This window comes from Bos mutus, chromosome 16 (genome assembly GCF_027580195.1).
Source record: "Bos mutus isolate GX-2022 chromosome 16, NWIPB_WYAK_1.1, whole genome shotgun sequence".
In the NCBI taxonomy this organism is placed as follows: domain Eukaryota; kingdom Metazoa; phylum Chordata; class Mammalia; order Artiodactyla; family Bovidae; genus Bos; species Bos mutus.
In genome coordinates this window covers 62,986,769-63,130,947 of record NC_091632.1, presented here as the reverse complement: position 1 = coordinate 63,130,947, position 144,179 = coordinate 62,986,769, and the positions used below count along the sequence as shown (strand labels likewise).

The 144,179-nt window shown below is 40.5% G+C and overlaps 1 long non-coding RNA gene across 1 annotated transcript; it reads left to right on the top strand.

Moving 5' to 3' along the window:
* The first annotated feature begins 25,716 nt into the window (after positions 1 to 25,716).
* On the top strand, positions 25,717 to 94,431 carry LOC138991206 (uncharacterized). Its single transcript, XR_011467165.1, has 6 exons — positions 25,717 to 25,973; positions 35,745 to 35,832; positions 68,327 to 68,403; positions 70,260 to 70,335; positions 90,175 to 90,395; positions 93,313 to 94,431. It is a non-coding gene; the product is annotated as an uncharacterized lncRNA (long non-coding RNA).
* Positions 94,432 to 144,179: the final 49,748 nt, after the last annotated feature.

Below are 144,179 nucleotides of genomic sequence, written 5' to 3'. Positions count from 1 at the left end.
AGTCTTATGTTCATGAGGCTGAATGCAAGAAACAATAAGCAAAGGAGGGAAGAGTATATCATTCCATTTTATAAAATTCTAGAAGAGGCAAAACTGTCTTACAGTGATAGAAACTCAGTCAGTCCTTGAGCATGTGTTGGAGGATGCTGAATGACTTTCAGCTTAAAAATGAATGAGGTCTGAAGATCTAACGTATAGTGTGGTGACTAGAGCCAATAACAGTGTATTGCATAGTCAAAATTTGCTGAGAGAGTGAAACTTCAGTGTTCTCACCCCCAAAATTAAATACATAAATAAATATGTGAGGTGATGGTGCAGAATTAATTAATTACATGGGGAGAATTCTTTCACAGTACATCACATATGAAATGACCGCAGTGCACACTTTAAATTACTTGCAATTTTATGTGTTATTTGTACCTCCATAAAGCTGAAAATTTTTTAAATACAAAAGAGAAAAAAGAAGAAGGCAAGAGGGATCTTTCTGGTAAAATAAAAATGCTCTATATATTGATTCAGGTGAAGGTGACACAGATGTATGTATTTGTGAAAAGTCTCCGGGCTTCTCTGGTGGCTCAGATGGTAAAGAATCTGTCTGCAATTCAGGAGACCTGGGTTGGGAAGATTCCCTGGAGGAGGGCATGGCAACCCCCTCCAGTATTCTTGCCTGGAGAATCCCACGGACAGAGGAGCCTGGTAAGCTACAATCCTCGGGGTTGCAAAGAGTCAAACGTGACTGAGTGACTAAGCACAGCACAGCACATATACTTAAAATGTGAGATTTTATTTTGTATAAATTATGTCTTGATAAAACTGAGTTTATAAAAAATTGTCTTTCTCAGAGAGTTGAGTATCAATTGAAGCAGAGCACATCAAAGGCTCTGCAAACATAAAGCAATACACATATTTTTTTATTCTATTTAATGGGGTCTGTGGCTAGTTTGTTTAGTTAAATCAAGATGTTAATATAACTAAACATAGTGTCAGACTCTACTACCATAAACGACTCCTGTCCTTCTGGTGATGCCTTCTCTGGGCTCTTCCCACTGCAGGAGTCCAGACATCAAACCCTAGGTGGTAAGACTCTTAAAGGTATCTCAACTCGTGATGTCATTTGTAGCCATTTGATCTTCAGGGAGACACAAGCTGCAGCAAAGACAAAGTGTACTCACCACAAGTGCGCATGTGCTGAGTCGCTTCAGCCATGTCCGACTTTTTGACCCTGTGGACTATAGTCCGTCAGGTTCCTCCATCCGTGGGATTCTCCAGGCAAGAATACTGGAATGGGTTTTCGTGCCCTCCTCCAGGGGATCTTCCCGAGCAGCGATCAAAGCTGAGTCTCTTATGCCTCCTGCATCGTCCGCCAGGCATTTTACCGCTAGTGCCACCTGGGAAGCCTGCTCACAAGAGGCACCACTGAAGTCTTTTCCCCCTGCAGGAATGGACATGCTTCTGAGCTTGGTAAGGCTGCCTTACTATGCATTTCAGTAATTTCTTGCTGCTTAATAAACCACTGCAAAAATAAAACTTAGGGTTTAATACAGCAATGATTTATTATTTCTCATGATTTTGTGTGTTGGTTGGGCTCCGTCAGGCAGTTCTGTTCCACACAGTGTCAGTTGGGGTCATCCATGTGAGTGCCTAGAGTTGGAACACGCAACAGGGCAGCACCCATGTTTGGCACCTCAGCTAGGGCAGCTGGAAAGGCTGGGGGCTGACTGAGCATCTCTCTTTTTACATAGTTTCTCATAATTCATTCATCCTACTCAAGCTCCTTCCATGGCATCCAGATACCACAGGGATGAAACAGAAGTTGCAAGTTCTCCCCAAGTTCCAGCCTCAGTAGTCCCAGAAAATCATTTCCAATGTCATTTCAATGACCAATGTCATTTCACTGGTCAAAGCAAGTCATTAGACCATCACTAATTTAAGAGATGGAGGATCAGATGCCACTTCCTGATGGAAAGAGTGCCCTTCAGTGGAAGGATGGTGAGAATTGTTGGTGGACCAAGCTTTACATACAATTCACTGTACTTCACCATTTATTAATACTTCTTCCGCTCATTGTAAATAATTAATTCTAAGATCAGTTAGCCCCTAAAACTTAGGCTACAAAATAAGGGACTTATTCATTCATATATTCATTCATTCAGATAAACGTATCAAGAATCTATGTGTCTATCATTTCTTTCTAGATTCCACATATATGGGATGTTGTATGATATTTCCCCTTCTCTTGTCTGACTTACTTTATTCAGCATGACAATCTCGAGGTCCCTCCATGATACAAATGAACTTACAAAAAAGAAAGAGACTCACAGACTTAGAGAATGAATTTATGATAGCTGGGAGGAGGATGAGGGGAAAGGGATAGTTAGGGATTTGGGATGGACATGGACACACTGCTGTATTTAAAATGGATCACCAACAAAGACCTACTGTATAGCACATGGAACCCTGTTCAATGTTATGCAGCAGACTGGATGGGAGGGGAGTTTGGGGGAGAGTGCATAGATGTATATGTATGGCTAGTCCCTTTGCTGTTCACCTGAAACTATCACAGCATTGTTTGTTAATTGGCTATACCCCCAATACAAAATTAAAAGCTTTAAAAATTTTTAAATAAAAATATTTTATTAGAAGGAAAATAAATTTCTACCACAACATAAAAAAAAAAAAAAACCTATGTGCCAAGCACATTGTATGCTACACACTTAACCCAAACTCCATTCCCACAGTAAGTCAGGAAACCACCCAGTGCCTGGAGCTGCAGGCTAGGCAAGGTCAATCACACCTCTATCAAATCAAATGAATAGTTCCCATTCACCTGGATGTTAGGAATAATAGACTACTTTGAATGTCACCTGTTCTTTCCTCTGTATCTAAGAGGCACTTCTTTATATTTCCCCAGCTAGATCATAAGCTTTTCTCTTTTGAAAGAAGAGTTAGGAACGGGGTAAATAAATATAGACAAATTGTTGCCATTATGTGTGCTCGGTTGTGTCTGACTCTTTTCGACCCCCTGGACTGTAACCCGCTAGGCTGCTCTGTCCATGGAATTTTTCCCGGCACGAATACTGGAGTGGGTTACCATTCCCTTCTCCAGGGGATCTTCCTGACCCAGGGATCGAACCCACGTCTCCTGAGCCTCCCGCATTGGCAGGTGGATTCTTTACACTATGCCACCTGGGAAGCCTGTAGACAAATAGCTGTTTGTGTAAATTAGAGCAGGATCAACTGAAAGATGGATGGAGTTCATTCATTCTTATCCATTATTGTCATCTATCTATTCCATAAAAATAAGTGCTTGCTCTCTGCTACATCATGAGCATTTCTATTTCCTGGTGAAGAGGAATATCCATTTCACATCTTTTCAGTTTAATTAAGTTTCAGACCCAACTTCCTACTGTCATTTGTTAAAAGTCATAACTCAAATAAGCGTAATCCGGAGGAAGGCTGGGACTGGGAGCCCTGGTGGAAGCCTATTGAAAGTGAAAAGTGAAAGTGAAGTCGCTCAGTCATGTCTGACTCTTTGTGACTGCACGGACTGTAGCCTACCAGGCTCCTCTGTCCATGGGATTTTCCAGGCAATAGTCCTGGAGTGGATTGCCATTTCATTCTCCAGGGGATCTTCCCAATTCAGGGATCAAACCGGGTCTCCCACATTGTAGACAGACGCTTTACCATCTGAGCCACCAGAGAAGCCTACTGGAGGTGTCCAAACCGGGGTGTTAAGACTCCTTCCCGTCAGGTGTATGACCCTCCTCAAGGGCACCCGGGTCTCCAGGGCCCAACTCTGCCAGGTGTCTTCCATCATCCTTGGTCCTTTGAGTTCCTTTTTTTTCTCCTGATGAAACCTTCCTGATTCTATGACATAATCCCTGTAGGATTGACCGAATCACCAAAGGATGTGAGAGATTGCAACTGCTTCCTTGTTACCTAACCAAGAGGCATCTGCACTTGGATTCTCAGAGCAGAATCAAGTGATCCCACAGACATGCAGCTCTAATGGATCCAGGCAGAGACATGAGGGAAATGCATGGCTCGAAGTCTCATCCCAGCATTCCTTATGTCATAGGATGTATGCAGTTTTGATCTATCAAATAAATTTGTCTACTTAAAAAACTCCACTCATCTCCTCCTGGAAGCTTTATTTGAAAAAAAAAAAAGCTTGGTGGATGAATGTCAAGAGACATATCAGAAGAGAGCCCTTGATTCCTTGTGGAAGCAAGCCACTGAAACATCCTCATTTGTTTTTGTCAGAGGACTTGACTACAGAACTTTGGGTTCTGGGAATTGATCAAGACCAAAAGTTTGAGGGGGAAATGAGGTCAAGGTCACTGCCACACCACATGGCTGGGGCTCAGCTAGCTGTTTGTGTGTGGGTTTGCTTTAATGACATGAAGCAGACTAATAAACAGAACATGCTATATTTTGGAAAATGAATGAATCCCAGTACTGGGAGACTCTTAGGTGGAGTGTGTTAACCCTCTCCTGAGCCAGAAATGGGACCTCTGAGGTTTCTCGTGGAAATTACAATATTTGTGGAATCGAAAACAAAGAAATGGCCAAATCTTAGAAGCTGAATGAGAATGACTCATTTGGGTAGGTATTTCATGGCTGTACAAACATCACTCAGTCACTGTCAGGAGTGTAAACATCCTTAGGTGCACTCCTAAGAACGCACTTTGATTTCAAATCCTGGTGATCACAGAGACATTAAATTCTGCATCTTTTTATCCTCTATTTTAAATGGAGATAATTAAGAGTATCTATCTTAATTAAGAGATAATTAAGAGGCAATGATCAAGACCATTCCAAGAAAAAGAAACGCAAAAAGGCAAAATGGTTGTCTGAGGAGACTTACAAATAGCTGAGAAAAGAAGAGAAGCTAAAGTCAAAAGAGAAAAGGAAAGATATACTCATCTGAATGCAGAGTTGCAAAGAATAGCAAGGAGAGATAAGAAAGCCTTCCTCAGTGATCAGTGAAAAGAAATGCAATGGAGTGGGAAAGACTAGAGATCTTTTCAAGAAAATTAGGAATACCAAGGTAACATTTCATGCAAAGATGGGCACAATAAAGCACAGAAACAGTATGGACCTAACAAAAGTAGAAGATAAGAAGAAAAGGTGACAAAAATACACAGAAGAATTATACAAAAAACTATCTTAATGACCAAAGATGGAGATGCTCTATACAGTTAGCAAAAACAAGAATGGGAGCTGACTGTGGCTCAGATCATGAACTCCTTATTGAAAACTTCAGACATAAAATGAAGAAAGTAGGGAAAGCCACTAGACCATTCAGATATGACCTAAATAAAATATCTTATAATTAAACAGTGCAAGTGACAAATAGATTCAAGGGATTACATCTGACAGATAGAGTGCCTGAAGAATTATGGACGGAGGTTCGCGACATTATACAGGAAGCAGTGATCAAGACCATCCCCAAGAAAAAGAAATGCAAAAAGGCCAAATGGTTGTCTGAGGAGGACTTACAAATGGCTGAGAAAAAAAGAGAAGCTGAAGGCCAAGGAGAAAAGGAAAGATATACCCATTTGAATGCAGAGTTTCAAAGAATAGCAAGGAGAGATAAGAAAGCTGCCCCCGGTGATCAATGCACAGAAATAGAGGGGAAAAAAAGAAAAATGGGAAAGACTACAGATCTCTTCAAGAATATTAGAGGTACCATGGAACATTTCATGCAAAGATGGGCACAATAAAAGACAGAAATAGTATGGACCTAACAGAAGCAGAAGGTATTAAGAAGAGGTGACAAAAATAAACAGAGGAACCATACAAAAATGATCTTTATCACACAGATAATCACAATGGTGTGATCACTCACCTAGAGCCACACATCCTAGAATGCAAAGTCAAGTGGGCCATAGGAAGCATCACTAGGAACAAAGCTAGTGAAGGCGATGGAATTCCAGCTGAGCTATTTCAAATGCGAAAAGATGATATTGTTAAAGTGTTGCACTCAATATGCCAGCAAATTTGGAAAACTCAACAGTGGCCACAGGACTGGAAAAGGTCAGTTTTCATTTCAATCCCAAAGAAAGGCAATGCCAAAGAATGTTCAAACTACCACAAAATTGCACTCATCTCACATGCTAGTAAAGTAATTCTGAAAATTCTCCAACCTAGGCTTCACCAGTGCATAAACTGTGAACTTCCAGATTAGAAAAGGCAGAGGAATCAGGGATCAAATTGCCAACATCCATTGGATCATAGAAAAAGCAAGAGAATTCCAGAGAAACATCTACTTCTGCTTTATTAATTACACCAAAGCCTTTGACTGTGTAGATCTCAACAAACTGTGGAAAATTATTCAAGAGATAGGAATACCAGGTCACCTTATCTGTCTTCTGAGAAATCTTTATGCAGTCAAGAAGTAAAAGTTAGAATTGGACATGGAACAATAGATGGTTCCAAATTGGGAAAGGAGTACATCAAGGCTGTATATTGTCACTCTGCTCATTTAACTTCTATGCAGAGTACATCATGCAAAATGCCAGGCTGTGTGAAGCACAAGCTGGAATCAAGAATGCCAGGAGAAATATCAATAACCTCAGGTATGCAGATGACACCACCCTTATGGCAGAAAGTGAAGAAGAACTCAAAAGCCTCTTGATGAAAGTGAAAGAGGAGAGTGAAAAAGTTGGCTTAAAACTTAGCATTCAAAAAACGAAGATCATGCCATCCAGTCACATCACTTCATGGCAAATAGATGGGGAAACAATGGAAAGAGTGACAGACTTTATTTTCTTGGGCTCCAAAATCACTATAGATGTTGACTGCAGCCATAAAATTAAAAGACGCTTGCTCCTTGGAAGAAAAGTTATGACCAACCTAGACAGCTAAAAAGCAGAAACATTACTTTGCCAACAAAGGTCTGTCTAATCAAAGCTATGGTTTTTCCAGTAGTCATGTATGAATGTGAGAGTTGGACCATAAAGAAAGCTGAGCACCAAAGAACTGATCCTTTTGAACCGTGGTGTTGGAGAAGACTCTTGAGAGTCCCTTGGGCTGCAAGGAGATCCAACCAGTCCATCCTAAAGGAAATCAGTCCTGAATATTCGCTGGAAGGACTGATGCTGAAGCTCCAATATTTGGCCACCTGATGCAAAGAACTGACTCATTTGAAAAGACCCTGATGCTGGGAAAAATTGAAGGCAGGAGGAGAAGGGGATGACAGAGGGTGAGATGGATGGATGGCATCACTGACTTGATGGACATGAGTTTGAGCAAGCTCCAGAAGTTGGTGATGGACAGGGAAGCCTGGCATGCTGCAGTCCGTGGGGTCGCAAAAGTCGGACACAACTGAACAACTGAATTGAACTGAACTGAATGACCAAGATAACTGATTGGTGTGATCCTTTACATAGAGTCCAACATTCTCGAGTCCAAACTCAAGTGGGCCTTAAGAAGTATCATTATGAACAAAGCTAGTGGAGGTGATGGAATTTAAGCTGAGCTATTTCAAGTCCTAAAAGACGATGCTATTAAAGTGCTACACTCAATATGCCAGCAAATTTGGGAAACAGCAGTGGCCACAGGACTGGAAAAGGTCAGTTTTCATTCCAATCCCAAAGAAAGACAATGCCAAAAATGCACAAACTACCGCACAATTGTACTCATCTTACCCGCTAGCAAATCATTGCCCCAAATTCTCCAAGCTAGGCTTCAACAGTACATGAATTGAAAACTTCCAGATGTTCAAGCTGGATTTAGAAAAGACAGAGGAATCAGAGATCAAATTGCCAGCATCCTCTGGATCATAGAAAAAGCAAGAGAATTCCAGAGAGACTTCTGCTTTCTTGACTATGCCAAAGCCTTTGACTGTGTGGATCACAATAAACTGTGGAAAATTCTTCAAGAGATGGGAATATCAGATCACCTTATCTGCCTCCTGAGAAATCTGTATGCAGTCAAGAAACAACAGTTAGAACTGGACATGGAACAACAGATGGTTCCAAATTGGGAAAGGAGTACGTCAAGGCTGTATATTGTCACTCTGCTTATTTAACTTCTATGCAGAGTACATCATGCGAAATGTCAGGCTGTATGAAGCACAAGCTTGAATCAAGATTACTGGGAGAAATATCAATAACTTCAGATATATAGATGACACTATCCTTATGGCAGAAAGTGAGGAGGAACGAAAGAGCCCTTTGATGAAGGTGAAAGAGGAGGCTGCCTTAACACTCAGCGTTCAAAAAATGAAGATCATGGCATCCAGTCCCATCACTTCATGGCCAATAGATGGGAAAACAACGGAAAGAGTGACAGACTTTATTTTCTTGGGCTCCAAAATCACTACAGATGTTGACTGCAGCCATGAAATTAAAAGACGCTTACTCCTTGGAAGAAAAGCTATGACAAACCTAGACAGGAAATTAAAAAGCAGAGATATTACTTTGCCAACAAAACTCCATCTGGTCAAAGCTATGGTTTTTCCAGTAGTCATGTATGAATGTGAGAGCTGGACCATAAAGAAAGCTGAGCACCAAAGAACTGATGCTTTTGAACTGTGGTGTTGGAGAAGACTCTTGAGAGTCCCTTGGACTGCAAGGAGATCCAACCAGTCAATCCTAAAGAAAATCAGTCCTGAATATTCATTGGAAGCACTGATGCTGAAACGGAAACTCCAATACTTTGGCCACCTGATGCGAAGAACTTTCTCATTGGAAAAGACCCTGAATCTGGAAAAGATTGAAGGCAGAAGGAGGGAACGACAGAGGCTGAGATGGTTGGATGGCATCACGGACTCAAAGGACATGTGTTTGAGCTAGCTCTAGGAGTTGGTGATGGACAGGGAAGCCTGGTGTGCTGCAGTCCATGGGGTCTCAAGAAGTCAGACAGGACTGAGTGAGTGAACTGACTACCTGACTGATCTCAGATGTTGAGAGAAGTAAGAAAGAGGGCTCTGGAAGTTTTTGAACAACATGTATCATATAGTAAATGCTCAGAAGTGTTCTTTATTATTATTATTATTTTAATTTTTTGGCCATGCCATGTGGCATGGGGGATCTTAGTTCCCCGACCAGGGATCGAACCTGTGCCCTCTGCATTGGAAGCCTGGAGTTTTAACCACTGGACCACCAGTGAAATCCCTCTCATTATTGTTTAAGTACTGTCAACTCCTTATCATGCTTATTAGACATCAGAATATCTGGACAAATAGTCCCCAATAACAATGACTGTACAGGTATCTGCCTATCACTGGAATGAGCTAGGTGTTTGCATTTAATTCTTGCAACAGTGGATTTATTTTTCTAATTGTATTGCCTGGGCTTGACATTCTGAGTGGCCCAATGATATGCTGTAAAATTGGAAAAAAAGTGGGCAGATCTCTCTGGCCTCTTGAAAATTGAATATACTGTGGTTTGAGGAATACAAGTTTCAGAAAAGTAATCTACCATCTGCCTACTTCTCCAATGGCAAACGAGGCATTGTCTCATTTTATGAAAGCCTTTCCTCGGGGCTTCCAATGGTAAATAATAGCACTTTTCCTCCTCACCCAACTAACCATCCTTCTCTTCCAAGCATCAGGTATTCATTCCAGGACTGAGCAGCTGTGTTTCATCACCAGGTGACCCAACTGTTCTTTTATCTTCATCAAAGTCTCCTGTATATTCTGGATGGTGCTCAGCCAGAAGAGTATGTATTTTTATGGCAGGATACAAAGTAAGCAAACACAATAATACATAAAATACAAACTGACAAGTTGAAGTAGCAGAAGTACCATGGCAGGGGCAGGGAGTGAGGCAGGAAGAAGTGTTAAAATACAGAACTTAACCCTTGAGAAGACCTAGCAAAAGCTTACAAAATAGGCATAAAGTATTCATTCACTCTGAAAATGATCCGGATGTCTTCAGCAGGGACTCAAAGTCAGGATTCAGAATCATTGATAGATTCTGTGAGCGTTTTTTTTTCTAACTATAGTAAGTCCAATGGACCTTCTAGATTTGAAGAGTCTCTGTCAATTAGAAATTAGAGAGAAATAGCATTGACTGTTGTGAATGAACAAACAGGTCACTTTAAAAAAAAAAAACTGAAGTTTTAAAGTCAACTGAAAAATATCCATTCAACCAAAAAAGCACTTTTGAGCTTTGATGGCAAAGTATCTATACTCGGCCTTGTCTACATATAGGAGATGCAGTGAGAAGACCCCACATTCCTATAGTTTAAAATCTGGTGGAAATGACAGGTAATACACAAATAATCAAACAAATATATAGTCCATTGACTATACAGTACATTGAATAAAGATGAAACAGGGTAAGATGTGGAGATAACAAGGTTGTGGTTGTTGTAATGAGGGGGTCAATGAAGACAGAATGGTCTGGACCCCTTGTTTTGGGGGCCCTATGATTGAGTCATGTGAGGTCGTGTGAGTCATACTCATCACCTTTCCCTTAAATTTGTAACTATTTCTGACCTTTGGTCAAAGACAGGGAAATAAGAAATGGCTAACATGCTGGTTTTTCTGAAAGCTAGCACTAACAGACTTTCTGAAGTTTCTTTCAGCTCTGTAACAAACTCTCCTTTATCCATTTCTCTCCAGAAGCTGAGATTCACTTGTCCCCAAGTAGCTTGAAAACTAGTCAGAAGGAAACAGTGACAATGCTTTAAAGGGTTTGCTATTCCTCGATTTGCAGAGTCAGTATAAATAGACCATGTTTTAAAAGGTGAGCCAGAAAAACCCCAAAAGGTGGAAAAATAGAGAAGCTAAAAATAAATGACTAAAAGAGAAAAGTTCCTGTAATTTTAGGTTTAAAATACGAGGTTGAGTAATCAAGGAAAGTATTTTTACTGCCTTGTCAATATTTTTCCTGGAAGCTCAAGTAAATAGACCTTCTTCAGATCTGCAGTGTGCGTGCCTAATGGTCTTAGGTGTCTCTGACCACAGAATAACTTTATCCCTAAGAAATAGAGCAAACAGGAACTTTGTGGTTTTAGCATTCCCCACAAATAAGTCAATACATGGATGTATATAAAAATGGTTCAGTGCCATAGGACAGATAATTTAAGTCTATTCGAGAAGTGTTTTCCCCCTAGTGGAATCTTTCATATGAACCTTTCCACACAGTGAAATCTAGCCCTGCTTGCCAAGAGTGGTCATCGTATTTTCTGCATCATTTGTACTCTCTTTCAATTTACTGTTCAATGCCTAGCAGTGGTGCAGAAAACATAAGAGAGGGCGTCCCTCTTCTAAGTTGAGTCCTCATTTATTTTCCCTGCTGGTGAAAAACCCACTGGCTTTCAGGCTCTTCTGAACCTGTAGCCAGGCGAGGCAGGGGGTCACAAATGTTGAACAGAGTTTAAAAGGGGGGAAAATGATCATAGGAACCTTTAAGCACACAGTGCTCTCCAGTTCTAGCTGTCCCTGGGTTTTACGAGGCATTTGCGCAAAGCCCTGCTGTTCAGGCAAGGGGAACAGCACGTGGCTTTGTTGGCAGCCCTGAGCTATGTCTCTAATTGGGGCACGCTTCCCCTGGTTGATTCGTTAGGTTGCACTGATCCTAGGATTTAACGCAAATTCATCACTTGAATAACTGGCACCCTTCAACCTGTGGATCCTTGATTGTTTGATGCTGGGTGGAAATAGGTTCTGGGAGTTGTCAGAAACAAACAGCAGATCAGATGCCCATACGTCACCTTGTAGGCCACCGATACAGTGGTGCTTTCAAGTCAGACATGACTAATAGGTCTTCAATCTGGAATTGGCCAGTGTACAGCCCGTGGGGTTAACAGAGAGGAAGGCTCACTTTCTCTTCCAGAAAGGTCCCATGTGAACCAACATCTCCATGCGTCTGACGGTTCCTGGCTGAAAAGATTTGAAAGATCACTTGGAGACTGGATTTTTTTTTTAATTGGTAAAAAATCATAATTTTATCCCAGAAGGAAAAAAATAATGCTCTTCTAGCCTGTTTGGCAACTTCTGAGTTCATCAACATGCCAAAACTTCCAGTTAACTCAGTCAAAAAACCCAGTCAAACCAGTCATACACAGGAAAATAAAAGCAAATACTTCTCTAAACAGCAAGTAGCAAATTATTTCCAAGACATTGTGTGTGTTTTCAAAATCTCAAACGCTCTAAGAAACATTAGTTAGATACATCTATTGTTAATCATATAGTTTTCATAGAAAAGCTAACATATCCTAAAAAAAAAAGCCTATAACCAGACTAACATTAAAATGAACAAACACATTTTGATATAAAATGGCCCCCAAAGCCAAAATACAAAGATAATGTTCTTTGTATTTATGTTCTTGAATTTGATATCATGTGGGCAAAAATAAATGAATAAATAAATAATCGGCCGAGCATTTGTCTGTTACTTCGAGGTAGCCTTGTTTTTATTCTCCCCGGGATATATTTGAGATGACTATAGTGTGTACCAGTTTCTCCTCACCATCTGACACATCCATGGCATTTCTTCCTCCTAAAAGGCAGTAAACAGTAAGCAGAGAAGCAAGAACTCTGTTTCCCACAGAGTCTTGAGTCTGGTCCTGTTTATCTTTCTATAACAATGGAAACAGATGTATTCCTGTTCTTGCAGCTTTCCAGATGCATTACTCTAAAATTCCATCTGCTGTTCAGAGATGTTGCTAGTTTTGAAAGGAGTGAGGACTTTGCCAAGTCAATTACTTGACTCAAGACATTGCAGTTTCTGCGTGCAAAGCCCACTCTCCGTGGTAGTTGGGGTCCGGTTGTAGTGGACTGTGATTATAAACTCTCAGCAGAGTGGACCTCCAGGTGGAACTGAGGGCTTCTGGAAGCACTGTGTAACAGCAATAAAGACCTGGAGCTCAGAATCAGTGATGAACTCAATTACTTTAATCCTGCCATCAGCTTCAGTCAGAACTGATCCCAGGGCCCTGTGTAATAGTTGATGTCAGGTTGAGGCCAAGTATCCCTGGTTATGGGAAAAAACAGAACTAGAATGTGGATAGAAAGTAGGCAAAATCTTACACAGTCACACTCTATTAGAGAAGCCTGTTTTGAAAAGGGCATCTTTCCTTTTCTCTTAAATTATAGTATTCCTTCACTAAGTGTGCTTGTTTCTCCCACTAACTTTAGCCTTTACCCAAAAGTATACATTTTTGTCCTTACAGTTCTCAATTGCCTCAATGGTAAAGAATCCACCTGCCAATGCAGAAGACGCAGGAGACACGGGCTCCACCCCTGGTTAGGGAAGATCCTCTGGAGGGGGAAATGGCAACCCACTCCAGTATTCTTGCCTGTAGAATCCCGTGGACAGAGGAGACTTGCAAGCAACAATACGTGGGGTCACAAAGACTTGGACACAACTGAGTGACTGAGCACACACACAAGCATTATTATGCTGGGCAACATAAACTGTAGAAAGATGTTTAATTTGAGGCTGTGTAAAACAGCACTTACAGCAATAGCAAAATATGTACTTTTTTCAATTACACACAGAGCACTCAGTAAAAATGACTATAATCTGTGCCATAAAACAAACATTAATAAAGCTAAAATGATAGAAATCATACAAAGTATGTTCTTGGAGAATAAAAGGATTAAGCTAGACATCAATAACAGAAAGATACTTGAAAAATTCCTTAAATATTTGAAAATTTAAAAAAAATTTAAATATCTCTTAAATAGCCCATGATTCAGATAGGTGACCTGGGGAAAATTCTAAAATACTGTCAGCTGAAAAAAATTAAACTACAATGTAACCACATTGACTGGATGCAGAGGAAGCTGTGATTAAAATTGGCCTACATTAGGAATGAAAGAAGAAATAGCACTCCTGACCCTGTAGACGAAAGAATAAAGAAATGCTGCAAATAATTCAGTGCCCCCCAAACGCAACAATTTAGATGAAACTGATTTATCCCTTGAAAGACACAAACTACAAAAATGTATTCAAGAAGAAATAAATAACAAGAAACATCTATCGAAGAAACTGAGTTTGTAGTTAAAAGCATTTATATAAAGAAAATTCTAAGCTTGGATGATTTTGCTGGTTAATTCTATCAAACATTTAAGGAAGAAATAATGTAAATAAATAAAATGTAATATAAATAAATGACATATAACATAAATAAATAAAAAACATAAATTATAAACCATCTCTTAGGGCAAATAATTGGAAACTTGGCTGTCTCAATTTCCAACTGTCAGAGAAAAATTTACAAATAAGCCAAGGGGAAAAGCTAGAATGAACACTACATTGTTGGATTGGAATGAAAGCTATCACACTCAACTCATGCTTTTTTTAAATAGAAATAGCAATAAACATAGATGTATGTGCATGCATTGGTTAGTATATATACATATCCTTCCAATCTCTGTCCACCGAGAGAGTCTAGAAGTAATAACACGCTTGCAGCAAAGAGCACATCTAGTGCCCGTATCTTTGCTTTTAAAATATCATTCTCAACAAAAGGAACCAAGGGTCTTTGGAAAAGTGGTTGATTCTAGGGCTGGGCAGAGAAAATACAAATGAAATTTGATGCCAGAAAGTAAGAAAATAGTCCCAGAGGATGGGAACTGGAATACAGACGCCAACCAAAAACCTCTCCAAATGGCTAAAACTGGACCAATTTTAGAAACAAAAATAATAGTATTATACTTACTTCATAAAATATAATAAATAATACTCTGTGTTGATATGAATAAATAATTGAATAAACACATAAATGAAGAAGGGATGACACTTCCTTACAGTTGTTGCTGTTCAGTCGCTCAGACATGTCCAGCTCTTTGCAAGCCTGGAAGGCAGCACACCACGCTCCCTTGTCCTTCACCACCTCCCAGAGCTGGCTCAAACTCAGGTGCGTTGAGCTGGTGATGTCATCCAACCAACTCATCCTCTGTCACCCCCTTCTCCTCTTGCCTTCAATCTTTCCCAGGATCAGGGTCTTTTCTAATGAGTCAGTTCTTTGCATCAGGTGGCCAACGTATTGGAGTTTCAGCTTCAGTATCAGTCCTTGCATTGAATATTCAGGGTTGATTTCCTTTAGGATTGACTGGTTTGATCTTCTTGCAGTCCAAGGGACTCTCAAGAGTCTTCTCCAACACCACATCTCAAAAGCATCAGTTCTTCAACATTCAGACTTCTTCATGGTCCAACTCTCACATCCATACATGACTACTGGAAAAACCATAGCTTTGATTATATGGACCTTTGTTGGCAAAGTAATGTCTCTGCTCTTTAACATGCCATCTAGGTTGGTCATAACTTTTCTTCCAAGGAGCAAGCGTCTTTTAATTTCATGGCTGCAGTCACCATCTTCAGTGATTTTGAAGACCAAGAAAATAAAGTCTGACACTGTTTCCATGGTTTCCCCATCTATTTTCCCTGAAGTGATGGGACCAGATGCTATGATCTTCATTTTTTGAATGCTGAGATTTAAGCCAGATTTTTCACTCTCCTCTTTCACTTTCATCAAGAGGCTCTTTAGTTCTTCCTCACTTTCTGCCACTTTCTTCCTCACCACCACATGTGGGTGTGTCATCTGCATGTCTGAGGTTATTGATATTTCTCCCAGCAATCTTCATTCCAGCTTGTGTTCATACAGCCCAGTATTTCACATGATGTACTCTACGTATAAGTTAAATAAGCAGGGTGACAATGTACAGCCTTGACGTACTCCTTTCCCAGTTTGGAACCAGTCCATTTTTCCATGTCTGGTTCTAACTATTGTTCTTGACCTGCATACAGATTTCTCAGGAGGCAGGTAAGGTGGTCTGGTATTCCCATCTCTTGAAGAATTTTCTACTATTTGTTGTGATCCACACAGTCAAAGGCTTTAGTGTAGTCAATGAAGCAAAAGTATATATTTTTCTGGAATTCTCTTGCTCTTTCTATGATCCAACAGATGTTGGAAATTTAATCTCTTGTTCCTCTGCCTTTTCTAAATCCAGCTTGAATGTCTGGGAGTTCTCAGTTCATGTACTGTTGAAGCCTAGCTTGGAGAATTTTGAGTATCTCTTTGCTAGCATGTGAAATGAGTGCAATTGTGTGGTTGAACATTCTTTGGCACTGCCCTTCTTTGGGACTGGAATGAAAACTGACCTTTTCCAGTCCTGTGGCCACTGCTGAGGTTTCCAAATTTGCTAACATATTGAGTGCAGCGCTTTCACAGCATCATCTTTTAGGATTTGAAATAGCTCAACTGGAATTCCATCACCTCCACTAGCTTTGTTCAGAGTGATGCTTCCTAAGGCCCACTTGACTTTGCACTCCAGGATGTCTGACTCTACGTGAATGATCACACCATCATGGTTATCTGGGTCATGAAGATCTTTTTTGTATAGTTTTTCTGTGTATTCTTGCCACCTTTTCTTACTTCTGCTTCTGTTAGGTCCATACTATTTCTGTCCTTTATAATGCCCATCTTTGTATGAAATGTTCCCTTGCTATCTCTAATTTTCTTGAAGAGATCTCTAGTCTTTCCCATTGTATTGTTTTCCTCTATTTCTTTGCACTGATCACTTAGGAAGGCTTTCTTCTCTATCCTCGCTATTCTTTGGAACTCTGCATTCAGATGAATATATCTTTCCTTTTCTCCTTTGCCTTTAGCTTCTCTTCTTTTCTCAGGTATTTGTAAGGCCTCCTCAGACAGCCATTTTGCCATTTGCATTTTGTCCTTTTGCACTTCTTTTTCTTGTGGATGCTTTTTTTTGGATCCTATTTCAACATGGCCTAAGCAAGCAGTGTCAACGTAGGTGGCATTTGTGATGAAAAAGGGCCTGCATAATTGTCTCAGGAATCTGCATGCCCCAGCGCTACCATTTCAAGGGTGAAGCTTTTCAACATCTTATTGGACACTTTCCTCCAAAAGTTGATGATTGCCGGGAGAAGCTATACCCCTGTGTGTACCAGGACCCAGGAGAAAGGAACAGTGACCCCATAAGAGACTGACCCAGACTTCTGTATGGAAGAATTCCAATTAATAAATACAGAAGGTATGAAAATAAATATTAGATCCATTAATTGATACTAAAATTAGTAGGTGAAAGTTTGAAAAGTGTTTGGACATTTGCACAGTCTTGAAGTGTTTCTTCCAGATATTTATTTACAAAGGAAAACATGGGAGGGGTACAGTGGAGAAACCCATCAGATACCACATTGACCATGTAATCAAGGTTATTGTCACCAGTAATAAGATTTATTTCATACTCCCCTCGATTATAATGTGCAGAAAAAGACTTCTGTGCCAATTCTGTGGCATTCTGGTCAAAAATGTATAACCTAAATCTAATCATAAGAAACATTAAAAAAAAATCCAAACAGAAGAAAATTCTACAGAATTACTGAACAGGACTTTTCAGAAGGATCAAGATCATGAAAGATAAGAGAAGACTGAGGAATTGTCACATCTTATGAGGAGAATAAAGACATGCAATTAAATGTGATGCAGGATTCCAGATTGAATCTTGAAAAAACAAACAAAAAAGACATAAATGGAAAAACTGGTGAAACCCTATGAAGTCACTAGCTTACATAATAGATTGCACCAGTGTTAACTTCTAAGTTTCTGTCATTGCTCTGCATGTGTGCTCAGTCATGTCCAACTCTTTGTGACCCCGTGGACTGTAACCACCAGGCTCCTCTGTCCACCAAATTTTCCAGGCAAGAATACTGGAGCAGGTTGCCATTTCCTACTCTATGGTGTCTTCCCAAGCCAGCGATCAAACTCACATCTCTTGCGTCTCCTTCATTGGCAGGAAGATCCTTTACCAGGCTGCCACCTGGAAAACTATGACTATGCAAATGCTAATTTGGTGAGAAGCTGGGTGAGGGGCATAAAAAAAACCCTACATTCTTGCAACTTTTTGGTTAAGTCTAAAATTATTTCAAAATAAAAACTTTGAAAAATAATTAAAAGAGAGGAAGGGGAAATACGTACCAGTCACTGGGTCTATAGAGAGGATTGAAATCTGATGGGCAGAATTTTGAAGTCGTCCTGCTCTGGTAACAGTGGTAGTCTCTTAGATCCCACTAGTTCAGCTCTCTGAAAGGAACTTTCCCTTCATTCTCCCTGACATTGAACTCTGCTGAGTTCTTTTCTTGTTGATTTCAGATTTATTGCAATATAATGGACAAGCAAAACTGTAAGATACTTAAAGTATATATTGTGACCTATAACACGTATACATTGTGAAAGGATTCTCCCCATTTAATGTGTTCATCAACTCAATATTTATCCAGTGTGTGAGACAGAACATTTAAATTCCACTCTCTTAGCTAATTTCAATTATGCAATACAGTGTTATCAGCTTAGTCACCATGCTTTACCTTTAGGTCTTTGGACCTTATTCATTTTATAGCCTAAAAATTGTATCCTTTTTCCAGCCTCTCCCTATTCCCTCCATCCCCCAGCCCCTGACAACCTCCATTCTATTCTCCTGTTTCTATGAGTCTGACATTTTTTTAGACTCCACATATAAGTGATACCACACAGTATTTGTCTTTCTCTGTCTAATTAGCCTCACTTAGTATAACGCCCTCAAGTTTTATCCATGTTGTCACAAACGGCATGATTTCCTTCTTATGGCTAAATGATAGTCCATTGTATATACATGCCACATCATCTCTATCCATTCATAATTTATGAACATTTATCCTGTTTCCATTGGCAACCCACTCCAGTGTTCATGCTTGCAGAATTCCCAGGATAGAGGAGCCTGGCAGGCTATAGTCCATGGGATCACAAAGAGTCAAACATGACTAAAGTGACTGAGCACACACTCATGCAGCCTGTTTCCATATCTTAGTCACTATGAACAATGCTACTATGAACATAGATATCACTTTAATATCTTGTTTTCACTTTCTTTGGATATATACCCAGAAGTGGTATTGTTGGATCATAAGGTAATTCTATTCAATTTTTTAAAAGAAGTTCCATACTGTATTCCATAGAAGCTGTACCAATTTATATTCCCAACAACAGCAGCCAAGAGTTCCCTTTTCTCCTCAACCTCACCAACACTTATCGCTTATCTTTTTTATAACAGCCATTCTAACAAATGTGGCATGATGTTGAGCACTTTTTTTATGTTTCTGTTGCCCATCCATATGTACTCTGTCCATGGGGATTCTCCAGGCAAGAATACTGGAGTGGGTTGCCATGCCCTCCTCTAGGGGATTTTCCCATCCCAGGGATCAAACCCCAGTCTCCCACATTGCAGGAGGATTCTTTACAGTCTGAGCCATCAGGGAAGCCCAAGAATGACCTTCCATATGTCTTATTGGTATCTATTCAGATTCTCTGCCCATGTGGAGAAAAGGAAATCCTCTTGCACTGTTGGGGAAAATGTAAATTGATGCAGCCACTATGGAGAATAGTATGGAGGTTCCTTAAAAAATCTAAGAATAATACTACCATATGACCCAGCAATCCCTGGGTCATATATAGGTATATACCCTGAGAAAAGCATAATTAAAAATCACACATGGATCCCAATATTCATTGCAGCACTATTTACAATAGCCAGGACAGTCAGTCAGTCAGTTCAGTCGCTCAGTCGTGTCCTACTCTTTGTGATCCCATGAACCACAGCACGCCAGGCCTCCCTGTCCATCACTAACTCCTGGAGTTCACCCAAACCCATGTCCATTGAGTTGGTGATGCCATCCAACCATCTCATCCTATGTCGTCCCCTTCTCCTCCTGTCCTCAATCTTTCCCAGCCATCAGGGTCTTTTCAAATGAGTCAACTCTTTGCATCACATGGCCAAAGTATTGGAGTTTCAGCTTCAGCATCAGTCCTTTCAATGAATATTCAGGACTGATTTCCTTTAGGATGGACTGTTTGGATCTCCTTGCAGTCCAAGGGACTCTCAAGAGTCTTCTCCAACACCACAGTTCAAAAGCATCAATTCTTCAGCTATCAGCTTTCTTTATAGTCCAGGACAAGGAAGCAACTTAGATGTACACCGACAGATGAATGGATAAAGAGACTGTGGTATATATATACAATGGAATATTACTTAGCCATGGAAAGGAATACATGTGAGTCAGTTGAACTGAGGTGGATGAACCTAGAGTTTATTATACAGAGTGAAGTAAGTCAGAAAAAGAAAAACAAATATCCTCTATGATGCATACATATGAACTGTAGAAACATGGTTTTGATGACCCTATTTGCAGGGCAGGAGCAGAGACACAGACGTAGAGAATGGACTTGTGGACACAGCAGGGGAAGGAGAGGGTGGGGTGAACTGAGAAAGTGGCGCTGATGTATATACACTACCACGTGTGAAATAGATGGCTAGGAACCCAGCCTGGAGCTCTGCGATGACCTAGAGAGGTGGGATGGGGGAAGAGAGGGAGGCTCAAGAGAGAGAGGATGTGTATATAGTTATGACCTTATCACATTGCTGTATGGCAGAAACCAACACAACTGTAAAGCAATTGTCCTCCAATTTAAACAAAATTGATTAATTTTAAAACCAAAATAACTGAAGCTAAAAAAAAAAGAGACTCTCTGCCCCGTTTTTACTTGAATTGTTTGACTGTTTTGCCCATTGACTTATATAAGTTCTTTATAAGTTTTAAGTATTAACCTCTATCAGATATATGATTTTCAAATATTTTCTCCCATCCAGCCATTTGATTTTTTTGATGATGTCTTTGGCTATACAGAAACTTTTTAGTTTGATGTAGTCCAACTTGTTTATTTCTTCTTTGCTATATCTTTGCTTTTGGTGTCAAATCCAAAAAATAATTGCCAAGACCAATGTCAAGAGCTTACTGCTTACATTTTCTTCCAGGAGTTTTATGGCTTGGGGTCTTACATTTAAGACTGTAATCCATTTTAAGTTAATTTTTGTATATGATGTAAAGTAGTTGTTTGGTTTCATTCTTTTTTATGTGGCTATCCAGTTTTCCCAACACCTTCTGTTGAAGTCTTTTCTTTCTCAAAGTATATTCTTGGCCCCTTTTTTATAAATTAATTGATCACATATGCTATGCTATGCTGTTCTATGCTACATTGCTTCTGTTGTGTCTGAGTCTTTGTGACGCTATGGACTAAAGCCCACCCAGTTCCTCTGTCGATGGGATTCTCTAGGCAAGAATAATGGAGTCAGTTGTGTTGCCCTCCTCCAGGGGATTTTCCTGACCCATGGATCAAACCTGAGTCTCTTATGTCTCCTGCATTTGCAGGCAGGTCCTTTACCACTAGCACCACCTTGGAACATATATATGAGTTTATTTCTGGACTGTATTCTGTTCCATTGATCTTGGTGTCCATTTTCAAAACTCTGGTAAGTTCTTATTAGTCCATTATCTGTTAAGGCTACATCCAAAATAGATAATGCCAACTCTTTTCCTCTTGGCAACAGTACAACATTTATACCCTGCTTCCTGCTGGTACAGTTTTGATGCCCTGTGAATTGGTTAAAACATAGTCTTTTCTTTGACAATACAATTCCCTTAAAAAATAATAATAGACTTTAGATATTTTTGCTGCCAGTTGTTTTCATGTGTCAGCAAACTACCTACAGTTCTTTTCTGGACATATTTCTAATTCCTGCTGTTCTTCATTGTTTCCACTTGTGACACACGCCTGTTGCTCAGTTGTATGATTGCTACTTTGAGGTCTTCTGAACCACAAGCCTAGTTGGAAAAGCCACACCCTTGCTCTGTTCTTCATCCATCCTTTGCCTCCCTTAATTTTTTTTAAGGTTATATTAACAACCATTTCTTTTCTTCTAGTTGAGTTATTTTTTACATCTTTTCCTAACATGAGAGACCTCAAGTTTCTAGATACCATCTAGTCTCTTTCTTTCATGTTTGCAAATTAGTTACTTTTTTTCTGAGAGAGTATCTTTTTTTTTTTTTTTTAATGCCTTGCTACAGCAACAAAGAACTAGAAACATACACAAAACTCCTGGCTTTTTCTTGCTTCTTTTAACTTCCAGGCTCAGTGGGCACAGGCTGTACAATGTATTACAATAAACAGCTCTACCCACCTTTTTGCCACAGGATTATAAAGGTCATAAGCTTTTTGGCATGTCCAGGCCACTTTCTGCCTACCCTCTAAGCCATGTATATTGGTTTAGTTGGGAAGAACCCCACTTTTAGTGCCAATGTCTGAATTAACTAAGATGCAGCTGGGCAAACAATGCAGTGAGTGTCTTAAAGATCAAAGAACCTTAAAAATAGTGTCTTTTAAAAAAGAAATACTTTCTCTCTCAGACAATAGTCCAAGTCTGAGTTGGTCTCCATCTTTCCATCTTGTGTCTCCACCATTCCTTAGTGCAGTATTTTTATCAACATGATGGAAGTTGGGGAAAGAGCATGGGAGAGTGGATGTGCGATGTGATAAGGATACAGCCTGGAAATGGCACGTGCCATTCTGCTCACAATTCACTCTGAGCATTTAGTACATGGCCAGACCTTGGTGCGACAAGTGCTTGCAAATGCAATTTTTCAAAAAGCAGCTACTAATATAATTCTGTGGAAGAAGCAGAGAATTGATTTGGGTGAACACATTCTCCATCACAATTTTCTCTTAGATTATCTATCCCTGCACTTTCCTAGTTTCTTTCTCACCCTCAACACCATTTCTTTAGTCTCTTCTGCTGAACTGTGCTCCTCTCCTTAACACATAAGTATTTGTTAGGGATAAGTGCTTCAGGGCCCAGTCTTTGTATCTCTCTTCTTATTTGTTTAGTCACTAAGTCATGTCTGACTCTTTGGTGACCCCCATGGACTGTAGCCCGCCAGGCTCCTCTGTCCATGGGATTTCCCAGGCAAGAATACTGAAGTAGGGTTACCATTTCCTTCTCCAGGAGATCTTCCCAACCCAAGAATTGAACCCTCATCTCCTGCATTGGCAGGTGGATTCTTTGCCACTGAATCACCAGGGTAGCCTTATCTTGCTTCCTGATTATCTCATCCATGCTGTGATTTTCAGTTATATAAAAAAAAATGTCAATTCCCTTTTTTAAATTAGTTCATTTTTATTGGAGTATAGTTGCTTTACAATGTTGCATTGTCTTCTTGTGCAGTTGCTAAGTCAGGTCAGACTCTTTGCACCCCCATGGACTGTGTTAGCTTATAATGTATAGAAAAATGAATAGTCATACATATACATCTATCCTGTCCCTACTGGACTTCCCTCTCATTCAAGTCACCACGGTGCATTACTGAACTCTTCAATTTACCCCCACAAAATGACTTCTTCCATAATATTTGTTCATCCTGACAGATGGTAGCATCATTCGGCCAGTTACCCAAATCAAAAACACTTAGGAGAGATCCTTGATTTATAAATCCTTCTCTCATTCCCCCCATCCAACTGGTCAGCAAAGCCTTGTTGGAAGTACTTTTAAAGTAGATGCTGAACCTGTCGATGGTTGGCTGAATAAAGTGCCACCCCTCCCCCCAAAGAATTCCACATTCTAACCTCCAGAACCTATGGATGTATTACACTTCATGGAGAAGGAACCTTTAAGTTGTGGTCAAGGTAAGGCTCTTGAGAGGGGGTGGAGAAGGCAATGGCACCCCACTCCAGTACTCTTGCCTGGAGAATCCCATGGACAGAGGAGCCTGGTGGGCTGCAGTCCATGGGGTCGCTAGGAGTTGGACACGACTGAGCGACTTCACTTTCACTTTTCACTTTCATGCATTGGAGAAGGAAATGGCAACCCACTCCAGTGTTCTTGCCTGGAGAATCCCAGGGACAGGGGAGCCTGTTGGGCTGCCATCTCTGGGGTCACACAGAGTCAGACGCGACTGAAGCGACTTAGCAGCAGCAGCAGCTTGAGATGGGGAGATTATCCTGGATTATCTGGTAGACTCAATGTAATCGCAAGGGTCCTCCTAAGAGGGAGGCAGAAGGATCAGAGTTAGATCCGAGAGAGGGAAAATGTGATGAAGGTGACAATGGAAGAAAAGGAAGAAAAGGCTGTTTGAGACAGAGCCATGAGCCAAGGTGTGAGGTCAGCCTCTAGACACTGGAATATGCGAGAAAATGAATTCTCCCCTAGAGCCTCCAGGAGAAACACAGGCCTGCCAATGCCTTGATTTTCGCCCAGTAAAACTGGTTTCAGACTTCTGAACTACAGAACTGTAAGGTAATAAACTCATGATGTATAAGCCATGAAAGCTGTGGCAATTTGTTAAGCCGCAATTGGAAACTAATACATTAATTCACGTTCCTCCATTTCTACTGCTTCTACCATAACTGAGGGCTACTTGAGAACAGAGATTCTGAAGCCAGACAGTTTGAATTCCAGCTCTGCCACTTAATTGCTACAGGCCAGCCATTCAAAATTCCTGTGCCTGAGTGCTCTCACCTGTAAAGTGGAACCATAATAGGATTGCTATGAGAATTCAGTGAATCTTTGAAATGTTTGGGACTTTGCTTGGCATACTATAAGCATGCTCTAAGTGTTTCCCATTACTGTTTCTGTAATCTTTGTTCAGTTGCTAAATCGTGTCTGACTCTGGGACCCCATGGACTGCAGCACGCCTGGCTTCCCTGTCCTTTGCTATTTCCTGGAGCTTGCTCAAATTCATGGGAGGACCCAGATATTTATAACATGAACCACTTGAATATTCTTAGCTTGTCTCCCTGTAGTCGTCTCTTGCCCCTGTAATCTCTTATTCTCAGCATAGTAAAGTTGATATATGTACAATGTAAAATCACATAATCCCTCCGATTATCATCCTCCAAGGCCTCCGCATTACAGTTAAAATTAAATTCATAATTCTAACTATATAGCTTATGGAACCAGATATGACCTTGTCCACTCTCTCTGTTGCCCACTCTCTGCATGATTTAAACACACCAAACTTGTTTCTTCCTCAGCACCTCCAAGTTGGCTAGTCCTCTGTCCAGAATGTCATTTTTCTCAGGTCTTCGTGGGGACTTCCCAGATGGCTCATCGGTAAAGAATTTACCAGCCAATGCAGGAGACGTGGGTTCCATCCCTGGGTCAGGAAAATCTTCTGGAGGAGGAAATGGCAATCCACTCCAGTATTCTTGCCTGGAAAATTCCATGGACAGAGGAGTCTAGTGGGCTCCAGTCCATGGGGTCACAAAGAGTGGGATGCGACTGAGCATACGTGGAGCACCCAGGTCTTCAAGTGACTGGCTTGTTCTTAAAATTCAGTCAGGGTCTCCTCCTCAAAAATGTTTTTCCTCATCACTCACACTAACATAGCTCTAACTACTGTTTGTTTACTTACTTCATGTTCCCCCTGTGAGAGGAGCCTACAGCCACATGCCCAGTGCTCAGAACATTATCTGGCATACTGTAAGTACTCCATAAATATTTCTTAAATGAGTAAATTGTTGGCTGATGTGCGTGAAGGCCATTTGTTGAGGTATCATATCGGTGACTCCTACGTACATTATGAATTAGACTAGGAGAGCTGTAAATCTTTCCTCTCAACATGAAAGTTCTGCCTAAAGACAAAGTCTTTTTTCAGTGATGATTATGTAAGTCTCTTTCCTCACATTTTTAAAATTTTTTCTTAACAAGTGCCTCTGAGGACATTTTCTACCAAATTACTTTTCATAGCACCGTATGAGAGGTTGAACTGTGTTTAACCTCTAAACCCCACCCCCCCTTTTAACTCTTAATTCAATTAGATTTTTATCATAATTTGTTTTGGTGAAGAGTGAAAATCCGTGTGGTCTGCAGTGTTTACTTGAGGTGGTACTGCCTAGCTGCACAGCACTTCAGAGACTGATTATTTTTTACATTTATTTATTTATTTGGCTGTGCCAGGTCTTTGCTGTGGCATGCAGGATCTTTAGTTTCAGCAAGCAGACTCTAAGTTGCAGTTTGTGAGATCTTGTTCCCTGACCAGGGATTGAACCCAGGCCCCTTCTTTAGGAACATGGAGCCTTAGCCTCTGGATCACTAGAGAAGTCCCAAGACTGATTGTTGAAAGAACTTGGAACGTACCTCTCAGAAGATGCAAAGACAGTTGAGATCTAACAGCAAAATGAAGGTACATCTTGCATGGTCCATAGACCAGCTCCCTTGATGGCCTCACATAATGTTGGCCCATGGAATGTGGGATTTGTTTGTAAACCTCTTTCCCCTGTTTTTCCATCTTTGCTTTTTCCCATCTCTCCTTCTCAGCCTGAGGCTTTGTGCAAATAGAAAAAGGGCTTTTCTCAATCTCCATCTCTCTAAACTCTTTCCAGCACCTTTCTTTAAAATTCAAGACACTTCATGAGCCGAAAGTGTATTTTCATCTTGATGGGGTTTTCTGGGTGTTTCATTGCAGATCTTGTTGGCTAATTTGGAGCTAGTAACCAATCTCTGGTCATTTTAAGATGTAATAAATTGTGCTGCTGGGGTTTAGGGTTAATGGGAGAAAACAGACCCCTGGAAGGTGATTCACTCTTTTTCTCTCTAAAGACAACAAAATGTAATCCTAGGGTGGCCTCGTCCACATTGCAAGTGCATACCTGGCATTTCCACTGACAGCCAGAGAGTGCCTGCTATTACTCTGAAGAAAAGATGGTATATCTGATAATCTGAGAGAACAAAGACTCCAGTTACTTCATCTCTCTTGCCTGAGGGTCTGGAATTAATTGTGTTTCTTTATACCCCATCTAATTTTACAAAATCATACCTCTCCATGGCAGTTTACTAATTTACCACCTCATCTAAGATAAGACGTTGCCAACAGTAATAACATTTAGCAAATGCTGTCAGACCTACTGAGAATGGTTTCTCCCTCCCAACCCCTCCAGCCCGTACACACACACACACACACACACACACACACACACAGAGCACAGACTTCTCATACTTTAGAGCAGGCAGACTCCATCTCTGAGGGCACAAAGACATCAGAATGAATAATCTGGTGCCTCAGAAGTTCAGGAAAAAATCAAGAATAACTGAATCTATTCAGAAACCTCTTTGGGTATCTGCTTCAGTTTCTTTTCAAAAAGTAGATAGAGTAGGAAGAAATAATTCATCTAGTTTTCAGAAAAATATTCCCATGTATTTACATGATGCACACTTGTTGGGTACTTACTGTGTTTAAAAAAAAACAACAACAACTATGTGGCTTACCTCCTTTCAAATATGAAGGAAAAGGAGAAACAGCAGGGAAGTAACAAAATTTGGAATAAGCATGGAAATACCAAGCCTGAAGATTCTAAGTAGAAAGTTGGTATTACAGCTTTAGGAGGATAAAAGGGAGATGGGGCTTTTGATATTCATTTCAATTGCACAGTCAAATTTAGCAACTCCTTCTCCATCATAAGGTTTGAGTAAACAGGCTCAGGACACACATGCTCTCTGCATTCCATCACTAAAATATGGCACATACATGGCAACTCAAAGAATGAGAATGGGACATAGGTAATCCAAATCAACTGTGTTTCTGCTACTCTTTGTTCTCTGGGCATCAAGTAATACATCCCTGATCTTTAAGCATGATACGGTGTGCATGAGTGAGATGTGTGTGCAAGTGCATGTGAGCATGTATGCGTGTGTGAGTGTGAGGTGGAGCTCAAAGCAAAGCAAAATAGTGTATGTTTCCCTCTTGGCTCAGATTCCATTTGTAGATATAATTATTTGTTTAACATAGTCACACCGTATTATGTTACATTCTATGATTTATTAGCAAAAGCATGCTCTTTAAACTCCACTTTCCCAAGCCATGATCACTTCTTGACATGTTTCATTACTAGGAAATGACATAGACATTTGTTATATTCTCAGACAATAAAATATTGCTTTGCTCAAATACCTTCATGGAATATTAAACACAATGAATGCTGTTCCCTTTCCTGTGTTTATCATATCATATTAAAAGTGAAGACATAGCCCTTATGTTTTCTTTCCTGATAGACGAGACATTGGAAAGAATGAGTTTAGTTTACCCTTCATCCAACTGGCTTTACTTAGCTATGTCCGAAGCCTCCAACAGTGCTATTACAGTATCATTTCAATCATTCAGCTTTTCAAAGGCCATTTCTAATGTACCTTTCTTTCAAATCATCATGAGGAATAAAATCCAAAATTTATCCTGTAAACTTTCTCTTGGTGTCACCTCCAGATTTAGTGAGTGTCAGGCAGTGATGGAAATAGCAAAGACTGAGGTTGTTGCTTAGTCACTAAGTCATGACTGACTGTAGCCCACCAGGCTCCTCTGTCCATGGGATTTTTCAAGCAAGAATACTAGAATGGGTTGCCATTTCCTTCTCCAGGGGATCTTCCTGACCCAGGGATCAAACCCACATCTCCTGCATTGGCAGGCAGATTCTTCACCACTGAGCCACCAGAAAAGCCCCAAAAAGAATGGGGAGAGATCCAATAGAAGGATTGAAGGATGGATCTCTTTAGAAACTGGTTGTGGATCAGCCCTAGAAATAGGTTGTAAATATTTACCAGTCAACATACTGGATCATTCCCTGTGCACATAAAGACTATATGAAACATATAGAAATATCAGAAAGTGTTATCTAATCTGAGTGAGTGATTACCTATTCACAGAGTAGTATGCACACGCCCACAACTATACAGATATACATATTCATTCTGGAAAGTTTTTCCTAATATTAATACTATTGACTTTCTGTGTAAAGCAAGCTCATCAGAGAGAACAATAAATTATCCTTTGAGTTTCATCAAATGCATAGTAAACAAAGTGGGGATTTTCAGGATTACTCATAAGATTAAGCTGAATCCCTGGTATGTCTAAGCTTTTTCAGTTCTCAAAGAATTAGTATTAAACCAAGGGTAACTTTGGTAAACATAATTTTTAGCTAAGGAATTTTATGTACTTAAAAAAATTATTATAGTTGATATACAATATTATATAAATTTCTACTGTACATCAAAATTATACATATATATGTGTATATATATATTCTTTTTCATATTCTTTCCCATTATGGTTTATTACAGGATGTTGAACATAGTTCCTTGTGCTATGAAGTAGGACCTTGCTGCTTATCCATTCTGTATATAATAGATTGCATCTGCTAGTCCCAAACTCCCAATCCATCTCTGCCCCAAGCCCCTCTCCCTTGGCATGACTATGGAAATATAGCCTAAATACTCTAAAACAACCTCAAGCTTCAAGTCTCATGGTCCAAGTTCTACACTTGTTTCTGTTACTACTTTGAACATAGGCCAATAAATTGCATTCTCGATTTCGGTTTTCCAATATTCACTGGAGAACAGATTTGCTCTAGCTATTTTTAAAAGGTGGTTGGGAGAATCAGATGAAGCTACACAATCATGGCAAGTTTTATGGGAGGACAGTCAGTGCAGCTGCCTAGGGCCCTGCTCTCAGAAGGGCCAAGCACTTGGTCTATTGCTCTCCCATCACTGACTAGAAATGTTTAATAAAATCTTTGAAGTTGTGCTTTGTAAGAGAAAGTTGGATAGGAGAATGAACTTGAGCAAAGCAAATATGCCAGGTTTAAGCACACACATGTGCAGACTCGGGTCCCTGGGTACAGCAGCAATGAGCAAAAGAGTCAGTGTTAGCAGCAGTGGGCATGGCCAAGGCTAAGGCGGAGAGTGAGAGCTGGGCGTATTGGCAGGACCAAGCCGAGAGGTAAGAGGTCAACTTGCCCGTTCACCTCCAGACCCCGTCCTTACAGCATCTGTACCAAAACTAACTCTCCAGTCCGAGTGATAGAACATGAAATACCTACTCGTAGGCAGTAAACTTTGCCAGAAAATTATTACAGAATGAGACTGTGCACACAGACATTGCAGTAAACTTTCAGTTCAGTTGGTCCAGTCTCTCAGTTGTGTCTCTTTGCAACCCATGGACTGCAGCACGCCAGGTCTCCCTGTCCGTCGCCAACTCCCAGAGTTTACTCAAACTCGTGTCCATTGAGTCGGGGATGCCATCCAACCATCTCATCCTCTGTTGTCCCCTTTTCTTCCCACCTTCAATCTTTCCCAGCATCAAGGTTTTTTCAAATGAGTCAGTTCTTTGCATCAGGTGGCCAAAGTATTGGAGTTTCAGCATCAGTCCTTCCAATGAATATTCAGGACTGATCTCCTTTAGGATGTACTGGTTTGGATCTCCTTGCAGCCCAAGGGACTCTCAAAAGCCTTCTCCAACACCACAGTTCAAAAACATCAATTCTTTGGTGCTCAGCTTTCTTTATAGTCCAACTCTCACATCGATACATGACTACTGGGAAAACAATAGCTTTGACTAGATGGACTTTGCTGGCAAAGTAATGTCTCTGCTTTGTAATATGCTATCTAGGTTTTCTTCCAAGCAGTAAGCGTATTTTAATTTCATGGCTGCAGTCACCATCTGCAGTGATTTTGGAGCCCCAAAATATAAAGTCTGTCACTGTTTCTATCTATTTGCCATGAAGTGATGGGACCAGATGCCATGATCATGGTTTTCTGAATGTTGAGTTTTAAACCAACTTTTTCACTCTCCTCTTTCACTTTCATCAAGAGGCTCTTTAGTTCTTCTTCACTTTCTGCCATAAGGGTGGTGTCATCTGCATATCTGAGGTGATTGATATTTCTCCCGGCAATCTTGATTCCAGCTTGTGCTTCATCCAGCCTGGCATTTCTCATGATGTACTCTGCATATAAGTTAAATAAACAGGGTAACAATATACAGCCTTGACATACTCCTTTCCCTATTTGGAACCAGTCTGTTGTTCCATGTCCAGTTCTAACTGTTGCTTCCTGACCTGCATACAGATTTCTCAAGAGGCAGGTCAGGTGGTCTGGTGTTCCCATCTCTTTAAGAGTTTTCCAGAGTTTATTGTGATCCACACAGTCAAAGGCTTTGGCATAGTCAATAAAGCAGAAATAGATGTTTTACTGGAACTCTCTTGCTTTTTCAATGATCCAGTGGATGTTGGCAATTTGATCTCTGGTTCCTCCACCTTTTCTAAATTCAGCTTGAACATATAGAAGTTAATGGTTCGTGTACTGTTGAAGCCTGGCTTGAAGAATTTTGAGCATTACTTTACTAGCGTGTGAGATGAGTGCAATTATGTGGCAGTTTGAACACTCTTTGGCATTGCCTTTCTTTGGAATTGGAATGAAAACTGACCTTTTCCAGTTCTGTGGCCACTGCTGAGTTTTCCAAATTTGCTGGCATATTGAGTGCAGCACTTTCACAGCATCATCTTTTAGGATTTGAAATACCTCAACTGGAATTCCATCACCTCCATTTGCTTTGTTCATAGTGATGCTTCCTAAAGCCCACTTGACTTCATATTACAGGATAACTATACTCCTGAATTATTATAATTCTTTAAAGGATTTGGAATCTCTGGTTTTGAAAACTTCTACAGCATTGCAAATAACATCCCCAGAGACTTAGATATAGGAATTAAATGTTAAGATTTTTACAATCAACAAAAAAGAACCTTTTCTCACATGAAGCTTCAGATAACTATTAACAAGGAAGACAATTTTAAAATCACTTTCCCTTGTAATTGAATATATTATACTATAATGTATAAACAAACTTACTTAATTGTTTATAAATCTTGAAGTCACATTTGGTTTTTTATATGACCTCTACAAGTCATAGGAAATGTTAGAGAAAACAATAAAAATGCCATTGTATACATTCACATTGACTATTAAGTTAAATTAAATTCACTTCTTATGTGTAGAAAAAGTTAAATCTTTTCTAAAGAATTGTTCTTTAAGAATCATCAGCTCTAAATTATTTATTCCAGTGTTGCCAGTCTATAACATACTATTAACAGCCCCTGTAACACTTGCTTTAATAGAAAAATTCTTCTTAAAATTGAATATTCAAGAATTATTTGCAATCTTTCATTGACAGAAAATGAAATTTCTAAAAGTATAAATTTTTCTGACCTAATACATGTGCAGAAAATCAAGTCAGAAAACTTTTATGATTAATCAAGATATCACATGAATAAAGTATTGTTATTTACTTAAAATTCTGACACCAATATATTATCAGTTTGTTAGTTTAAGTTGTTACTCAGACATCATTATCCCCATTATGTTTTACAAGTAACAAAATGTTTTTAAAGAAAACCCTTTTTACTTTAGTGCTTTTAATGACACTTTTTTACTGCTTTTCTGAACAGGGAGCCCTGCATTTTCATTTTGCACTGGACCATGCAAATTATGTAGCTAGCCTTGGATATAATATAGTTCAGATTTTTGCCACAAATTTGCTGAATCCTGTTTAACCAAAGTGGGGCTCATTTTTCTTTAAACATTTTAAGCATACTCATTATATGTTATTTATCCCACAAGTCTGCCTCCTGGATATTTGTTTCTTTGTGTGTTATATAAACTCTGATTAGTGTGTTCATGTTCAGCCTGTATATATCTCCAACAGGCCTATGCATCATAGTTGAAATCTGCCCCTCTAAGGGGAATTTACATGTTTCTGTCAGACACCCCAGGATGCTGGTGGGCCATCATATTAATACCTTAGCTTGGGATTTTACAGTCCAGTCAAAACATGTATGATGGCAGATCTGTGTTAAACTTTGTCAGAAAGTTTGTTTTATTAACCAGAACCTAACAGAAAAAGATGTCTCCTTATCATTCCCTTTTCATGGGGATTTTTTTTCCCAGTCCACATTTTTTTAAGGATGTGGCCTTTCAAACATCCTAACTTCCCCTGGCCCTGTCTTTCCCCAGATTATCTCCCAACTGAACTAAATGTTCAAAATCAGCATTTAGGTGAAGAAGTCTTCAGCAAACCCAGTGAAACTTCACCTTCTGGTTTCAACCTTCTACTTAAAGATAGTCCCTGATCATCACAGCTACTCTGTGCATTGGAGATAATGTTGATGACATTTTGCATGCCTTTTAAATGTGTTTTGCAGATTATCCTATCTGACACAAGGCCAGACAAGAGCCTTTGTTTTCCATTATGTAATACGCAAGTGTTGAGTTAAACTAACCCTAAATTACAGTTCACTCCTTCCATCTTCCCTTCAGTGTTTGTTGAACATTTATTATATTCTAGCCTGGTAGGCTGCGGTCCATGGGGTAGCTAAGAGTCGGACACGACTGAGAGACTTCACTTTCACTTTTCACTTTCATGCATTGGAGAAGAAAATGGCAACCCACTCCAGTGTTCTTGCCTGGAGAATCCCAGGGACGGGGGAGCCTGGTGGGCTGCCATCTATGGGGTTGCACAGAGTCAGACACGACTGAAGTGACTTAGTAGCAGCAGACATACAATTCAAGGTGGGAAAGATACAGAGAGTTCACAGTCTGGTTAGGAAGATAAAGACCAAAACACGATTTAAATAAAACATGGTAATATACTCAATAGGCTTATGGACAGGGTAGTATATAGTGTAGGTCAGTGAAGGCTTCTGGTAAGAACGGAATGGTAAGCCAAGTGTGGAAGGATGAGCAGAAGTGAACTTCCCCTAGTGTTTAGGGGCAGGGGGTTGTGGGAGGGATGCTGCTGGAATGAATAATCTGATTCCTAAAAAAATGGGGGATCATAGTAACAACTGAAATGAAAAACCACAACCTGAGAGCTGTGTTTCAGTTTTATCTAGAGACACTGAGGACTATAGCCTGGGAGACAGTCTGTCAGCTAGCTCTGAGGAACTGCTCCAAAGAGGTGGGGTGGAGGGGAGGTCAGCATGTACAGTAAGTGCCCTACAAATCTTCATGTTATGAATTTTTGAAGACGGGAACATTTGCTCCATCAATGTAAGGCTTGAGTGAAATTGCAGCTTGCCCTCCGTCTCCTTTTGCGGACAGTCCTTCAGCTCTACTGTCTCCCTCCTCTTCTCCATCCTTCAGTCAGTAACTCTTCTTGCCTGTTCACTGGCTGCCATTCCCTGCATGCCAGCTGTTATACTGTGCTTTCCAAAGTACTGTACTGTAAGAGTAAAGATGGTTTCTTTATTTTTTTGTGTTTTCTATGTATTATCTGTGTGAAAACTATTATACCTCTATTGTAGTACAGTACTATATAGCTGATTGTTATAGTTGGGTACCTAGGCAAACTTTGTCGGACTTCAGAACAAACTGGATTTATGAATGCACTCTCAGAATGGAACTCCATATGAAGGGAATTACTATGTGTGATTTTGAAGAAGGGCACGTAAATTCAAACACACATCTCAGTAGACAGTTGCTGCTAGTTTTTGAAGAACAGATAGTTAATGATTCTGCTGCTGCTGCTGCTAAATCACTTCAGTCGTGTCCGACTCTGTGCAACCCCATAGATGGCAGCCCACCAGGCTCCCCCGTCCCTGGGATTCTCCAGGCAAGAACACTGGAGTGGGTTGCCATTGCCTTCTCCAATGCAGGAAAGTGAAAAGTCAAAGTGAAGTCTCTCAGTCGTGTCTGACTCTTCGCGACCCCATTTACTGCAGCCTACCAGGCTCCTCCGTCCATGGGATTTTCCAGGCAAGAGTACTGGAGTGGGGTGCCATGGCCTTCTCTGTTAATGATTCTAGAGCTTTTCTAAGTATGGGAAGATGCAAGACATTGATTTCATAACATTTTCTCCTGAAAAGATCTATCTGAATGCCTGTTCTGCCAGTTTTCCCAGAGCACAGAGTGTTTCATTCCTGATCTCAGTCCTGAAAGCCTATCAGGGTAACTTGAAGGTCAGTCACTGTGGTGGCTAATGACTCAGTCGTTGTAGAGCCAGATGGTGAGCAACATTCTTTAGCTGGCAATAGCAAAAGGACAGAGGTAACAAACAACATGGTAGAAACAAGAGTTGACTGATCCAAGGAAACAGCCTTGTTCTAGTCAGTTTTTATAAAGGATACTTATTGTATCCATGAAAATAGGAATTATAATTGTCTGTTTTGTTCTCCTTTTTAAATGTTTCTTAACATAACCTAAGGAGATTTAACTTAAGATTTTATTTCTGTAACTTTACTACTTTTTTTGAATATATATAAACTAAAACTATACCCTGGAATAACATGAGCTTTTAACAACTCAAGCATAAAAGTGTGCAGCAAATTACAAATCACTTGCAGATATAAGAACAATGTAGTTCTGGTGGAAATTAATCAAATCCCTTCTCTAGGGTATTAGTGAGCCCTTGGCCAAACTGTCAAGAGAAATATTTTTGCCCAATTTCCTGTTTCTGTTGTCTCCATGCTGTCTCCAATCCAAATTGTATGTGGCTACAATTCTCATTGAATCAAGCTGGTCTGACGGCTTCCCTCATAGTGTGCTCAGTCAGTCCTCAATTCTCTGCAACTGTTCCAGGTTTCCATCTTAAAACACAGGATTTTGGCTTCCACTGCCTTAAGATTTGCAACAGAACATTTACTACTGCAAATTTATGCAGTTGCTACTCCTGTTCCTCATACTTTATTGTACAATCCCATACAACATGAAACCTGTAAGAGGTGAGGTCCCTCTCAAGCTCAAATGGACTCCGTCCTTTGACTTAAAGTAGAAAACTCTCCTTGTATTCAGATGGGTGACTCTGTGGCTTCAGATGGTTAGAAAACATTTTCTGTGCTAAGCACTCTCCCCCATTACTCAAATGTCCTTTCCTTTAAATGTTTCCTCCCTCTCATTATAGATGTTCCATTGAAAAAAGAATTACTTATCTTTATAACTGAATTGGCTTGAAATTCTACTGTTTAGTTGTTGTTGGGTCACAAATTCTCTTTGAAATGGTTAGCAGTGGTATACATAAATGCAAAGCACTGTTATTATATGTAAATTACTACCTACATTGTATAATTCTTTCCTTTCCATCTTCAAAACACACATACTTATATTAAAGTTCAATGTACATATTTTTTTTTTCCTGCAGATTTCTATGAACAGCTTTATGATACTCAAGTTGTCAGGATTCATTTCAACCCAACTGAAATGTCATCAACTTTTCATTTTCTAACAATGTAAGTGCCAAATTACTGTGTGTTTAAAGATTACATGAACTAATGTGCTATAGAATGTTAAACGTTCAACATGGAGTATTTTTCTTAATCCCTTTAAAGGACAATGTTATGATGTTTTTAGCTTATGTTAAGATACTTCAGTATAGACTTTATGATATTGTAAATATGCCATTTAATTCAAGCTCCAGCTCAAAGGAGAGTCACTTCCTCTGATTGAAAATCTACACTCCAGAAAAACCAATTAATATCATATCAGAAAGACCACACATGGCTACTATAAGCACTTCTGTTATTCATATTTTGATCAATCCCTGAGACTTTGATAATTAACATAGTATATATCAGATTCTCAGAGCAAGTGTTTAGATCAATGAATGTTACATTCAGTTCAGTTCAGTCACTCAGTTGTGTCCAACTCTTTGTGACCCCATGAATTGCAGCACGCCAGGCCTCCCTGTCCATCACCAACTCCCGGAGTTCACTCAAACTCATGTCCATCGAGTCGGTGATGCCATCATGCCATCTCATCCTCTGTCGTCCCCTTCTCCTCCTGCCCCCAATCCCTCCCAGCATCAGAGTCATTAGGGGGGCTTATTGTTGTTGTTCAGTCACCAAGTCATGCCAGAACCTTTGTGACCCTGTGGACTGCAGCACGCCAGGCTTCCCTCTCCCTCACCACTCCAGAAGTTTGCCCAAATTCATGTCCACTGTGGGCCTTAGAAAGCATTACTACGAACAAAGCTAGTGGAGGTGATAGAATTCCAGTTGAGCTATTCCAAATTCTGAAAGATGATGCTGTGAAAGTGCTGCACTCAATATGCTAGCAAATTTGGAAAACTCAGCAGTGGCCACAGGACTGGAAAAGGTCAGTTTTCATTCCAATCCCAAAGAAAGGCAATGCCAAAGAATGCTCCAGCTACCGCACAATTGCACTCATCTCACACGCTAATAAAGTAATGCTCAAAATTCTCCAAGCCAGGCTTCAGCAATATGTGAACTTACTGATGTTCAAGCTGGTTTTAGAAAAGGTGGAGGAACCAGAGATCAAATTGCCAACATCTGCTGCATCATCGAAAAAGCAAGAGAGTTCCAGAAAAACATCTATTTCTGCTTTATTGACTATGCCAAAGCCTTTGACTGTGTGGATCACAATAAACTATGGAAAATTCTGAAAGAGATGAGAATACCAGACCACCTGACCTGCCTCTTGAGAAACCTGTATGCTGGTCAGGAAGCAACAGTTAGAACTGGACATGGAACAACAGACTGGTTCCAAATAGGAAAAGGAGTTCGTCAAGGCTATATATTGTCACCCTGTTTATTTAACTTATATGCAGAGTACATCATGAGAAACACTGGGCTGGAAGAAGCACAAGCTGGAATCAAGATTGCCAGGAGAAATATCAATAACCTCAGATATGCAGATGACACCACCCTTATGGCAGAAAGTGAAGAGGAACTAAAAAGCCTCTTGATGAAGGTGAAAGTGGAGATTGGAAAAGTTGGCTTAAAGCTCAACATTCAGAAAACGAAGATCATGGCATCTGGTCCCATCACTTCATGGGAAATAGATGGGGAAACAGTGGAAACAGTGTCAGACTTTATTTTGGGGGGCTCCAAAATCACTGCAGATGGTGACTACAGCCATGAAATTAAAAGACGCTTACTCCTTGGAAGGAAAGTTATGACCAACCTAGATAGCATATTCAAAAGCAGAAACATTACTGTGCCAACAAAGGTTCGTCTAGTCAAGGCTATGGTTTTTCCTGTGGTCATGTATAGATGTGAGAGTTGGACTGTGAAGAACGCTGAGTGCAGAAGAATTGATGCTTTTGAACTGTGGTGTTGGAGAAGACTCTTGAGAGTCCCTTGGACTGCAAGGAGATCCAACCAGTCCATTCTAAAGGAGATCAGCCCTGGGATTTCTTTGGAAGGAATGATGCTAAAGCTGAAACTCCAGTACTTTGGCCACCTCATGGGAAGAGTTGACTCATTGGAAAAGACTCTGATGCTGAGAGGGATTGGGGGCAAGAGGAGAAGGGGACGACAGAGGATGAGATGGCTGGTTGGCATCACTGACTCGATGGACATGAGTGTGAGTGAACTCCGGGAGTTGGTGATGGACAGGGAGGCCTGGCGTGCTGTGATTCATGGGGTCGCCAAGAGTGGGACACAACTGAGCGACTGATCTGATCTGATCTGATCTGAATGAAATTTAAATACATTTGAGATACATAGATTGGGTGATATAAGTTACTAAATTAAAGATAAAGGCAGTGGCACCCCACTCCAGTACTCTTGCCTGGAAAATCCCATGGACGGAGGAGCCTGGTAGGCTGCAGTCCATGGGGTTTCAAAGAGCTGGACACAACTGAGAGACTTCCGTTTCACTTTCATGCACTGGAGAAGGCAATGGCAACCCACTCCAGTGTTCTTGCCTCGAGAATCCCAGGGACGACAGAGCCTGGTGGGCTGCCGTCTATGGGGTCGCACAGAGTCAGACACGACTGAAGTGACTTAGCAGCAAGCTATGTACATTGGAAATTGGATGAAGTCGTTTGAATTTACTCTTTACTATCTGTTGAACAGTGTGTAAGAACCTAGCCATTGAGGAATGGTGGTAGGGATACATTTTTTTAAAATAGTTAAAATCATACCTCTATGGTAAAAATGAACATATCAAAAATTTTATTTGATTCATTAATTAATGAGAAAAACAGAAAGGGAATTGTTCAAAGAAGATTTCAAAGACCAGAAAAATAGGTAAGTCCACTGGTTGTACTAAAATGAATTTTCTTGATAGGCATACAATTGGCTTCTTCTACTACAGTAATTTGGTTTCTTCTTAAAGAGGTGGGAACACCAGACTACTTTACCTGCCTCCTCAGAAATCTGTAAGCAGGTCAAGAAGCAACAGTTAGAACCAGACATGGAACAATGGACTGGTTCAAAATTTAAAAAGGAGTACGTCAAGGATATATATTGTCACCCTGCTTATTTAACTTCTACACAGAGGTACATCATGCAAAATGCTAAGCTGGATGAAACACAAGCTGGAATCAAGATTGCTGGGAGAAATATCAATAACCTCAGATCTGCAGATGACACCACCCTTATGGCAGAAAGTGAAGAACTAAAGAGCCTCTTGATGAAAATGAAAGAGGAGGTGAAAAAGCTGGGTTAAAACTCAACATTCAAAAAATGAAGATCATGGCACCCAGTCCCATCACTTCATGACTAATAGATGGGGAAACAATGGAACAGTGAAAGACTTTATCTTCTTGGGCTCAAAATCACTGCAGATGGTAACTGCAGCCATGAAATTAAAAGACGCATGATCCTTGGAAGAAAAGTTATGACCAACCTATACAACGTATTAAAAAGCAGAGACATTAGTTTACCAACAAAGGTCCATCTAGTCAAAGCTATAACTTTTTCAGTAGTCATGCATGGATGTGAGAGTTGGACCATAAAGAAAGCTGAGCACCAAAGAATTGATGCTTTTGAACTGTGGTGTTGGAGAAGACTCTTGAGAGTCCCTTGGACTGCAAGGAGATCCAAACAGTCTGTCCTAAAGAAAATCAGTCCTGAATATCCATTGGAAGGACTGATATTGAAGCTGAAACCAACACTTTGGCCACCTGATGCGAACTGATTCATTTGAAAAGACCCTGATTCTGGGAAATATTGAAAGCAGGAGGAGAAGGGGTGACAGAGGATGAGATGGTTGGATGGCATCACTGACTCGATGGACATGAGTTTGAGCAAGCTACAGGAATTGGTGTTGGACAGGGAAGCCTGGCATGCTGCAGTCCATGGGGTTGCAAAGAGTCAGACATGACTGAGCGACTGAACTGACTGACTATAACAAAACAAAGCCAACTGAACCTCCCACTAGACAGAATGTATTTGCATGTGTAAGGAAAAGCATTATTTGCATTACCATCAATTTTCCACAGGTTAACTTAGATATATAGAATTGCAATATAGCTCAAATACAATGAAAGACAGAAGCTCCATAGAATCAAATAACCAAAAAAGTGTATGCTCTGAACAACATAGATCTCCATACTAAAAACATCAAATATTGTCATCTATCTTGTATACATTATTATAAATTGGAAAACTTAGGATGCCTTAATTTTTTTTCAAATTTGAGAACTTCATGGAGGGAATATTATTGAAACATTGTGTGCAACATTCAAGTCATGTTGAACTGTAAGTCTGTAGGATGAGTACATTAATAAATGTTTGCATTGTTAGTTTCATTATTTGGGCCTGTATGTATTTAAATGTATTTTTGTTTATCTTTTGGAGGGTGAAATGTCCTTAAAATTAAAAAAATAGTGTGCAGTGTATAACGCGGAGAGTAGTAAAATGTGATTTGTCATTAAAAAAGAATCTAATAATCATTTGGTCTGTCTAGAAGTCTTTCACAATTTTCCTTTTAATAGACCTATCTCCAACTACCGGTTTACAAGGATTTCTGGTTGCTGCCAAATGCTGTCTACTTTTCTTTGGACTATAAACTATTAATATCTTCCAAGACATTGGAAGTAACTAAAGTAACTAAACAAAGAGAATTTGACCACATTGAACTTACAGAACAGACTATATTGTGCTCATGTGTGTGTGCTCACTCGCTTCAGTTGTGTCTCACTCTTGGTGACCCGAAGGACTGTAGACTGCCAGTCTCCTCTGTCCATGGAATTCTCCAGGCAAGAATACTGGAATGGGTTGCCACACCTTCCTCCAGGGGATCTTCCCAACCTAGAGATTGAACCTGTATCTCCTACATTGCAGGCAGATTCTTACTGCTGAGCCACTGGGGAAGTGCTATATTGTGTTCACTTGCTCATAAAAGTTGGTTTAAAAATGTATCTATGATGAAATTTGTTAGGAGCTTACTTTCATTATAATCTTGTGGCAGGAATTTGGGAGAAGGCTAACCTGGTACCTCAGTTGGTAAAGAATCCACCTGCAATGCAGGAGACCCCGGTTTGATTCCTGAGTCAGGAAGATCCGCTGGAGAAGGGATAGGCTACCCACTCCAGTATTCTTGGGCTTCCCTTGTGGCTCAGCTGGTAAAGAATCTGCCTGCGATGTGGGAGACCTGGGTTCGACCCCTGGGGTGGGAAGATCCCCTGGAGAAGAGAAAGGCTACCCACTCCAGTATTCTGGCCTGGAGAATTCCATGGACTGTGTAGTCCATGGCGTCACAAATGTCAGACAAGACTGAGCGACTTTACGTTTCACTTTTCAACTTCCATCAACCTCAGACATTTTGGGTTATTGCCTTTACCTACCAAAAACCATCCAAGAGCTGTGCATATCCAAATGAACTTAGATACCTTCACAACAGGCAGAAATTGGTATCGGGGTTAGCCTTTTTTTTTTTTTTTTTCCTTTAGGAGAGGGTTATTAATTTTGCTTACCGATACTCAGAATTATCCTCTGTAAAAGATTTTGACTGACCTATAATTGTTATACTATATCCTGTAAGAGATGTAGTAACAGGTTTATTTTTGAGTCTGTAAAGCATGGCTACCTTTCCTTTGGGCTTCCCCAGTGGTTCAGTGGTAAAGAACCCACCTGCCAATGCAAGAGAAGCAGGAGACGCAAGTTCGATCCCTGGGTTGGGAAGATCCTCTGGAGAAGGAAATGGCAACCCACTCCAGTATTTTTGCCTGGAGAACCCTATGGGCAGAGGAAGCTGGCAGGCTATAGTCCATGGGGTCTCAAAGAGTTAGCCACTACTGAGTGAATGGATTTTAGCATCAGTGAGGGCCAAGGCTGGCTATTTACCCTTTGTTTCTAGTTGTTGTGTGACATGGACATGACCTCCTCAACTAAAGTAAGATGAACCAGAAAACACAGTCTTTATTCTTTATCCATTCCCACCGTGCCCCCCACTGTCACCCCCTAGTCTCTATATCCTTGTTACAGCCTCCCTTTAGCCAGTGTCCTGAGGAGGCGGCGATGGGAAGGGTTGAGAGGCAGGTGTGGACCCTCAGGCTCTGTATCTCTGAGGCAACATTTTGTGCTCTTTTTCAATAAGATACAGCACCGGACTATAAGATATTTTGGCAGCAACTCCATCAAAACGTAAACACAAAGACTGGTGAGTCAGCTACGTTTGGCTTCTCCAGCTTGCTTCCAGAAGAATTCGAATCTCCATACACCTCCAAGTGAACTCTTTAAGGAGGGCCTCAGTGAAAAGGAGGTAAAACAAAGACTTACGACATATGGTTTATCTTTTCAGTAATTACATTTTCAAATGTAATCCTATACACTTTTTCCCCTTAAATAAAGTCTTGTTTAAAACCAAATGTTTCTCTGTTAACACAGAGTAGGCAAATGAGAGTCCACACGCGGATATTGAGATATTCAGTGGTTTCATGGTTTTGAAAAGTTTGAATTAACATGCTGTACTTGTGGCCTTCTGCAGAATAAGGCTGTGGAAAGGGAAAAGTGGTTAAGCACTAGGCTTGTGTCTTCCACATGGACAAGCTCTTTCAGGCCACACTCAACTGCAGAATCAGCGTTTTGGTTTTTTTTCAGGGAGGACAGAGCAACCTTGCGGTAGAATATTTGCCGCATGTCCACATCAGAATGGCATATTTCTGAATTCCAAGTTCCAAGAAGAAAACCTACTTTCAGATTCTCTTCCTCAGTAAAGGTAGCTTTCACAAAACTTTTTCTCTCTCTCAGGTCAGTCCAAAGGGAAAAACACGTGGATTTTTAGAAGCTTTAAACCAGCTAATAGGACCAACTATATTTATGAATGATCACATTCCAAATATATTTTCTGCTATTCTGGGGACATGATGAGATTCCCACATCTCTCCCATTACCTAAATTTTCTGTTCATGCATCAGGGACCATGTTACTCCTTCAGAGAAAAAAAACATCCTCTCTGCTAAGGTAAATTTGTAGGAAATTCGAGACCAATAGGGCAGGCATCCTACAGTGAACCAGAGCCTCAGAGATGGGCTGCTGGAAGCTGAGGAGTAGGAAAGCAGAGAACTTTTACAAGTCAAGGGAGTGTGGTGGGCACCGTGGTTTTGTTTTCTCAGCCTCCATTCAACCCTTTTTGTCCTGCCAATGTAAGTGAACTGAAATCTACATTTTCCAGACTCCTTAGCAGCAAAGATTGGGGATACAAAATAGGTTCTACATTGAGAAACACGCATTTGTCTGAGATTTAGCCAGGCTTCCCAGGTGGCACAGTGGTAAAGAGCCAGCCTGCCAATGCAGGAAACACAGGAGACATGGGTTCGATCCCTGGGTCAGGAAGATCCCCTGGAGAAGGAAATGGCAACCTACTCCAGTATTCTTGCCTGGAGAATCTTATGGACAGAGGAACCTGGAGGGCTACAGTCCATAGTGTTGCCAAGAGTTGGACACAACTGAAGTGACAGCAAGCGTGTATGCAAACTTCCGAGCCAAACATGAAAAAGAAGCCAATGTCTTGCTGGCAAACCAGGTCACAGAGACGGAATTCTTGAGTCCCCTTTGCTGGCATATGCAGCAGTCCAGTGATGGATAGCGTGTCTCCTGGCTATCAAGAGTCAGTTATTGTGACAGCAGAAGGGACTACAACGGTGTAAGAGCAGTAAACTCTCTGATGCCTTGGCCACAACCACACATACTCCCGTGCCAGGCCCTTGACTCCCAGTCCTTCACTGCTTCCACTAATTTTAAATCACTTTCTGTTTAAAACACCCAGAGTGATTTTGCTTCCTGTGCTCTACTCTGACCAACATGGAAAAGACGTGTGGTCATCAGGGAAAGATCAACCACAAGGTTAGGAGCTACAGTCTCTAAGTTTTAGAATTAGAAGAGTGTTTACACAGCCTCCATCCAGTCCAATTCTCCTCATTTTCCAGGGTAGAAACTAAGATTTCAGAGAGGGTATATGACTGCTGATTAAATGAATTGAGACAATGTACACAAAAGACAAAATGGAGGGAATGATTAAGGCGTATTTGAGTTTGAACCCTAGAGCCTCAGTTTCTTTGTCTATAAAATGGAGGCACTTGATAACCTGCGATTCTTCCCCTTCTTTTGTCCCTTTATTCATCATCAGGTGATGTGGCGGTACCTGCTTAGACCCACATTTTCCTCATCACTAGAAATACTAAGGTGAAAAGCAAACCCTAAAAACGGCCCCATGTCCTAGTATACTTTTAGTCAGCAATGAAACTCTGGGTAGCAGCACTGAGATTACAAGAGCTACCCATCAGGAAGGAACAGTGAAAGAGGAAGAACAAAATGGAAATTGGGATCTGGAAATGTTCCTCTATTGACTCTACTTTCTTGGGCTCCAAAATCACTGTGGACAGTGACTGCAGCCACAAAATTAAAAGATGCTTGCTCCTTGGAAGAAAAGCCATGACAAATCTATAGTGTATTACAAAGCAGAGACATCACTTTGCCAACAAAAGCCCATCCATATAGTCAAAGCTATGGTTTTTCCAGCAGTCATGTATGGATGTGAGCGTTGGACCATAAAGAAGCCTGAGCACTAAAGAACTGGTGCTTTCAAATTGTGGTGCTGAAGAAACTTGAGAGTCCCTTCGACAGCATGAAGATCAAAACAATCAACCTGAAAGGAAATCAATCCTGAATATTCATTGGAAGGACTGATGCTGAAGCTGAAGCTCCAATACTTTCACCACCTGATGCAAAGAGTCAACTCACTGGAAAAGATCCTGATGCTGGGAAATATAGTAGGCAAGAGGAGAAGGGGGTGACAGGATGAGATGGTGGGGTGACAGGATGAGATGGTTGGATGACACCACGGATTCAATGGACATGAGTTTGAGCAAACTCAGGCAGATAATGAAGGATAGGAAAGCCTGGTGGGCTGCTGTCCATGGAATTGCAAACAGTAGTACATGACTTAGTGAGAGAAAAACTAGGAAAAGTCTGTATTATTCAACTCAAGCTGTCATAACGAATACCATAAATTGAGTGGCTTAAACAACGGAAATCTATTTTCTCATGGTTCTGGAGGCCGAAAGTTACAGATTAAGATGCCAGCCAATTTGGTTCCTGGTGAGAGTTCTCATTCTGTCTTGTAGGAAAGAATAGCCTTCTCGCTATTTCCACACATAGTCTTTCTTTCCTGCATGTGCATGCAGAGAGAGAAAGGGCTCTTGATTCTTGTCTTCTTTTTATAAGAACACCAATTCTATCAGATATGGGTCCCCACCCCCACCTTATGACCTCATTTAACTCAGTTCACAAAGTTCATATCTTCAAATGAATTCACACTAGGGGTTGGAGCTTCAACATATGAACTCAGGAGACACTATTCAGTCTGTAACAAGATCCAGGTGACCTGATAACAAAACCCAGAGCAGATAATAATTCCTGAGGGAGATGGCTGTTCATGGTCCAAACTGAGGACACTGAACTGGATCTAGCAGCTGGTGTTGGGGACTATGGCCTGCTATGCCACAGTAGAGAATAGATCTGAATTCCCCGGACAGGCAGCAAAGGACAAACATACTTTTTTTTTCAGAGCTCTTGTTTGTTTGCTGTTTAGTTGCTATGTTGTGTCTGACTCTTTGGTGACCCCATGGACAGTAGCCCACCAGGCTCCTCTGTCCATGGGATTTCCCAAGCAAGAATACTGGAATGGGTTGCCATTTCCTACTCCAGGGGGTATACCTAACCCAGGGATTAAACTCACATCTCTTGCATTGTAGGCAGATTCTTTACCACCCAAGCCACAAGGGAAGCCCCATGAAATGTTGTTGTTAGTCACTAAGTCATGTCTGACTCTTTTGCAACCCCATGGACTGTAAGCCTGCCAGGCTCCTCTGTCCATGAGATTTCCCAGGCAAGAATACTGGAGTGGGTTGCCATTTCTGTCTCCAGGGGATCTTCTTGACCTAGAGATCAAACCCTAGTCTCCCACATTGGCAGGTGGATTCTCTACCACTGAGCCATGAGGGAAGCCTCTTCTCATGGTTAGAGTAACATAAAGGCAAAAAGCAAGTCAGACTAAACATAAGACCCCTTTTATGTTCTATCCAACCATGTCAAGACAACAGGATCCACCAGAATGCACATACTGTACCTAAAAAAGCCTTAGCAGTAACCTCTTCACCCATTTACAAGGTTCTAAAGATGGTACTTGGAGCTCTTAAAGTGATAGCATAAGCTTTAGTCTCTTTTTGTTGTTTTATATTGACCTACACTTGGAGTTGGGCTTCTCTGGTGGTTCACCTGATAAAGAATCTGCCTGCAATGTGGGAGACCTGAGTTCGATCCCTCAGTTGGGAAGATTCCCTGGAGAAGGGAATGGCTACCCACTCCAGTATTCTGGCCTGGAGGATTCCATGGACTATATAGTCCATGGCGTTGCAAAGAGTCAGACACGACTCAGGGGCTTTCACTTTCACTTTTTCACACTCAGAGATATGTAGCTCACATGGCCCTGATGTCATGGATCATGTGGATCCATGGATCATTGTTATGGATCACTGAGACTCACATTCATGTCCTGTGGAAGTCCAGTACGTCTATGCAGAATCCCAGTCATCTCTTTTTCCAGGCATGTTTTGGTGCTTCCCTTTAATACAACATTAAAATAAATACAGACACTCAGTTTCTTTCTCCATTTTCACACAAGCTTCCATGAGCATAAATAGGCTCTACAGAAATTTGGGGGTCATAGCAAAAAGCTTAGGAAAGAGTCACATTGCCAAAGCCATCTCTCCAACTCACTGGTCCTCCTTCTCTGAGTCCCACATATTATCCATAACAATTCAGCTCTCCCTAGCAATCTCTCCTAAACTTATATGTTCAAACCCACACACGTGTTGACTTTGATGCCAACGCCAACAGATCCAAGATAGATTAAGGAGTTTGTTTAAAAACATACAATCTAATAAAAAGTAAAAATGCAAAATAAGTAAATAAACCAACATTTATAAAAAACAGACTAGTGCTGTTAGAGAAAATGAAACACTCCTTTCTTTGGGTTGATTGGTTCAGTCTAATGGTAAAAAAAAAAAATGGAGTTGGAATTGATTCAATTGTGTTAGCAATCAAGAGGAAAAGAAACCAATCAATTATGCTAATGAGAATCACTTTTATCAGTGCAATAAAGTAGTCATTAAATAATGTCACTGAAAATAGCGATGACCAGTTTCTCCTTCAACATCTTCCTGTCTCTTCTTTCTTTTTACTTTTCTTTTATTCAACATGGATTTCTTATGCATCTACTGTGTGCCAGGGACAGTTTTAGACACTGTAGGTATAGCAGTGAGTAAAAGAGAGGCCCTGTCCTCATTCTGGTAGAAAAGACAGTTGATAAACATGAAACAGAGGCATAAAATAAAGTCATACTAGAAATAAAATAAAGCAGGGTGATGGGACAGAGAGTAACTGGAAGAGGTTGGGTCAAGGTGATAAGATAGAAAGGGAAGTCTCTCTAAAGAAGACCTTATTGAACAATGACCTTCTTGGTTAGCAAGAAAAAGGCATGGAGAAGAGAATCCCAAAGGTGGGAAGTGCAGAGAATATGAGCAACAGTAAAGAGGCTGGTGGTGGACAGTGAGGAGAAGGGATGTGGGGAAGTGATGGGTAGTGACATCACAGACACGCAGGGCCCAGGCCACCAAGACCCTTGTGAGTCATGATAAGGAATGTGAATTTCATTACCATCAACACTATTCTATTTCCAACCACGTGTTAAACATTTTTTGACAGAATCAGAACTACTCCTACATGGTTCTTCCTTTTTCTTTCTTAATCAGCAAGAATGCAGAGATTTAGTGATCATATATGACATTATAACTAAGTAGAATGTTAAAGATATTAAAATTCCTTAAAGTCCATACATACACTCACACACACACTGAAGGTGTGTAGCCTTTGTCTCATGGGGTTTTACCTATAGAAAGCGGATGGTGTGCCCTCAGGCACTTGCATGGCCCATTGCCATCTGCTCCTGCAAAATCTATTTCCACGAACAAGAAAATAAGTCCCTGCCATACTATATCCCAGGCTCCTCATTTCAGACCGCAGCTGAAGTTAAGCACTTTGAAAACGTTGGGTTTCTTCATTGTTTAAAACCAATAAGAAAACTAGTCCAGATTTTTTTTTTTTTTTTTTTGCTAGGTTCTTGGGATGGCTCTGAAGAGAGTACGCATGACTTTTGGAAACCGTAATCCTTTCCAGCCCCTAGAGATAGGGAGGAAGAGTCTAGTGGATGCCAGAAAAGTGAGCTGAAACAAATTATGCAGTGGGCCTAATAGAAAACCCACCATGTGATGAAATATTCTCTCTCTTTTTTAATTTATGAAAACTTCTCCCTTGCTTGTTCCACACCCATCTCCCTTGGGGCTTCCCAGTCCACTTAACTGCATCATTTAAGAATTAATTTTTTCCTCCATAGCCAAGGGTACAAGACAACAAGACAAAGATCACCATCAGTGTTCCTTGGTTCAGATGGATTTCCCTTAGGAATTCCTTTCCTCCTTATCCCATCGTGGTTCTAAATAATATTCACCCACCCTAATTTTGAAATACAATTCATCCTATCCATTTACCTGAAAGTTAAAGATGCAGAGCAATAGCTAAAGTGAAGCTACCCGCTCACAGATGAGATCTTTGGAATATCCCCCAAGCTCTACTAAACAGAATACAGATTAATCCTACAGTCAGGGTATGACTTTAAATAATGTGGGAAAATGAACCTACTGTGGGATCATAGCCATCCTTTATTCTCCCTGCATTTCAGTTAGTCCATGTATAAGAAAATAATGAAATGGGAGGACAAAGACAGTACTAAGAACTATGAACAGCACTATGAATTAAGATGCTCACTGGAACATGGAAATGTAATGGTGAAAAATTAGAAGCAAGTTAACTTTCAAAATGCTGAAATCATTAATAATAGTTTACTGGATTTCATTAATAATAAAAACAACTAGAATTTGTAGAGCATATTACTTTATAAAACATTTGCAAGTATATTGCCCCATTTGTAAGCAACCTAACAAAAAAACAAAGACCAATTTATGGTTTATTTATTTCCCCAGTGCAGGAGATCTAAGAGACATGGGTTTGAGACATGGGTTGGGAAGATCCCCTGGAGAAGGGCATGGCAATCCACTCCAATATTCTTGCCTAGAAAATCCCATGGACAGAGGAGCCTGGCAGACTACAGTCCATAGGGTTGCACAGAGTTGGACACGACTGAAGTGACTTAAGCATGCAATTATATTTCACAGATGAGGAAACGAAGGCTCAGATAGGTTAGGTGCTTTGTTTCAGGCTTCCCTTCTGGATCAGAGAGTAAAGCGTCTGCCTGCAATGCAGGAGACCCAGATTCGATCCCTGGATTGGAAAGATCCCCTGGAGAAGGAAATAGCAACCCACTCCAGTATTGTTGCCTGGAAAATCCCATGGACAGAGGAGCGTGGTAGGTTACAGTCCATGGGGTCGCAAAGAACACGACTGAGCGACTTCACTTCTACAGAGGTAGTATGTGACAGAGCACAGACTCAAAACCAGCGTGGTGTTTGGATCCAGGCAGGTTTGGCTTTGAATATTAGGTCTGCCGTCTTCCATCACTGTATCTTTTGAAGGTTGTTCATCAGTATGGACCTCAGTTTTCTTATCAGCAAAACAGGATGTTGAGTCTGTGATCAAGGGGAAGTGAAAGTCGCTCAGGCGTGTCTGACTCTTTGCAACCCCATGGACTATACAGTCCATGGAATTCTCCAGGCCAGAATACTGGAGTGGGTAGCCTTTCCTTTCTCCAGCAGATCGAACCCAGGTCTCCCGCATTGCAGGCAGATTCTTTTACCAGCTGAGCCACAAGGGAAGCCTGTGTGATCAAACAGGAGACTATGTATCTAATGCAATGCCTAGCATGTTGTTGGTAGAAATAAATCCTACTTCTCTTCCCCTCTCTTTTATTTGCTCATCCCATAGCTTTTCTACTAACTAACCAGGCTACCTCTACTATCACTGGAACTATTAATAGCTACCAGATAATTCTATTCTCCTTATCTTCCCAGTATGGAGTAGTATATTTTCCAACAAGCCACCACTTAGTATCTCCTGTCCCAGAGCCACCCACACCCAACCGACAGAGAGAGAGAATAACCTTTCCTTTGGCATCAGGGTCCGTCAGTGCTTTCCCTTCGGACTCTGATTCTGAATTTCTACTTGACTCTTTAAATCTACGGCACTTGTTGCTTCCTTAGTCTAGTTCCCTAGTGTCAGAAAACGACATGAAAATATTCATGTTTCTGCGTGTTTAAGGCTTTCTGAGTAATCTGGGTTAAAGGATGAGTGAATAGCAAACAAGGCTTGGATTATCCAGAATAATAAATTACCCAGGAGAGATTTACAGATTTCTCTCTCCTGGAGCTATTTGTTCACATTCCAAAGACTTGTAACACCCTCAGGATCTTTCCCTTCTCTCCACAGAGAAGATGTGTTTATACTAAAGAGCAAACTTTCTGTCCTTCTCTCAGGAGGGAATAAAGACACCTGTACAATTGTTCCTATATGAGCGCCAAGATTCATAATTTCAGGGTTCTTCTTCTGCATTCTAGTCACCTTCCCTTCCATACAAGCCCATGGTGGCTGCCTTTATCATAGAATCCCGAGGGTGAGATGGGGCATAAGAAAACAAATCGGCCCCCCTCAGATCCGTCCCCCTCTGATCCAGAAACCGTGTGTTTACTGTAGGGATAAAAATAAACAAAATATAAAATATTATCTCCTTGGCTTGATTTCTTATCCATAGAAGCCTAAAATATCTTTTTCAGCTCCTTCCTGAGTCACCTTCCAATGCAAGAGATGCAAGAGACTCGGAAGGGGTTGGGTTCGATCCCTGGATCCAGAAGATCTGCTGTAGAAGGAAATGGCAACCTGGTATTCTTGCCTGGGAAACCCCATGGACAGAGGAGCCTGGCAGCCTACAGTCCATGGGGTTACAAAGAGTCAGAGAGGACTGAGCAAACACATATCATTTACAGAATCATCTCAAATGAATGCATGGGAAATATTTCTTGGATTATTAGTTCCAACCTGAGTCAGGTAGAATTATCAGAAAAGAGAAATCTGCCCATCCTGAGCACCAGATTTAAGACCATAAACTGAACCCTAAATGTCCTTTAGTGAAGATGGGAAAAACACAAGTCAGAGGAAATGAAAGGGACCTACCCAACTCACCAGTTACTATTAAGTATCATATCTCTGCTACTCTGCTAAGTCACTTCAGTCGTGTCCGACTCTGTGTGACCCCATAGATGGCAGCCCACCAGGCTCCCCCGTCCCTGGGATTCTCCAGGCAAGAACACTGGAGTGGGTTGCCATTTCCTTCTCCAATGCATCAATGTGAAAAGTGAAAGTGAAGTCACTCAGTCTTGTCTGACTCTTCGAAACCCCATGGACTGCAGCCTACCAGGCTCCTCCGTCCATGGGATTCTCCAGGCAAGAGTACTGGAGTGGGGTGCCATTGCCTTCTCCGAAGTATCATATCATAGCTTAGTAATTAACTATTTCAACCTAAGAAGGCAAAATGATCTCTCAGGCTGTCCACATATACTCTTACCAGATCAGAAGAGCTTCCAACAAAATTGTGGTCCCAACGACAAAGAAACTGGAAAAAACTTACAAAGGATGTTCCTTGCCCTTGTGTATTTGGTTCTGCCAAGATGTTGAGAGCAAAAACTCTTCCTCAACCTAACTGCAATCAGAATCTTCAGGTTTGGCCAGCTTTTTTTTTTTTCTCTTCATGTATTTCTAGCTATGCTGGGTCTCTGTTGCTGTATGGGGGCTCTATCTAGCTGCAGTGAGCAGGGGCCACTCTAGCTGCGGTGATGGGCTTCTCATTGAGGTGGCTTCTCTTGTTGCGGAGCATGGGCTTTAGGTACACGTGAGCTCAGTAGTTGCCACACACGGGCTTAGTTGTCCTGGAGCACGTGGAATATTCCCAGACCAGGGATTGAACCCATGTCCCCTGCATTGGCAGGGGATTCTTAAACCACTGGACCACCAGGGAAGTTCTTGGCAGCTTTTATCTGCCTAGCTGTTTTATAGTGAACCAAAACAATCTTCATTCGGAAGCACACAGGAAGTCCATCTTAGTAGGATTTGGTTAGAGACTTCTGTAACCCCCTCAGTGTGCCCTGGTTCCAGGTCACCACAAGGCTGGCTGAGTTAACTTAAGTCAGTCACATCAGCAAGAACAGCAGTGAATAAAACTTGTGCCGAGCAAGACTGATCTCCTTCTCCTAGCTCTGAAGAGTAAGTTCCCAAGACAGCTTTGCTTGTCTTTCCCCTCAGACTTAGATTTCTGGAGCCTTTCAGAACAATCCTTGGTTGCCCTTTTATATAAAGCCTAGAGGGATCTTGCTACTCAGCTCTATTACTGTTTTCCTGATCCAAAGCACAGCCTGCTGCCCTGCTGGCATCTCTTTGCTATCTACCCTCTGGTCCCACCTCCTCCCGCTCTATTCAATCACTTCAGTATTTGACAAAATGGAAAACTTGGAAAGCCTGGTTTCTCTTATCATCTCAATGGTAGATTTATTCCCTGGCTTTGGACTAGTCATTCAACCATTCCAATCTCTGTTCTTTTAAAACATAAGTAGCCAGCCTGGATTGTCAACACAGAGCTCTCCATATTTCCAGGGAAGAGCTTTCAGTAAATTATGAAAACCCTTTGGAAATGTTAGTTTATCCAAAGCAGGCAAATTCCAACCCTGGAGAGGTTAATCCCTTCATAAAATAGCATAAAAATACTGAGACACTAAGTTTTAGGAGGACAGAATCTGACCCTAGCTAGATTGTTCTGCCCTAAACCCCAGCCCTTGTCATGAGCCAAAAAAACCTTAATAATTAAATGCATTTGACTAATACAGTGGCAAAACCAACTTCCTGACAGATGAAAATAATATCTACCCCCCGATGGTCTTATTCTGTTTGCATGATGGCATGAAAACTACCATGGCAAAGTTATTTCATGGGATAATTGACCAGTATACCAATATACCAGAATCACTATTTTTTCATTTTCTGCAGAGCAATAGAAAAGATCAGTGTCCTGCCATTTGGGGACATTAACAGTACTGAAAATATCAGTAAATTGAATTTACAGGAAGAGGCTTTTGGATCATAGGGATAATCATTTATGCCCATGATGCTAAGCAGTTTGGTTGCAGTGAGAAAAGCTGATTGTTTCTATCTTATCTGATTCTGTCATAGCTGTAGAGTTGGCTTCTGCTGGGGGTCTGGGATCTGGGGAAACTAACCTTTTTGCTCTGGGGCTGTTAAATCACAGAAGCCTGAGGGTCCCACCCAACTCACTTTGAAGGAGCATTAGGCAGTTCTTACTCTTTACAGGATAAGAAAGTATGTGAACAGTTTACACTCAAATTAATAATGAGCATGGTCTCCATTCTACAGTGTATCCATCCACGGAATCCTGCTCCCAGCTTCCGTGATTAGGCAGGCTTTAGTTTTAAATGACAGCATCAAGCTATCCTATTCACTTGTCTGGGAAGAGTAGGCTGTGTATAAGCCCAGTGCAAGACTCTTTTATCGGCTGTTTTATAAGCCTAACATTCCCTTCCCACCCAGAATGGCCAGTTAATATTCCAGGGCTAAATGCTTGGAGAATTACTCTACCATATGGAAGTAGCAAATGAAGAACATAAAAAGCAGAAAGATCTATGCCCTGGTGGATAGTGGTCTCAAATTCACTCATTATTCATATGAAAGCAAGCAATCCAGGGAACAGGAGAAGGTCAGAGGGGTCCGTGGAGGCCATGCGTTTCCAGTACTCTCTGTTTTTCCTTGGGCAGCATCTAATTGCTTCTGTACTGCTTACACTGGAGGCTGCGATTCTATTCCAAATATTTGCTATTTTCAGAAAGGAAAAAAGAGTTCCTGGTGTCTGTTCTGTATATAAATGGTTGAGTTTCAAATACTATTCAAGCTGCTGGCAGACAAGGTCCTGGCAGAAGTGGGTTTCAGGGCAAGCTTATGTTGCCCCCACCCCCAGGGGGTTCCTTCTCTCCTGGAGAGAAAAAAAGAGCTACTTTTAACCCCAAGGTTTGTTTGTCATTTTCCACTGGGGTGTGCTTCTGGAAAATGGTGAAGAACAGGGGCCAGTCAAATGGGATAGAAATATTTTAAACAGAAATCATGCTCCCTAGTTCTCAGGAAAATAGAAGCATGAAAAATACCTCCTTCCCAATCATGAACGCATGTCTTTTCTTTTCTCCCTTCCTTTCTCTTGTTTTAGGATTTTTTCTTTAATATCCACAGTCCACCAGAATAAAAGTACCTTATTGGAAAGTCATCATTCTACTCCGATCTTCCTTGTTTCAAGGAAATGTCCACTGTCTTCAGAATGTCCACCGCCAGTCACTAGCCATAGTTAGCATATACCTGCTGAGGTCTGGGAAACCGCCCTAACTTCTTGATACCAAAATCCTCAGTGCCCAGGGACGGCCATATCAACAGCTGTAAAATTGGGGAAATGAGAAGAATAAACCTTGTGCTCACCTTACAGCCTTGCCAAGATAGTATCTATACATATCAAACAATTAATTAAAAATACATGACAACGTATTGAGAGAATGTGAAGAAGCTCTGAATTCACTACATTAAGACCTAGTATTGGGCCGGTATATGCCTAGGTTCTTACGTTCTACAACCAGCAGCTAGGAAACGTTATAGGGGCTCTTCCTTGCGTAAGGATTTTCATGAGTGAGTGAGTGAGTGAAGTCGCTCAGTTGTGTCTGACTCTTTACGACCCCATGAACTGTAGCCTACCAGGCTCCTCCATCCATGGGATTTTCCAGGCAAGAATACTGGAGTGGGTTGCCACTTCCTTCTCCAGGAGATCTTCCCGACCCAGGGATTGAACCCAGGTCTCCCACATTGTAGGCAGACACTTTACCATCTGAGCCACCAGGGAAGCCATACATTAGTCCTTAAAAGATGAGTAAGAGCCACACATTTTTTGTTTAGTTAAAAAATTCCCAATACTCTGAGGCTTATAATTTTCTTTGTCTAACTCCTTAGATTCCTTGAAGGCTTCATATCCTGGTATACGCAAGGCAATTATATTATCAGACAAAAGGATCTCTCCTTTTTAAAATTTCAGTCCAGCAAGTAATAAAGTGATGCATCTGGGCTGGAATTCTCTCCTTCCTGGGACTGAACATTAATCATCCAGTAAGCTGGTCTGATCTTCCTCGGATCAAAGTTTGGTGCATCGAAAGCAGTATTCTCACAGATGAGAGCTGGACAACTTTTGACCACCATGGTCTGCCTGCAAAACAGGATGAGGCTTTTCAAAGACTATTCATGAGCTCACAAGTTCTATAGTATGTCTGCCTTGGGTTTATTAGTATGGTGAAATTTTGATGGATTTTAAAATATATATAAATAGCCATAGTAAAACACCTGTGTAGTTCTCACCCACACATGAACTGAAGAAATTCATAGGCACCAGTGCTATGCATACAAACACACCCAATTGGCTTTGTTTGGTGAGATGATGATTTCACTCTTGGAAGCTCTGTTGCTCTTATATATGCTAATTTTTTTCTTCTAATATAAAATTTTTACATTCAAAAAGGTAAGGCAGGGTGGCTTCTCATTGAATTATGCTTCTACTAATATAAATATGAGAAAAAGGGAAGCAGCTTAAGTTAGAAATAAAACATATAAACTTCAATGAAGGCAAAGTAGAGACTTATGAATTTTCTAATGAATTTTACCCCCAACAACCTTGATCACAGGGCTTCCCTCAGAGCTCAGTTGGTAAAGAATCCATCTGCAATGCAGGAGATCCTGGTTCAATTCCTGGGTCAGGAAGATCCGCTGGAGAAGGGATAGGCTACCCGCTCCAATATTCTTGGGCTTCCCTTGTGGATCAGCTGGTAAAGAATCCGCCTGCAATGTGGGAGACGTGGGTTTGATCCCTGGGTTGGGAAGATCCCCTGGAGAAGGAAAAGGCTACCCACTCCAGTATTCAGGCCTGGAGAATTCCATGAACAGTATAGTCTGTGGGGTCACAAAAAGTCAGACATGACTGAGCGACTTTTACTTTCAACCTTGATCACATAAATGCCAAGTGTATCTGTTAACACCATAGTGTGAGAGAGACAGACAGGTAAAAGAAAGTTAAAAAGTAGCAAGAAGAAATAGAAAAATGAAGGAAGGTGAGAAATAAGAAAGTTCTACTGATATTAAGGAGTTAACAGCTTCCAAAATTCAGAATCCCCGAACAAGGCATGTTCAGGGATCATGAACATGCCATGAACAAGGTTCATGGCAAGGGCTTGAACCTCAGGTTTAGGGGGAGGGATAAGTTATATGAATTATCTGGATTTCATATAATTCATACCTTGGGTTTAGGGGTAGGGATGAGTTATATGAATCATCTGAATTTCCCAGACCTTGTGGTCCATTCAAAAAAAACTTGTTATCTCTAACTTGTAACCACTGGAAGAACCTTAGAAACTTCCTAGTTTCAACCCTCACATTTTACAAATAAATTATGATTCAGAGAAGTAAAGTGGTTTTACAGAGAACTTTTAGCTAATCACTAGAGGAGCAGGGCCTAAATTCCACATCTACTCCCCATTTTTACTTCCACTAAACTTGTTTCTTGATTTTTGGTGGGCGCTATAATTTCCCATCTTTTTGTGTACCCATCTCCTTCATCCTCTACTCCCCATCCCACCATTACATGCCCCACCCCAAATGCACACATACACTTACACTTCTGTTATATGCTTGTGAAATACGAATTCTTCCTTAGTTAGGATGGGTTGGCAAGAAATAACAGGGAATATGTTTTGACAACCCAAAGCTTGCAAACTGAATACAAATACTATGTAAATGACAGTATGGCACTCCCAGCTATTACATATGCCTGAATGTGACCTTTGGGAAACTCCTAATGGAATTCGCCCATTTCCTTTGCTCTGAATTTACCAAACAGTTGCACAACACAAATCCAGCTGTGTGAGGCAGCCCTGTAGGGGAGCAAAAAGCTGTGGGGCTGGACGCACTTCCCGGTAGGTTCATATGTTGAAGCAATCCTGCTGTTGTCACCCGTGAATGGGAAATAGCTGTATGTTTTGTCAAAATCTGGGGTTCAGTTGACTTCCTCTAAGTCACACAACAGATCCCTAAGCCCTTGGGTTCCAGCGCTTCACCTCCTGAGCACTGTCATCCCCCACCCACATCTTCAATTTCTGATCCCATCATCTGACACACACTTCTGTTTTTGTTTCCATCCTTCACTTCAAGACAAATTGCACTCACTGACTGCTAAAGGCCAAAGTGAAATGGTAAAAAAAAAATTCCTTCATTCTAAAATTTTTAATGGGGTTTACATGATGCAATCTGCACAACTTTGTATGAACATGGCTGTCATTGACCAGCCATCAGAGGAACTGGAGCTTTGAGATGTTTTCTTAGTGACAAGGATGCTCTGGACAATTGAAACTGGATGGGTAGCATAGTGGAGAGCAGGTGGAATGGTGTCTATCCTTAAAATATCTAGTAATAGAAAAACCAAAGGCAATCCCAGGACTATAAAGACATCCGTGCCTGCTATATAGAAGGGGAAATTTCAATTCAAGGCAAAGAAGGATTCTCTAATGAAATAAACTCATACACTGTTATTTCAACAAAGGTCCATATAGTCAAAGCTATGATTTTTCCAGTAGTCATGTATGAATGTGAGAATTAGACCATCAAAAATGCTGATCACTGAAGAACTGATGCTTTCAAACTGTGGTGTTGGAGAAGACTCTTGAGAGTCCCTTGGACAGCAAGGAGATCCAACCAGTACATCCTAAAGGAAATCAACCCTGAATATTCATTGGAAGGACTGATGCTGAAGCTGAAGCTCCAATACTTTGGCCACCTGATGTGAAGAACAGACTCACTGGAAAAGACCCTGATGCTGGGAAAGGCTGAAGGCAGGAGGAGAAGGGGACGACAGAGGATGAGATGGTTGGATGGCATCACTGACTCAGTGGACATGAGTTTGAGCAAACTCTGGGAGATAGTGAAGGACAGGGAATCCTGGCATACTGTAGTCCATGGGGTCACAAAGAGTCAGACACGACTGAGCGACTGAAAAACACCAACACACTGTGATTTCAATGGAGGTTGAATGACCATTTGTTCAGATACTTCCGGCAGGCATTCTTCCAAGCAATGCTGACCTAAACCCTGAATCCCTCCTAGCTCTCCACACCTGTGACTACAGAAATCCCTCTGATGGTTGGTTGCGAACAGGAGAACATTAGATGGGTTTGGAAAGGATCAGACTAACTAATCAACATAGGAATTAAAAACGGACTCATTAGCAAAATGTTCCAGCCAACTATGGAGTGATTCTGTAGCTCATAGTGTACATTGTAGCTAATAAAACCTTCAAAGATCTTCTATAATGAGTAGATAAGAATATTTTATAAATATCACACCAGAAATGTGTTTGACTTTTCAAGGACATGTGCATACTTTAAAAGCTTATTCCCTTAGGTCATACAAGCAGTAACTTTTAACAAAAAAAATAAATAAAAAATTGGGAAACAATAGTCCTTACTTCATAGAGGCCATGAGGTTTAAATGAAGTCATGTGTAAAAACTTCAGGGCAGATCTTCTAGCTGAGTTAGTAAACAATAAATATTAAATATTAACTATTTATCTTATTTGCAATCATCTTTGATTTTCTCAGTAAGCTGTTTCTTAGTCGATGGTGCCTAGATAGATAACACACTCTAGGTCAGAAACATTGCAATTCCAGATTTCCAGAGTTGCACTACATGATCTTGAACTTTATTATACTGAAGAACCTTCACACTGGACACAGTATCATGTACAAATCAGACGCTTGGGCATTCAGCTTGCATCAGTGTCTCTTGGTGTGATCCAGTGGGTATAAACTAAAACCAATTCTCAAAAAACTCTGTTTTTCTAAGAAAATAAATAAAGCCTCCATTAAGGTGGAATCAAAGGGACAAATAGAAAGAACTGGGTCAGAGAGACTTCGTACACAGATTTCTGTGTGTGACTAATTTAGTGGGTTAGTGTTGCCTTGCAATTCGCAGTGATTTCCAGCTGGCTTGGAGGAGAAGAGAATTTAAGGCCAAACATTTGGTGAGTTTCCTAATGAAAGAAATTAAACAATAGCTGCTCTGGCTTTTTGTAAGCAAAGATGTGTTATAGTTGAACTCCAGAAAGAGAAGCCGTTCTCACTCTCTTCCATATTCATGAGTCTATAAGGTCGGACCAAGGTGAACTCACCCAAAGGTCTCTGTGACTGCTCTTTCTCTTCACCAAGCCAGAAAAGAAAAAACATACACTGAGAGGGGCTCTTAAAAAATGACTTCTGAAAAGCAAGCTGTAGACACTTTTTACCCACAACCCAAAGGCACATATTGCCCAGAGGCAAATGGGAAATGCCCAATCAGCTCCCATCCAGAATGCAAGACCAAAGAACTAGAAACTTTAGATAGTTGGAGGACTCTGGACCAAACTCAGACTCATTGGGTGATATAACTCAGTTTAGGATTAACATCCTTAATTGACAGTCTAGCAGAGGTCTCCATTCCAGAGAGGAGCCCTGAAGTGACCACCTGTGTTTCCTCAGCTAAAATCTGCATAAAGAAAACTGAAAAGATGAGCTTCCATCTTTGCCTGTTCCTGGACATCAATTCTCAGGAACTGTCTGGGGCATCCAGTTGAGGTATTTTTAGATGCAGAAGAGTTAAAATGGTTTCTGGCTATGTCCACTTCACAGGTCATGCATTCCACTTTGCCCAGCGCAGGAAAAAAAAAATCACTGCCCACAACACACACAGTGATCCTTCTTTCAGCATAAATAATCCAATTTGAAACCACAGAGCAGATGACACTGTCTTGGTGACATTTCCTATGACTACAATACTTATAGTTCTTGGAGTCTCAAAGGAGACTTTTAATATAATGATTTTTATTATTTTAATATAATGATGAAATGAGGTGTGTAGTAGGCAGACTTCTAAATGGCGCCCCAAGGTTCCTATCCCTCAGTGTATATATTCAGTATAATCTTTTAATCCCTTTCCCTCGAGTGGGGCAGTATCTGTGAATATCTAGTGATGGTCACTCCATTGAGTAGATAGCATTCTATATGACTCCATTGTAAGACTAAAGGGAGATTTTTCCTGTTGACTTTAAAGAAGTTCACTACCTTGTGCTAAGAAAGTCACATGGCTAGAACCTGAGGCTGGCTTCTAGTCACCGACAAAACCTTCAACCGACAGCAAGAAAGTGGGACCTCATTTCTTATAATCACAAGGAAAAGAATTCTGCCAACAGCGTGAATGAGTTTGGAAAGGAACTCTGAGGTTCAGAGATAACACAGCTCAGATGACACCTTGAATTCAGCCTTATGAGACCCTAAGCAGCAGATTCAGTGAAACCATACGTAGACTTCTGACCCATGGAAACTGTGAGATAATAAACATACACCATTTTAAGTGGCTCAGCTTGTGGCATTTATTATAAAGCAATGGAAAACAAATATATATCATCCCGGCTGAGTGGCCCTCTGTCCTCAGCTACAACTCTATGGCCTTGAGCAGGTTAAATAACTCTCTGAGTCTTCACTTGATCATCTCCAAAATTTGAATTACAAACATATCGGTTCAATTGCTCTCATATGTTGGAAGAGAGAACGAAAGAGAGAAATTATTTATGAAAGATGTTATTTTGAAAATTGTAAAGCACTAATCAAGTAATTGGTCATCTTCAGTGAAAATCTTTGAAGTTTGTGGAAATTCCAAGGTTGGTATGGGCTGAAAACAGGGCCTTACATTCTGGATCCAGCCCTTCAAACCAGGAAAGGATTATGAGAACCCAGCTCCCGTGACCTGTTCCCAAAACAAATACCAGAGGAGGTTTGAGTTCATCCAGTAAAAGGTGTAAACATAGAGAAACTCCCCCTTTCAAGAAAATTGGCAAAGCCTTACCCTACAAATGATCTACTTGTCCACAACAGCACACAGTACTGGGCTGTGTGCTCAGTAGACACTGTGGATAGAGACGAACAGTACCCAGGCTCTCTCTATAAGCCAGTTCAAGTACCTAGAAGACACAGATAAGGAATGGACAAATAATAACAGCATGGAATGTTATACCAGGTGGCAGGCAGACCAGTGAGTGAGTACAAGGGAGAGTAAAGAAGATGAACACCCACTCTTCTCAGGGATGTTCATGTCCCTAGAGGAAGACAGGCTTGAGTTGATTCGGACAATTGGTGGCAGTGGTGGTTTGGTCGCTATGTCCTGTTCAACTCTTGTGACAGCATGGATTGTAGCCTGCCAGATTCCTCTGTCCAAGGGATTTCTCATGTAAGAATATTGGAGTGGTTTGTCATTTACTTCCCCAGGGGATCTTCCTGGTCCAGGGATCGAACCCAGGTGTCCAGTCTTCTGCATTATAGTTGGGTTCTTTACCAACTGAACCACTAGAGAAACCAAAAGGACAATTAGGAGTAATTAAACAGACGAGATGGGCAGGGGACAGAGGAAGAGGCATTTTGGGGGAAACAGTTGAATTAAAGACATAGAAATTTAAGAATATGGCCCTCTTAGGGACAAGCACCTTACTGTCATCTGGCTTCAAAAACAAGAACATGAAGATACATGACCAAATTAGACTTGAGAATCGGGAAAGATCAAACCATAAAGGAACTTACCCTCTCTGTTGAAGAGTTTGATATTCATTCTGAAGGCAATAGGAGTCCCTGATGGCTTTTAATCAGATTGACGTTTTAAACTTGGACAGCAGAGCGGATAATGGATTTGAAAGAGGAAAGAATCCCCTTTGAAGGTAATCTGAATACCCAGGTAAGAAAAGATCACGATGTCAGTGCACATGAAAAGAAGGATGAATTGAAGAGCCAACAAGAAGGGAGTACAAGCAGGGCTCAATTTTGGCGGGGGTGAACTTAAGAGGAAAACAAGCCATAGTTGAGTCAGGCTTCTTTACTGGATGGGCAATTGCAAAATTCATGAGTATCTTCTAGAAGGGAGAGAATGTAGGTAAGGAGTTCAGGAGCATCTCAAAGCTTGTCAGGATGTAGGAGAGGAAATTATTTATACAGGCAGAAACTTAATTTATGTCTTAGATCCACTGAGCCAAAACTTTACCCAGAAATTTTTCCTTCCCAAGAAGAGTGGTTAGGGCAGTGTAAGTCCTTTCTGGAACTAGGACAAGATGGTGTTTTTATGTGTCCCCTGATACCATGAAAGGTGGGGCAGCTAGATATTCAGTAAGTGCATCACAGGTCGGTTTCTTGATGGGTATGTCCTCATCATGGTACAAATTAACTGTAGGCATTTAGAAGGCAGAATCAAGAATTTATTGACTGATTGGTTTATTGGCTTAGTTCAACATATATGCACTCTTTTAAAAGGAATTATAGTGTCAGATAACAAAAGAAATTTTAGTCTTGAAAGTTACTTTAGCAGTAAAGGAGGGGTGAGGGCTCAGAAGGATTGTCAACATTTTTTTTTTAATTCAGTTTTTAGAACCACGTCATTCAAAATGATGTTTTCAATTATTCCTGCTTTTAAATTGAATTTTACCCGAAAATAAATACCCTCTACCACTTTTAGTGCAAACACCCTGTAAAAGGCACTGAGAATGTAGAATCGATTTTTAGATGGTGCACGAGACTTTGTACTCGCCAAATCACACCACTCCTTCTAAAACACGTCTCAAGTTGGTCATCTGCTGGGAAGCATTTTTTCATTTCTGTTGATCCTGCTCCAACCCACTAGTGGTAACCTGAAGCCACCTTTCTCAGTATTCATTGCTGTGGTTTTTGTATTTATCTATCTCATGCCTAATTTTTTACTGAATATGTTGACTCTCTTCTATCTAGCAGATTGGGCCTGACTTCATTTTTGACTAAGTACCTCCCAAAACATGGTCCTGTCATCATGACAAATTAACTAGCCCTTGTTTATTATTATTCCAGCAATAAACAGACTGAAAATCTGCATCCAGAAAGATGTTTTTTTAAATTATAACTTTTTTTTCCCCTAACACCTAGAAATGGATGTTTTCTTTCTTTTTTCCTCTCTTTTCCATTATAATGGAAGGAGGGGACAAAGGGACCGAAATCTTGGATTTGGAGTAGTGGAGTTCAAGTTCCCACTGAGACCCAGAGATAAAAGCACATCCTGAAGGTGGGGGTGGGGTGGTAATGGGAATTACCCATTAGTGGGGTTACTACCAGTGGTGAAGCCCGAAGAATGAAGATGAAAAAAGAAGAATGAGCAGCTAGGCTGGTACCTCGGATGGTCAGATTCAAAATAGAGTCAGATTTAAGGAAAGGTTACTGCAATTACAGTTTCTGCAATTAAATAGAAGATTGCATCTCACCCTTTTATGTGGTTCTCAGATCATTTTGACCGATGGAGGTAGGTGGACTTAACTGAGGGAACAATCACCAGAGCTCATCTCTACTCCATGCAACTCCGGGAGCTATGCAACCAAGAGTAACTTAATTTTATTTTCACGTGGCAAATGAGGAAACACAGGCTGTGGTCTCTTACAGAAGCCTGTCTGTGACTTTTCTCACTTTATTATAATCCTGTTCTCATTCAACTCAATACAAGCCAGCCGGCAGGTGCTTGGTCCCCAAATCACTATCAACTTTTATTTTCAGTTTGAGATTCTACATCAGTGATTCCATTCCCTAATTCACCACCAAAGCTTTGGCTAGGAGATTTATTTATTCAACAAATATTTGAATGACTTTAGGGTTGGAGTGCTGGAGGGCAGGGCCTAAAAAGAATGCAGTTAATTAACTGATGCTCCATCTTTAAGATATATGAAGAGGTTGACTGTTCTCTACCTGGATTTATTATAATTTATGATCATTTATTCTTCCTCTTCCTGATGGTCCCAAAGCACAAAAACTTACCATATGTCTTATGTTTTCTAGGATCCAGCCATTTCTCTTTTCAAATATTTCTTTTTTTTTTTTTTTTTTTTTTTTTTTACAATGTTGGAAGCCAAGCACAATGTGGCTTCAGATGGCTTGGGCTTTCCTCTGTGAAACTTTTTTCTCCAATGCTGGATAAGAGGAGGCCATGCTGGAAAGCTCAGCTTACATAACCTCATTTGACAAATATGATACATGCCAAAAACTTGACATTTCACAATACAAACTTTTTATGGAGCAGCTTTATGTTTCAAGCACAATACAGCATTCAAAGAGCATGTGGTCATCCAACCACCTCCCCAAGTCCCAAGGGTTCCGTTAAAAATATATGGGGGAGAAACAAAGCGCCTCCACATCATGGCATCCAATCCTCTGCGCAGCCTCTGATTCTTTCCTCTTTCCTTCTGTGCTCTCTGGGGTGGCCAGGCTGATACCCTTGGAGATTCACTTCAGCACCACTCCCAGGGGCTGGGAAAGCCCCACCTTTGATCTGAGAAGGAGTGGTCTGAAAGAGGTCTCCAGAGCAGCCAAGCGTGACAGAATCGTCATTAGCTCAGATGAGATAATGAATGAGAAAACCATAAAATCCTAAGTGTTAACCACTGTCTTATTATTGTTAGTAATTTATTTATTAGTATTGTTACTACTAATAATGACTCACCAAGCTTCCTGCTTAGAGTTTCAACTGAGGCTACGATGCCTCAAAAAGGTATGGCATGAAAAGCTGCTGAAAAAACAAGGGGAAAAGGTAATCCATTGCTGAGCCAGTCTCTGAGAGAAGTTGTATTTACAAAGACCACCCCCCCAGCACCCTTGCCAACTCTAATTTTCCATTGCTGAAATGATTTTTCCTTATCAATGATAATACAGCCATGTATCCCTATTGTGAAAGAACACTTACTGTTGAGGTTTGTCTCCAGCGATCCTACTGTGAAAAGACCACCTCTCCATGCCTGAAAGAAAGACTTCAGGACTGACAGATCACCTTCCTCTCTCCCCTCAAACGTATGGGCTTTTCTCAGATCCTTCACCTAAAGTTCTCCAACTATTTCACAAATTGGGAATACCCCAAAATTAAAAATATATATATATATGATTCAATCAAAAATCTGAGTAAGCATATGTATTTGGCACTGAAAGATGTGGAAAGCTGAGCCTGAAGCCAGGAGGTGGTTACTTGACTTTGCCCATAATTCTCCACAGACAGTTACACGCAGCAAACTTGGGGGGCTCCAATGAGTATAATGGGAAGCACTTTCAAATTTTTACTTTTGAGTATTTTTCAATAAATAAGTCCATTTAAGCTCCAGTGGAACAGTCTGCCAAGCTACTTTTTCAACCAGGACTTTAAAAAGAAAGAAATAAAAAAGAATAATTTATAATGATCAAAGATAAAGTAAAATATTAGTCTGGAAAAAATGCAATTTCAGATTTAGAAGTTGGTTTTATGAGAGAGATAATCCTCCCCTGTTTTTTCCAGACCTATAAATGCAATTTTTATTTTATTTTATTTTTTCCCCAGCCCTAAGGTTCCTACAAAGATTGAACATGGGGAAGATTATTTCATTTATTTTCCAGGGGGGTACTTGGCAATAACATTTTGCAGACCCACCTTGTGCTATTTAGAAGCATAAGTTGGAAACACCCTGCTAGCTGCTGCTTGTCAATGGATCTAACCTTCTACTTTTTATGAAGACCCAGCCCTTCTGTATCTGGGGACAATCTGTGAGTTTGGTCATAATGATCTTATGCTCATTATCAACAATTAACACAAAGAACAGATAAGATCTTGGCTGTTTCAGCCTTAGGGAAAGACCAATGTTTTGTTTTGCTTTTTAAAAAATGCCAATTAGAATATAAAACTTGATACCAAACCACTCATATTAAAGTCACAAGCAGTTCTGAAATATGTCCAATATAAACAATAACCCTGGTTTATGATATTCTGCTCAAATCTCTCCTTTGTGTTTCAGAGGCTCCAATAAGGTATTATTCCACAACAGGATAAGAGAGAATGCTGTGTTGTTCAGTTTCATCTGGGCATCCTCCTACAGCATGAGAGCAAATTCAGGAGAAATTTTTTTTTAAAGTGCAGGACCACATTTTTAAATTCCACCTAGTAAGAGCTTATTGAATTCCATGGTAAACACATATAATTATACAACTTAAATGATTTATCTTTTCACTAGAAGAATGTAAATGAGAAAAAAAAAATGGCACTGCTAACCAACCTCTAAAAGTTTCAAGTCATGAAAAATTAGGAAGAAATAGAGAGAAAGGGAGTTAATCTTCCCTCCTAAATGAGATTACATCCATGCTGAGATGTGAGCCAGACACTACTCAGCCTGCAGGACAGAAAAATATTTATCAACATCCAGAATATTCATATAATGTCTATCAAAAACTTGTGTCGTTACAGGAAACACAAACCAAAACATCACTTTTTCATTCAGTCTTCTAATAAAATGTTTTTGGGGACTCTCAGGACAAGAGGTTTAATATAACAACTTGATAAATGCACAATATGAATTATTTCCAAATAATGGTCTTAGTAATTCAGGTAGGATTGATTTTTATTTAATGTAAGTGATTTTTAATCCACCAGACCTAGGTTTGAGATCAAGCTCTGGCACTAAGTAGCTATGTGACTTTGGACAAGTCTCTGTGGGATTCCCTTATCTGCAAAAAGAGGATAATTATGGTATGTATCTCATAGTCTCATTATTAGGATTAAATGAATTAATAGATAGAAAGCAATCCAAGCAGGGTCTGCCCCATAGTAATCTCTTAAAAAATGCTAGCTATTACTAACAATATGCTGAAACCTTTCTCCTGCTGTGTTTTGATTTTCTGCAGCCATCATTTGTTCTAGCTGTCACCTAAAGGGGGAAATGTATATATTTCTGAGAAACAGGTTATGTCAGGAGCAGACAAGCAAATAAGAGAAACACTAATCCAACCAGTCCATTCTAAAGGAGATCAGTCCTGGGTGTTCTTGGGAAGGACTGATGCTAAGGCTGAAACTCCAATACTTTGGCCACCTCATGAGAAGAGTTGACTCATTGGAAAAGCCTCTGATGCTGGGAGGGATTGGGGGCAGGAGGAGAAGGGGACAACAGAGGATGAGATGGCTGGATGGCATCACCGACTCGATGGACATGAGTTTGGGTGAACTCCAGGAGTTGGTGATAGACAGGGAGGCCTGGCATGCTGCAATTCATGGGGTCGCAAAGAGTTGGACACGACTGAGTGACTGAACTGAACTGAATCAAGGATCAGAGAACCCAATCACTTACACTGGAGACAAAGTTCCATTTTTCTGAAAGTCTAAAGGGAGCTGGAGAAAGTCAAGTAAAATGTTTTCATTTCTGGCCCTCTTTCATGTCTGTGAACAGATTCCAATGATATGTTTCCCAATAGGGAAAGAAGCTTAAAAAATTAGAGCATTGCAGAGAAAATTGCTAGAGATCTGCAACCCCTTTCCCTCCACTTAGCACCACACGGACATAGCTAAGGAGTCTAAGCTATCCGCTCATCTAATTATTAATTGTGATAGCAATTCATATACATCTAAAATTAAAGGGTATGTAGTCAGCCTCTGTGTATGTTCTGCTTCCTTAGAAGGGCCTTTCTAAGAACAGAGACAAGCTGAGTCTTTTTTGCTTAATAGAGAACCACGCTGCCAACAGATTTTGAGACCAGTGCTTCCAACTTAGAATGGTTAACCAAACTATCAAGGGAGGATTCCAGAAGAAATACCAGAAGCACATTCCAAGTGTGGGCTTTCTAGACAAACAGATCTGACTTTAAAAACCTTAACTCATGCTTCCATGTGTGATGCTGGGCAAGTCAGTTAACTTATTCTACCTTGTTTCCCCATCTAGGTCATCTATGCATGCCCGTTTCCCCACGACAGTCCTAAAGTATACCTTCTGTCCTTGGGTGATTAATAAAAGCTACCCTATCACTTCAAAAAGGTTACTGTTTGAACACTGAATTAATGGACACTTCATTCTTCAGTTAAAATAATTGTCACCTCTCAGGCTAGCCATGAGGTATATTCATTGCTACCACAGTGTCTTACATATAGAAATGTGCAATATATACCAGTTCCCTCTTTATCCTCTTTATCAATTTCTTTCAAATCCACTCTCTGTCCAACACAGCAATCATTAACCTCACAGGGCTATACAACACTTGAAGCATGGCAATTTGAAGTTCAGATACTCTGTAAATGTAAAATACACTAGATTTTGAAGATTTAGAACATTGAGAAAAGAAGATAAAATATCTCATCAATAATTTTTATGGTAATGACTTGTCCAAATGCTATTATTTTTAGTATATTAAGTTAAATAAATTATTAAAATTAATTATACAAGTTTCTTTTTACTGCTTTAGCATGGCTACTAAAAACAATGTAAAATGACATTTTATTTTTTTTTATTTTTTTATTTATTTCCATTGGGCAGTAGTGCTCCAGATGATCCATATGTATGGGCCTCACACACCTCATCCCATCCATTGAATTCGTCCTTTGAAACCCAAGGTGAGAATCAAGTATGCTTTCATCATATTTAGCAACATGTTTTTAAACTTACTCTGGGCTTTGGAAGCTAAAAGGGCAATAAACTAAAACACAAAATAAAATCAACTTTGACCATGCCTCTCAGCAATGGTTTCTCCTCAGGGAGAGAAACATTGACCTTGAGTACATTAGGAGAGCTAAAGAGCTGGGGCCAACCTTGGAAGACATCCGCGTTGGCAAGAAAAAAAGAATCTTGGTTTGCCAGAAAAGATATTGCAATCTCTCCCTGGGTCACGTTTGCTAATCCTTGTGAGTGCTTATGAAACATCTCTGGTCTCAAATCTGAATAATATAAAAGAACTGGGACCCAGGAGCATGCTATAGGTGCCGCCTCCTTGAAAAGAAGCACTCATGCCATGAAAAATCACCAGCTTTCAGCCCCCCAAATCTTCTAAAAGCATTAAAACAGCCTCTAGTTTGATTCTTGTAGATGCCCCTGACACGAGTGGAAGAGTTGAGAACAACAGAATATACAGAACAGAGTATTCAAAATAATAATTTAATTCAATTAGTGTCCGTGCCGCACTGATACAGCTAGTTGAACAACATCAATGTTCAATTTTTAAAATATTAGCAAAGAGGAGGGGCTGGAGGGAGGCTCAAGAAGGAGGGGATATATATATATATATATATATATACACATACATATACATATATATGTGTATATATATGGAGAAGGCAATGGCACCCCACTCCAATACTCTTGCCTGGAAAATCCCATGGACGGAGGAGCCTGGTGGGCTGCAATCCATGGGGTCGCGAAGAGTCGGACACGACTGAGCGACTTCACTTTCACTTTTCACTTTCATGCACTGGAGAAAGAAATGGCAACCAACTCCAGTGTTCTTGCCTGGAGAATCCCAGGGGTGGCAGAGCCTGGTGGGCTGCCATCTGTGGTGCCGCACAGAGTCAGACACAACTGAAGCGACTTAGCAGCATATATGTATATAGGGCTGATATATATGGTTATCACTTTGTTGTATGGCAGAAGCCAACACAACATGGTAAAGCAATTATCCTCCAATTAAAAAAATATATTAGCAAACTGGATTTTGAAGACATTTTTATCAAATAATCCACTTCAGAAAACCTTTTCAGATATGCAGATTTTTAAAAAAATTATTTCTTCTGGAAGAATTCTATTGGCTGAGGTGGTTTCCCTGGCATCTCAGGTCAGTTCTATCCTAGAGGCAAAAAGTAATGATTCAAACTGGTTTCCCAGCACAACTGAACAAGAGCTGTCGTCAACATATTGAATTTTTCACATTTCAACCCGTTGTTTTAGCTGTGCAGACATAAACGTTGACATCACTCCTCAGAGGAGCACCATCTTGCCTGATAGCCCCATAGTTTGGAAGGAAGGTAATGACAGACACTATGAGAAGTATGTGTTGGATAGATCTAATATTTAATGTGTTCCATGAGATGCTTTGTGTCTGAGCTCCACCAGCTCTCATCAGCTAACTCCCCCACCCATTCACCCACAATCATAATTCCTCTCTCTTTGATAACGTGCCAACACAGGGAGAGGCAAGGGTTTGGAACAAGAGCATCTGAAGTGGAAGAAAACACAACGGGCCTCTCACTTTCCCTCTCTAACCGCAACAATTGGAGAAGACTTTGGCCTGAAAAAATCTATCTGCTACTAAATGGTACCCAGATGGAAATCACAGCTGTTCTCTGGTACCAGCTGTACCTATGCCCATCCATCTTCAGAACACGCCTGCGGCTGAGCAGGGAGAAAAATTGGGTTGACAGAGCAGTTAAAGAGCCTCTCTTTTCTTCTGCGCACTTTTCCTTTTATCTTTCCCCTTCAGTTTCAGAGTTTCTTGTTCTCACCTTCATGCTGTGGCAGTGCTGACAGAAGAAAACTTCAGTTCTGGAAAACCAGTGGTGAGTAACAGCCCCAGGCTCTGAATACCTAATGCCTATTGTATGCGTGTGTGGGAGGGGCGACAGGAGGGAGGGGGAGAATTTGGTCGAATAGCCTGGGTAGGAAGAGGACCTCGTGATGATGACCCCAGTGCCTCCAGAGAGTATCTGACTTTTGATACCTGTCTTCTAATTAAATCCAAACATCTAATATGCACGGCCTCTAGGAATGCATTGTTCAAACAGATTCGATTCCTGCCCAGAGTCTTTTCAAGCCACTGACCACTTTGAACCTAATTAGAAAAAGCAGAGGACACTGGAGACATTTAATAAAAGGAATCGGGTTGCTGCTTCATCTTCATGACCTGGGATTTATAAGGGAATTTCACTGGCTTTGTAGCAATGTAAAATAAATAGACATTAGATGATGACAGGGAAAACAAAATTGCTGCCAAAGCTAAAAAGAGCTTGGCAAAAGAAGAAAGAACTACTACATAGTCAGTCATTATTTACTGTACAAACCTTTTCATAAAGCATAGAAGAGAGATACATAGGAATAATGGGCCCTTGCTAAAAGATGAAAAGAGCTTTCTATAGCTACATTATCCCCTTGTCAGAGGCACAGACTGGTCCCAGTGGTTACACAATCTTATTGTTCTATTCAACCATTCAGAAAGCTGAATGAACACCCCTGCTCTGGAAATTTTAAAGACTGAAATAAATAGTCCACTCGTTTCCAAGGAAAAGAATAAAACTGTAATGGATGGAAATGACTAATTAATTCATTAATCCTCGCAGACTGCCATGGTCCACTGCATATGGTCTCACCAGTTAATTAGTTTTTTTGCTTGTCATGCTAAAACGTAAATAAGCGCTGTTACTTAACCTACCAGCTCCTGACAAAGCAATCCAGCTGTTCATTATTTCATGTAAAAGGAGGAATGCTTTGCTGTTTGGTGGTAGTGTTATCTTTGAGATGTGTGCAAAATAACGTGACCTGAAAAAACCATCTTAAAGAAATGGTTTGATTCTATGCATTCCCCCTTCTTACCCCAGGAAACAGAAATCCTGTAGCTTCTTTAATAAAGATGTGTCCACCCAATCCAACAATAGGGAATTAATTTTAAATGTTAGCGAAGAAAATTTTATTTTCTTTAAACTGTAGCGTGCTCATAGCTATGGAGCACTGTAACTATAAACTTGATCTAAACAAAAGATACACAATGGAAAGATCTGAAGAAGCAAGGTACATTTTTGATGAATGCTAACAAGAGTCTATCTTGCCACTAGGTTGCATTTTGATAGCTAATGTCATAGGCAGACTCATTTAGCCTTTCCGTGTGTGTGTGTGTGTGTGTGTGTGTGTGTGTGTGTGGGAAGGAGATTTGTTGCCTGGGGTGAAAAGTGGGAACAAAGGTGTTCCTACAGCATCTGAGAAAACTGGCGGAAGAAAGTGAAAAATGTATCCAGGGAAATGCGCAACAAAGGGACCATTCTTACAAAGGAAAGAACACTGACCCCAAAGCTGTACTGATATGTTATATGGTACCCGAAGCAGGGCAAAAAACTTTAACTGTAGCGAGCAAAAAGTGGTGGATTCTAATTAATCTTACTTTCGAGAGCAATGGGGCCTTGTACAGACCATTAACTGAGTACCCACCCTGACTTTAAATCTTTAAGACCTCAGGGTCTTGAGCAAGACATCTGCCCTTCCTAAGCCACTACTTCCTCGACAGGAAAATTGAGAGACTAACACCTCCTGCTTCACAATATCTCAGTTTCAAAGATCAAATACCAAAATTATGGGAAATTGTTCTGGAAGCTGTAAAGCCCTGTATGAAGATGGTGTTTAATTGACTATGATAAAGAAGCATCACATATAACCAATAAATGAATGTTTCAAAGAACATGGAAAGAGTACTCAATATTACAACAATCTTAAATACAATTTAGTCTTTCTTGGAGGGTTTAAAAAGTATTTTAGGAAGCCACAATATCTCTTTCTGTTAGGAATAGGAATCAAGTACAGAAATAGCCAACCAACTTGTATGGCAAAAATTAAAATTCTGATGATTTCATATATGTGGTTGTTTGAAATATCAATTATCAGGAGCTACTCTAGCCCATTATGCCTTTCAACTGTATCATCTAAGTTGTATAAGAGATATTACTACTAAGTCACTTCAGTCATGTCCGACTCTGTGTGACGCCATAGACGGCAGCCCACCAGGGTCCCCCGTCCCTGGGATTCTCCAGGCAAGAACGCTGGAGTGGGTTGCCATTTCCTTCTCCAATGCATGAAAGGGAAAAGTGAAAGTGAAGTCGCTCAGTCATGTCCGACCTTTAGCATGGACTGCAGCCTACCAGGCTCCTCCATCCATGGGATTCTCCAGGCAAGAGTACTGGAGTGGGGTGCCATTGCCTTCTCACGATAAGAGATATTAATCACCCATTAAAAAGAATGACAGAACTATATCAATTGACTGCGAAAATTTTCACAAGATAGTACTGATTGAGCAATGTAAGAGGGAGACATGAGTTTGGGGAAAACCAGAGATGCTGTCCATTGGAGAAAGATGCCCTTTACTCAAGATGCTTTATTTCCATCTGCCAGGATATTCTTATAATATATAGCCATCTGATAGAAAATTGTTGTAATAAATAGAAAACCCTTCACTGTCTGCAATATGATTGGACTTCTATTAGCTGTGGTGCCCTTGTGCAGTGCACAACCCTCCCAACCATGTAGGGTGACCCTGAGATGTTCAGTTTTACTTTTTACACTTTCATTTTGTGTTATATTTACTGCAAAATTTATGAACTACCATTTGCAACTTGAAAAACCAATGTCACTTTCAATGTTTGAAACAAGTATTAAAAGAGTGTTAGTATTGGAAACCATCCAGGTATCCACAATAGGGGATTGATTAAGTTAATTACACATGTTCATTTACTCAACTACTTAGAAACCTATTAAAATGGTGAGGCAAATGTATATAATGTTTAAGAGGGAAAAATGAAGTAAAAAAACATATGCATACTGTGTACAAGACAGCAAAAGAGACACTGATGTATATAGATCAGTCTTATGGACTCTGTGGGAGAGGGAGAGGGTGGGGAGATTTGGGAGAATGGCATTGAAACATGTATAATATCATGTATGAAACGAGTCGCCAGTCCAGGTTCGATGCACGATGCTGGATGCTTGGGGCTGGTGCACTGGGATGACCCAGAGGGATGGTATGGGGAGGGAGGAGGGAGGAGGGTTCAGGATGGGGAACACAGGTATACCTGTGGCGGATTCATTTCGATATTTGGCAAAACTAATACAATATTGTAAAGTTTAAAAATAAAATAAAATAAAATAAAAAAACATATGCATAGTATTCTAGATAGAGACAGATGTTGACAAAGGATGGATAGTTAGATAGCCCTGTTTATTTGCGGAATAATCCTGGAATGAGACGCAGCACGGAGGTGATTCATGTATGGCTGGCGCATGGGTAATTTTTGCCTATATATTTATACATTTCTATATTTGTTGGACTTTTTATAATAATCAAAAATTGTTTCTGTTGGGAATTTTGTCAGTTAAGTTGTGCTGGAGAAAATGTCTGTCTCCTCCCATTTAAGCAGAAGGACCTTTGGACAACCCAGAGGATTATTTAATATTTAACTTAGCAAACCAGTTAAGTCATTGGCAGAGCTTCTTAAGAGTCTGAGTCTTGCTTTCAGTAAGCATCCAGGTTGACTTCTATGTGTGTTTTCTATTAGTTTAGTTCTTAACCATTTTCCCCAGGATAGTAGAAAAGAAAGAAACTTGTTGGGTTTGATGAATGGAAAGGAGTCAGAGGAAGTTGACAAAGGAAAGCGGAGCATACACGTTCTCTGTCGGTGGTGGCACCCAGCTTAAACATGGTTCCCTATGTTATCTCTTTATTCACACCATACCTGTATACCCTAGCATGTTTCTGAATGTTTGCGATCATGGGAAATACAAAAATGAGCAAGATCCAATGCTGCCCTCAAGGAACTTACAATTCATTTTCTGTCCAGACAGTCCAGAAGCTTCCAAACACAGATTGACATGGACCAAGAGGATTAGCAGAGGACCAACTGTTTTCAAAATAACCACTCATTGCACTGAAATCAATGAATCCTTTTTGAGGCTTAATTCTATTTTATACAAGGGACAGCCCTTAAGACTAGGAAAAATAAGTCACCTGATTTACAGACAAAAGTTGACAATCTTCACAGGGCATTGGAAATAAAGATCTTTATTCTCAGTTTATAAGTGAGCATGAACTATAGCGTGTGTGCGGCTGCCTCTCTGCAGAGCTGGCAGTAAGCAGGCAAACCCTTAGTGTCAGGGGAGAAGGCAGAATGGAAAATACAGTGAGAAGTGGAGACCGCTAATGGAGAGAGATGTTGAATGGGTAAGCTCTCATCTGCACATACAGAAGCCTTCACGTGGTTATGAACAAAGGGTGATTGCAAGACAGTTTATTAATTGAAAGTAACTGTTCTCATCTTGGTGCAATGGCTTGATGTTGAAAAACCAAGCACATGATAAAAGGACATGCACAGTCAACAGAGAAACCTCAGCTTTCAAAAATCTGCCAGGAAGAAAAAGTTTAGAATGGATTTGTTTTCTGGCTCCTCACAACAAATTAACCACCAAGGGACTCCCAAGGAGCTGAATAAGGAACCAGTCTTTCCCTCCCCCTCCTTCCCCACCCATTCCGCAGTCTTCCCCTCTCCATCTCCCTATCTCTTGCCCTTCTGGCTACTCATATGTGCATGGTGAGCAAGTATCCAAAGAAGTGCTCTATTTTTTGTCCTCTTTCTCATGCAGCAACTAATACTTGAAAAAGCAAAACGAATTCCACACATCCCATACCCTAGAACTAGGGCTTACTATAAAACAAAACAAAAATTAGATTTCTAATTTATGAGTCATTTTTCCCATTGTTAAATAAATACGATTTGCATTCAGCAGATGTGTCCATGAAGTGACCGTGTGGGTATATTGAAGACTGGGTTTCTTACCTGCTTTGTTCCTGGGTTCAGCACCAGGTTGATAATTTGCACATTACACAATATGACTGCATTGAAGGTGAAAGTGTTAGTCACTCAGTCTTGTCTGACTCTTTGAGACCCCATGGACTGTAGCCCGCCAGGTTCCTCTGCCCAAGTTCTCCAGGCAGGAATACTGAAGCAGGTTTCCATTTCCTTCTACAGGGGATCTTCCTGACCCAGGAATCAAACCCAGGTCACCTGCATTGCAGGCAGATTCTTTACTGCCTGAGCCACCAGTGACTGCATTGAGAGACCTAATTGGCTATACTGGCCAATTCCTTTGTGAAAAAAAGAAAAAATAATAATTTGCTGCTGGAAACTACTGTTAAATGTGTGTGGTGAAGTGTTCTCCAGTGGAATACATTGCTTTTAAAAATATATATTTATTTATTTAGCTGTGCTGGGTCTTAGCTGTAGCATGCAGGATGTTTTTTGGTTGCAGCATGCAAACTCTTAGTTACAGCATGTGAGATCTAGTTTCCCAACCAGGGATCAAACCCAAGCCTCCTGTATTAGGAGCATGGTGTTTTAGCTACACGACCACCAGGGAAATCCCAAGATACATTGCTTTGAGCCTCCCAGAAATGAGTCCAAAGTATCGTTCCATGATGTAATAATTACGATCACAAAAATCTTTATTTCACTAGGAATATTTGTCTTTGAACCAAAACAGTGCTGGACTTAGACAAAAGCCACACATATACACAACACATCCTTTGAGATCCAGCCCCTCCAAGTTTTCTCTCTTCTCTTAGACACATATACTCTCTGCCAGGATGTGAGTTGAAGTCAATGAGGTACCTTCTTAAGATACTAGTTGTTGGTAAATGATGTCAAAATGTGTAAGAAAAGACTTCAATCAACCTTCTCTCTATAAATGTTCTAAGCACTAATGAAAGGCCAGGGAAGTAGCATTGTTGAAAACCTACATCATGTTTTCCTCTCTTGAATGAACCAGTCTCCTCTGCAAAAGACAGGAGCGTCAGCCCAGAAGGAGGCAAAACTAAGCATTCTGGAAATGCAGCCCTGCCAAGAAGTCATCTGTTCTTGGTGTTGGAAAAACTTCAACCATATTACATGTCTTTTCCAAACAAGTGTTTGAGGGCTCTGGAAAATTCTTCCTGGGCCACAATACAGAATAACTGAAGGACGTAATTTGGTGTCTACCGTCCATTTGTCATCCCGATGTTAGTTCCGATCTTTTAGCTTTGGAAATCTATAATCACATCACTGGACTTCCCATTTGAGAGACTTGGCTACAGTGAGCAAGAAGGTAGATTTTCACTTCTTTATTTGATATTACTATTTTAGTTTTTTGCGTTTTTTTTTTTTTTTTTCCATTTTCCCAGAGTTAACAGGAAAACAAATTCTTTCAGGGGAGTTCTAGAACTGGCTTCATGGTTTTAAAAGGAGGAAAAGGACTTGTGAGAAGCGCAAGGAAAGGGAAGATGGAGCCAGGGTGGGAGGTGGAATGGAATGAATAAATGCCACCAAACTGAGCACACTGGGCAAGCCCACAGTGGAGATCAGCCCAGGTAACATGTCACAGTGACCCTGAATTTGCTCTCTGTGCATTTCATCACGGACGTACATGTGATTGTTTTGTTTTGCTTTGCTTTAATTTGGCCACACCACATGGCATGTGAGATCTTAGTTCTCACATCCCAGGATCAAATCCACAGCCCCTGCATTGAAGCTCAGAGTCTACACCACCAGACCACCAGGAAAGTTCCACTCATACAATTTTTAGTGCTGAAATGAAAGTGAAGAAAAAGACTATTTTATAAACCTTGAGAGCAAATGATTCCCCTCGCTATTTTTTTTTAAACCATGAATAGCATTCAGTTTTTCTATTAAATGCATTTAAAACAAAAGAGAAATTCTCTCCAAGAAGGCACAAATTCTAAATCCTCTGATGCTGGAAACAAGGTTGAACAACACGAAAAATCACCCCAACAGCTGTTTCTATACAGCAGCTCTTAGGAAGGGAATCTCACGGTGTCACTTAACCAGCTGTCATATTGGGGAATAGTGAACGTACCAATTGATGTATTGTTCCTGGGAGGTGGGAAGAGTAGGGGTTTATTTGAGAAGAGAGGGAAGAAGGGTCAGTGAATTACAGCTCTAACCTGTGAACAGTGGTTGAATTGTTTGGGGTGTTGATTCAAAATCCTACAAAGGCCCCATTATCCTTATTCTCCAGGTGATTGTACACCTGACAAATGGTAATGGCAACATTAGCTGACCTGCGAGAGTCCTCTAGACTCTAATGTGTGCCAGTATTAAGCCTGATAGCCTCTCTCTCTCCCCTATTTTGATAGCTGCCTGCTGTTTAAGCAAAGCACTGGGTTTCCTGACAGCTGAGGCCCAGGTGGCCTCACTATCAATCTAAACAAGCTGACGTGAAATTGATCTTCCAGGGTTGGGACTTGGGGAGCTGGTGTCAACAGAGCGTTCCACCTTCAGTAAAGATAATTCTTTCATCATCAAGGGCGATAGGAGGAAGGACTAAGGAGAGCTGACACAGGTGTCCAAGTTACCCACTTGTATTTGCTTTTTAAACTCCAATTGTGATGACATCACCCTATCAAAGGGCTGTGTTTGTTGATGTTTGTTTATGTGGGTTGTCAGTATATAACCATGCACAATTATAGCTGGATCAGCCCTCTATATTAAAAAGATGGGAAAATTGAACCACAAAAGAAACTCTTTGGGCAAAGAAATGTTGATGGAAGCAAACAAAGAAAATGCAACCTGGATGGAAATTTCCAATAGTTTTAAAAACAATCCGGACAGTGTGGGCAGACTAGTGGTTTGAAAAAATACATATGTGTGTTAGTTGCTCTGCTGCTGCTGCTGCTAAGTTGCTTGAGTTGTGTCCAACTCTGTGCGACCCCATAGACGGCAGCCCACCAGGCTCCGCCGCCCCTGGAATTCTCTAGGCAAGAACACTGGAGTGGGTTGCCATTTCCTTCTCCAGTGCATGAAAGTGAAAAGTGAAAGTGAAGTCCCTCAGCTGTGTCCGACCCTCATCGACCCCATGGACTGCAACCTTCCAGGCTCCTCCATCCATGGGATTTTCCAGGCAAGAGTACTGGAGTGGGGTGCCATTGCCTTCTCCAGTTAGTTGCTCAGCCATGTCCAACTCTTTGTGACTCCATGGGGTGTAGCCCACCAGACTCCTCTGTCCATGGGATTTCCCAGGTAAGAATACTGGAGTGGGTTGCCATTTCCTTCTCCAGGGGATCTTCTTGACCCAGGTATCGAACCTGCAAGTCTTCTGCAAGAGACTTGCAGCCAGACTCTTTCTCATCTGAACCACCAGGGAAGCCCTGTTAATTATCCCACCAATAAAATCCAACCAACAGAATAAGTAATCCAGGAATAATTTTCTATTTAGGTTTTCAAATCAATATGTGAAAATTTTAGTAGACTTATTTTAACCAAGTTTGGCTTAGGATTGTCTTAGGTTTGGCATTTCATTCATCTTTGGGGAGGAATAAGGAATGATGCTAAAGCTGAAACTCCAGTACTTTGGCCACCTCATGCCAAGAGTTGACTCATTGGAAAAGACTCTGATGCTGGGAGAGATTGGGAGCAGGAGGAGAAGGGGACGACAGAGGATGAGATGGCTGGATGGCATCACCAACTTGATGGACATGAGTTTGAGTGAACTCCGGGAGTTGGTGATGGACAGGGAAGCCTGGCGTGCTGCAATTCATGGGGTCACAAAGAGTCGGACACAACTGAGCGACTGAACTGAACTGAACTGAATGTACATTCAAAATAGAAGTCAGAATGACCTTTGTGTTTGACTAAACCTAGCGTAGTCAATTGGACTATAAAGAAAACTGAGCACCAAAGAATTGATGGTTTTGAACTGTGGTGTTGGAGAAGACTTTTGAGAGTCTCTTGGACTGTAAGGAGATCCAACCGGTCCATCCTAAAGGAGATCAGTCCTGAGTATTCATTGGAAGGACTGATGTTGAAGCTGAAACTCCAGTACTTTGGCCACCTGATTCGAAGAACTGACTCATTTGAAAAGACCCTGATGCTGGGAAAGATTGAGGGTGAGAGAAGGGGATGACAGAGGATGAGATGGTTGAATGGCATCACCAACTAATGGACATGAGTTTGAGTAAACTCCAGGAGTTGGTGATTGACAGAGAGGCCTGGCATGCTGCAGTCCATGGGGTCTCAAAGAGTCGGACATGACTGAGCAACTGAACTGAACTGAACTGAGCGTAGTCAATAAGGGGGGAAAAAAAAAACCTTTGTAGAGAGAAAATGAGTTGTACTCATGAGTTTAGTTTGGTGGCATGAATGGGGCCATTTCTTTTTTGAATCTCACTGAGTTGGAACTGCTAGAAATGAGGCATGACCTTGCGCTGCAATACAGGAACAGCTAATTCCTTATCTATAAGAGTTGTCCTGAGATTAGGTTAGATCTTCGAATCAGCATGAAAACTGATTAGAAAGTGAAAAATCAGAAAAGCAATGGGCTCTTTCATTTATACAACACTAGAATGAGTTGTTGTTGGAGAAACCCAACAAGTTTTTTCCACTTAAAGTACACTCTGAAAACATCAGACTATAAAGACAAAAAAAAAAAAAAAAAAATCTACAGTTAAAAACCCAACCCAGTGCACCAAAGGGCATCTTCCAGTTTGGAAAATGTGAAATTAGCATTAGCAACTGTGTAGATTTTGCAGAAGAGCTGTGCATTCGCTATGAAAGATCTAAGACACACATTATCCCAGGCTTGGTCTATGATTCTGTGTGGCCTGAAGCTGAACATGCAAATTCTTTGAGCTACAATTTAATTTTACCTCTAAAAGTCAATGGGAATATAACAACAAAGAACACTACAAATGTGGGAAGAGTCTTGCTCAAATGACTGGGGAAATTGGTGGCTGAGCACTTCCTGAAGAATAAAATGAGAACACGATTTGATTATCTTGTTCTCACATATTTCAAACAAACTACTAAACTCTGGTTCCAACCTAACCAGATGAACCTTTCCAGAAACATTTCCTAGATCTTGGTGAGGAAATATTTTGGGTTAGGAGAACTAAAGGCACCTCGTTTCTTTACTTCAGTCAATGGCACTTCATCCTCTACACATCGGGTAGCATGCGATTTTCTACCACCACCTTGAAAGCATCAGAGGCCACAGTATCTGGTGGCACCACAAACTAAGTGAAAACCAGATAGTTTCTACAACACAATTCTTCTATGCTGTAAGAGAGATGACGGGCATGGCTTCTTAGTAATTTGCCTAATTTCATTGTGTTGTCTTAGTGGGTAACACACCCACTAAGAAAGTCCTAAAAAGTGCTGTCAATATAGGAAAAATCCACATAATAGATCAAACTTGAAGCACTATTTAAAATAGTCATGACATGGAAGTAATCTAAGTGTCTCTTGACAGAGGAACAGAAAAAGAAGCTGTGGTGTGTATATATACACACACAATGGAATATTACTCATAAAAAAGAATGAAATAATGCCATTTGCAGCAACATAGGTGGCTGCTGCTGCTGCTGTTAAGTCAATTCAGTCGTGTCCGACTCTTAGCGACCCCATGGACTGCAGCCTACCAGGCTCCTCCATCCATGGGATTTTCCAGGCAGGAGGACTGGAGTGGGGTGCCATTGCCTTCTCCAAACATAGGTGGACCTAGAGATTATCATATTAAGTGAAGTAAGTCAGAAAGAAGCAGATAATTACAATATGATATTACTTATTTGTGAAGTCTAAAAAAATGATACAAATGAACTTGTTTATAAAGTAGAAATTAACTCTCAGACATAGAAAATAATCATATGGTTAACAAAGAGGCAGCAGTGATGGGGTGCAGCAATAAATTAGGAGTTTGGGATTAACAGATACAAACTACTATGTCTAAAACAGATAAGCAACAAGATTCTACTGTACAGCACAAGGAACGATATTCAATATTTTGTAATAATCTATAGTGGGAAAGAATTTTAAAAAGATATATGTATATATGTTTAACTGAATCACTTTACTGTATACCTAAAACTAACACAATGCTATAAACCAACTATATTTTTTAAAAATTAAAATCAACCAATGTAGCACTGATTATTTTCTTCTGATCTCTGCTTTACAGAGGACTTGAACTAGAGCTATAAGTCTTCTGGATCAGTTCTGCTCAAAAGCACTTGTTCTTTATATATATACAATAAAATGTATTAATGTCTCTTTTTTGGACACCATAAAAGTTCAAAATATGTGATCTAAGTGAACATTTCAGATAACTTGTTTACCACTATATTCTAGAATCAAGTTCAGTTCTTGACTAGTAGTAAATGTTCAAAGTAAATAATTCAGGCTTTGTCCTTTTAACAGCATAAGTTGTTTTGAATCTTAACCATTCTTAGCACGTACATCTTAAGGAATAGGACATTCTAAATGTAATTCCATGTTTTGTCAACAAGTGAAGTTTACATGGAAAGCCTCCATCGTTGAATCATGCTATTGTGGTGATGACTTTAGAGATTCTTGGGCAGTACAAGACCATTTTCTCCTATGCTGGATGGTCTGTTCATAACATCCTTTCATCCTTTCATAACATTGAATCCAGGAGGCTGCCTCTCTCAGGGTTCTGCCTCTCTCCACTCATCATCCATCTATTTCATAAATATTTATTGAGCACCTGCCTCGTACTTTTGTTGCTGTGTTGTTTAGTCGCTAAGTCATGTCTGATTATTTGTGACCCCGTGGACCATGACCTCCCAGGCTCCTCTGTCCTTGGGATTTCCCAAGCAAAATACTGAAGTGTGTTGTCATTTCCTTCTCCAGGGGACCTTCCCCTGGATCCCCTAGGGATCAAACTCGTGTCTCCTGCATTGGCAGGTGGATTCTTAACTGCTGAGCCACCAGAGAAGTCCACCCTACATTATTCCAGGTCCTAAAACTCTTAAAGGTTTTATTCCTACAGTGCTTGGATTTTATGATAACAATCTTCCATGCTGCTCAGAATCTCTTCTAACTTATATACAATTTTGTGTCTGTGTTCAAAATGACTGAAGTTTCTACATTTCCAAAATCTAGGTTATTGTGGCATTCCTGGAGTTAATCTTCTTGCTTAATACTTGTCCCCTCAGCTGACACACTGCTCTCCATCACATTCTATGTCTTTGCTGCTAATGATCCATAAGTCAGGAAGCTGTGAAAGTTTCCCTTCCTCTGTAGTGACACCAGCCCAGTGCCGATTCTGAAATTGTATCTGAAAAATATTTGGGGTTGGTGGAAAGTTATAACTGAGTGGGATCTGATTTTTTTAAAGCCTCAGGCCTCACATTCATATAACTCAAGAATACTAACCTAGATCTTTCCAGATTGTTGCTCTGATTTCAGGCTCAGTGATGTGTTCTCAAATTCATTCCCCCATCAGTACCATTTTGCTCTCATGCATGGACCCAATTCATGCTGAGCCCTGACAGGAGGTGCATGGACAGCATGGTGGGGCCAGGCAAATTTGAAACAGCCCATTGCCCGTTAACTAGTTTTAGAAACAACAATGAAACAGGAAATAACAAAGCATGATCCTTGAATTAGTACTTCAGCAAAAATACTCAAGAGTTTTTCCACAGTCTGTAAATTGCTCCAGCTGTGTTTTCACGGTTTATGAAACTGAGAAAGGCAAACTCTAGAGACAAATTAAAATGTTGGATCTGGTCAGGGATGATTTTATAATAAAGGTGCTCAGTTATATGGTATAGTCTATGATACACACAGAACTATAAGCCAAGTCTACTGAAAATACAAACAGTTTATGCATTGTCCACCCAGAGGGACAAGGACTGGCATATATCAACACACAGATCAACCCAAATAATAAGATCTGTTTTATTGCTATGTTCTACCAGGAGAGGATGGAGGTATAACATTTTATTATGAAACGACTAATAGAAGGAACAGGAACACATAGGGATGGGCTCACTTTGGAAGGAAATGAATCGTGGATGGGGAGTGCCACCTTTTGGCTATTGGATGGTTTGACAGTCTCTCTGTTTAAAGAAAAAATTATTTTTGGCTTAGTGAATCGTGAGCTTTGCAATCTAATTCAGAAATACTTCTAAAAGCTCTTTTCCAGGTATCTCTGGGTCTCATCCTTTTTGAAATCAGCCTTGTTAGACTACCTCATGCTTTGCCCATTCAAATACTTCCCAAGAGGTTGACGTGAGCTATTTATTGCTCCCTATCACTTCCCAGAGTACCAAAGATGTAGCCAGAAAAACCAAGACAACATTGAAAGGCAGGGTACATTTTTAAGTTGCACTGCACTCCTGGCTGGGATGGCACAGAAGCAACAAATACAGAGTCTGATGGAGCTAACACAGTCCTTAGAGTCTCATAGCCCTGAACTTAACCCAAGCTATGACATTTGGGAAGAGATTTATTGTTCCTGGTTGGATAAGCATGGAGTTTTCCAGAGAAATAAATTAAACATACAAGTAACACAAATACCATGCAGGTAGTGATGCATGTCACAGAGGCTCCCCACCTCAGGAAAATCTAAAAATAGTCACATGGGTGCCCATTAACTTTGGCAATATGAAGAGATGTTGGAGACTAAGAATTGACCAAAGTCGTGGGTCACCAAGCTATAGTGAGATGGAGCGTAAAGCTTCCACCTTCACATATGAGGCTTCTAAAGAGCTCAGTGAACAAGAGTTCTTCCTCTCACCCTAGACAAGGCAGAACTAGTGAAAAGAGCCCACACTGAAGAGTCCCTCCAGAAGAATTTCCTAGGAGCCCCAGAGATTTCCCCTACCATGAATAGATTCTTAAAAGGAAGCATCAACATTTTGAGATCCCATTGCCCCAAGAGAGTACAGACGGACTCCATAGAATCAGAGCGCTGAATTACATGCATGGGCTGAGCATACTCCCCGTGTCCTCAAGGGTTTACAAGACCCTTATAAGTGCTCTATGCTTTGCCTCAGTAGAGGCTTCAGGGAAAAACATCACAACAGCCTGAAAGACCCTGCTCCCATATTCCTGTAGGTAAGGAGTTAGAGGTAAAGCATGAGAAAATCAAAGACACAATCCAGGCAAGATAGAACTGAGGGCTTAGATGCCAAGGACAGGCTTGAAAGTAACAGGTTGGGAGGACCGAGTCTAGTGTTTGGTTTGTATCACACACTCAGAAAATGTTTCTTCACCATTCCTTATTCCTTTCTTAAGTTTCCCAGGTCGCTCAGTGGTAAAGAATCCACCTGCCAATGCAAGAGACACAAGTTCAATCCCTAGGTCAGGAAGATTCTCTGGAGGAGAAAATGGAAACTGCTCCAATATTCTCACCTGGAAAATCCTCTGTGTGGTCACAAAGAGTCAGATATGACAGAGCACACAGGCATAGCATGGCACCTCACAGCTGTAGGCTCTGTTCATGGGCTCTTTTTCGTTGGTAAAGAACCAGGTTCACCATAAGACCTAGGACAACAAGCTGCCCAGAGGGCACAATGAACCTGGAAATCCACTGAAGGAAATGTATTCATTCTACAAATACTTGCTGAGTTCCTATTATGTAAGTTTCCTACGAAACTATCACCTCCAATGTATCATCTCAGTTAATCCCCCAAACAATCCAGTGTTGTTTTATTGCTTTATTATCATCCCCATTTGATGAATAAGGAAGCTGGAGCTCAGAAAGGTGAAATTAAATCTAAACCCAGAAAGAAATGTCCTTACCGTGTCTGCAGAATGGAAAGAATAGGAGGGCAGGGAAATAAACGGGGAGAAGAAAATCTGAAAGGATAAGCAAGGTGGAGGTTTGAGAAAGACCAACAGTGATTGGGAAGCTGAAATAAAAGCTGGGGCATAGCAGATAGAAGTGTTCTAGATGAGTTAAACATAGCTAAAAATCCTCCAAAAGTTATTTTTTTTAATGTAAGAAAAAATAAGGTATTCATCACCAAAAACATTTCTACTTCAGATTATTTTGTGCCTTGTGGTTTACACAAAATGTTTGCATCCCTTATTTGACCCTCCCATCCAAATATGAAAAGTGGGCAAGAAAGACAGCACAGTCGCCATTTTGCAAGTGAAGGAATCAAGGTTCGAAGCGGTGCAATCTCCTGACTAGGGTTATACAGTTGAAGAGTGGGGGGCATGGGGTTCACACTGGGTGTTGCACTTGAATTCAGTATTTTTTATTTTACAATGTTTACACACCCTGGAAAAGCCAAGCAAGCTCAAAGCTGTCATTTACAGGTGTAGTTAAAATAGATGGTTAAAAAGAGACTCAACCTCATGCAAGCCAATATTGTTACGCATTTTTTTTCTCCCAGAGAAACAAAGTACTAAAGGGTAGGAGATCAAAGGAGAACAGTTGAGTCACAGCCACATGTTGAGAAACCAAAGCCAAAGGCTTTTTTTGGATGGGACTTTGGTCAGCATCTAAAACATAACAAACTAATTATTAATTTTTATTCAATTCTGGTTTTTCAATTGACGAATTTTGTTCCAGATGAAAATGTGCATTGTAGCAAAAATGTAAAACATCACGTCATTGTCTTATTATTCTCTAAAAGAACAAATTTCACCTAGGGAGAGATTATAGACAATTTTTTTCAAACATGTTAGGTATAGATTGTGGATTGTATTAGAGGCAACTTGCCCTTCCAAAAGACTAAGACCACTCTCCAATTTTACACCCAAGAGACAAAAAAAAATAAATTAGAATAAATTATTGATAAAATAAAAATTATTGGAGGAAAGTAACTAAAAGTAAGTTTAAGAAATAAGATGCAGAATTATTATTAATTATTGCAGTCTTTGGAAACTCAGTGTGCTGTTAAAGAGTACCTCAAGGCTACAATACCAAAAGGAAAGGAAAAAAGATGGTGGGAGGAAAAATGACCATTTCTAAATTTAAAAGGAGTTTGGTATCAGGAGATTAATAGAGCTGTCAGTGTGATCGTACTCAGAAAGCTGGCAAATTTCCAACTGGAACTGACACATTCAAGATATAATAATGGTTTTCTGGCTTCCTAACTAATTTGAACTTGGCTCTATTTTTTTTAATAGCCTTCATTTTTTTTAGAACAGTTTTAGATTTTCAGAAAAATTGAAAAGACAGCACAGAGAGTTTCCATGCTTCCCACACCCAATTTCCCCTATTACTGGTGTCATACAATATATGGTACATTTGTTGTAATTTGTGACCAATGTCAGTACAGTGTTATTAACTAAGTCCATTGTTGATTCACATTTCCTTAGTTTTCCCTAAAGTCTTTTTCTGTTCCAGGATCTCATCCAGGACACCACGTTACATTTAGTTGTCATATCTTCTTAGGCTCTTCTTGGCAGTGACAGTTTCTCTGACTTTCCTTATTTTTAAGGACCTTGACAGTTTCAAAGAGTACTGGTCAAGTATTTTATAGACTGTCCCTCAGTCAGGATTTGTCCGATGTTTCCTCATGATTAGGTTGTGCTCCTTGGAAGAAAAGCTATGACAAACCTACACAGCATATTAAAAAGCAGATACATCATTTTGCTGACAAAGGTCCATATAGTCAAAGCTATGGTTTTTCCAATACTCATGTACAGATGTGAGAGTTGGCCCATAAAGAAGGCTGAATGCCAAAGATTTGATGGTTTGGAACTATGGTGCTGGAGAAGATTCTTGAGAGTCCCTTGGGTAGCAACAGAGATCCAACCAGCCAGTCCTAAAGGAAATCAATCCTGAATGTTCATTGGAAGGACTGATGCTGAAGCTGAAGCTCCAATACTTTGGCCACCTGATTCGAAGAACTGACTCAGTAGAAATGACCCTGATGCTGGGAAAACTGAAGGCAGGAGGAGAAGGGGACTACAGAGGATGAGATGGTTGGATGGCATCACTGACTCAATGCACCTAAGTTTGAGCCAGCTTTGGGAGATGGTGAAGGACAGGGAAGCCTGGCATGCTGCAGTCCATGGGGTCACAAAGAGTTGGACACAACTGAGCAACTGAACAACAAACGAATTTGGGAAAGGAAAACTAGAGAGACAGGTGGCATTTTCTTCACACAGAACAGGGCACACACTATCATGATGCTGTATCTCAGTTGATGGTAACCTTGAACACCATGCGGAGGTAGTGCTTGTCAGGTTTTTAGTCCGTTTTTCCCACTATATGCTTTTTCTTTTTCTCTTTCTCTCCCCATACTGTCCTCTTTGGAAGGAAATCACTATGTGAAGCCCACAGTTAAGGAGTGGAGAGCCATGTTCTTCCTTCTTGAGGGCAGAATACCTATATAAACGATTTGAGATTTTCTGCAGGGGTTTAGTTCTCCCTCCTATTTACTTTTTCAATCATTACTTGTATCAATATGGACTCCTGTATATTTATTTTATCCTTTGTGTTGTAATTCAATGCTACTCTATTTATTTTGTTGCTCCGATTGTTCCAAATGTTTTCAGTGTCCCTTCAACCAAGGTAGGGGGTTTGAGGAGGTTTGTTTTTTTTTTTTTTTTTTACTCTTGTTGCTTTAAGTACTGCTTCACTTTCTGGCACTATAAGATGCTCCAGGCTCATCTTATAAACAGTCATCCCTAGGTATCCATGGGATATTGGCCCAGGACTCTCCAACCCCTTGGATGCCAAAATCAGCAGATATTTAAGTCCTTTATAGAAAATGATTAGCATAGTTGGCCCTCCATATTGGAGGGTTCTGCATCTGAGTAGTCAATTAATTGCAAATCTGCAGTTGATTGAATTATCAGTGATGAAACGAAGATCCAGCTGCATTTCCTACCCAGCCTGAGAATCAGCCATTTCTCCAAATAGCCCTGGCTCTTTTTATTGGAGGATAATGTCAGGAGCCAAGCTCAGAATGCTAGGCATCCTCATTGCTACTGGGCTGACTTGGTTCTATATTTAATGTCAGTTGAAGAATTTGTAAAATATTATTGAACATTCACTGTGTGTTTAGAACTGTATTGAACTCCCAGCCGTGATTAAGACATTCATTATTTTCCCTCATGAAGTTACATTTTGGTGGAGTTTAAGTGGAAAATGAAAGGAAAAATATTAGATTATTAGTTTATTAGAAGGTGATGAGTATATCTGAAGATGAAAACCCAAAAAGGGAGTAAGGGAAGGGACATCGCAATTTTAAATGAAGTGATCAAGGAGGGCCCCCCTAAGGAAGGTAAGTGGACTAAAGGAGTCACATAGATGTCTGGAGTAGAAACATTCCAGGAGAGGGAAAAGCTAGTGCAAAGGCCCTGAAGCAGGAGCATGCCTGGCATATGCACAGAATGGATACGAGGCCAGTGTTTCTGGATTGGAGAGCAGAGCAAAACAATACAAACTGAGGTCAAAAAGGTGATGGTGTGGTGCTGCAAGGGATTAGGGAAGGGATGCAAAGCATGCAGAGCAAGTCAGCCATTGCAAAGGCCTTGGCTTTGCTCTAAGAAAGAGGAAAGGGAGATGCTGGAGGATTTACACTTCTTGGGTAAAGATAAATGTGTGCATGTGTGCTCAGTTGTATCCAAGTCTTTGAGATCCCATGGACTGTGGCCCACCAGGCTCCTCTGTCCATGGAATTTTCCAGGCAAGAATACTGGAGCTGATTGCCATATCCTACTCCAGGGGATCTTCCTGACCCTGGGATTGAACCTGCATCTTTTGTGTCTCCTGAACTGGCAGGCGATTCTTTACCAGTGGCACCACCTAGGAAGCCCAAACATGGAACCTGCCAGTCTAAGTACAGTTTTAATTTTCAACTTGTGCAAGGATCATGAAAAGACATGACTCCAAGCCAAGCTGAAGAATGCACCGAGAAGGGGTTCCACATTTACCAACATGGCAGTAGTGGGTAGTAATGAATTCATCCTGAGAAATTCTAGGGGTCTTTCTTTGTCCTGGGGTATTTTTGTGAGTTCCTGAAGGCAGGGTGGGGGGTCTCCCTGGTGGGGAATTCCTAGGTTCTGTCTTCAAAGATTTGAAAAGGAGCAGGTATCCAAAACACACCCCCCAAACTCCTCCTGGATACTCAGGAAAGAGGTTTCACCAGCAGCCTTATCATTAGAGTGTTTGGTAAACTGATCTAAAGATTAAGAGTGGGTTTTACTGGGTAAGGGGGAAATCCACTTGGGATGCTAAGGAACTTCAATGGGAGAGCACACAGGTGGCAGATGCTGCCAGCCAGCTTGCAGCTTGCCATATCTGTCTCATTTCTTATTCTCTTTCCCTCAAATTCTGCATTCGTTTCTTTTCCTCTGTTCTTTGTAAGACTCCTCTTGTCTATTGTTACCTAATCAACAGGACTTCCCTTATAGCTCAGTTTGTAAAGAATCCCCCTGCAATGCAGGAGACCCTGGTTCGATTCCTGGTCAGGAAGATCCACTGGAGAAGGGATAGGCTACCCACTCCAGGATTCTTGGGCTTCCCTTATAGCTCAGCTGATAAAGAATCTGCCCACAATGCAGGAGACCTGGGTTCGATCCCTGGGTTGGGAAGATCCCCTGGAGAAGGGAAAGGCTACCCACTCCAGCATTCTGGCCTGGAGAATTCTGTGAACTGTATAGTCCATGGGGTCACAAAGAGTCAGACACTACTGAGTGACTTTCACTTTCATGCAAAAGTAACCTTGACCCTTTCCTCACACAATACATAATAATTAACTTGGAATGGATCATAAATCTAAACAGAAGATATCAAACTATAAAAGTCTAAAAAAAAAAGCAAAAAACTTCCTGCAATTAAAATCAGCGCCACTCTCCTTTTCACACCCTTCTTTTCTCTGCCTCTCTTAGAATGCCCTAGGAAGCACAGGGCTGAAGCACTAACAGAAGAGAGATCAGACCCATTTCCCCGGAACTCTTCTGAGGCTGGTGACCTCTATTAAGTTGCTCAGCCTCTCAGCCTCAAACCTCTCAAGTGCTCAAGAAGGGGGTGCATGGAAAACATCCAGTTCAAAGGCTTACTGTGAGATTTAAATGAACTAAAGAATGTAAAGTGCCCAGAACATGGCATGGTAAGTACTAAGCTTTTGCTAAATTTGACTTGCCTTTTCAAACCTTCCCCCATTTTGCTATAATATAAAGTCTGTGGATATAAAGACTGTCTTGTTCATTTCTGTTTCTCCCTCCAAATCTCGAAGTGACTTGCACTAGTAGAGACTCGAAAGCTGTTAGCTGAATTAGTGGATTCATGAGGCTTGTAGTATCACCTCATATATGTTTAAGGCAGAACACACGCCCACACACCTACACACACGCGCTCATGGGAATCAGGCTGTACCTGACTGCACGTGTTGTTGACTTACTCTGAAGCTTTCCACAGCTCCACAGCAAGTGGGAGTTCAATAAATGTTGTTGACTGACTGATAGCTCAGACTCCATGAGAGATGGACAACTCTCAACATCCAACAGTTACCACCTGTGACTCCCAAAACAACTGCCTTACTCCACACACAGGGCAGAGAGGCAAAACCACATACTCCAGTTGCCGTTGCTGTTAAGGGCACATAGATTTTAGCCAGAACTCACATGGGCTGGGTTTCTGCCTCATCATGTGCTTTTCAGCTTCTTAATTAAAATGGAAATTGAATGTGCATATTGTAAATGGAACAAAGTCAAAATGATGAATGAGCTGCCACCGAGAGAACTGCCACTCTGCAACCGCTGGCCCTCTCTCTCTTAGGGAGGACTTTCCAAGGGCTGCCTGTTGGCCTGTGAGATGTGGTAGAACAGAGGCTGCCCAGGACTCCCGGAAACCAGTGTCTCAGTGCTTGCACCCAGCCTGGATTTACACGCTTCCCTAGATTGACTGTCTCCATATTGATTGGGGGGCAGGGAGTAAAGCACCCCTGACAGTTGACTTCCCTGGTGGCTCAGACAGTAAAGTGTCTGCCTACAATGTGGGAAACCCAGTTTCAATCCCTGGGTGGGGAAGATCCCCTGGAGAAGGAAATGGCACCCCACTCCAGTACTCTTGCCTGGAAAATCCCATGGATGGAGGAGCCTGGTAGGCTACAGTCCATGGGGTCGCAAAGAGTCGGACACGACTGAGCGACTTCACTTTCACTTTCAAAGTGCCCCTGACAGTTGACTTCAGAGCACAACAATAAGGCCTTCCAGAAGGGACTGCGAGACTGCAGAGAAAAGGCCTGGATGGGTCACACCAAGGCTTAGAAATGTAAGAAATGTGTAGAAATGATGCTGCCACCCAGCAGTACCCTTTCCTGGCAACTGCTTCCGCTTAAACAGTGACAGCTGCACTCGGGTGCTGGGGAAACATTGCCTCCTTGGCCATCTTGGGAGTGCCCTTTGAACTAAACATGCTTCATAGGTAAGTTCTCAAAACGCACCGGGTGTCTGAGTAGTGAAAGGAAGTGGAGCTTACGCTGAGAGGGGTGGGACGTAGATTTCCATATTCTTCCTTCTAGGCCAATTCTGATGTTAGAAGCAGAGCCAAGCCAACAGCCAAGGTCTGAGGCCCAGTCTCTTCCACCTCGGTCTTGCTGACAATCAGGGAACAGCAAACAGGAAAACACTACAACCAGACAAAGAGACAAGAGGGAGACAGGTGATGGGAGTTCATTTTGGCTGGTAGATCTCACACTGTTGCCCTTATAATCCCCTGGAAACTTTGTAAGCATCTGAATGGCCACGGTCACCTCTATGACCAATTAAAAAAAGTCAGATCTTTTGGAGCAGGTCCAACCATCAGCATAGTTTCAAAACCATTCCATGTGATTCCTGAGTGAAGTCAAGTTTGAGAACCAGAACTTTGGGCCGTCAGGGTCTACCAGAATGAAAGAGGTTGGAAGAAGGCTTTGCATGGCCTCATTGGCTCCAAGCCCCTGGAAGCCAGCTGAGGCCATCAGCATGCCTCACCCCAGAGCTGACACACATCTGTTGGCACAAAGCCCATCTGTTTCTGTGTTGCCAGGGGAGGGCCAGGGTGGGGGGAACCGAATGCTCCTTGCAGCAATTTGCTAAAAGGACTGATTTCACTCTGTGCCATCAAAAGTTTAAACATGTCAGCTGAGGCTATTTGTTTTAAGACAACGGACTTTAGTAAGAATAGACTGGAATAGGTCTCTACTCAGCTCCTAAGGACAAAAAGCAACTGTTGCACCACCATCAGCGGGAGTCTCTGATGCCAAAGGTTTGGTAAAGGCTGGGTTTAATTGTTTCTAAGGAGAACAGGAAATATTTATTTAGGATTAGTGGCAGCTGCTCCAATGGTACAGCTGGGGATGGTGGAAGATATAATTAAGGAAACTGTTTGAGGGAGGTCTGGAAAGCCACCAGAAGGCACAGGAGCCTTGAGAGAGGCTGTTTGCATCGGCTTCTTGTGTGTGGGCATTGCAGTGTCAATAGACACTTAGAAAAAGATAAATACGCAGTCTAATTAGCAGCTGACTTGAGGTGGCAGGATCAAATACAGGTAGAATCCCATTATAGCCTCCACCACAGGTCCTCAAAATTGTTTTGATGAGTGAAATTGCATGATAATAAGTACATGTTGGAAATTATCACTCATATCTCCCTGTCTTTTCTCACCACATTTCTCACCTAGAATGCCCTTCTCACAGAGAGGGAAGGGAGTGGCCAGGAAACTTACTATCACCAAAAATCTGCTAGAACTGTCAACAGTAAAAGAATGGAGCTGTGCAAATTATGAGCAGAAAGTTGTGGTTCCATTTATCCTCTACATGTAAATGTTGAATCATTTCAGCATGAGAAAAAATAAAACACTTCCTCTGCTTTGCAAATAGGTTCATCTGTACTGTTTTTCTAGATTCCACATATCTGCAAATTCTCCCACCAGGTTGTCTTAAAATAGGCAACTGTACATAGTCCTATCAGAGAACTCCTATAAACTTAAATTTTTTGTAGCATATCTTTTTTTTTCATAGTTTGCATGTTTTATTTATTTTGTAGAAAAGGAAACAGAAAACAGTGAGGTTGATGAAAATGTTCCAACAACAGGAGAAGCAACTGAAGGTGAAGCAGCAGAAGGCATTGCAGGGTCCACTGAAGTACTGTGGACATCCCCAACTGGCATGTACTCAGAGCATGTTGTTACTGATCCTTTGGGATCTATAGATCCCAGGAGACCTCTCACCAGTGCATCAGTCAAAGTATAAAAGTGGATCAACAACTGAGAAAACCAGATAAGTGCATACATAAAAGGAACCAGAATGATCTCAAGCAAAAGACCTAAAATTCATGTCTAGAAGACTATAAGAATTAACTAGCAAATGCTCAGAAGTATCCTTGAGTCTTGCTGTTCAGCCCCTCAGTTGTGTCCAACTCTTTGCAACCCCATGGACTGCAGCACGCCAGACCTTCCTGTCCTTCACCATCCCCTGCTCAAACTCATGTCCATTGAATCAGTGATGCCATCCAACCATCTCATCCTCTGTCACCCCCTTCTCCTCCTGCCTTCAGTCTTTGACAGCATCAAGGTCTTTTCTGAATCAGCTCTTCACATCAGGTGGCCAAAGTATTGGAGTTTCAGCTTCAGCATCAGTCCTTTCAATGAATATTCAGGATTGATTTCCTTTAGGACTGACTGGTTTGATCTTCTTGCAGTCCAAGGGATTCTCAAGTCTTCTCCAACACCACAGTTCAAAAGCATCCATTCTTTCGTGCTCAGCTTTCTTTATGGTTCAACTCTCACATCCATAATGACTACTTTAAAAACGATAGCTTTGACTATATGGACTTTGGCGGCAAAGTAATGTCTCGCTTCTTAATATGCTGTCTAGGTTGGTCATAGCTTTCCTTCCAAATGTATTTTAATTTCATAGCTGCAGTCACCATTTGCAGTGATTTTGGACCCCAAGAAAATAAAGTCTCTCACTGTTTCCATTGTTTTCCCATCTTTCCTTAGTGCTTGAATCTAGAAAACCATTATTCCTTGTCATCACCATATAGTCCATCAGACCAAGATAGATACTTCCTAAAGCAATTATCAGTTCTTCATCCCATTCTGAAGTCTCACAGACAGGAAAAAGTTATTACTTGCAGCCAAGATTTTTCAGTTTCTCCAGTGAGCCAGGTAAGTGCTGGATAGTTCATACTTTATTGCTTTAATCCTCTCAACAACTCTTTGGAATAAGTATTCAGATCCATATTTTACAGGTAAAAAGAATGAGCTACAGAGGAATGAAATTACTTGCTCATTTTAGGGTTGACCAACCACTCCTGTGTGCAAGAGAGGGATGGGTTTTCCAGGATGTATGACACTCAATGCTCAAACCAGGCATGTCCTGGACAAACTGATGGTTGGTCACCCTATCAGGTCATAAATAATCTCATAACAAAAATCAAACTGAAATCTTCCTAGATCCAGAATCCAAGTGTGAATACACCTCAGAAAAATTCACACAGGCTCTTATACTAAAAATTTACCTCTTATGTCCCTCATAAGTTCAATTCAGTCGTTCAGTCGTATCCGACTCTTTGCGACCACACGGTCCCTCATAGTCTTGTCCTATTTTCTTCCTCTGCTTCTCATTCTCATTGGATTCTAAAGTGTTTGGAAAATGTAGAGTGCATGTGCTCAGATTTTCTATTTTTGTGCATTCCTAGTTTCTTCCTACATTAATTAAGCTTTGTGATGACATTTCAGACATTAGAACAATCCCACAGGGTTTCAGGAGTTTGTTTACTGGTTTGGCACCTCCTCCAATACAATGTAACATTTCTGATGTGTTCCCTTATAGGATTTTGTCCTTTAAAAGATGCTGGTAAACACATTTGACAATTCATTTTCCTCCCTGGTCTCTGCTTGCTCTGTGTGCGGGAGAGAGATGAGGGGCTATACCGGTGCCACTCAAAGCCTGAGTGTCAGCAGCGTCTCCAAAAGCATGGCATCTGGTGCAAAAAGAAAATTTCTGAGTCCCACCCAGATCTAAGAATCAGAATCTCCATGAGTGCAGAGCAGGGATCTGAGTTTTAATAATCCCTCCAGGAGAGCTGTATGTACATTAAAGTTTAAGAAGCACCAGACTACATAAAGCTACATACGCTCCATCAGTGTTTCTCAAATGTTGCTGAACATTAGAATCACCTGGGGAATGTTTAAAACTACTCGTGCCCACACCACACCCACACTAATAAAGTCAGACTTTTGGGGTTGGAAACCCAGAGATAAGCGTCTTTTTTAAAGACTTCCCAGATGATTCCAACATGCAGCCCATGTTGAGCACTAAGGGAGATGGAAGCTCTGTCTTTTGTGATTTTGAGAATCACTTCCTAGCTCTGCAAAACAAGGCAAAGGTACTTGGAGTGTTTTCTAACCCATTTTATAAAGACATCACTTATGGAACAATAACAAACAAGGAAAATGATAGCAGAATATCTTTTTTAAAAAATAAGAGTGGAAAAGAAATAGAAAGACACAGGAGTGGCTTGTAGTAAACGCCCAAACACAAATTGTATGCTTGTAGTAAGTTTCAATTCTTTCAGCAAATGAATAAGCCAATACTGTCATAGGCAGAATTGTATTTTCTTCCTAAGGTCAATTCAGATGGCAAGGATAAGTTGGCAAAGCAAAGACTCGTATTCATATCTGTTTTCTATTATTCTAATTATGGAAAGTGATGAGAGTCCATTTGCTGTTAATGTTTCTACAACCCTGTGATTTGTGGCCAAATATTCAAGTTTACTTGATGGTGTGGTGATTTTAAGCACAGCCAACATGATCAGGGATCAAGGAAAAGTGTTGAAATGGGGCATTTTTGAAGTAGTGGGAGCATGGCTCTCCTTTTTGGCTGCCAGAAGCAATGGTGTAACCTTGATAGCCAGAGGCTTTCTTTATATGCCCAACCAGTTTGACAGGATTTTACTGAATTACTAACTGGTTAATTTGTACCTCCCATATTTGCTTGAAGTTAATTTTGATGAAAACAAATTTAATCAAATCTATTCACCCAGTAGACCAGATTTTTGGTGTGTTTTGTCTCCCCACTTGAAGGATAATGTGTTTGTCATATGGGGGCTCACTGGTGGCTCAGCGATAAGAATTTGTTTGCAATGCTGGAGACACAGGAGATGCAGTTTCTATCCCTGGGTCAGGAAGATCCCCTGGAGTGGGAAATGGGAACCCACTCCAGTATTCTTGCCTGGAAAATTCCATGGACAGAGAAGCCTGGCAGGCTGCTTGGGATTGCAGAGTAGGACACAACCAAGTGACTGAGCAACCACACACGTGTTTCTTGTATAACCCGAGAGACAATGCAAAAGTCACTGTAATTAAATTCTCTCATTGAGAAGGCGCTTACTATGGTGACACTGTAGCTCTGTGATGACCTTCAGATGGGAAAGCCACTCACGTCTGGCAAACAACTGGGATGATGGGACTGATTACCTCTTTAGAGACAAGAAGCAATGGGGACCATGCAAACCCCAACCTGCCTTAGCAAACAGTTCTCCTAGTCCTAAAAGTATATATATAGTTGATCATAATAGTGAGGGTACCCCAGAAAGGGGGTTAGTCTAACCCTGAAAGCATGCTCAGTCTGTGTGCCCACGATGAGATAGAGAAAACCCATGCGAACTAAGCAATCATGCTCAAAAAGGATAGAATACCACACGCTCTGGGTTAAAAGGCCATATGTTTCCGAGCAGCCAGAGCAGTATCATATCCTGTGACTTAAAACTTCATAAACAGGGTAAAGACCTAATAAAAATGGCCTGGAGATGTTCTAAAACACAGTGTTTCTTCTTTCACTTCTTCTTGCCAAGGAAAGCTATTGTTTTCTGAAGTGATGCGTACTTACATCTCTTGAGGACACCTTCTACTCAGTGTTCTCCCAAGTATAGAACTGATGCCCTGCTGGGACATGGGAGAGTTTTAGGGACATGCGGTAAAGAATCTGCCTGCAATGCTGGAGACCCAGGTCTGATCCCTGGGTGGGGAAGAGCCCCTGGAGAAGGGAATGGCTACCCACTCCAGTATGCTTGCCTGGAGAATTTCACGGATAGAGGAGCCTGGGGGCCTACTGTCCATGGGGCTGCATAGAGACAAACACGACCGAGTGAGTAACACACAAGAGTTTAAAAATATAAGCTTTGGGAAGGAATACAGAGGCCCCCAGCTCACCCTTTCTTTCTCACCCTCAATCTTGTCCTGCATTGCAAGGGGTCTCACATGCATGTCTATGGACCCAACAAGCCACATCTCCATGCACTAAATGCATTTTTCCTAACGGCTCCTCTTTCACCTCTCACCCCTGGGTGTATGTACATCAATAGCACACTCCATTTTCAAGAGGTCAAATATGGGGCCGCATCTGGTGGCCTTGGGTGAGCAGTGATTGTCCAGAAGAGTAGGGTCTAGGAGGACTTCTTCCTTTGACTCTATGGATCACTCTTTCCACGGGTAAAACACTGTTGGAAAAGAACCAATGCAGGCCTTCTGAAGTATGGTGCCCAGGACAGGGGGCCATCACTTTTAACCAAGGGTACACTGTTCTGCCGATCTTTAGCAAGTGTTCTTCCAACTCTGTGTTCAAAAACTTCAAAAGGCGCAGTGATCATCACTCCAGGAGGTGCTTCAGTATTTAGTAAGGGTCACAGGCACAAAAGAGCTGCGAGAGCCAGGAAGCAACATACATGAATGAAGGAAGCTGATGTAGGTCCAAAGAAAGTAGTTGGGAATGTGGTGAGGTGGAAAGCACGAGCCCTTTCCAAAGGAAACAGCCTCCAGCTGGAGCAAGGGGGAGGGGGACTTTGGTCTCCATGTTGCTGAATCTTTCAAATTTTCAGAAAAAAAAAAAAAGCCAAAATTTAAAATCTTGGCTCATTCCTGGATCCTTAAATGTTGGCAACTAATTCCAATTTTGTTTGAAACTCTCTGTGGGTACAACAACCCACATCTGCTAGCAGTTTTTAACTTATGGGCTACCAGTGTGCAACCTCAGAAATAAAAACCTTTTTCATTCTATTTTTCCCATGTTTCTTTGGGAATCCATGCACCAGGAGTAATCAAGAATCACTTTTTCTCTTCCAACGTGCCTTATTTTGAAGCTAGACATCATTTTCCCCAAACATCTCCCTTTTAGGAAAAAAGTATTTTATTGAAGTATAATTGATTTACAATGTTGTGTTAATTTCTACTGAATATATATATATATACTGAATATATATATATATATATATATATATTCTTTTCACTGGAGAAGGAAATGGCAACCCACTCCAGTATTCTTGCCTGGAGAATCCCATGGACAGAGAAGCCTGGTGTGCTACTGTCCACGGGGTCACAAAGAATCAGACACAACTTAGTGATTGAGCACATACATTCTTCCTCATATTCTTTTCCACTCTTGTTTATCATAGAATATTGAACATAGTCCTCCGAGCTCTACAATAGGACCTTGTTGTCTACCTGTTCTATGTACAATTGTTTACATCTATCAATTCAAACTCCCAATCCATCCCTCTCCCACCTTTGGCAACCAACCATAACTCTGTTCTCTGTGTCTCTGAGTCTGTTTCTGTTTTGTAGATGTGTTCATTTGTGTCATAAGACATTTGTCTTTCTTTTGCTGAATTACTTTGCTCAGTATGGTAATCTATAGATCCATCCATGTTGCTGCAAGTGACATTATTTCATTCTTTTTATGGCTAAGTAGTAATGGCAACCCACTCCAGTGTTCTCGCCTGGAGAATCCCATGGACGGAGGAGCCTGGTGGGCTGCAGTCCATGGGGTCGCACAGAGTCGGACACGACTGAAGCGACTTAGCAGCAGCAGCAGCAGCAGTATTCCATAAGACATATGTACCACATCTTCTTTACCCAGTCATCTGTCCATGGATATTTAGATTGCTTCCATTCTCAGCTACTGTAAATAGCACAAATAGCTCCCTTTTTTTTGAGACTGTTTAGCTGCAACATCAGCTTCAGCTTCTACAGCCTAACTTCTGTATCCCCCACTGTCATAGCCACCCACCTCTGTGAGTCCTTCCTTTGTCTGTTTTCATGAGTGGGTAACACCATGAGTGAAATGCTTCAGCCATGACTGCTTCTCACTAGTAACTATTTTTCTTAGGTCTGCATGCCCGGCTTAGAAAAAGGAAAAGATAACTCAATCACAAGGCTTCTTATACAAGGTGGGTGATTTCAGTAAGTGGATGGAAGGCTGACGCTGCTAACAGCCTTCCTGATTAGTCGGAGAATATAAAATGAGGTGTGTATTTGATGTACTGTCGGAGTTGCAGATGGAATACAGCAACCATGACACGGTAGAGGTAGAACGTCATGGATCATCCTGAGTGCCTGGGACTGATTAGCCGTGGTACAGCTACATGCAGCTTCTAATTGATTGATTTGAGTTTGTGGTCAGAAAATGACTGTCGGCTCCAGCTTATCTATAATTATCAGTAATCAGAACCAGACTTCTCTCTCCTTAATCGGTCAGGGCTCCTCCAGTGTGCTCGACTTTTCTACTTTTCAGAGTTTCTGTAACCACTGCCTAATAGCTTTCACTGCCATAACATGATATCTGGTGACCATTGGGAAAAAGAGTCTGGGAGCATGAACAGAGAGGTAACAGGAACACTGCTCATTCATTAGCTTAATCGTTTGACTGTTTTGAGTTGAAGAGTTTCAAGTTAATAGGAGGGCTCTCATTCACCATTTAGCTAGTCTGCTGTAAGCAAATCTGAATAAAGAATTAAAATAATTCCCATAACTCTGGCCAAAATCTCATTTTTAACCTAAAAATGATCTTGATGTTAATTAGAGGCTGGAATTATTTCTAGGAGCCAGGGTGTCCTGGGTAAGGCATCACTCACTGTCCAACAGACCACCCAAATCAGAAACCTGGAAATCATTCTAGAACACTCTCCTTCTCACAGCCTCCTACTCCCTGCCACATCCAGTTAACCATGAAGGAAGCCTAAGTCCATCCTTCAAATCTACATGGTCTTAGAAAAAGTGACTTGAGGCCACACAGACCTGGGTTCAAATTCTGATACCATCACATACGAGCTGTGAGGCTCTGAGCAAGTTGAACAAGATATTGGATGTATCACATGCAGGGTTTGACATGGCTGTGCTTAATGAATCTACTTGTACCCCTGTATAAAAGTCCATCCATATGGCTACATACTTAAGATCGCACCTAAACATAAAGAAATTTATATTTAATTATCTTGTCAACATTTTAAATTAGAGATATTAAAACTGGAGGGTATTGTCCTCTTCAAATCCTTTCCATCTTGTCTTTTCCCATCAGTGGCATTCTCAGACAACTTCTGCTCTCAGCTTTGAAATCAATATTTATTCTAGCCAGCTTGTCTTCTTCCTCACGTCCAGGTTGACACCAAATCTTTCCAATTCTTTTTTGAAAAATAACTTAAGTATATTCTTTCCCTCCAACTACAGCCCTGTGTTAGCCTGTGGATTTCATTCTTAGACTCCTAAAACAGATTCCCGATCTGTTTTATATTTTAGTCTCTTACATGTCCAGCTCTTCCAACACAACAACAAGAATCATATTTCTTGGCCACCATGTTTAATCATGTTAATCCCTTTCTCAGAATACTGCATCTGCTAAAAATAAAATAAAACATAATAAAGTCCCAGGCTTTCATATTCTTTCCTAGTTTTAACCCTACAAAAATCCCCTTGGTCACACAGCACTATTATAGGTTGGGTGGTCCATCAGCAGACCTGAGATGGAGCTTAAAATGTGTTAGCCACTCAGTCATGTCCAACTCTTTGAGACCCCATGGACTGCAGCCTGCCAGGCTCCTCTGTTCATGGGATTCTCTGGGAAAGAATTCTGAAGTGGGTAACCATTCCTTTCTCCAGGGAGTCTTCCAAGGATCAAATCTACATCTCCTGCATTGCAGGAGGATTCTTTAAGATTCTTTACCTTCTGAGCCACCAGGGAAGCCCAAGATAGAGTTTAGCGTGCAGTATATACCATGTTCCCTTGGGATCAACACCGATGGAAGGGAGTGTGGCGGGAAGTTGAGCAGGATGGAACAGAATGGTTGCAGATGGTGATACAGACCGGATGGACCTGACAGGCTTAGCCAACACCACAGGGAGCTCCAGAGCCTGTCAGAGTTAATCACTCAGGGCTAAAATGAGTGAGCTTTTATACTGCTACTTCCATCCACCACTGTTCATGGGTCGCCCGAAGGAGGGGATGACTTTAGGCAAGGCAGGTCTCTGCAGTGGAGACAGTTCCTGAAGGGGCTGAGAACTATAGACTGTCTGCTGAGATTAATAGCTAGAGGCATGTCCTTTCCAGAAAGAAGTTTTGGGGTGCAAATCTCTATGTCCATTCCAATCCACTCCTTGTGCCACTTGAATCTACTCCACATACATTTGAGGAGCAGTCTTTCCATTGTTCTAACCAAGCATCTCATCCTCTGGAAAACTGAGGTGATAGTCACTGGAATGAACCACAGCCCCTGCTCCCACACCTGGTCTTAGGGCTGCAACTGATACACATCATCCCTCTTCTCCATTATCCAGTCTAGACTCTCCTCACCTCAGGCAGCATCTCAGCTGGTTTAATGGCTTATCTAGTGGCATACGCTAGATCTTCATCTCTGAGTCATCTGGGGCCCTGGTCACCATGTCCTTATCAGGTGAGGGGTGCCACACTTGTCCATTTGCTATCACAATTGGGCAGGTATATTAGACACCCAGGTCCATGTCACTCTACCTCCAATTCTAATCAGAGCCAGTTACTCTGAAAAGATGGTGGCTCCACTTCTTGTCCATTGGTCCCTGAAAACAAGAAACCCAAAATGTCCAGACAGGAGCTATAGAATATAGTGAAATGAGACTCTTGCTGTGCTTCTGACAGAAGTGTCTCTCTCTCTCTCTTAGAGGAAAGAACTTCTAACTCTCCTGAACCCAGAAAGCACAACTCTTCAGGATTTTCCTTCTTCACTGAAATGTTAACTTTAGGACACTGACATACCATAATTTGCTCTCCGTTGCAATTAAAATCCACGCCTCCTTGGCTTCTGTTCAAGGTTTACCTACCTCTGAGTGTTTCCATCTGATGGTTCTCCATTATGGGCTACACTTCCTCATCCTCCAATCCATTAACATTCGTCCCTTCCAAAATAAAACTGGTTAAAATGGTATCATGCTAGTAGTTCCTGTCAGCGATGGGCATCTTCAAAAAATTCCCTTTAGAACATTTGTGCACCAATAATAGCAAATGAAAGCATGCAACATTGAAAACTCAGCATAGCAGCTGGCAATTTGTCATTATTCCTAGAGGACTTTTTCACAGTAACAGAGCAGATAGCAGTGGTCTGTTTTTCCTACCTTATCAAAAGCAGAGACTTGTGGCTTGAATGGTGATCTTCTCAAGGAACATTGTGGAAAAGAAAATAGAACTCCATTCTTTACATTTATTAGAATGGTATTAAATTTGAGCCAGTGCTTGTACCCATTTGAGCCAATGCAACTCTTTTTACGTCTGCTTTTCTCTTCTAAGTACTCTCAACTCTATTGCTTCTGGAATCTCTAATTGGCTGACTTTCAGCCCAAATTCTCCCTCTCCATTCTGTCCATTCAGCTTTTATTCTCCATCCTTCTCTTTTTCCTATATTGCATTATTGAGTAGCCCCACTTGGCCTCACTAGTTAATTCTTTTCTCTAATCTTTCTGTCACTTATTCCCCATCTCATTCTCTACAGTCTTATTAGACATCACAGAGCTGTAGAAAATCACTTGAGAGACACAACTGTCCTCAGAGGGTAGAGAAGGAAAAAGAATTGAGGGAAATAGGGAAATTTCCCCAATTCTTTACCTGCATCTTTCAGGTAAAGAATCTTACTTGAAAACCTGGATGTTTGGGGAAGGGAACAAAACAGTCTTGCTGGCAAAGAAGGAAGTAAGAAGGCATTTCAACTCTCTTTGAGTGCATGAGCACATCTAGCTCAAAATATAGAGTGAAGACTCAACCAGAAACACAAGCATCTGCTCCCTTACAGCAGACCAGTACCATTCCATTCTAGCCAGCCAGTCATCTGTTCATATCACTTAATCAACAATTATTTATTGAGTCTTTACTATGTGCCAATTCAAAGAATGTTCCAAGATTACAGGAGAAATTAAAAAGTACTGTTTGGGACTTCACTTCAATAGAGAAACACAATGTAACAATGTTTTTGAAAACAAGAAATAAGGCCAAGTATCAGGACAATAAATATAAATGTTTGCAGTTCCCCTATGAAAAGTTGAAGACTTTCAGATTCAATGAACTAGAACATCCAGAGCATCATGATTTGAGGAAGTAAAGTTCTAGAAACAACAGATGGTGGTCAATTCATACTGTCGAGCAGTAAATAAATCAATCAATAACTGTAACTAAACTACAGCTATAGTCAACAACATGGATAAATTTCTCCAAGTATGGAGAGAAATAAGTCAGATTTAAGATTCATACAGAATGATTTGATTTCTGTAAAGTTGGAGAAGAGGGACAATAGACTTACATGTTAAAAATGAGCATAGTAATTACTTTAGAGGAGGAGGGAGGGAGTAGTGATTTGAAGAGGGCATCAGAGGATTTCTGAGTGCTGGGAATATTCTTTCCTGAATACCGTTACATATGTGCCCACTTTGTGATAATTCACTGAGTTGTATGTGTTAATATACTGCAGATATTTCTGCATATACCTTAAAATTCAATGAAATGTTAAGAAACAAAAGATAGTTCTGCAATACCTCACATGTTTACCCCATCACAGTATTGGAGGGGAAGATAAAATTAGAATGTTTGGGAATTAGATAAATTCTGAATAGGAGTAGTAAGTACACTGAACCCCAGATTCAGGATGCAATAGATGACTTGCCAGGGGTCTGGGGATTTTTCAATTTAGCATGAGGCATGGGTATTAATTCCTCTCTTGGCCATAAAAAACAGATGATAATACAGATTCAGTGATCCTATTAGGTAAGATATTAGGTAGTGAATTTCAGCAAATTCTACTATCCAGCAGTGGATAAAAATTGTTTTAGTGGTATGGTTTTCCTAGAGTTTTCAGTCAATCTAATCAAATTAGCCAAATTTGCCTTTTTTTTTTTCCTTTTTTAAAATTTTGTGTCAAAGTTGCCTTTGACCAGACTTTGGAGGAATATAAATACTAATGTTTCAATATATTTAGCTGATGCCAGACTGAAATTCTACTCTGATGAATATATCTTTAGAGATGTATTCAGTGAACAAAAATCTATGTGAGTCAGCACACATCCTAGACAAGTCTCCATCAACACCACTGGCTGTATCCCATCCTTGGTACTGAACACACCATCTTCTTGGAGTTCAGTAAATACAATGCAAGATTTGTCTAAAGCTAGCTACAGTTCCTTTAATGGCCTGACTCAGAGATACCAAATTTTAGCTGCAATGAAAAAAAAAAAAAAAAAAAGAGAAAGAGAAACTGAGTGCTTTTGAACCTTTTAAGAGTTACTGAGTAGACGCATTACACAAATGTTTAAGGTTTTTCATCTCTTTTTATTAATTCGATATGTATTTATGGAGCCCCTGGCTTGTGCCAGGCACTATTCTTAGGGCTAGGAATACAACAGTGACCAAAAGAGATTAAAATCCCTGATTTCATGGAGTTACTATTTTAATTAAGGGAGGGAGATATAATACAAAAATTAAACACTATACATTACAGATAATGAATGACATGTAGAAAAATTAAACCAGAGAATAAGAATAAGGTGTGTGTGTTAAATTGCTTCAGTGATGTCCAAATCTTTGTGACCCCATGGAGTGTAGCCTGCCAGGCTCCTCTGTCCATGGGATTTTCCAGGCAAGAATACTGGAGTGGGTTGCCATTTTCCTCCTCCAGGGGATTTTCCCAACCCAGGGATCCAACTAATGTCTCTTACTATTTCCTGCATTGGCAGATGGATTCTTTACTGCTAGCGCCAGCTGGGAACCCCAAGGATAATCTCTGAGGAAGTAACATTTGAGAAAATACCTAAAGGGAGTTGGGGGAGCATGCTTTTTAAAAAAAAAAAAAAAATCTGAAGGAAAAAAAAATCCAGGCAGACAGAATAGCAAATGGAAGTCACTAAACAGGGAATGTCCCTGGCTTGCATGAAAAGCAGCATAGAGGTCAACGTGGCTGGAGTGGAGCGAGTGATGGGAAAAGCATTCTAAGATAAAGTCAGAGAAATAGCAAGGGGTACCACCTTGTGGGCCATTATAGGATTTGGTGGGAAGCGCCTATAAGTTTCTGAGTGAAGGCTATCACTATCCTTCAGATAGTTACTGCTCCCAGGGTTTCTATCATTTCTGTAGTTATCTATTGAAAGGACTACCCTGGCTGGTATGCTGTGTACAAACTCAAGTTGGGTGATGACAGAAGCAGGAAGATCAGGAAGAAAGTTATGACTCAACCAAGTGAAAGATGAGGTGGTTTGGACCAGGCAATCTGCAGCAAAGATGATGAGAGATACTCAGATTCTGGATATACATGGAAGGCAGAGACCAGAAGTATTTAGTAGATAGATTATTGTTTAGATAATTTGAGCACATGATATGAGATTAAGAAGGGCATCTGAAATAGCTCCAAGATTTTCAGCCCAAGTATCTAGGAGGAAGGATAGTGTTGCCATTGATTGAGATACAGAAAAAGGCAGAGAGAGCAGACTGGGAGGTGAGCCCAGGAGGTCAGCTTTGGACATGCCGAGATGCCTGCAAATGTCTAGCTGTGGAGGTGAATAAGTTTAGAGTTCAGAGCAGAAATTCTGAGCTGATCCTTTAAGATTGTATTGAATCCCATCTTTTTTTTTTTTTTTTTTTGCTCTAAAACCTCCAATTACTTCCCAGATATAAACTAGGGAGCTGCCAGCATCAGGATTCTTTTTAAAACTATGACAAAAGATGAGATCACCAAGGGGATGAGAGCACCTAAAAATAGAGATGAGGTTGAAGAATGGGGCCGTGGGTGACTCCAACATAATCTCTCACCAGCCCTACTTATAGGAAACTGAAAATATCCCCAGAGGGAAAACCAAGCCATCTGGACTTGCAGGGTTGAAAATACTTTTGTAGGAAATCTGGGGCCCCTTCAGGTTCATGTCCAAGTTGCTAGTGTCCTGCAAGGTCATGGTAGTTTTCTACAGTCCTCCCTGGGGTTTGAGAGCTGGAGCAAAGCACAGAAAGCAGCTGTTAAATGACATGATAATAAAGCAATAATGCAAACATTGCAGTCAAAGGGCATTATTGCTCCCTCCTAGCCAGCCAGAATTTTGCTTTGAAATTGGTATAAACTATAACTGGCTTGAACTAGGGCTGCCCAGTGAAATGGACATATAAGGATCTGTTTGGACCCCTGCCCCATCTTCCTGAGAGCATTATATAACAACTGTGACTGCTGGAAAAGGAAAGAAGCCAACAACTGAAATGAACTGGGTTACTGGGAACCTAAGACACATAAGCCAAACTTGTCTAAATGCAAAACATTTACTTGCCAATCTGGACATTTTATCTGGGAATCATTCAAAGCAGCAATTCTCTAGAGCTAGGGTGCTATTCTTATTCCTAGACAGGTTAGGGGTTGGGGGAGGAAGATCTAGGTTTTTATGGAGCCTGAAGTTTGTACAGTTTGGTTGAGGGAGTACTTTTTAAAGGAAAAGAAGACAAAACTAGGCTTCCCAGGTGGCTTAGTGGTAAGGAATCTGCCTGCCAGTGCAGAAGACGCAAGAGATAGAGTTTCTATCCCTGGGTTTGGGAAGATCCCCTGGAGGAGGAAATGGCAACCCACTCCAGTATTCTTGCCTAGAAAATTTTATGAACAGAGGGGCCTGGCGGGCCACAGCCCATGGGGTCGCAAAGAGTCAGACATGACTGAGCACACACACACGTGCACAAAACTAGGTATAGGGTCTTAGAAAAGACCTATGCAAGTAAAGGCCTTAAGCTATAGTTTCACTAGATACACAGAAAGTCCACCTCTGACCCCGGAACCAGATGATAAAACCTTGGGAGCAGTAACTGATGACTTAATCCTTGGTGATCGAGTTCACAAAAAAGACGAGAGACATTCAGAGTTAGCCAGACATCATTTAAAGTCCCTTAGATGAAAAGAGAGAGAGTAAACAGTCTTATTACTTGGGATTCAATAGTGTAGGACCACCCCAACAATCCTTAGTACATCCGGTAATCTGAGCAATCTTACTGCACTTCACTGATTCTAGGGACACTGTGGTCTGAGTCAGAGGACCAGTGATGGTGTCAGAAATGATTCCTGTTTGTATACATATGGCTGATTCACATGGTTGTACAACAGAAACCAACACAACATTGTATATAAAGCAATTATCCTCCAATTAAAATTATTTTAAAAAATAAAAGAAATGCATTTCTGGCTTTTATCCTACATGAAGAGTTGCCAGATAAAATGCAGCACGCCCATTTAAATTTGAATATCAAATAAGCAACCTATAATTTTTCACCATAAGTATGTCCCAACATACTCATACCAGAGAAGCATTTGTTCATCAGAAATTCTGATTAAACTGGGCATTCTGCATTGCCATTGGCTACATCTGGCAAAGCTACTTACACTGATCTCTGCTTTGGGACATACAAGATGGGAATTTAGAGAGCAAAGCTAAGGAATGCGCTACAAACATTGTATTGGTAGATGACATGTCGCTTCCATGCTGGTTCCACACTCACAGAATGTCGCACCATGGTATCAGAATCTGTAGGAAGGGAACTAAGGACTGTGTAGAATTTGTGCATATTTGAGTCCCATAGAATAAATGATTAGTAAAAGCTGCTCCCATTTAACTGATGGAAAAGATGAAATCACTGCTGTCTAATAAGCAGCATTATTGCAAATACAACATTCCACTATTCCCCTAGTCTCCCAGAGGGATAAAATATTTTGCTATTGCTGGAATTGTTACAACCAACCAAAAATGCATACAGAATTCTAATTGCGAAGCGTTAAGTCCTGAGTATTTGTCCAACAAAGTGAAAGTCACTTACTACCTCTCAAGATAGAAATTAGAATTAAATATAAGAGCTAAGTCTCAGCTCATGGAGAGAGTTAACAGTACTGTGTCCAAACACTTTGTGTACCTTACAACCATTTTAGTTATATTATGTCTCTGAATAGTATTTTAGTACCTACAGCTTTGATTTAGAGATATGCATATGTCCTCTTATTCTTTCATCATAGTACCTAAAATATAATATCTTATCATCACCCTCATTTAAAAGCTATTTATTTATTTGACAGATATTTATTGGGTATTCATTATGTGCTTAGAATAGTGACCAAGACAAGGTCCATCCTGATAGAACTTACTTCTAGAATGGAAAAAAATATATTTAAAACTCATGAAGTTTCAAATGGAAATATGAAGTTTCTTCATATTGTTATGAAGAAAATAAAACAGGGAGACTTCCCCGGCAGTCCAGTGGTTAAAACTTCACCTTCCAATGGAGGGGATACAGGTCTCTGGTCGGGGATCTAAGATCCTATATGCTTCACAGCCGAAAAAGTCAAAACATAAAACAGAAGCAATATTGTAACAAATTCAATAAAGTCTTTTTAAAAATGGTCCACGTTAAAAAAAAATCTTAAAAAAAGAAAACAGAGCAAGAGGAGAGAGAGAGAGACAAAGGCAGCTGCTGTTTAGATAAGGTGGTGAAAGTCCTTTTTATGGTAGCATTTGAGCCAGACATATATTTTATATCATAAGAAGATTCCAGGCATATGGGAATGGAGTAAGAACATTCCCAGGGGAAGAAATGAGTTTAACAAGTTTCTAGTACTGGATGACTACAGGGGAGTGAGTAGAGTGTGGAGGGAAAGGAGTGTCAAATGTGGTGGGGATGAGGTAGGCAGGGGCAAGCTCACAAAGAGCCTGCACAGACCTGGAGAAGAGTTTGTATGGTATCCCAGTGGCGTGGGAAAGAGGTGGAGGGTTTAGAGCAGGAAAGTGCTGTGATCCACTGCATACTTAAAGGATCAGTCTGGCTTATATCTGCAGTAGAGCCAATAGGGCTTGCTGGTAAATCAGAGGAAAAGGATGGGGGAAAACAAAGCACAATGGATCACCCTTCGGATTTTTACCTGGAAGGTTGGATGCTATTAAGCGATATGGAAACTGAGGTTCCTTAATATTAAAATACATTCCTATATTCACACACATTAACAGAACCAGCATTTAAACTCAGATTTTTCCAGTACTTCAATATTGTTGGACTGGTATATTGTTAAATCTATTAATTTGTTTACTTACTTAAAAGTTCCCCTTTTGGAAGGGATAGTTAGGGGCTTTAGGAAGGTCATGTCCACACTACTATATTTAAAATGGATAGCCAACAAGGACCTATTGTATAGCACATGGAACCCTGCTCAACCTTACGTGCCAGCCTGGATGGAAGGGAGCTGGGGGAGAATGAACACATGTATATGTATGGTTGAGTCCCTTCAGTGGTCCCCTGAAACTATCACAATATTGTTAATCAGCTATACCCCAATACAAAATAAAAAGTTTAATGTTTGGGAAAGTAAATAAATAAAAGTTCCCCTTTTAAACTCTAAGCTCCTTTATCAATAACAGGTTTCTGGTAATATCTGATATCTAACCACGACAGCAAAAGCACATTAATGCTTTCTGATGGTGAGAACATTTGTAAGAAGTTATGACAACTCTATGAGCCTCCGTGTTTGCCACCATCCCTGACTAATTCACCAATCTGGTCCTTTCAGAAGACCATACGTGTTTCCTATGTTGTCGGCTTTGGACTCTGCTATGGAAGTACTGATCTCATTTCAGAGGCCAGCGAGCTTTCCCTTCCTCAGAAAGTACATGGGTGCAATTACAAACATATGCTCACAGAGATAAAAACACATGCTAGTTATTGTCCTACAGGCAAATTTGTCTTGATGGAATCAACAACAGACTTTATTTATTTGAGAAAATCCAACAGAAGAATATCTCATCAACTATCTTACAACATTCTGTATTTGATTACCCTCTGAAATACATGATACTCAGTGTTAGATTCTTATAAATTAAAAAAAAAATACTGCAGTGTGCAACATCAGTGTGAGTCTCCGTCAACCTCGGCATGATCTTGCTCTCCTTATAAGCGATTAGGAGCCCCAAGTTCCATGTATTTTTCAATCATCCTTCTAAGGAATATTTAAATTCAACATATCAGAAGCTTTGATTAGCACACACCTACTATTACTGGAGAAGGCAATGGCACCCCACTCCAGTAGTCTTGCCTGGAAAATCCCATGGACGGAGGAGCCTAGTGGGCTGCAGTCCATGGGGTCGCTAAGAGTCGGACACAACTGAGTGACTTCACTTTCACTTTTCAGTTTCAAGCATTGGAGAAGGAAATGGCAACCCACTCCAGTGTTCTTGCCTGGAGAATCCCAGGGACGGGGGAGCCTGGTGGGCTGCCATCTATGGGATCGCACAGAGTCGGACACGACTGAAACAACTTAGCAGCAGCAGCAGCAACTGTTACATTCTTCAACGTGTGTTCCAGTCTGGGATCTTCAATACCTTCCTCACATACTCAAAAGAAATTTTTCTACACACTCTATGTAACCCTCCTATTTGTATGTAATATTAAGACTCTAGGCCCTTCTTAAATTATCTTAAACTGATTTACAAACAAACAAAAAAAATCATTAGTTACCAACTTGCCTCTTTAAATGAAAAAATTATAATTCAAACTTCATCATTCTATCAATTGCAGCTTTTCTGAGTACCCTTCAGAGAAAATTCAACAGAATGGGGGTGACAGAGCTAGAAGCGGAAGCATGTCCCCCTTGACATTCATTCCTGCGACATTGAACTGTACCTGGAGCATCCACTTCAGTATGAGGATCTGGCATGCCTGGCAAATAGGGGGAAATTTTTCTGGAGGGCTCATAAAAAGAGAGATCTTTCTCCTTCCAGATACTGATCAACATAAAACATCTTGGCTCAGATCTCTTTCTGATAAATACCAAGATCTTACCATGTGATTAAGAAGCTAATTGATACAGTATTTTTTCTCTTTCTTTTTTCAAATTATGAAAGTATGATAACACAGTTATAGGAGACTTGGAAAGTAAGGACAAAGTTATATATAGTTCTATTATATATTACAGTTATCTTTTTTACATAGATAAATTAAGATTTTTAGTTGGACTTTCAATAGCAAACTCTCAAAAATTAATAGAATGACTATACAGAAAAGCATAAGGATATAGTAGACCTGAAAAGCACCATGAAGCAATTCAACATAATTAAGATTTATAGAATTTTCACACAACAGTAGGATACAAATTCTATTTGAGTTCCCATAGACTATAAACTAGGAGACACTGGAATATATCCAGGGACATAAAACAAGGTGCAAAAATTTCATGGTCTAAAGGTATTGAAATCATACCAAGTCAATATAGTATTTTTTTAAATGCCCACTGAGATATCCTAAGTGAAACTTTTTGGAGATTTCTATTATGGCACATCTGGCAAGAATGTCATTTTCTAAAGACTTTTTTTGATGTGGCCCATTTTAAAAGTTTTTATTGAATTTGTTACAATATTGCTTCTGTTTTATGTTTTTGGATTTTTTGGCCACAAGGCCTGTGGGATCTTAGCTTACTGACCAGGGATTAACCCCACACCTCCTGCACTGGAAGGTAAAGTCCCAACCACTGGATTGTCAGGGAAGTCCTATTGTTGTCGTTCAGTAACTCAGTCATCTCCAATTTTTGGCAATCCCATGGACTGCAGCACTGCAGTCTTCCCTGTCCTTCACTATCTCCCCGAGTTTGCTCAGACTCAAGTACAGTGAATTGATTATGCTATCCGACCATCTCATCCTCTGTCACCTCCTTCTCCTCCTGCCCTCAATCTTTCCCAACTTCAGGGTCTCTTCCAATGAGTCTGCTCTTCACATCAGGTGGCCAAAGTATTGGAGCTTCAGCTTCAGCATCAGTCCTTCCAGTGAATATTCAGGGTTGGTTTCCTTTAGGATGGACTGATTCTTGCCTTGAGAACTCCATGAACAGTATGAAAAGGGAAGTCTCAAGAAAGTCATTTTCAATTTGTCAGGCAAGACATGAGCTAAAAGCCTCTTTATTCAATAACCCTTCCCCACCCATCCACATACAAAGAAGAGAAATAGAGAAAGGAGGAGAGGGAGGGAGGGAGAAGGATGGGGAGAGAGATTCCAAATCACCTAGGAGAACATTGGGTCTTGTCATATTCCTCATTCTTCTGAATTCAGTCCCTAAAATAAGGGGGGAACAACTGAGTTTTTTGCCCTAACTACTAAACCCACAATAAAAAGTAGAGACATTACTTTGCTGACAAAGGTCCATATAGTCAAAGCTATGGTTTTTCCAGTGGTCATGTATGGATATGAGAGTTGGACCACAAAGAAAACTGAGCACGGAAGAACTGATGCTTTTGAACTGTGATGTTGGAGAAGACTCTTGAGAGTCCCTTGGACTGCAAAGAGATCAAACCAGTCAATCCAAAGGATATCAGTCCTGAATATTCATAGGAAGGACTGATGCTGGAGCTGAAGCTCCAATACTTTGGCCACCTGATGTGAAGAACCGACTCATTAGGAAAGACCCTCATGCTGGGAAAGATGGAAGGCAGGAGGACAAGAGATGACAGAGGATGAGATGGTTGGATGGAATCACCAACTAGATGGACATAAGTTTGAGCAAGCTCCAGGAGTCGGTGATGGACAGGGAAGCCTGGTATGCTGTAGTCCATGGGTCACAAAGAGTCAGACACGACTGAGCAACTGAACTAAACCCACAGTCTCAGAAAAACGTGTCCTACTGTTTTCAGGGAAGAGAGGTAATGATAGCAAGCAGAGGAGGAATGATGCTTGCAGTCACATTGTTCCAAGTAATTTGTGAATGTATTTGAGAAGAAATGCACTGAAGCTGCTCAAAACGACTAAGAGAAGCTGAGGAAGGAAACATTGATTGTTCTGAATCCAGCTAAACGTTTTTGGAGCAAATTTTGGGACTACCATTTCTGATTGTGATTGAATAACTGGGACCAAATTTGTCCCCTTGCTGTAAACAATAAGAAACTAGATAAAATATATGAAACAAGTTTTCAGACACTGAAAACAGAGCACAGGACTGTGAGTTCTGAAAATAAATGGTGCCAGAGAAATTGGTTATCCAGAAACAATAACCTTGACCTAAGTCTCACATTTTATACAAAAACAGAACCATGAACTTAAAACTACGAAAGTTAAAAAAAATTCTGGAGAAAATGTTTAGGATCAAGGGCTATACAAAGAGTTCTTAGATTTACCACTACTGTCATTCTCTATAAAAGGAAAAAATTGTAAATTTGACTCCATCAGAATTAAGAAAAAACTTTTGCTCTGTGAAGGACCCCACTTAAAAAATAAAAAGACAAGGTACACAGTGAGAGGGAAGTATTTGCAAACATATATCCAACAGAGGAGCAGTATCTAGAATATAAAAAGAACTCTCAAAAACAGTAAAAAAAAAAAAACCTTTTAGAAAATGGAAAAAGATTTTACTAAAGAGAATATACAAAAGGCAAATTCTACTCTTAGGTATTTACTCAAGAGAAACAAAAACCTATGTCTACACAAAGACTTGTACACAAATATCAATAGCAGCTTTAATCATATTAACCTAACTGGAAGCAGTCCAAATCTCCATAAACAGATAAATGAATAAATACACTGCACTACAGCCAAGCAATGGAACAACACTCAGCAATAGAAAGTAACAACAGAATAATCACACATTATATGACATAGCAACATGGGGGAAATCTCAAAAACATGCTGAGTTAAAAAAAAAAAAAAGAAAGAAGAAGACATACACAAGAGAGTCCATATTGGACAGTTCTATTGATATGAAATTCTAGACTAAGCAAAATTAATCTATATAGTGACAAAAAGAATCACTAATTGCTTAGAGCTAAGGTGGGTTATAGGTGAGATATGACAGCAAAGAGACAAGGGAAATTGGAGATGATTGGTGTTGGTTACACAGAAGCAGACAATTGTCAAAACTCATCCAACTGGAATACATTTTGCAAGCAAATTCAACCTCAAGAAAGTTGATGAAAAATGAGATCCAAGGCAGTCAATGAATACATATACCTACATATTTTTGTCATAAGGCCAATGAAATTCAGTAGTATTCATACATCAGAGCAACTAAAGATTAATTTTAACAGAATGGTATTGTTGACTCTTCACTATGCTATCTGACTTTTTCTGCAAAAAATAAAACCATAAACTGAAGTCTTTATATGTGACCTTGTTATTTATAAAGTTCACATTGCAGGAAGGAAGGAGGAATGCTCACTTGCCAGAGGCTGGGGATTACCAGTTCTTTAATTTCTGAAAATTACAGGTTTGCTTTCATTCAAGAGTTCAAATTAAGACCCTTCCAAGAATTTCTGTGTGTGTGGTCAGGAGGGGAAGAGGTTCTTCCCAAGTCAGGTGTAGAGGGGAGGTTTTATGATACTCAGCAAGGGTGTGGGAAGAGTAGACTCAGTAATCCCAAGAGAAGAAACTTCAGGAAGGCAAATGAACTGATATACAAAACAGAAATGGACCAGCAAACATAGAAAACAAACTTAGGCTAAAGGGAGGGGAAGAGATAAATTAGGAGCTTGGGGTTAATGATGTTCAAGCTGGTTTTAGAAAAGGCAGAGGAACCAGAGATCAAATTGCCAACATCCACTGGATCATCGAAAAAGCAAGAGAGTTCCAGAAAAACATCTATTTCTGCTTTATTGACTATGCTAAAGCCTTTGACTGTGTGGATCACAATAAACTGGTGAAAATTCTGAAAGAGATAGGAGTACCAGAGCACCTGACCTGCCTCTTGAGAAATTTGTATGCAGGTCAGGAAGCAACAGTTAGAACTGGACACGGAACAACAGACTGGTTCCAAATAGGAAAAGGAGTACGTCAAGGCTGTATATGGTCGCCCTGCTTATTTAACTTGTATGCAGAGTACATCATGAGAAACACTGGGCTGGAAGAAGCACAAGCTGGAATCAAGACTGCCGGGAGAAATATCGATAACCTCAGATATGCAGATGACACCACCCTTATGGCAGAAAGTGAAGAGGAACTAAAAAGCCTCTTGATGAAAGTGAAAGAGGAGAGTGAAAAAGTTGGCTTAAAGCTCAACATTCAGAAAACGAAGATCATGGCATCTGGTCCCATCACTTCATGGCAAATAGATGGGGAAACAGTGTCAGACTTTATTTTTTGGGGTTCCAAAATCACTGCAGATGGTGACTGCAGCCATGAAATTAAAAGATGCTTACTCCTTGAAAGGAAAGTTATGATCAACCTAGACAGCATATTGAAAAACAGAGACATTACCTTGCCAACAAAGGTCCATCTAGTCAAGTCTGTGGTTTTTCCAGTGGTCATGTATGGATGTGAGAGTTGGACTGTGAAGAAGGCTGAGTGCCGAAGAATTGATGCTTTTGAACTGTGGTGTTGGAGAAGACTCTTGAGAGTCCCTTGGATTGCAAGGAGATCCAACCAGTCCATTCTGAAGGAGATCAACCCTGGGATTTCTTTGGAGGGAATGATGCTGAAGCTGAAACTCCAGTACTTTGGCCACCTCATGCGAAGAGTTGACTCATTGGAAAAGACTGATGCTGGGAGGGATGGGGGGCAGGAGGAGAAGAGGACGACAGAAGATGAGATGGCTGGATGGCATCACTGACTCGCTGGACGTGAGTCTGAGTGAACTCCGGGAGTTGGTGATGGACAGGGAGGCCTGGCGTGCTGCAATTCGTGGGGTCGCAAAGAGTTGGACACAACTGAACGACTGAACTGAACTGAACTGAAATGATATATTAAATAGATGACCAACAAGGACCTACTGTAAAGCACAGGGAGTTATACTCAATATTTTATAATAACCTGTTAAGGGAAAAGAATCTGAAAAGAATATATATACATATATATATATATATGAATCATTTTGCTGTACACCTGAAATTAACACAACTTTGTAAATCAACTATACTTCAGTAAAAATTTTTAAAAATTTAAATAAAAGGAGGACAGATAACACACACTAGAGAAATTTTAGAGTTTGTCCATAAAACACAAAGAAGCTATATTTTTAAAAAGCACACTGTTTGGCAAAGGATATAAAACATTAGGAACCTCTTTGTTGAGACTTTATCTTTCTTGGTAACTACAGGCATGTAGCACTATCTTATTATGGAGAGGCCAATTACCTCATTTCTTGGTGGATCTGAGGCCATCAACCCACATATTTTAGTCAAAAACGTTTTCAGAAACCAATTTTTTTTTTTAACAAAGGAAAGGCAAGAAAGAAACATTACAAAATTTTAAACCCAATTGCCTTTAAATGCCAAAATTATGGATCTATTTCCACTAACTTTCTATATTTCCAAATATTGTTGTATAAGTATTACTTTTGCAATGGAAAAAACATAGTAAACATATCATTATGGTCTGCATTTATTGGTAATGAAAAAAATTTTCAGGGACAACAAATTGTTCTGTTGTACTCTTCTAGCCTCTATAAATTTCCGTTACTTTTGCAAGAAAATTGCTGCATATTCTAGTCTTTTCTATTAATAAACAAAATGTGCCTTCCTATACCACAATTTTATCCCTCCTGGTTCCTTTTTCCACTCCATGTGTCCACTACGTCAATGTTCCTCCTACACACCGCAAGCCACAGACCACTCGCGGGCACCTGGGGAAAGCGGAAGTCTCCTCTGATTTTGTTCACCTAGGGTGGGAATTCATGCTACTTCATCCCAGGCAAGTTTGGGAGCTAAGATGCTCAGGGGGGTAGCACACAAAGTGTCTTCACAGGAAGAAACACCAAATATTGTGAATAAATTTAGAATATACAAGTGAAAAAATCACGTGACATTTAAAAAAAAAAACCTCTCTTCCCAGATTAGGGTTACCTTTGCAACTGGTGACAATATAAAATGGTGTTTGAGTATCACACCAGGGCACCAAATACTGAAGGCATAATTTGCAGCCCTTTGTTGGCAAGGAAGATTTTTCCACGATTTCTTTACGCCCTCTTAAAGATTAATGAACTTAAATGCATGCCAGTAGCTGCCATGCCCAAACTCAAACAGATGTGTTCAGGAGTGGAAGTTAGGATTGGGGTTTGAAAATATTTTTGTCCCTCCCATCTCAGTAGATTATAATGGAAAAATTACAGTCCAAACTGTAGCTGGATTATGGCTTTAGGCCATCATGTGGAGTGGTAATGAGCCATCTCCTTTCTAAAATAACTCTCAAAAAAAAAAAAAAAACCCACACACACATCTTTCACACCTTTTTTGGCAAGCCTTCTGCTTATTTGTTAGTTCCATGAAGATAAAGTGGTTAATTTGGAAACCAGAAATCAGGGATGCCCTCTGATCTGGGTAATTTTTCTAACAGTGCTGCTGCTGGTACCATTTACCAAGAGCCATTCACTAGTATTGGGTTGAACTTTTTGGCCAACCCAATACATTCTGCCCTCAATTGCAATCAAAGAGGACTATATGGGGAGTTGTATGTGGGTGTCTTTTTAAGTATATTACATGTTATCTCTGACTCTGTGCCAAATAACAAGGAAATTTACAGTGGATCCTAAAATCAAATGGAGAGCAGAGTAGATGGACTACTCAAGAAGGAGAAGGAAACTGCTATTGATTGAATGAAGTGAAAAGCTCAGTTGTGTTGGACTCTTCGTGACCCCATGGACTATAGCCACCAGGCCCCTCTGTCTATGGGATTCTCCAGTTAAGAATACTGGAGTGGGTTGTCATGCCCTCCTCCAGGGGATCTTCTGTGGATATCTTCCCAACCCAGGGATTGAACCTGACCCAGGGATTGAACTCTCGTCTCTTATGTCTCCTGCACTGAGAAGTGGGTTCTTTACCTGGAAAGCCTGATTATCCCAATAGTAAAAGTAAGTGTTAGTCACTCAATCGTATCTGACTCTCCACAGCCCCATGGACTGTACCCTGCCAGGCTCCGTTGTCCATAGGATTCTCCAGGCAAGAATACTGGAGTGAGTAGCCATCCACTTCTCCAGGGGATCTTTCCGAACCTGGATCGCCTGCATTGCAGGCGATTCATTACTGTCTGAGCCACCAGGGAAGCCTTTTATTGAATGTCTACTGTCTACTGTGTACCAAATGCATGACATGCATTAGGCTCTTGCCACTAATGGCTGGCCTTTAAACCACTAGCAGCAGCAGCAGCATCTGGGAGCCTATTAGAAATTTAGAATTTCAGACGCCATTCAAACTTGCATTATAGCAAGACCCTCAGCATCAATTCACCAAAATCATGGATATAAATGGTATTAACTTTATTTTCTATTAGGAGATTAAGGGTCAGAAAGGTTAAGAAATTTATGTAAAATTCACAACATAGTAATATACTGGATTCTGGCCCATTTGAAAGCATTGTATTTCCACTCCACTGAGCCAAGTCTTAAACCAGTCTAAAGCTGCAAGATTTGGGTTTTGATCCAGACTCCAACCATTAATATCTTTCTGGGCTCATATACCCCAGTAACCTATCTGGGTGTCACTTTTTTTTTGTCCTGCTTATTTCATGGAATTGCTACAAAACAAATGAAATTAATAGATGTGAAAACACTTTAAAGTATTTTGCACTGGCCAAAATTAACCTGCTAATGGAATATTCTATGTGACTCTTTCTCACTCAGCTTTTGCCAAGGCAGCAAAACCAAGGACAAAGCAACATATGCCAAGAGCTTCCACATCACACGGTGAGAGATCAGCCTGCCTATGTTTTGAAACTGGCTAGTTCAGCCTTAGTCCCTCATCCACCTCAAGGGTATAAAAAGCTTGAAAGAAGAAACACTCTCAAAAGTGTTTTTATGGTAGGTGGGGCAGAGTAAGATCATTTGTCCTGCATCTCAATCCTATACCAAGGGGCCCTAAGGAGACCACACAGAGAGCTTGTTCTTTGTGCCCTGAAAGAATGCAAGTTAATCTGGTGGAAGAAATCTACCATAAACTTCCCCTCACCCTAAAAGCTTTCCAAACTAAAGCAATACTATATTTTGGTATTGCCATGTTGACTATAAAACTGGACGGCAAATTTTAGTTGTGTGTCTTGGGGCTGAAAGTGGCTAGTAGACATTTTGTTATTTAGAAGTGCCTGAAAAGTTTTCTGGGACCTGGTCAAGATTTCAAGAAAAAAGAAGGGAAAACTAAACTGCAGATCTGGTTTAAAGGGACAGTAAGAAAAAATAAGAATAATATAGTTTGCTGCTTGCATCCTATGGAGAACTGCTTTTCCCATGCTCTAGTACTTCTTATTATTATTAAAAACCAACACTAGCTCAATACAAATTGTGTTTCCAAAGTCAAAATCTGACTTTACAGATAAACTCACAGGAAAGTGATGGAACAGGCAAATAGTCTTTCCCCTGAATTACCTGTTCTTATCCTAAATCCAAAGTTCAAGGACTGACGCTAAAGCTGATGCTCCATTACTCAGCCATTCGATACGAAGAGCCAACTCATTGGAAAAGACCCTGATGTTGGGAAAGATTGAGGGAAGTAGGAGAAGGGGTAGATAGAGGACAAGATGGTTGTTGATGGTCCATCAACTCAATGGACATGAGTCTGAGCAAACTCCGAGAGATAGTGAAGGCCAGGAGAGCCTGGCATCCTGCAGTCCTTGGGGTCGCAGAGGCAGACACGACTGAGCGACTGAAAAACAACAACAAAAAAGAATATCCTCATCCAGATTCTTACAGCTGCTATCCATGCAGAAATAAGTGAAGCTTCTAACTGTGAAGGGAGACGAATTCCATTTTTCTGTAGAAAACCATAGAGTTTTAGAGGAGCAAAAAAGGATTCTACTCCCCCTCCCAGTCAAGCACCAACATGGCAGATGGGAGGAGATTGAAAGAGAGCATCTTGCTCACCTCTGCAGGCATGCCTGTTGAGGATCAAGGTCCTAGTAAAACTAGCTAAGTTAGGGAAGCTGGGAGGAGATGCTTAAGCAGACCCAGAAAGTTGGACAGGATCTGGGGACCTGAACAGAGGAGCAAGGTCACAGATAGGTGGTAGGAGACAAAAAATCACATATAGATAGCTGAAAAATGAAGAGATCAATATATGTATTAGAAAAAAAGAAATTGAAAAGATCCAATTGACCAGCTTATTCAATTACCACATGTGTCAAAATGACTTCAAATTCTATCTCCCTCCCAAACCTTTATACAAAGCACAACAACCACGGACATCATCTTGGTCTATCTTCTGATTCCATCTTCCCCTGTCCCCTCCCCTCACCTGACTATCCAAATGTCAAAGAGTGAATTTGTAAAAACAGTCACATCATGACCCTCTAAAAGAGCCTTCACTGCCTTCCACAGTCTTGAGACAAAGTCTAGGTTCCTAAGCTGGCACCCAAGGTCTCTCAAAATCTGACTTCCACTTATTTTCAAATTCATCTTTCACCAACCCACACCCAACGCCCCACAATCCAGTCGGATGGAACTGCTCATAGTTTCCAAAAAATCCCACCTTAGAGCCTTCACATGTCCCAAGCTGCAGAGTCTGCCAAACTTGGTGATGATGCGAATTACCCAGAATGCTTATTAAAAATGCAGATCCCAAGTACATACCTACCAACTCAGAATTTCCAGGGAAAGAATATGGGAACCTATAGTTTCTAAAACCCTCAAGTCAAAATGATTATCCAGCAACTCTAGCGTAAGCTCGCAGGGGCAAGAACTCAACCTGCCCTTTTCATAGTGTTACGTCCAGAATCCAGAGAAAGCGCTCTTCCCTTTGCCTACAATGCTTGGCCTCCACCCTCTTTCACACCAGGATGAATCCTATTTTGTTCACACAAAACTAATACCATTGGAGTAACCTAATATGCTACTGATATGCATTGAATGAACAAGCAAATGAATAAGAAAAAAAGTAAGTGAATCAAATGAATGGAGCAGGAAATTTGAGGGGAGGGCTCAGGGTTTACAAGTGGCAGGCAACAATCATGCACACGGGGGACAGTGTCTGGGAGACCCAAGCATAGGGACCCTGGGTCAGAACCAGTACATCCAGGCCCTGGGTATGAGCTACCAGATACAGCTAAAGGGATTAAGGTCATATGCCAAAATCTTGACATTTAAAAATAATGGGGATGAGTAGGCAAATTTGTTCACTAGAGAGTTGACGAGAAGATAGACACTCAGCCATACTGGGATTTAGAAATAAAATAGGGACCCAATATATTCAAAGCTATGGTTTTTCCAATAGTCGTGTATGGATATGAGAGCTGGACCATAAAGAAGGCTGATCACCGAAGAACTGATGACTTTGAATTATGGTGCTGGAGAAGACTCTTGAGAGTCTGTTGGACTGCAAGGAGATCAAACCAGGCAATCCTAAAGGAAATCAACCATAATATTCATTGATAGGACTGATGCTTAAGCACCTGATGTGAAGAGCTGACTCATTGGAAAAGACCCTGATGCTGGGAAAGATTGAAGGCAAAAGGAGTAGAGAGTGGCAGAGGATGAGACGGTCAGATAGCATCTCTGACTGAAGGGACATGAATCTGAGCAAACTCCAGGAGATAGTGAAGGACAGGGAAGCCTAGTGTGCTGCAGTCCATGGTATCTCAAATAATTGGACATGACTTAGCGACTGAACAACAACAGTAACTGGGAGATCTGTTGCTAAAATTTGAGTGGGACCAGACATTTTAATAATGAATTATTGAGGGCCCCTGAGAAGACAGGGTAGGTTGGTCTGGCACATAGATGCATATACAGGAGTCTTACAACTCAGCTCTGAAGATTAGGAGGAGATACAGAGTCAGAGAGCCTGCACCTAGGTCTGTCTGCTACCCACCTCTCTTCCCAGGTACAAATATGATCATTAAAGTTATCCCACTTCTGGGCATACACACCGAGGAAACCAGAATTGAAAGAGACACATGTACCCCAGTGTTCATTGCAGCACTGTTTATAATAGCCAGGACATGGAAGCAACCTAGATGTCCATCAGCAGATGAATGGATAAGAAAGCTGTGGTACATATACACAATGGAGTATTACTCAGCCATTAAAAAGAATACATTTGAATCAGTTCTAATGAGGTGGATGAAACTGGAGCCTATTATACAGAGTGAAGTAAGCCAGAAAGAAAAACACCAATACAGTGTACTAACGCATATATATGGAATTTAGAAAGATGGTAACAATAACCCTGTATGAGAGACAGCAAAAGAGACACAGATGTATAGAACAGTCTTTTGGACTCTGTGGGAGAGGGCGAGGGTGGGATGATTTGGGAGAATGGCATTGAAACCTGTATATTATCATATGTGAAACAAATCGCCAGTCCAGGTTCAGTGCATGATACAAGGTGCTCGGGGCTGGTACACTGGGAGGACCCAGAGGGATGGGATGGGGAGGGAGGTGGGAGGGGGCTTTCATGATGGGGAACACATGTACACCTGTGGCAGACTCATGTCAATGTATGGCAAAACCTATACAATATTGTAAATTAAAAAAACTAAAATTAAATAAAAAAAAAAACAAAGGGGAAAGGGGTGGGGAGACCAATTAGGAGCTTGAGGTTAAGAGATACACATGTATACATACAAAAATAGATAAATGACAAGCATTTATATTATAGCACAAGGAATATTATATATTCAATATCTTTGTAATAACCTATAACAGAAAAGAATCTGAAAAAGTTTTATATATATGTATATAGAACTAAATCACTGTATTGTACATCAGAAATTAATACAACATTGGAAATCAACTACAATTAAAAAAATGTTTCTCTTTAAAAAAATTAAAAAATAAACATAAATTTGAATGAAAAAAATAAGTTAATGAATTTCTTCTGCCTCCTTATCAACTAAGAAAGTACTTTTCTAGAGTTAAAAGTTATTCAAAGAAATAGCAGAATTGATTTAATTATCCTTGGGTGTATGTGAGGACATAGAGATTAAAAAAATATCCTGGAAAAGCTGGACAAACAGAGAAACAAGAAAGAAATCAAGAAAACCCCAGACTGTGCTCTTTTGACATCAGACCCACCTGGTGAAACTGGGAATGTTTATTAGTTTTCCACAGCTACATTTATTTATGTCATAAACTTTCATCCATAAAGCCTTCAATGGTGGCAAGAAGAAAGCCAGGTGTGGTTGAGGTTTTGTGAAGCCCTCAGACTCTCCCTTGTCCTTCCCAGATGTAAGTGGAGAAGCTCGAAGACTCAGAGAGAGAGAAAACTATGAAACTTACAAGATGTAACCATTTTTCCATTCACACTTAAACCATGTGTACTTGAGCAGAAATGTAACCCATGTGATCCTGATTCATTTACGCTATAATCATCAAAATATTGTTTTCCAGGAGCAATTTAGTGTCCACAAAGATTTTCTGAATCTTTTTCAGAAAGATTTTTAATCCATTTTCCTCATTAAAAAAGGAAGCTGTGTTTGCCAATTGGCCAAGGACTCAATCATGAAGAAAAAGTTCAGATTCCCTTCAAAGTTTCAAGGTCTTGAATTTTAGTAGATTCATATAATATCCCAATAGTTTTTCTAGCCCTGCAAAGAAAAGACAATGCTTGCCCAGGCAGATGGGTTGATTTTTCACAGATGTTACTGGAAGCTGATATCAGGCAGCAGGTAGTGTTCTTGCCCATCATACATCGGCCCTGAATTAATAATACAACTTACAGAGAAAAACTAAAGTATTGTGCTTAGGTTAAAAAAATCTATATTTAGATTATATAAATGCACAGCAAAGGGTACCATTTTAAATGTTACAGTTTAAAAGGAATCCAGAATGAGCTAAATAGGAAGGAAATCTAAAAAAGAGGGGATGCACATATACATGTCGGAGAAGGCAATGGCACCCCACTCTGGTACTCTTACCTGGAAACTCCCATGGATGGAGGAGCCTGGTAGGCTGCAGTCCATGGGGTTGCTAAGAGTCGGACACGGCTGAGCGACTTCACTTTCACTTTTCACTTTCATGGATTGGAGAAGGAAATGGCAACCCACTCCAGTGTTCTTGCCTGGAGAATCCCAGGGACGGGGGAGCCTGGTGGGCTGCCTGCCGTCTATGGGGTCGCCCAGAGTGGGACACGACTGAAGCGACTTAGCAGCAGCAGCAGCAGCATGCATACATGTGTCTGATTCACTTTGCTGTACAGCAGAAACTAACACAACATTGTAAAGCAACTCTACTCCAATAAAAAATTTTAAAAATAAAAGCAAACTCAGGAAACTGAAATGGTTTCCAGTTGAGAAAAATCTAGATGGGAAAGAATCCAAACTGCTTGATAGTACAGAAATTGGGATGATTTAGCCTGCAGATGAGAAAACTGAGGGGATAAGACCACTCTTCAAATAAAGTAAATGACAGGTAAACAACCACAATCATCAAAAAAGCAAAAGAGTTACAGAAAAACATCTACTTCTGCTTTATTGACTATGCCAAAGCCTTTGACTGTGTGGATCACAACTGTGGAAAATTCTTCAAGAGATGGGAATACCAGACCACCTTACCTGCCTCCTGAGAAATCTGAATGCAGGTCAAGAAGCAGAAGTTAGAACTGGATGTGGAACAACACGCTGGTTCCAAATCAGGAAAGGAGTACATCAAGGCTGTATGTGGTCACCCTGCTTATTTAACTTATATGCAGAGTACATCATGAGAAACGCTGGGCTGGAGGAAGCACAAGCTGGAATCAAGATTGCCAGGAGAAATATCAAAAACTTCAAATATACAGATAACACCACCCTTATGGCAGAAAGTGAAGAGGAACTCAAAAGCCTCTTGATGAAAGTGAAAGAGGAGACTGAAAAAGTTGACTTAAAACTCAACATTCAGAAAACTAAGATCATGACATCTGGTCCCATAACTTCAGGGCAAATAGATGGGGAAACAGTGGAAAGAGTGACAGACTTTATTTTTTGGAGCTCCAAAATCACCGCGGATGGTGGCTGCAGCCATGAAATTAAAAAACGCTTGGTCCTTGGAAGAAAAGCTATGACAAACCTAGACAGCACATTAAAAAACAGAGACATTACTTTGCCAACAAAGGTCTATATAGTCAATGCTCTGGTTTTTCCAGTGGTCATGTATGGATGTGAGAGTTGGACTATAAAGAAAATTGAGCGCTAAAGAATTGATGCTTTTGAACTGTGGTGTTGGAGAAGATGCTTGAGAGCCCCTTGGACTGCAAGGTGATCCAACCAGTCAATCCTAAAGGAGATCAGTCCTGAGTATTCATTGCAAGGAATGATGCTAAAGCTGAAACTCCAATACTTTGGCCACCTGATGCGAAAATTGACTCATTGGAAAAGACCCTGATGCTGGGAAAGATTGAAGGCAGGAGAAGGGGATGATAGAAGATGAGATGGTTAATGTATACGACTGAGTAGACAATGTTTTTGTGGTTGTTTCAGTTCAGTTAAGTCACTTAGTTGTATCTGACTCTTTGCAATCCTATGGACTGCAGCACGCCAGGTTTCCCTGTTCACCACCAACTCCCAGAGCTTTCTCAAACTCATGTCCATCAAGTCTGTGATGCCATCCAACCATCTCCTCCTCTGTCATCCCCTTCTCCTCTTTCCCAAAGTATTGGAGTTTCAGCTTCAGCATCAGTCTTTCCAGTGAATATTCAGACTGATTTCCTTTAGGATTGACTGGTTGGATCTCCTTGCAGTCCAACAGGCTCTCAAGCGTCTTCTCCAACACCACAGTTCAAAAGCATCAATTTTTCAGTGCTTGGTTTTCTTTATAGTCCAACTCTCACATCCACACATGACTACTAGAAAAACCATAACTTTGACTAGATGGACCTTTGTCAGCAAAGTAACATCTCTGCTTTTTAATATGCTGCCTAGATTTGTCATGGAGAAGGAAATGGAAACCCACTCCAGTATTCTTGTCTGGAAAATCCCACAGATGGGAGAGCCTGGCGTTCTGCAGTCCACGGGGTCCCAAGAGTTGGACATGACTGAGCTCACTGCTCAGTGCTCAGGTTTGTCATAGTTTTCCTTCCAAGGAGCAAGAGTCTTTCAATTTCATGGCTGCAGTCACCATCTACAGTGATTTGGGGGCCCAAAAAAATAAAGTCTCTCATTGTTTCCATTGTTTCCCCATTTATCTTCCACGAAGTGATGGGACTGGATGCCATGCATGAACTGGTAGGACCAGATGTCATATGCATGGAATAGCCGATACCCCAAACCGTTCTAATAGATCTGCAATTGTTTTTCCCCACCAGCCCCTTTCCTTCAATACCTCAGCTGGTTTAGAAATTTATAAATGCTAACAACTGGTTTGAAAAACTCCAATTTAAAGTTTTCAGCGTCAAAAATGGCACTGGCATTCACATCAACTTTTTGACTTGTTTCTTGTTTTCTGTCTTCTAAAAAGAGATGCCCAACCCTAGAGACGTTACCTTCCGCGAGACTAAACAGCCACAGGATATCCATGCCCAAACTTGACATATCTCATCATTTGTAATCAGTAGCCTTTTACATTGGCACATTCACCAAGACCTTTTTAAAATATCTAAGAATCAGTTCCTTTTCTCTTTTAGGGATATTTTATAATTATTTAATTGAGTTGCAAGATGTGGCAAATGCATGCGCTGATGGAAGAAAAGAACAGCCATGATTTCTTATGACATTTAAGAACATAGAGAACTAAGTAAACTCTTTCTAGGTAACTCTCCTAAAGGTTGAGTATTTTTGGCAGTTTTTTATTTCCATACAACCATCAACAGTTGTGACCTAAAGAGTTCCAGAGCACAAGGCTGGGTCTTTGAATGACAAACGAAGACAGCTCCTGGAGGCTAGCACTGACCGTGTGCTCCATCCAAGCTATTTCATTTGGGAAAACTAAGACAAGAAAGTCAACTCACTTTACAAGAGAAAAAGAAAAAAGCCAATTTTTCTGTTCAGTTTACCACCATGAGTATTCAAAAGACTCCACTTCCAAGAAAACTATTAATTTTTACAGTGTCAGCACACATTTTTTTTTTTTTTTTTTTTGCAAACTGTATTTTTATGATACCATGCTCAGTGTTGGGAACATTTTATACCCAAGAGGAAAGTCTGAGCTTTTTACAAAGTGGAGAAATAGTATCATATTTAAATCATTTGATCTATTTTTAAGAAACACTGTACTTAAGTCTACAGAATAGCAACTTTTTAAGTCTTTTAAACAGTCTTTGGTAAGACATCTCCTAAGTGTTGTAACCTGCTCCATCCATCTCTCCTTTGTCTTAGCCCCCACCATACTTGGCCTGGTCCAAGAGTGTGTGCTATCTCTGCAGTCAGATGGCTGAGTGTCACATGCACAACCCATATATCAGCAGAAACCTCCTGCCCCAGCATGAATAAGCCTTTCACATCCTGTTTTGGCAAGAGAAGAGCAGTCAGCCTGATTAAAGGGATGAGAAAGAGTTCCTACAAGGGGAGGTTAAATGGACCAGAGATGCTTGACCTACAGAAGACAGAGAATGACTTGAACATAATCCTTCAGTCCATGAAGATTTTTTCCTAAAGGCAATAGATGATTAAATAAATAAACATACTCCACATCCACAGAGAACCAACAAAAGGAAATATACTTAACTTATAGCCAGAGAATTTGCCATTGTACAAAAGAAGTTCTTTGCAATGCTTGAGTTGATAAAAGCATTGACGTGTTCTCTGCTGGGAAGTTATACAGCCTGTCTTCCTGCAGATCTTCCATAAGACAAGAGCTGTGCCTTTGTCTTGGATGACTGAAACAAAGAACTGCTATAGCTAAAATGCAGAACTGGGGCCTCATGGCCCCATAATGCCAGACAGAGATGAATCCATCCTACTGGAAAGTCCTGTGGGAAAAAACACCCTGAGCTTTCCTTGGTAATCAATTCTAGTACTTAGGAACCTTCCCTGTTGGGGAGTTCCTCTTCCTAGACTCAAAGCCGATGAATTAAATCCACAACCTTCTCCAGGCATATGAGGACACATTCTTGAGTGGCTCTTGATTTCCTTGCTGATGCGGTACCCACTCACACTCTGGTATAGCCGTGTTCTATCTAGTTTGTTCTCTCATGTGCCCATCATGGGGTAAGCATGTAACTTTTTCCACGGTGACTAGAATAGACACATCAGAATTTACCATCATGCAATCAACTTAACTCAATAAGGACATTTTCAGTGACCTCTTCCCACCCTCACCTGCCCAGGTCTCAGCTAAATGCTAGGAAGAATCACAATAAAAGTATAAGTTTTATTTGCTTCAAGTCACTAAAAGATTTTAGGTCAAAATGAGGCATATTTATATTAAAGAAGTAGAATGTATAAACTAAAATGAGAAAGAATATTTTTAAAAAGAATGTATCAATACGCATGCATGTGTGCTCAGTCGCTTCAGTCGTATCCAACTCTTTGTGACCCCTGGACTATAGGCCGCCAGGCTCCTCTGTCTATGGAATTCTCCAGTCAAGAATACTGGAGTGGGTTGCTATGCCCTCCTCCAGGAAATCTTCATGACCCAAGGATCAAACGAATCTTCTGAATTACAGGTGGATTCTTCACCACTGAGCCACAAGGGAAGCCTAATGTATTAACATATCTGTATAATTGAAACATTTTGCTGTATAGCAGAAATTAGCACAACATTTAAATCAACCCTACTTCAATAGAAAAAATTAAAATAGAGCAAGATAGCCTTGGTTAGACAGCAATGTGACAGAGTCAGTAAGTGCAGAAGAAATCAGAGCGGCAAGAACAATTGTGGACTAGGGTAGCTGGAAAAGGCTTCATGCAGGTGATGGGACAAAATTTGGAAGTCTCAAAACATCCTTTAGCTAATTTTACATCTAAGTGACTTCCCAGGTGGACCTACACTCTCTTGTAAAGCATGCTGACCAATACCCACAGTCAGCTGATCACTTTTAGTTTGTAGGTGGCTTGTCTTGTTTTTCAATATGAAAGTTTTATACCGGTTGAATTTGTTTTGACATCTTTTTTTAATGTGTGCCTTTTAGTGTTTAGTGTTTTAGTGTTTAGTTTTAGTGTTTTTACACAGTGATCCAACTGGAAATCTTGGCTAATCTAAAGAAGACAACACGAGCTCTAATCCCTGGACTCCTGCTCAGAAAAAATAAATTATCCTTGGACATGAATGTTTTTAAGTCATTCATTATGTGTTCACTTATATGTTTTCATGATAAAATAAAATGTTAATGTTAAAATATACATACCATCACTTTTAATGATCCTCTGCTTTAAATGACTTAATTAACCTGTCAACTACTTATCCCCTAGCATTGTGTCATAGGGCTTTGCTTGCCAAAAGTGACTTAAGAAGCATTGGACCCAGAGGAGCAAAGAGGTGGATTCTAGCTTTTACTCTCCATTGGAACTTGGTCAAGACCATTCTTTCCCTGGCCCCAATTTTCAGTTCCATAAAAAGAATTGGGGTAGAGTAAGTCTCCCTATGGTTCCTTTCAGCTTTGGCATTTACAAATCAGTGATACCGGCTTTCATGAGCTCTCTGTGCACTGCAAGGACATAATAAATATTTGTTAACCAATATTAACCAATCGTTTGCACTTTTTACTGTCCAACACAGCACATCTTTAAATATTCCAGGGCTGTAGCACCACTGGAGCAGATCTTATTTTTCCATGCGACTACTTTCCTTAGTAGAAAATGTAGTATCTTAATTTTGATCTTCACTGGGTTTGAAACAGAATGGAAAGCAAGGTATGCAAGAGGAAAAAAAAAAAAATACTTCCTACAAATGGAAAAATGTAAGAGTTATTAGGAGGCATTGCATGCATGCATGTGTGCTAAGTTGCTTCAGCCGTGTCTGACTTTTTGTGACCCCATGGACTGTAGCCTGGCCGGCTCCTCTGTCTATGAGATTCTCCAGGCAAAAATACTAGAGTGGGTTGTCATGCCCTCCTCCAGGGGATCTTCCCAACTCAGGGATCGAACCCATGTCTCTTACATCTCCTGCACTGGCAGACAAATTCTTTACCACTAGTGCCACCTGGGAAGTCCCATTAGAGGGCATTAATTTGGGGCAGAAAAAAATCCTTGCTGCTTTAGGTATATGCCTTGAGAAGAGATATGATAAATACAGTGAATTCTTTTTATAGGGAGACAGACTGCGTCTTCAGCAACCAGAAAGCACTGCTTACACTCTCAACTAGGAAAAAAGACAAAAGGACCTGAAAATGTAGATAAAATGAGAAAGATAATAAATGGAACACAATATCCTGTATTTGATCCTGGAAATAAACAGACTAGTGGAAAAACGGGTAAAATCTGAATAAATTCTGTAACTAATAGTGATGGTTAATTTTAGTTTTTGTTTCTGGGTTTTTGTTTTTGGTTTTTTTAGTGTGGACCATTTTTTAGGAGTCTTTATTGAATTTGTTACAATGTTGTTTCTGCTCCATGTTTTGGTTTTTTGACCACAGGGGATGGAGATCTTAGCTCCCTGACAAGGGATCGAAACTGTACCCCTTGCATTGGAAGGCAAAGCCTTAACCACTGGACCACCAGTGAAAGTGAAAGTGCAAGTCACTCAGTCATGTCCGACTCTTTGCGACCCCATGGACTATATAGTCCATGGAATTCTCTAGGCCAGAATACTGAAGTGGGCAGCCTTTCTCTTCTCCAGGGGATCTTCCCAATCCAGGGATTGAACCCAGGTCTCCCTCGTTGCAGGCAGATTCTTTACCAGCTAAGCCACAGGGGAAGCCCCGGAAGTCCCTAATTTCTCAGTTTTGATAAATGTACCATTTTGAACTGTAGTGTTGAAGAAGACTCTTGAAAGTCCCTTAGACTGCAAGGAGATCCAACCAGTCCATCCTAAAGGAAATCAGTCCTGAATATTCATTGGAAGGACTGGTGCTGAAGCTGAAACTCCAGTACTTTGGCCACCTGATGGGAAGAATTGACTCATTTGAAAAGACCCTGGTGCTGGGAACGATTGAAGGCAGGAGAAGAAGGGGACGACAGAGGATGAGATGGTTGGATGGCATCACTGGCTCAATGGACATGAGTTTGAGTAAACTCCAGGAGTTGGTGATGGACAGGGAGGCCTGGTGTGCTGCAGTCCATGGGGTCACAAAGAGTTGGACATCACTGAATGACTGAATGGAACTGAACTGAACTGAACCATGATTATGTAAAGATGTGAAAATTAGGCGAGGCGGGTTATAGGACATTTAGAAATTCCCTACTATCTTTTCAATTTTAGTGCAAATATAAAATTATTCCACAATTAAAAGTTTATACAAAAAAGAAAGGAGACACAAAAACAACAGAAACCTACAAAGAAAGAGAGTTTTGTGCAAAGAAGTAAAGAGAAAGAAAAGACATGAATAAAGATAGAAAGAACACAGAGAGACACTGAAGTGATAAATATATTACAAAGGGTCATAGCTCAATCTTAATTTTTACTTATTTCTTTTGTCCTCTTGTAGTCTTGGCCTTTAAGATGAGAAGGAAATGATGCAAATTTTACTTTCCATGCATAAAAACAAGATTTAGTAATCAAGGATAACCCATGATGTTGCTCTTACCCAAACTTTCAACTAAGGAAATTCTTTTTCCAGCAAAATTGGAAATCTCCTTAGGTTACCCCACTCCCTAGCTCTGATGCTGAGTTTCTGAAAAATGTCTGGTTTTCCATGATCCTGTTATGCTTGTGTTTAGAGATTACCACCCTGCAGCCCAGAGGAGAGAATGGTCAGGCCTTTCTCCTACTGATAGGGACCCAGAACCCTGAAACCCTAATTTTTTGCTGCTCTTTCACGGAAATGACTGCCTTCCAGGAGGTCTGGATTACTCTTAGGCCCAAAGGGCATTCCTGTCAACTCATCAGAACCAAATTTGGAATGCAAAATATTTGCCAAAATCCTGCACAGTGGCATGGCCTTCAGCTCGGGAAGCCAATGACTGAGTAACTCACACATGGGCAAATTACAGGATTGATATTTTCCACTAAAGAGCAGAGAGATGTTCACAGATGAAATTTCTATGGGTCTTCATAGAAACTTCTATGGGTCATCAGACAAGAAGTGATGAACATTCATGAGCTTTTCAGTTACCTTTTCCCTATATATCTGAGTCTCTCCTTCTATCAAGGATCAGTAGAGCCACAGTAGTGAGGGTAAAAGGGAAAAAGGAAAAGATTGTCTAAGAAAATGCAGTCTTAAGGGTCTCCAGGGGAAACATGGTTTCTTTGTGAATTATGGTTCATCTTTATGTCCCTAGTTAGTGGCTCAGACACCAAAAAAAAAAAAAAATCTGCCTTCCATGCAGTAAACCCAGGTTCAATCCCTGGACTGGGAAGATCCCCTGGAGAAGGAAATGGCAACCCACTCCAGTATTCTTGCCTGGAGGATTCCATGGACAGAGGAGCCTGGTTGACTGCAGTGCATGGGGTCACAAAGAGTCAGACACAACTGAGCAACTAACACTTTCACACTTTTATGTCCCAGGATTTTATAAATATTCACATCATATATTCTGTAATATTGATTGAGTGGAATCAATGGGATTAGATAAAAATGAATTTTAGTGCTAGAGATTATCATCTCATCCTATTGTTTCATGACTTGAATGCTTCACCATAAAACTAAAATGTGAAAAATGAGTGTGTCCTAGTCAGAGTGGTTAGCAGGGGCAGCATTCCTCATGGCTCTTATCATTTACAAAGGAACATTGACCATAAGCTGTGGAGCCCGGTAGAACGAGTCAGAGACTGGATGGATGCTATATAGTAAATGATGCTATGCAGACGTGTCAGTGCTCACCTGGGGTGAGGCAGCCATGGGCAAGAAAGATATACAGCACCTTCCTGTTGGAAAACCTTGAGGGAGCCACAGCCAACGATGCAGATTTGTATTCAAAAGTACTGATTAATGTAGCATCCATTCCAGAATATTCACTGCAAAGGAACTGAGAAAGCCTGTGCAGTTCAAATGCCAAACTGAAATATTAATAAAGACTTTGGCCACTCTTACAGTAGTGCCCAAGCTGCAAAACAAATGACTTGTTGCTGCTGCACTCTTTTTTTATATATAATAGTTTCTTCATTGGAAATGAAAAAGTGATTAGTGGTGCAGAATGATCGTATGTTATCAGGCCCCTGAGAGTCATGAGAGAAGATGGGGAATGAAAGAGAGAGAGAGAAAAAGAAAAACCTCCCTCCTTCCAGGGCTTTCAAAACCCCACTCTTCCCTAGGGAAAGCTGCCTTTGACTTTAAAAGAGGCTCTGTGGCAGCAGGCAATCCAAGGTAAGTGCACCTGCCCAGGAAACTCACCAGGGGTGACTTTATGAGTTCCTGATCTCCTAAAAGCATCTGGAGGCCCAGCTCCTTTGCAGGAGTTGAGGAGGGCAACAGGCAGGGTTAAGCCTATCCCTTGAGGTAAAATAAAAATAAGAGGTGATCACTCAGCTACAGACAGGGAAGTACTCTGTTGCTCGTGGGTGTAGAATCCAAGCATTATGGGCTGGAAACAGACATGGAAATACAAGAGTCTATTTCTTTTTCTACTCCAAGACATTTGAAAGAAAAAATAATGTGTTTATCCCTGTGAGAAAATAGCCCTCTACATTAGGACCACTGCCGTTCAAAAAACACCCTTGAGATCCATGCCCCATAAGTAACACTACCTTATAATGAGGTCTTGTTAGCCCTTGAGGTCCTAAGTCCTCTTGAATGGTGTCCAAGAGCAGTCTGCCTCACACTGGATTCCATTCAACATGAAGACATTAGAGTGAGGTTTTGGCATTTGTTTAAAAGTCAAAGGGAAAAACAGCCAGCGACCTCTAGTAACGTTTTATAATTTCCATTATTTATAAATCAGAAAGCACTTTGACCACTTTGTGATATGCAGCCACTTAAAACTGATATATTCAACTGGAATACTGAAGTTGTTATTGAAACTAGTTCACAATCTAGAAAAAAAAATTTGCTCAGTCATGTCTGACTCTTTGGGACCCCATGGACTATAACCTGCCAGTCTTCTCTGTCTATGTAATTCTCCAGGCAAGAATACTGGAATGGGTAGCCATTCGCTTCTCTAGGAGACCTTCCTAATCCAGAGATCAAACCCAGATCTCCTGCATTGCAGGCAGATTCTTTACCATCTGAGTCACTAAGGAATCCCCATCAAATCTTAGGCAATGTTTAGCTTAATTCAAAGATCAAAATCTATGACTCTTGCGTCTGACTCACTGCCTATATTTATAAAATTTTATTGGAAAATGGGCATGCTTATTCACTGACTGCATTCACAATACAATAGCAAAATCGAGTAGTTACTACAGAAATGATATAATCCACAAAGCCAAAAATACTTGTTATTATCTGGTCATTTACAGAAAAAGTTTGCTTGAATAAGCCATAACTTGTTCTTCTAAATAAGATTATCTTGATTCTAGAAGTAAGAAAGATATCCTTTAACAGACAAAACAACCTTTGAATGGTCATGGATAAAATATATTTCCAGAGTTGTATGCACTATTCTGTGTAATAGAATCAATCTTCGGGTTATACACTTCCACTCTGGTAGAAGTCTGCCGTTTTGCCACACTGGTGCCAGGGCAAAGTCATGAAGCTACTCAGTCTTTGCATATTGTAAATAAAATTTGGCTCCACAATGACTTTTGGTTGAAGAATATTTAAAACATTATGGCTTGTTTTCACAGGTGTATGTTTTTTTTAGAATTTAGATTTAAAATGTCATTAAATGATTTTCATTTCTTTAGAACTCATCACAACAAATTGGAAAATTCTTCAAGAGATGGGACTATCAGACCACCTTACCTGCCTCCTGAGAAATCTGTATGCAGGTCACAAAACAACAGTTAGAACCAGACATGGAACAATGGACTAGTTCGAAATAGGGAAAGGAGTTCATCAAGGCCGTGTACTGTCACCTGCTTACTTATATGCAGAGTACATCATGCAAAATGCCAAGCTGAATGAAACACAAGCTGGAATTAAGATTGCCAGGAGAAATATCAATAACCTCAGATATGCAGATGACACCACCCTTAAGACAGAAAGTGAAGAAGAATTTAGAAGCCTCTTGATGAAAGTGAAAGAGGAAAGTGAAAAAGCTGGCTTAAAACTCAATATTCAGAAAACGAAGATCATGGCATCTGGTCCCATAACTTCATGGCAAACAGATGGGGAAACAATGGAAACAGTGATAGACTTTTTATTTTCTTGGGCTACAAAATCACTGCAAATGGTGACTGCAGCCATGAAATTAAAAGACATTTGCTCCTTGGAAGAAAAGCTATGAAAAACCTAGACAGCATATTAAAAACCAGAGACAAAAATAAAATAAAATAAAAACCAGAGACATTACTTTGCCAACAAAGACCCATATAGTCAAAGCTATGGTTTTTCCAGTAGTCATGTATGGATGTGAGAGTTGGACCATAAAGAATGCTGAGTCCTGAAGAATTGATTTTGAACTGTGGTGTTGGAGAAGACTCTTGAGAGTTGCTTGGGCAGCAAGGAGATCCAGCCAGTCAATCCTAAAGGAAATCAGTCCTGAATATTCATTGGAAGGACTAATGTGTTAATGCTGAAGCTCCAATGCTTTGGCCACCTGACGCGAAGAGCTGATTCATTAGAAAAGATGGGAAAGATTGAAGGCATGAGGACAAGATGGTTGGATGGCATCACCAGTTCTATGGACATGAGTTTGAGCAAGCTCCAGGAGTTGGTGATGGACAGGAAAGCCTGGTGTATTGCAGTCCATGGGGTCACAAAGAGTCGGACATGACTGAGCAACTGACCTGACAACTCTACAAAGGCCATCATGGTTTTCAATGCAGTCTCTTTTCACTTCTCCTTTTACTTTCAAAAGGAAAAGTAAAAAGAATTATATTCAACATAATTCCCTGAAGACTAGCTGACTCTTCTGCTTGACTCCAAACCATTTTGTCTCTCTGTATTATCTCTTCAGCTAGAAGAGACTGTTGAAAAAAATGAATAAAATTAATTCTGTTCCAGTTCAATAATTTCTTTTCAGTTGTTTTTATTTTGCCTCACCAAGTCAGTTGGCCTCAGTCACCCTAGTCATGGGAACTTAAGTCCATGCTGGATACCCTTCACTCTAATTCCCAAAGCCTTATATCCTGTTTTTCACTCTTTTCTCTTGATTTTAGCAGATGTTGTCTATTAATGTGTCTGAGAGCCTAGGGTGTTTCAATTATTGACTGAAGAAACAGGCTATTTTCACTCTGTGTTTTTCTCCACAGTTACTCTTCATCTGTCACTTGCAAAGGATGTGACCATCAGGGTAAACAAATCACAAGTTGAAATGTGTGGTATGATCAGGCTATGAAAATTGGGATTCTGGGCATCAGAATAATACCGTTATCCTGTTTTACTAATCACAACTTGTAAACTCTCACTTGTCTAAATTAATCCAGACAATGCTTCCTTGTTTTTAAAAATGTACCATCCACCTGATTCTCTTTGCTTGAGTGTCAAAACATAATGTAAATTAAGGGCTAAGCTTTGAATGTGCACTAAGCGTATTTTTTTTTTTTAAATGACAGTCTAGTTTCATTGAATGTAATATCACCAGGAAGTTAGTGTAAGGCATATCTAGAAAAGGTGGGGTGAGCTCTGACCACCTTGTTGAGAAATTTGGGGTTTATTCTCAAGGCCACAGAGAGCCTGTGAAAAAATGTAATTAGTCCCGACAACTGGTTTTGGAAATCCATTCTTTCTCGTTAGCTGATTGATTTTAGCCATTTGACTAGCTTTTCCTCAAGTTTACTAGCAGTCGGAGTAAAATCTACTTTATATAACTCAGAATATGGTTCAGAGGAATAAAAGAGATACATTTGCCAAAAGTGTATAATGAAAAGGTTTTGTGATTATCATTGTATTCATCATAATGGCCCAATTTATGCCACCAATTTCAGTTTACTGAAACCAGTTCAGCAGAGTAGCCTCAAAACGCCTGAGCCTGGATCCTGGCTCCGCAACTTACTGTGTAGTGACTCGACTAATCAAAGCTTCAACTTTTTTCCAAAAATACAGTGTTAATAATAGTACCTACTTCACAAGCTACTAAACAATAAATAAGATAACTCATGTGAAACACTTAAGACAAGGTTTGGGACTTCCCTGGTGGTCCAGTGGTTAAGACTTTGCCTTCTTATGCAGGGGGTGCAGGTTCGATCCCTAGTCAGGAGCTAAGACCCAACATACCTCGTGGCCAAAGAACCAAAACATAAAAACAGAAGCAATATTGTAACAAATTCAATAAAGACTTCAAAAATAGTTTACATCAAAAAAAACCTTTAGAAAAAAAGACAAGGTTTCAACCAATGGTAAAAGATAAGAGTTCGCTTCATCATCTTCATTCATAGCTCACAACGGGGATGTTAGCTGGGTGTGAGGGACAGAGCAACAACTTTACCCCACATTACCAGGAAGTGTGTATGCAGAGTCAGTTCAATGGAAGAATTTTACCAGTTGACAGATGCCTTTCTTAGCCTCATGAACAGTGCACATAGTAGCTGCTCAATAAGCATTAGTGCCTTCACTTAGTAAGCTTTCAACAAACATGTGTTGAGGACTTGATTCACGCCACATGGTGTGGGATATAACATTGATCAAGACAATGAAGAATTTGGATTTTACAAGCCAAACAACAAACAGTGTGATAAACAGAAGCTGCAGAAGGAATGTATTGAAGAGCCACTTAATTTGATCCAAAATGGTCAGAGAGGGCTTCCTAGAGGAAATAAAGTCTAAGCCAAGACTTGATGCAGGAAAAGGAATTGGCCACATAAAGCAGCATGGGGAAGGAAGGGGATTTCATCAGAGGCAGCAAGATGTGGAAAGTCTCAGAGATATAAGGGGTCACGGAAATCCATAGATTGAAAGAAAATTAATATGCTTGGAAAGCAGAATATCATGGGGAGATCTGATGGAGATAAGGAAAAAGGCTCATAGCAGAGGGTATTGAACACAGTCTAACGCAGCTGGACATCATCCTAAAGCAACCGAAAATAAAAGGGGGAGGTCTCAGCAAAGGAGTGTGATATGATTATCTTTGAATCTGAAAACAATTATTGAAGCAAATGGAATCACTCTTGCTAGAGTACAGAGTTGTCTACCTGAAAGATGATAAGCTGATGATGACTTCTTTTCTGGTTTTGTTTTGGGTGGTTTTGGTCACACTCTGCAGCATCAGGATCTTAGTTCCCTACCAAGGACTGAACTCATGTCCCTCACAATGGGAGCATGGAATCTTAACCACTGGACCACCAGGGAACTCTCATGGTTTCTGTTTTTAAACCTTAATGTTCAGTCATTAAAGAACACTGGCAGAAGGGAAATGCCAGATGTTTGAGAAACCCAGGTAAATGGGGAATGGTGAGGGATAGAGGATTAAGCCACAGATTTCTAGGAGTGGAGGGAATCCTTGTTTTTATCTCTGAGTTTCAGTTGTGTCCAGTGATCAAGAACCATATTGTTCTAATTTATAACTACTGCATGTGACAGGGACAGTGTGTGTGTGTGTGTGTGTGTGTGTGTATCTTCTCCACCTCCTCTACTATCACCTGCCTTTCAGGAAAGATAGATTCTTGCTTTTGTGGTCAGCTTTTATAACTTCTTTTGCTGCAAAGACCATGAGAGGGGAAAAAAAACATAAAATTTTAAAAATATCTGAGAGATCAAGTTGATTTACCTAACTAGTCATTGATCCAGGAAGAGGCAAGAAATATAACTACACTTGTAAAAGTTTGGGAAAGCTTGACATGGTTGTGGAAATATATCTGGGGATGCAGAAAAGTGTAGAAGATATTCAGGATGAATAAATGAGGAAAAGCATTTAACAAGTGCTCCTGTGTTATAAATTATGTAATCACACAGCTGTGCAATAAGATTTAAATTGTTTTTCAGTTATTTTAAATGCAGAACAAGAATTTCTTGGATTGCAACTGAAGTAGGGCTGCAAGACTTCTAAACTGTGCAAAAGGTACATGTGTGATGATGAGGCTTCCCCAAAATATAGTGATCCACTTCCAGAAAGATCTATTTAGAATTCTTACCAAGGAGGAAAGGAAAAAGGGGAAGAAAGGTGCTTTTTTCACATCAAAATACATAGGATATAAAATAAAAATTTTGGCAAGCATTGGTTTTTCCCTTCCAATTTATGCTCACTTGATAGTATTTAACAGGAAAGGTCTTAGGAAAGATGAATGAAAAAGAAGCTCCAAGGAAAAAATACAAACCTAGAATAACCGGAGCAGCTGCATAGAAGAGGAAGGAGACATTATGGTATAATCATTATCTGCTTAGAACAGAGCTGAGTGGGGATTTGTACTCTTTTGCTGCTTAAAATAGTTCATATAAATGAATCAACTGAAGAGTGGAAGTTAAGCCAAACAATTTAACAGACTAGAGTAGGATATGGAAGACCACAGAAATGAGAGAAAAATACTGCTTAAACTAACAAAAGTTTAGGCTTCATTTACAAAGAATCCAAATGTATTTTTACCTTTTATTGTCAGAAAGCAATGATTTCCAGCAAACAATTGAGAACAAGAAATTCTGGGAGCCTGACATAGCCAGCAGCCCGAGGGGTACACGGCCAGGGCATTTGGGAGTGTGGGGCAAGAAGGGGACTTTTCTTTTCAAAATTATATCTTTGAATCAAAAGTTTAAGCTTGCATTTCTTGCATAAGAGGATTAGGGATTAGGGTGATTTGTTCTTTTCATTCTGAAACAATAATAAGCTTGTCTCTGAACAAGCATTCTCTCTAGTCTCTTGCACAGAAAATAGAAAATTTGGGTGTAATTGAGAACACTGCCTATAGTGGTTATGTATGTATCTATGTGAAAGTCACTCAGTCATGTCTGACTCTTTGCGACCCCACGGACTATAAAGTCCATGGAATTCTCCAGGCCAGAATACTGGAGTGGGTAGCCTTTTCCTTCTCCAGGGGATCTTCCCAACCCAGGGATCAAACCCAGGTCTCCTATATTGTGGGTGGATTCTAACCCAAAGGGCAAAAAGCCTGTGTTTTCATTCTAGACCCAGAAAAGGGGGAATTTATAGGAGAGAGGAAAGTGTATGTGAGAAAGAAATATATTTGGATACTGGATCTTCATTCAGTATTCACATTTATGGAAAATCTGAGATATTCTATTTTTAAACCTCAACATTCATCCATAAAGGAAAATCAATTTTGAATATGCATCATTGGAATATAGTTTCTTCAAATTGTTCCACACACTAAGCATCAATCACTAGCTCCACACTGTTTGACAGCTACCATCAGAATGCCACAGCAAGACACTTACACTGTTTTACAATTATCAAAACAATAGAGTGTGTGGTGTTACTTAATCAGCAGGGTATACCAATATATGAGCACACAAGGAATTCTTTCTTCCCCAAAGTCCCCAAAGAAGGATGGAAAGAACAAGATCTAACCCCTGCATGATCATAACCCTAAAGACCAAGTGAGCTGTCAGAAAGAATGCTGGAGCAATTATCAGTAACTCAATCCAGGCATCACCAAAAGAAGATGATTATTAATCTGCATGTGCTAAAGACAGACAAGAAAACCTCTCCAGTCCCCTACTGCCCACAAGAGGGAATCAGAGTCACCAACAGTGTCCTATAGAGTTGTAATTTCACTCCACTTTTATTTCTAAATGATTATCTCAACTTCATAAGATAAAGGTGGCAAATATATTATCATTTTTATACATAAGCAAACTGACTAAAGTGAGGTGCCCATCCACAGATTTCCTGGGCTATGAAGGAGCGTCCAAATGCAGAAGCCCAAATTGTCAATCCAGTATTTATCCCATTAGACTATGGAGTTTCCTGTGGTCATGTCAAAAACTAGAGCAGTTTCTCATTCTTGCTATTTGGACAAGATGATTCTTTGTTGGAGAAGGGAAGCTGTCACGTGCATTGTGGGATGTTTAGCAGTATCTTTGGCCTCTACCCACTAGATGCACCTTTCAGCTGTGACAAACAAAAATGCTTCCAGACATTGTCAAATGCCAAATATTCCCTGCAGGGCAGAATTGCCTAGCTGAGAATCACTGGTCTACGAAATTAACTTAACTCTTAAATTATTAACAAAGCATATAAGTCCATCTCAAGAATTTATCCACACTCTTAAAAATATCATACTATTTGTTATTAACACTATCATAAACCCCTATTATGAAACTCTAATATATACTACAGTTTGTTGTTATTGCTGTTCAGTTACTAAGATGTGTCCAACTCTTTGGGAGCCCATGGACTGTAGCCCACCAGGCTCCTCTGTCCATGGAGCTTCCCAGACAAGTATACTGGAGTGGGTTTCCATTTCCTTCTCTAGGGGATCTTCCTAGACCAGGGATTGAACCTGCCTCTCCTGCACTCGCAAGTAGATTCTTTACCTTTGAGACACTGGGAAAGCCTGCCATACTACAGTTTAGTGGTGAGTTAAAGCATTCCTTTGCTAGTCATCAAGAAATACAGAGGATCCTTCTCCTACACACAGGTATTAATTTCAAGCTCAGTAACAACTATACACTAATAATCTACCTGTCTGTTAGAAGCTATGAAGATATACACCATCTCATTATTAATCACTTGGCATTACATAGACATTCTCAAAACACTGATGTCCAGCCTGTCATACCATGTTTTATATGTGGATGAAATGGGACTTGGGAACATTTTGAGGAAATATTAAATTCTGTAGATCTCTAGATTAATAAAATATCAACCAGGAAAAGTTAGATTATTATAAGCATACTTATAATTACCCACGAAAGCCAAATGTAAATCCCAAGTCAGTGAGCTTAAACACTTTCTACAGTTCATCAGTCCTTCAGTAATTATCTTCCTGGAACCATCAGGTTCTTGAAAAGATATCACAGATAAATTATGGAGCATACAATTCTCCACTGAGAAGATTTTGTCTGAATTGGATAGTCGTTGCAAAGATGCTGCTAAGCTAAGTCACTTCAGTCGTGTCCGACTCTGTGCGACCCTATAGACAGCAGCCCACCAGGCTTCCCCGTCCCTGGGATTCTCCAGGCAAGAACACTGGAGTGGGTTGCCATTTCCTTCTCCAATGCATGAAAGTGAAAAGTGAAAGTGAAGTTGCTCAGTCGTGTCCGACCCTCAGCGACCCCATGGACTGCAGCCTTCCAGGCTCCTCCATCCATGGGATTTTCCAGGCAAGAGTACTGGAGTGGGGTGCCATTGCCTTCTCCAGTTGCAAAGATGAGGCAGGCTTATTTATCAAAGATCACTGAAGTGGAAAGATTACTGGTCCATCCATCACTTGGATCATATTTACTTGAAGATTCATATAAATATGAATTTGATAGGAGAAGCCTACCAAAGTACTCATTCCTTGTTTGGGTTTTTTTTTTTTTTTTTTTTTTAATACCAGTTTTTATTTAATTAGTCAAATTCTTTTTTTTTTTTTCAATTTTATTTTATTTTTAAACTTATTTATCAAAGATCACTAAAGTGGAAAGATCACTGGTCCATCCATCACTTGGATCATATTTACTTGAAGATACCAAAGTACTCATTCCTTGTTTGGGTCTTTTTTTTTTTTTTTCTTTATTTAATACCAGTTTTTATTTAATTAGTCAAATTCTTTTCTTTTTTTTTCAATTTTATTTTATTTTTAAACTTATTTATCAAAGATCACTAAAGTGGAAAGATTACTGGTCCATCCATCACTTGGATCATATTTACTTGAAGATTCATATAAATATGAATTTGGTAGGAGAAGCCTACCAAAGTACTCACTTCTTGTTTGGGTCTTTTTTTTTTTTTTTTTTTAATACCAGTTTTTATTTAATTAGTCAAATTCTTTTCTTTTTTTTCAATTTTATTTTATTTTTAAACTTTACAATATTGTATTAGTTTTGCCAATTATCGAAATGAATCTGCCACAGGTATACCTGTGTTCCCCATCCTGAACCCTCCTCCCTCCTCCCTCCCCATACCCTCCCTCTGGGTCGTCCCAGTGCACCAGCCCCAAGCATCCAGTATCGTGCATCGAACCTGGACTGGCGATCTTCTTTATGGACGAAAGAATGTAAGAAATTGGGGCCAATAATCTCCCAGGAAACAACATCACTGCAGGAAATCTAATGGAAGACTGCTGTTGTTTCTTCAAGTGGTATGATTGTGTGAAGATTGGATGCATACAAGTTGAACATTTTCAGAATTTCTCAAAACCATGACACTTTGCTTTCAAATCGAACCATTTATTTAGAACCTGAATTTCTTTTCATCTTGGAATTCCAGAGATCATGGACTGCAGCCCGTCAGATTCCTCTGTCCATTCAATTTGCCAGGCAAGAATACTGGAGTCAGTTGCCATTCCCTTCTCCAGGATATCTTCCTGACCCAGGGATCGAACTCAGGTCTCCTGCATTTCAAGCAGTTTCATTACTGTCTGAGCCACAAGGGAAACCCCTTTCTACCTAGTGACCACTCTGTGTAAATGCATCTCCATCACAGGATCATACCAAAAAGAACTGTCTTCCAGCAGACATAGCCCTTGGAGGTTATCAGCAAGAAAGTTTTCAGATATCTTTCTGAAATAAAAAGAACTGTGATGAAAATAGAACTGGAAAACATGGTCAGAAACGTACAAATATCATCACCATTCCTACCACAACCTGCTAAGGACTG